Below are 144,179 nucleotides of genomic sequence, written 5' to 3' on the forward strand. Positions count from 1 at the left end.
TAGCGATCCTTTCTAGAATTTTGCATCTGTGACAGTTCTGGAAAACCTATGTGGGCGTTGCCAGCCTGTTACACAATGTGCTCCGACTATTTATTTACTCAAGTTGAATAAAGGTTAATTTTTCATTTTATCTTTTGATTATCAAGCACATAAATTTCAGGTGATTCATATCATGTTAAAGTCCAGAAACAGTCTTTCAGTTTGGTCAATCTTTCCAACAGTGGGTCATGTTCACTGTGGTTTAAGAACTGATTAGATTCTTCGTGTTTCAACCTAGGACTACCTGGACAAGGAGACCTGGGGAGACTCCCAGAATTCCCAGTCGTTAGATGGGGTTTTCTCTCGGGAGCAGTGCTGCTGCTCCCTTTGCTCTCTGAGTGCAAAAACAGGATGCCATGAGACCTGCCCAAGCAGATGGAATCTCCAAGCTCCTTCTCTGGCTCTTCACCCGCCTCTCTCATTTTTCTTATCTCCAGGCGCCAGCACTACCTCCCACCCAGTCACCACACCAAAACAGGGACTAGAGGATTGTCTACGTTCCTTCCAATCAGCCACAGAGTCTAGTAGGCCTCTCCTCTCAAACACCACTCACGTCCAGCGGGGGTGCTGGGTGAATGTTCACCAACCAACTCTTTGGGGAAAAACAAATTCCCAGTTTGGAGTGTTTGCCAGTTTCCATGCTGTAAATCCTCCCTCCGTGGCCCGTTTCAAGCTGCCAACGTGAAGACACTAAATGTGGAGTTGGGAGGAGATGCGCACAAGCTGGCACAGGCTGGCTCCGCTGCCCCGTGCTTTCCCCCACCTTCCCGCTCCCACCTCCCCTGCACCAGATCAGAGTTTCATGGCCTTCAGGACCCTTGCAAGGATCTTTCCTCCTGGACCCCCTCCCCCCCGTTCCTGGAAGCTTTTCCTGACACCCTTTTGCTCCTGTTGGGTCCCTCAGGTGTATATATAATGTGTACCTAATGCCCCGTGTGCATCTCTCTCCGCCGCAGCCACGTCACGTTGCTATGGTATGTGTTTATGTCAGTCTTTCTCACTGGTCTATGAACTTCCGGAGCACAGAAACTGATAACACTGACAAAGGGTAGTCGTTACTGAGCTGGGAACTGTGCTCCGTATCTTAAGTGCATTATCTCATTTAATCTTCACAATGACTCTCTGAGGTCGATGCTCTTATTATGCTCATGTTACAGATAAGGAAATTGAGGCACAGAGAGGCTAGATAATTCACCCAAGGTTGCACAGCTGGTTGCACACATCTAGAGCCAGCTTTGATCCCAGGCCTGATTAGAGAACTCAGACCCTTAACTATTAAGGCTTCTTTATCTTTGTGCGTCTAGCACTTGGCCCTCGGCCTGGTCTGCGCAGCCGCAGCCGGGGCGTTGAGTAATGTGGTGAGGGGAGGCTGACCTTACCCTTGACTAGTTCCTTTGCTCTAGGCTTGCTCTGCTTCAGGCTGCTCTCCCAGGAGTAAGCAGTATGACCTCTCAAGACTAGAGCCCTGATCGTGTTATCCATCCGATAATAATGTTTCAACATCTCCATGACTTTTAAGACGGATTCCTTACCTTGACACCTACAAACCTTCATGATCTGGCATCTGCTTGTTTCTCTAGAGACACCTTCCACTATTCATAATCACACTTATTCATTCAAATTTTACTACTTATCCAATAGATGCAAGCTTTATTGAATAATTTAGGCCCAACAAGGTGCCAGGCCTTGTTCTAGGATGTGTACGAAAAGACGCGCTCTCTCCCCTAGAGACGTTTTGAGTTCAGTGGAGAGAGACAGACACATGTCACATGACTGCGACAGTGGTTGGAACAGAAGTGCATCCAGCTTTAATCGGGATGCACAGTAGGCATCGTTCTCAGTCTCTGACATGTTCTTCATTTGGCTCTTGCCCCTCGACTGGCCGGTTTCCACAGGAGTCCTGCTGCTGACTTTTAAGATTCATTTGCACATGTTCTTTCCTCCTCTTAGAATTTTTTCCTAATAACCATCTACTTATCCTTGAAAATTCCTTCTCAACTGTCATCTGCAAGAAGTCCTTGCTGCCACCCGCCCCCCCGCCAGCCCGGCCAGCCTAACTGAAAGGTCCTGTATATTCCTGCAACCATCCTAACGCTTAACACCATGTACTGTTCCAGCTGATCTTCTTGTCCCTCTCACTGGCTTGTGAACTCATCTCTGATTGTATTCCTGAACACATAGTGGATACTAAGTAAATGTTGAATAAATGAATGAAACAGTGAATTAATGATTGGAAATGTCATCCTTAGGGATGCCTGGGGGGCTCAGTGGTTAAGCATCTGCCTTTGGCTCAGAGCATGATCCCGGGGTCCTGGGATCCAGTCCCGCATCAGGCTCCCTGCTCGGAGTCTGCTTCTCCCTCTGCCTGTGTCTCTGCCTCTCTCTGTGTCTCTTGTGAGTAAATAAAATCTTTAAAAAAAAAAAAAAAGGAAATGTCATCTTTACTCATCTAACTCTGAATTGGCTGTGGCTCTAAACACCAACATCAGATTTGAAATCTAGCTTTATTTTCAACAAAATATCCTTAGCAAACAAGAGAAGGAGAGTGTTTGGTTTCCCCTCCCCTCCCCTTCTTCTTTGCATCCTCCTCCTTCTTGGGAACATTTACAAACATTCCTGCTAGATTATCTCATGAGCACTGGTGTATCAGAGGGAAACTACCTTTAGGTTTAAATCCAAAAGACAACCATTGGGGATCCTCACTGCTGTTTTTTTAGAATCTTTTAAAAACCTAGAGTTATTGTAACAGACACATTTTGTCATCTTGGCTGTTGTGTGAATACTCCGGGCAGGGATGCTGTGTGACAAACGTGGGAGCTGATAAAGCAGGGGACAGGGGGCGTTTGGGTTGAGGGAAGTGATATGGGAACAAAGCCCATCAGATGGTAACAAGACAGGACTGGGAGGTGGTGGCTGGGCAGGTGGGTGGAAGAAGCAAGAGTCATGGCAGGAAGGTCCGCTGTATGTACGCTGCTCATACACAGAGCGTTGTCGGGGAGCAGTGTTTGCCCACAGGTGTGTGGATGTCTATCAGCAGGTCCTGTGGATTCAACTTAGACTTGTCTGTGGTTCTGCCCGGTGGGTTGATCCTCTAACTATGAGCTTTTTTCTTGTCTGCCCAAGGCCAAGGACAGCAGGACCGGTTACCATGTGGCAGCTGTCGCCGTGCCTAGAAGGGGCGGTGCAGAGAACTGGGGTGAAGAAGGGCTTTCTTTCCAAAAGTGATAAAGGGGACGTTCCCTGGCCCTCCTAGGGGGGAATGCTTCTCCTGTCCTGAGCAGCCACAAAAGACAAATGTTGAAAAGGGTGGATTCAAAGCTTGAAACCCAGCCTTGCTGACAGGGGGTGGGATGCTCAACAACGCCATCTCTGCAGGTTTGGATGTAATCAATAAATGTTTAGGACATTTATAGCAGAGCGATTATTCTTCAAAAGCATGGGATTTATTTTAACAGTCATTTAAGAGTCTCCCTGTGCGTGTAAAGCCTCCTGAATACAATCTTACCCGACACTGTGGATTTATCTTCTTGAGCAATTTCCTTCGAGTCTGGAAGGCCCAGGTGTGAGTCTGGAGTCCTAGAAAAGCCGGCGACTGCAGAGATGGTCTCTCCTTGTTCATGAAGGTGTTTGGAGATATGCCACATGGGGAGGGCCTAGGAGCTGGGGACCGTCCCCTGTTTCCGCCTGGGGCTGCTGGTGGGGGCGGCGTGGGTGATGCAAAGCGAGTCATACATGGGTCAGGTCTTAGCATCCGTGGGCCACCTCCAGGTTTTGCCTCGGGCAGTGTGTGCACGCGGGCTCACATCAAGCAGATGGGATGCCAGCAGGGGCTTCCAGTGGGAAATTAGATCCTTCCCTCCATCCCTCCGTCTGCCTCTCTTAGCGATGAGCGTGACCAAGGCCAGAGAAGCGGGAGAGGCAAGCCAGGCCTGTCCGCGCTGAGCTGCGAGGGGCGGTGACGTGGGAGGGGACGGGCAAGGCCAGCACTCAGGCGGCCCCTTGCTGTCCCCGCGTCCCACCTGCTAGCTGTGAGACCCTGGGCACCTAGTTAACCTGTGTCACCACTTAGCCTTCTGTGTGAACCGGAGATCTTAGTGTCTACGCCGCGGGCCTCCATGAGGATTGAGGAGTCAGGCTAAGGGCCTCTCCTTGTGCTCGGCTCCGTGGAAGGTTCGGAGGGCCTCTGACGGTTCCCGGGACAACCGTGATAGCATCCGGATTCGTTTTCCTTTTGTCCTTATCCCTTGATAGCCCCTTCCCACCAAGCAACCGGAACAGACTTCATTTTTTCTTTTTGTTTGTTTGTTTATTGTTTTTTCTTTCTTTCTTTCTTCTTTTCTTTCTTTCTTTCTTCTCTTTCTTTCTTTCTTTCTTTCTCTTCTTCTTTTTCTTTCTTTCTTTCTTTCTTTTTCTTCTTCTTCTTTTTCTTTCTTTTTCTCCTTCCTTCCTTCCTTCCTTCCTTCCTTCCTTCCTTCCTTCCTTCCTTCCTTTCTTTCCTTTCTTTTTTTCTTCTTTCTTCTTTTTTGGTTCCACACATGGTGAAGTCATATGTTATTTGTCTCTGTCTGACTTCTTTCACTTCGCATGGTACCCTCTAGGTCCGTCCGTGTTGTCACCAACAGCACAGTCGCATCCTTTTCACGGCCGTGTAATCTTCCACCGTAGATAGAGGCCGAATCTTCTTTATCGCTTCATCTACTGGTGGACACATAGGTTGCTCCCGTATCTCGGATATTGTAAGGAACGCTACAGTAAACACAGGGATGCATCTATCTTTTTAAATTAATGTTTTTATATTCCATGAGTAAATAACCTGAACTGGGCTTGCTGGATCATACACTATTTCCGTTTTTAACTTTTTGAGAAACCTCTATCCTGTTTGTCAAAGTGTCTGTGTGGAGCAAAGCTTTTATTTTATTTTATTACATTTTAAAGATTTATTTATTTATTTATTTATTTTTTAAAGATTTTATTTATTTATTCATGAGAGACAGACAGAGAGAGAGAGAGGCAGAGACATAGGCAGAGGGAGAAGCAGGCTCCCTTTGGGGAGCCCAGTGCGGGACTTGATCACAGGACCCCAGGATTATGCCCTGAGCTGAAGGCAGACATTCACCCCTGAGCCACCCAGGTGTCCCCAACTTTTTAATTTAAATTCAATTTGCCAACCTATAGTATAACACCCAGTGCTCATCCCATTAGGTGCCCTCCTCAGTGTCTGTCCCCCCAAAACTTTTAAAAATGTGCAGCGTATCACATCACTTTCCCAAGGCTTCCCATCGCTCTGACCGCCCCTCCCTACCCCCTCCCTCATGCACCTGTGCTTTAGCTGCCCTTACATTGTTCCTCAAACAGCCTCTGTTCTCTTGCTCTTACTGTTCCCTGCCCTTTGTCTTTGCACTGCTGGCTCCTTTCTGAGAAAGCCCTCCAACCAACAGGTGTTCTTTCCCCCTGCAGCCTAGCATGCCATTCTGTTTCATTTTTATGTGAAAAAATCCTGTTTGTTTACTGTTTCTCCTGTGTCACATCTGCCCCTCCCCGACCCCCACCGGTGCCTCCTTTCCCTCCCCTAGCATTCAGGCCCCCTGAGGGAATTTATCTTTTTTTCCCCCCTATTGTGTCCCTAGGACAATGTACACAATGTACAATGCTTGGCATGTGCTTGGTTTGTACTTAATAAATATTGGTTGAATCAGTGAAAAAAAATGAATGTGTCTTATCCTGCTCGTCTCCATTCTATCCTTTCGTCAAAGTCTCACTCAACTCTAAGCTTGGCCATGAGGTCATTTCTGACCATTACAACATTTAAGAATATCTTCCATCCATCTCCCTCTTAACTTATGTCTCTGAAAAGAGTTGGTGATCTCTCTGCTCTTTCCCTCCTCTTCTCTTTCTTCCTCCCTCTCTTCCATCTGTCTCTGGCATCCATCAATTTTCCCCATTTGGGAAGTGCTCAAGATTTTTAAAATTTTATTTTAACGAGGGAGATAGCAAGCCAAAAGCTAATCATAAAATGGTCCTCCTGTAATTCGTGCTGTGAGCCGAATGTGAAGGTATCTTGCCCCTGGGAAAATACAAGGCGCTGGATTACATGAGGGATATTGGTGTGGGGGTGGAGAGTTGAGGTGCTGTACATTTAGATTGTACCTGGGGGGAAAAAACCCCACAAAGTTAATAATTAGTGAATATGAGTGAAGGGCACCAGTGAGTTCCTTTAAATTCCCGCAGCTTCTCTTTACGTTTGAAATTATTTGAAAATAAAATGTCAAAAATTCTTTCCTTCTCAAAAAATGTAGAAAGTGAAATTTATCAATCTTTTGCTTTATAGTTTTTGGCTTCTGTGCCATGGCTTGGAAAAACCAAGGTCATAAGAATATTAACTCACATATTCTTTCTTTTTTAAAACATTTTATTTCTATTTTTTCTTTATTTATTCATGAGAGACACACAGAGAGAGAGGCAGAGACACAGGCAAAGGGAGAAGCAGGCTTCCTGCGGGGAGCCCAATGTGGGACTCGATCCGAGCACCCTGGGATCACGACCTGAGCCAAAGGCAGATGCTCAAATGCTGAGCCACCCAGGTGCCCCTCACATTTTCTTTCTATGGTTTTATTTATTTATGTTCAAATCTTTGGTCTATATGGAATTTTGGGATGGAAGGAAAATAATCCAGATTTTTTTCCTCATACATCTAATCAATTTTCCCCAAAATCTTTATTGCATAGTCAATCTTTTCTCACTGGTGTCAAAGAATTTGTTTATCACATACTAAAAGTCCTTATATGTTACATGCATATGTTCTATCTCTTGATACATCCCAGATGTACATCCTTTGGTGTGTCCTTGTGAGTATTTCTCAGTATTCATTTACCTCCTCCAACATAATTTTCTGATGATTTTTGGCTATTTATATTTCCAGAAGAATTTCGGGGGCACCTGGGAGGCTCAGTCCAGTTAAGCATCTGCCTTTGGCTCAGGTGAAGATCCCAGGACCTCACATTGGGCTCCCTGCTCAGCAGGGGGTCTGGTTCTCCCTCTCTCCCTGCTCATGCTCTCTCTCTCTTACTCTCTTACTCTCTCTCTCTCTTACTCTCTTGCTTTCAAATAAATAAATAAAATGTAAAAAGCATCTCAGAACACTTTGATTTGGGGATTATTTAATTTCAGGTAATACACAAACCCATTCAAAAGGGTTTATTGGGCATACACAAGAGTTTCACTCTTGTGAAGCTTGAACAACCAGGCCTCAGTAAGGATAAGAAAATCAAGAAGGATGTGGGTTAATATGATGGAAATATTTAAACTATAACTCTAGTTTGCCTTAATCATTACATGGCTTGATCTCAACCACCAGCTCTAAAGTCTAGTTCAAATTCTTGGGAGAAATAATTGACTTGGTCCCTGGCCAACCAATGGATTGGGGCTTTCTGATTTGGGTGCCTGTAGAAGTTGTGTCACAAATACAGCTGCTGGAGAATATCTTCACAAATGGAAAGTTCTCAGAAAATGAATATATGGGTTTGGCAGATGTTCTCAATAATGTCTAGTAAAAGTTTTATAATACTGGGTCTTTAAGATCAATGACTTTCCATTTATTCAGATCTCTTCCTATAACCCCTCATAGTTTTTTTTTTAGCTTATTCAAAAACATTGTCCCTAAATATCTGTTTAGGTATTTTATACTTTTTATCATTTTGAATGGAATCTTCTTCACTATATTTATTGTAACTGTTGATTGATTATTTTTTATATATAAGAAAGTATTTTTTATATTTAGTTTTAATCAGCTATTCTGTTGAATGTTCTGATCATTTCTAATTGTTGCCAATTGTTTCTTCTGAGTTTGCTAGGTATAGAGTCATGTTATCTAGAAACAAATATTGTTTTGTCTTGTTTATTATATATTGCTATGTTTTATATTCTTTTTAAATGCTTTTTTATTCTTTTAAAATTCTAACATTTTTACTATGATCAGAAAGAAACCAGTAAGTTTCTTTTCATTTTTTTAAACCAAGAAAAAGGACAAAAATATTTTGTTACATTTTGGGTAGTCTAACAAAAATGTGAAACAAGATACTTCTTGATGAGCTTAACTGGAAATAATCTATCCAGCCAACAAACCAACCAGCCAACTATCCATCCTTCCTTCCATTCAACTATGCATCCATCCATCCATCCATCCATCTATCCATCCATCCCACAAATGTTTATTGCTGCCTTTTTTGTACGGTAGATTCTTGTGATTACTATAAGAAAGGCATGGTCACTGCTCTTAAAGACTTCAGATGGAGAAACCAACACAAAGACAAGCAATTATCGTGATAAGGCAGAGCACGGTGTATTAATAGAAGCACATAAAAAGGGCATGTAAACCAGCTTTAGACAGTCTGGGAAAGTTGCTGGAGGAGAGTAACATTTAAAGAGATTTATAAGGAAATATTTGAATGGAAGAAAGATCACACTCTCAATAAATGTATTACATAATTTAGTTACTTTAAAATTCTTGAATGCAGGCATGTCAGTGTTTTTAGCTGTTAGCCATTCTGAAATCTTCATGAATCTCAAGATTTTTAATTTGCCTTTGCAGCTCAGGGGGCCGATGACACTCTGGAGAACCCGGCACTGGATACAAGTCTGCTGGAGGAATTCCTGGGCAATGATTTTGATCTGGGGGCCTTGTAAGTAAAGAAAGCACTGCTCTCCATTTGATGATTTAAAAGTTATGAAATAGGGCGCCTGGGGGGGTTCAGTCAGTTAAGTGGCTGCCTTCTGCTCAGGTCATGATCTCCAGGTCTTGGGATCAAGCCCCACATCAAACTCCCTGCTCAGTGGGGAATCTGCTTCTCCCTCTGCCTCTCCTTCCCCCCTCCTCCCCCTGCTCCTATACTCCCTAGCTCTCTCCTTCTCAAATAAATAAATAAAATCCTTAAAAACTAATATAAAAAAAACAAAATAAAAGTAATGAAATAATTAGGGACTCCTGGGTGGCTCAGAGGTTGAGCATCTGCCTTTGGCTCAGGGTGTGATCCCAGAGTTCTGGGATCAAGGCCCACATTGGGCTCCCCGCATGGAGCCTGCTTCTCCCTCTGCCTGTGTCTCTGCCTCTCTCTCTCTCTCTCTCTCTCTCTCTCTCTCTCTGGGTCTCTCATGAATAAATAAATAAAATCTTTAAAAAAAAAGTAATGAAATAATTAAATGAGCTGGGAATTGTTCCCTCTTCTGTTTTCCAAAAGGCCATGGTTAGAGTTGGTATTACTTCTTCTATAAATATTTGGCAGTTTTCATGAGTGAAGTCAGCTGGGCCTAGCGTTTCTTTTTTTATAGGAAAGTCCTTCAAGGACATTTGGATTATTTCCAGTTTTTGACAATTATGAAGAGCTCCTATAAATATTAATGCACACATTTTGATGTGATCAAGAGCCTTATTTTTGAAGGGTAATATTTATTTATTCAAATTCTAATTTAAACTCTAGTTGGTTAATATATAGTGTAATATTGGATTTAGGAGCAGAATTTAGTGATTCATCACTTACCTACAACACCCAGTGCTCATCGTAACAAGTGCCCTCTTTAATACCCATCAGCTATGTAGCCCATCTCCCACCTACCTCCCTCCATCGACCCTCAGGTGTTCTCTATCATAAAGAATCTCTCATGGTTTGCTTCTGTCTCTCTTTTTTTCTTTTTCCCTTCCCGTATGTTCATCTATTTTGTTTATTAAATTCCACATGAGTGAAATCATATGGTATTTGTCTTTCTCTGACTTATTTTACTTAGCATGATACACTGTAGCTCCATCTATGTTGTTGCAAATGGCAAGATTTCATTCTTTTTGATGGTTGAGTAATATTCCATTATATACATATATACATATATACATATATATATATATATAACATCTTTATCCACTCATCTGTTGATGGACATTTGGGCTCTTTCCATAGTTTGGCTATTGTTGATAGTGCTGCTGTAAACATTGGGGTGCAGGTAACCCTTCAAATGTGCATCTTTGTATCCTTTGGGTAAATACCAGGTAGTGCAATTCCTGGGTTATAGTTCTATTTTTAACTTTTTGAGGAAACTGCATCCTCTTTCAAGAATGGCTACACCAGTTGCATTCCTACCCACAGTGCAAGAGGGCTCCCCTTTCTCCACATCCTCACCAATATCTTGTATCCTGACTTGTTAATTTCAACCATTCTGACAGGTATGAGATGGTATCTCATTGTGGTTTTGATTTATATTTCCCTGATGATGAGCAATGTTGAGCATCTTTTTATTTGTCTGTTGGCCATCTGGATGTCTTTTTTGGAAAAATGTCTTCTATTCATGTCTTCAGCCTCTTTCTTCCTTCCTTCTTTTCTTTCTTTTTTTTCAAGATTTACTTATTTATTTTTATTTTCTTTTAGAGGGAGGGAGAGCACATGCGTGAGTGGGGGGAGGGGCAGAGGGAGAGAATCTTTAAGCTTGACTCTGAGCTCGATCCTATGACCCATGAGATCATGACCTAAACAAAACCAAGAGCCAGATTCTCAACCAACTGAGCCACCCACGTGCCCATCTTCTGTCCATTTCTTAACTGGATTATTTGTTTTTTTGGATGCTGAGTTTGAGAAATCTTTTTTTTTTTAAAGATTTTATTCATTTATTCATGAGAGAAACAGAGAGAGAGAGAGAGAGAGAGAGGCAGAGGGAGAAGCAGGCTCCATGCAGGGAGCCTGATGCGGGACTCGATCCCGGGTCTCCAGGATCAGGCCCTGGGCTGAAGGTGGCACTAAACCGCTGAGCCACCCAGGCTGCCCGAGAAATTCATTACAGATTTTGGATACTAACCTTTTATCAGATATGTCATTTGTAAGTATCCTCTCCCATTCCGTAGGCTGCCTTTTAGTTTCGTTGATTGTGTCCTTCATTGTGCAGAACCTACTTTTTGTCTTGGTGAAGTCCCAGTAGTTCATTTTTGCTTTTGTTTCCCTTGTCCCCCATGACATGTCTAGTTAATAAGTTGCTACTGCCAAGGTCACAGAGGTTGCTGCCTATGTTCTCCTCTAGGAGTTTGATGGTTTCCTGTCTCGCATTTAGGTCTTTCATCCATTTTGAATTTATTTTTGTGTGTGGTGTAAGAAAGTGGCCCGGTTTCATTCCTCTGCACGTGGCTGTCCAGTTTTCCCAACACCATTTATTGAAGAGACTGTCTTTTTCCATTGGATATTCGTTCCTGCTTTGTCAAAGATGAGTTGACCATATAGTTATGAGTCCATTTCTGGGTTCTGTATTCTGTTCCATGGATCTATGTGTCTGTTTTTTGTGCCAGTACCATGCTTGTCTTGATGATCACAGTTTTGTAATACAGCTTGAAGTCCGGAACTGTGTTGCTTCCAGCTTTTGCTTTGCTTTTTCAGGATTGCTTTTTCAGACCCTGCTGTTCAGGGTCTTTTGCGGTTCCATATAAATTTTAGGATTGTTTGTTCTAGCTCTGTGAAAAATGCTGGTGGTGTTTTGATAAATATTGAATTAAACGTGTAGATTGCATCAGGTAGTATAGACATTTTAACAATGTTTGTTTTTCCAATCCATGATATAGATATAGATTGAGGTTAATTGATTTGTGTATGGATGTCCAATTATTCCAGATTTATTTGTTGAATAACCTTTCTCCAATGAATTATTTTTACACCATAGTTAAAAAAAAATCAACTGACCATATTTGTGTAGATCTGTATCTAGACTCTATACAGTTCCATTGAGTTATGTGCCTATCATTTTGCTAATACTACACTATCTTGATTATTGTGCTTTTATTGTCTTGAAATCATATAGCGTAAGTGCTCCAGATTTGTCTTTTTATTGTTTTTTTTTTTTAAAGATTTTATTTATTTATTCATAGAGACACAGAGAGAGAGAGAGGCAGAGACACAGGCAGAGGGAGAAGCAGGCTCCATGCAGGGAGCCCGACGTGGGACTCGATCCAGGGTCTCCAGGATCACGCCCTGGGCTGCAGGCGGCGCTAAACTGCTGTGCCACCAGGGCTGCCCTGGATTTGTCTTTTTCAAAATTGTTTTGGCTATTCTAGTTCCTTTGGTTTCCCATATCAATATTAGAATTAGCTTGTTGACACATGTACAGTACTGCTGGGATTTTTATTACAATTGTATTAAGTCCAAAGATCCATATGCAGAGAATTGATAATCTTAACAAAATTGAATCTTCCAATCCATCAACATGGTATATCTCTCCATTTATTTAGGTCTTCTTTAATTCTTTCATCAGTGTTTTATAGATTTCAGCATGTAAATCCTGCGTATATTTTGTTAGATTTATATATAAATATTTCATGTTTTTCTTTGAACTATTGTAAATAATAATTATTTCCCTCAAATTTTAGGTTCCAGTTATTCATTGCCAACATAGAAAAATAGTATTGATATTTATATATTGAACTTGGGTCCTACAATCTTCATGAAGTCATTTATTAGTCCTAACAGCTTTTAAATAGATTTTTGAGGATTTTCTGTTTACAATGATGTCATCTGTGAATTGGGAAGTTGTATGTCCCAAATCTATGCCTTTATTTATTTATTTTTAGGATGTTATTTATTTATTTATTTATTTATTTGAGAAAGAGAGAGAAAGAAGAAAGCAAGAAAGCAAGTGAGCTCATGTGTGTGAGCACAGGGAGGAGCAGAGGGGGAGGGAGAGGGAAAAGCAGATTCCATACTGAGTGCAGAGTCTGATGCAGGGCTTGACCCCATGACCCCAAGACCATGACCTGAGCAGAAACCAAGAATGGGTTGCTCAACTGACTGAGTAACCCAAGTGCCCCAACTCTATGCATTTAGATACTTTTTCTTGCCTTATTGAACTGGGTAAGACTTTGGGTATAATGTTGAATAGAGAAGTAGTTGCAGCAGATGTCTTTGCCTGTCCCTGATCTAAGAGGCCATTATTCAGTTTGTTAATCATTAAGTATAATTCAATGCTTTTTATTAACTTAGGGAGATTCTCTTCTGCTCTAGTTTCCTCTGCTTAATTTTTTTAAAAAAGATTTACTTATTTATTTGAGAGAGAAAGTGGGGCGGGGGGCAATGCATAGGGAGAAGGAGAGAGAAACTCAAGCAGACTCTGTGTTGAGTGTGGAGCCCAACAGGAGGCTTAATCTCACAAGGCTGAGATCAGACCTGAGATCAAGCCAAGAGTTGGATGCTTTAGCCAACTGTGCCACTCAGGTGCCCCTTCCTCTGCTTAATTTTTGAATTCTGAACTAACCTTATATTCCTGGAATAAATTTCGATTTGTTGTGATATATTTATACATATTGTTAGATTCAATTTACTAACATTATATTGAGGGTTTTGCACCTATAATCATGAGAATATTGACCTGAAGTTTTCTTTTCTTATATTGTATTTTTCTGGCTTTGATGTTAGAGTTATTATAGCTTCCTAAAATTATATGTCAACTGTTCCTTCCTTTAAAATTCTCTGGATAAGATTGTGTGGAGTTGGATTTATTTCTCCTTTAAATGTTTGGTAGAATTAACCAATGAAACCGTCTTTGCTTGTAATTTGCTATGTTAGAAGATCTTAACTACAGATTAGATTTATCCAATAGATTCAGGACTATTCATTTTATCTCTTTCTGCTTACATGAGTTTTGGTAGCTTGTCCTCCCTCCCTGCTATCCCCAAGGAATAAATCCATTTCAAATTTATGGACACAGTTCAAAGTATTTCTCATTAATAACCCTTTACAGACTCTGAGGAGTCTGTAATATTTCCTCTTCTGTTCATCATATTAGTAATATGCTGCTTTTCTCTTTTTTTCTTGTTCAGCCTGGTTAGTCACTTATAAATTTTATTAACAGCTTTTGGTTTCATTGGTTTTTCTCTGTTGTGCTTATTTTCAGCTACACTAATTTTTTTACTCTTCATTTCCTTCTTTTGCTTGCCTTGGGTTTAGTTTGCTCTTCTTTTTCTAATTTCTTATGGTAGAAACTTAGTTCTTGATTTGAAATCATTCTTTGTTTTCTAGTTTAAGCATTTGATGCTATAGATTTCCCTCTCTGTATAGCTTTAGCTGCCTCTGTCAGTTTTTGATACATTTTAATTTTCATTTAGCTTAAAATATTTCCTAATTTTCCTTAAGCACACTTCTTTGACTCATGGGTTATTGGAATTGTGTTGCTTAATTTCCAAGTATATGAGATATTCTCTAGATTTTTTTCTGTTATTGAGTTCTAATTTATTCCTACTATGGACAGAGACCATACTTTGTATGAATCTAATTATTTTAAATTTGTTAAGGTTTGCTTTATGAACCAAGATACGATGTATCTTAGAAATTTTCCACGTGCACTTGAGAAGAATGTACATTCTGCTATTGTTCAATAAGGTCTTCTATAAATGCTAATCAGGTCAAGTTGTAGACATTGTTGTTCAGATCATCTCTATTCTTGAGGATTTTTGACTACTTTTATCTGGTACTGGGAAAGGAATGTTAAGTCTTCAAGAATGATTGTGAATTTAGAATTCTTGGTTAAGTTGTTTTTTTCCCTAACACTTAAAAAATTTTGACCTACTGTCATCTGACCTCCATGGTTTCTGATGAGAAATAGACAGTTATTTGAATCATTGTTCCTTTATATATAATATGTCACTTTTCTCAAGCTGCAAGATTTTTTATCTTTGGTTTTCAGCAGCAGTTTTATTACAGTGTGACTTGGTATGGGCATAGTTTTGTTTCGATTTTTGAGAGAGAGAGAGAGCAAGTAGGGGAGAGGGTAAGGGTGGAGGGGTAGTGAGAATCTTAAGCAGGCTCCAAGCCCCGAGCTGAGCCTCAATCTCACAACCCTGAGGTCATGACCTAAGCTGAAATCAAGAGTAGGATGCTCAAATGACTGAACCACCCAGAAACCCCTGGGCTTAGTTTTATTTGGGATTATATTATTTTTGAATTTGTAAATTCATGATCTTCAGTACATCTGGGAAGTTTTCAGCTATTCTTTCTTCACATTTATTTTCCTGTACCGAGTCTTTCTTACCTCTTTTTAATACTCCAGTAATACAAATGCTAGATCTTTGATTCTATATATAGGCTCCTGAGTGTCAGTTGATTTTTTTTTTCAATCTCTTTTCTGTCTGTAGCTCAAATTAGATAATTTCTATTAGATAATCTTCAAGTTCACTGACCCTCCTCTATCATCTCCATTTTGTTATTGAGCCTATTTTGGCATACCTGTAAATGCCCTCCCTCCTCTTCCCCATGAAAGAATGAAACCAGACCTGAATCTCAGTAATGAGGAAACCTATTTGTGGATACCTCTGGCACCTGGCTTTTGCTGCTCTTTGCTAACAAGAACATGCTTGCCAAATGGCCACAGGATGAAGGGAAGCTCAACATTTTGCAAGCTGGTTAAACACAAACACACACAAAGCTAGTGGGTTGCCAAATGTGCGAGCCTACACTCTGAGCTAGCTTTCCTGCTCCCAGCACTGTATGGGCTGAACCCAGACACTAATTGCCCCTGTGCCTTCCCTCACATTCCCTCTCACTCCATCCGAACCACTAGTGTAAATTCCTGTGGAAAGAGTGGAAGTTGTCTAGTTTCTCTTCTATGTAACTACTCCTTAAGGGAAGGTACAGCTGATTGTACCAGGGTTCTGTGTACTTATCTGGGTCACTTTTATAAGCTGCAGAAAGAACTTTAGCTATTTGGTGGAGAGAAGTGAACAAATGTCTTATTCAAAGAACTGTCTTCTTCTTTGGAAAGTCTGAAATTTGTCATATGATCTTAGTCTCCATGTTAATAATGGTCCTTCCTATGGGATCAGAATTATCTCCCTGTGGGCTACCACTATTGGTTTGCCCAACTGGATTCATTCTCTACCTTGAGGGGTGGTTGGGTACAAGAGAGGTAGAGGGGGGAATTACTATTGCTGAGCATTTACCAAGTATTAGGCAATGTTCTTTGTACCTTTTACATGTTCATTTATTTAATTACATATTTAATTTTACACATGTCATTCTCTGAACAAATTTGCCAAATAAACACAATATTATCTATATTTCATGAATATAGAGGGGCAAAGAGAGTAAGTAATTCTCCACAGGTCAATAAGTGGCAAAGCTGGGATTAAGATGTGCCTGGCTCTACAATACTGGCCCTTTTTTCTATATGCAGCCTTTAGATTAGGTCATCTTTTGGAGGAATGTGAACCTCAGGACAATACATTCAATGCATCTAAAATTATCTGACAAAAGATGTGACATAGGATGGATCTGAGCCATACTTTGCAAAGATTGTCAGAGTTCCTGTCCATTAAAGAAAAGTCCGATAATCAGATAACTTATCACTGCTTGATAAAAACCATTCAGATGCATGCAGTTAAGTGAGGCTGCAATTAAAGTCTGAAAGAGAACACGTGGAACCAGTCCCAGTCCATCCATGACCACGGGGCTGTTCAGCTGGTTCAATGATCATTACATCTGTACAACCTATTCAGATACTCCAAGGGTTGAATATTTCTAAGTCCCAGGCTCTTTTTTGCAGGTCAGTTGCATTCCTTATAACAGCACTGACATGTAGGGTTTTTTGCCTGGGCTCACAGCTAATAAGGAGCAGAGCTGGGATTCAAATCTGAGTTTACTACCAATCCTGAATGACTTCCCCTGCTACTATATTTCTTATGAATTATGCTTTTAAAAAATGTCAGTGACAACTCTTTGCCTAAATGATCTAAGAGACCGCTAGGCTGCAAAATTGATGAGAACCAGTTTGAATCACATAGGGAGATTTTCACATCTCAAACATATTTAAAAATTGAATTATTGGCCCTATAAAACAGATGCCCCTAAATGCTCTCTGCAAAATTGGTCCCAGGAGATGCTGTGGGGAAAAAATAAAAGTTCCATGATGAGTAAATAAGCTTATGAATCACTGGCTTAAACAAAATTAAATGAACTTTACTGCAAGACTTTTCAGAGCCTTTGTTACGCTAATATGCAACTGGAGAAGGGAAATGGTATGCACTGTTTCTTAAATTTATTTGGCTATGGACCCCCTTTGGGAGGCAGGTATCCATACATGAGCATTGGAATACACCGCTCAGGACTCTCTCATTTTTCTGTCTGAATCTAATTGGCATGTTGAGCTAGGGGCAGTCCTGTCAGCCTGTGAAAATTTCTGAATATTGCCCTTAACCCTTTGTTTCCTTGTGTGGCAGAATCCAGGGCAGCTGTCTGCCCAAGAGGGGCAAGCTGAATCCTGGGATTTCCCTAGGTTAGCCAGCTAATTACTTACTAGGTACACAAGTAAGCTGTGGTGGACACACGGCGAAATGTCTAGGTGGAGAGCTGCTTGAAGGGAGGAGGGCTAGATAATTAGGGGATAGCATAAAACCCTGGAGGTTAAAAAAAAAGTGGGGGGGGGGTGCCCGGGTGGCTCAGTGGTTGAGCATCTGCCTTTGGCTCAGGGCGTGATCCTGGGGTCCTGGGATCAAGTCCCGCATCGGGTCCCTGCAGGGAGTCTGCTTCTCCCTCTGCCTGTGTCTCTGCCTCTCTCTGTGTCTCTCATGAATGGATGGGTAAAATCTTTAAAAAAAAAAAAAAAAGTCCTGGAGGTTTCAGGGAAAAAGGACAAGAAGTGTGTGTGTGTGTGTGTGTGTGTGTGTGTGTGTGTGTGTGTAGAAGGAAGACTCCAGAAAAGAGACTAGTGAATCTTAAAACAGATTTTGTTTCCTTCAAAAAGGCCCAGAAGTTCACCTGCTTCTTTTCTTTACTCTAAGTGTGGGTCAGGGAGCAGCACTCACATGACCTGGGAGCTAGAAACGTAACATCTCAGATCTTACCCCAGAAAAGGCCGATCGGAATCTACATTTTTAATAGGATCCCCATGGCATTCACATCACATTATGGTTGAGAAGCCTTGCTTTAGGTCACATAAATATGCTTTCTTCCCCATCACCTCCTATGTTCCAAACCAAATAATTTGGTCTGGTTTGAGTAAGTGCGCTCAGTGGGGATCATAGCATCCTGGACGTTAGGCTGGCCTTGGGGTCCTTCCTGTGGGGTAAGAGGGAACTAGCTGAGGGCACTGGGGTGTTACAGTTTTGAATGGGTGACTTCACCGGGGGAGACCTTGAAGATGCATTAGGTCTGTGCGGAATCAACTGCAAGTTGTATTTTATTTCATTCAAATGGTTGAGCTTATTCTGGGTTTTACTTAGGACTTGGCTTATTGGGGTCAGATGGCAAAATGAACTGGGAGTCAATGACCCACTGCATGCTTCAGTTCTGCCGCTAATGGAATGGGGCTGACAAGCTCTTTATGGTGGTGTTGTGAAAGGGGTGAGGTGACACACCGTAATTCTGTGAGAAGCACCTGTTAAAGGCTGTGTGAGTCATTGACCAGTTGACTTCTGGGTTCAAACGGATGCAGTAGGAGAAAGGCTAAACAGAATCCTGGGCTGAAACATTCCTGGTGGCATCTTGGTTCTAACGATAATTGTGGAAAATTACCTAGTAATTAATTTGATTAGGACAATCTGTATTGGGGGACCTGGTGGCTCAGCGGTTGGGCGTCTGCCTTCAGCTCAGGGTGTGATCCCACAGTCCTGGGCTCGAGTCCTGCATCAGGCTCCCTGCATGGAGCCTGCTTCTCCCTCTGCCTATGTCTCTGCCTCTCTCTCTGTGTGTCTCTTGTGAATGAATGTGTAAAATCTTAAAAAAAAAAAAAAAAAAAAGACAATCTGTATTCAAATCACAGTGTTTTTTTAGCTCTGTTTTTTAGCATTAGCTCTGGTGGTCGACCACTTGATTCCGGCTTGATTAGTTGTCAGATGAATCATCTTGGGTGAGTTATGTAGCCTTATCAAGCCTTAGTTCCATTGCCTGTGGAATGGAGTTAATAGTAGCCTCTTTCCCCATGGTGGTAGTTGAGATTAGATGAGATAACACATGCAAAGGATGAAGTCAGTGCTTGGACCAGAGTAGGTTCTCCTAGTAGTTTATCTATTTCTAAAGCAGCAGGGGGAGTGGTGGCAGGAGGCCCAGGGTCCTTGCAGTCTGCCAATAATGGGCTGGAGGGGTGGGGTGGCATCTTGCTTCCTCTGTCCTGCCATGAAATTATTCTCGTGGGCTATCTTACACATTGACAACATTGCTGCCAAGGCCCTTTCTCCTCCCAACTTCCAGGTGGTATGTACAAACCCTAACTAAGCTTCATCAAGTATTTATTGTCTGCCTACAACATGTTCCCCACTGGGCACCATGCAGGACACACCCACACACAGTATTAAGATTTTTTTTTTAAGATTTTATTTATTCATGAGAGACACAGAGAGAGAGGCAGAGACACAGGCAGAGGGAGAAGCAGGCTCCACGCAGGGAGCCCGATGTGGAACTCGATCCCGGGTCTCCAGGATCACTCCCTGGGCCCAACCACTGAGCCCACAAAGCACCCCCTAAGATATGTTCTTAATGCAAATGTTCACGTGGGAGGATAAATCATACACATGAAAAATTGAAGAAATTATTTTCAATAACAACTATGTTTATAGTTGGGTGTTGGAGTACAACAGCGAACAAAACAGATGAAGTCCCTGCTAACAGTTTACCAAGGGCAGCGCGGTGGGAAGCAGTCTGCCCTGGCAGGGCTCCCAGGCATTTTTCTCTGAGTTGGTGGTGCATGGTGATAAAGAAAGCACACTGACTTTTTTGTAGGGTTAAGTATTGTTTTTAAATTCCCAACAGATGGTGCATTTCCTTATTGCCTGCTGCTGGGGTGAGACGCTCCCGTGCCCTTACTCTTGGTACACTACTGCTGTCATGCCCCTCTGGTGGGAAGAGAAAGGCAATGGCATACAGTATAAAGTCATGAAGTAAGATGAAGAAAAATAAGGCAGTAGGAAGAGGGGTGGGGGAAGGCTATTGTTTTAGATTGGATGGTCAGGAAAGTCATCCTTTAATATATGAATTTACATATATATAACTTTTATGGCCATATGTAGTATAAAAAAGGCAGTAATTCATATTTATTAAGTATCAACTGTATACCAACCTGCAGAGTTGAGCTCACCGTGCAATAGAGCCTTAGAGAAGGCACAATTGGTGTGTGAAGAAGGCACTGGGGGAGTCATCAAGGAAAACTAGGGATTGGACCTTTTTTTTTTTTAAGATTTATTTATTTATTCATGAGAGACACAGAGAGAGAGAGAGAAAGAGAGAGAGAGACATAGGCAGAGGGAGAAGTAGGCTCTTCACAGGAGCCTGATGTGGGGCTCGATCCCAGATCCCGGGGTCATGACCTGAGCCCAAGGCAGCCTCCCAACCACTGAGCCACCCAGGTGTCCCTGGATTGGACTGTTTGAATTGTGAGTAGTCCCAACTGGGTATGCCCAGGAAGCCCGTGTCTTAATACTGTATGTCCTTCATAGTGCCTAGTAGAGTCATGAACACACAGTAGGCACTCAACAACAACTTGGCCGAGGCTGAATACAATCTGAATGAAATACCAGCTGCTTTGGGCACAGCAGGCAGCCGTCATGGATATATTATATATATATAAGTCCCACCAGATGGAAAGAAAATCTGTTTTGCATTCTCTCTTTTGGTTGGCATGGCATTCAACCTCAGGAGACCATATTTATCCATTTATCCTCCCAAACCCAGACACAAGTTATATATCTGAGAAGAAGAGGTTTAGAAGGCAAATTATTCGTTTTTTATCAGTAGCTAAGAATCTCTTGATTATCAACTATTTCCTACAGAAGATGGAGACAGAAATGGCCACTCAAGGAATGATCCAGGGTTCTGTTACTTTCCAGGTCCACTTCGTGCAAATCCCTTTGATATAATAGGCAGATTCAGAGCATGAAGACCAAAAACAGTCTAATATGCCTGACTGGGATTCCTGATGTGATTCCTGTGTCTCTCATTAGGAGATTAGCGCCTCATCAACAGTCCCAAACAACAGTGTTTTTCTTAAAGTTAATTATTGCCTTTGTCTTAACAAGTTGCTCAGTTTCAAAGGTATCCATCACTAATTCTTCCTTCAAATTCTCTGAAAAGAACTACAACATTTCTCTCAACACTATAAAATACATTGAGCATGGAATGCAATGGCATAAAGGAGTAGCTATGGTGAGTTTTGTAAGGGAGAGTAGACTGCAAGGAAAGCATTGAAGATTTCAAAATCTTGGGGTGCCTGGATGGCTCAGTTGGTGAAGTGTCTGACTCTGTTTCAGCTCAGGTCATGATCTCAGTGTCCTGGGATCAAGCCCGATGTTGGGCTCTGTGCTCAACAGGGAGTCTGCTTGAGGATTCCTCTCCCTCTCCCTCAGCCCCTCCCCCTCCTCGTACACTCTCCCTCTCTCTAAAATAAATAAGTAAATCTTTAAAGAAAATGTCAAAATCTTCATTTTGAAACCATCACCACATGTTGCTGCCCCTCAACAAAGGGACGTTGGATTCTCTGTGCGTGCATTCCTATATACGATATGCCATGCCATATTTCTCAAGCAAATTGATCATTTATTTGTGATTTTTAGTTTTTATTAACATTACTGAATTCCAGTGGTGCCAATAATGTAAAGTTAAACAACTGCCTAGAATCTTGAATGTGTAATTGTGCGATCGCAGAGTCAATCACAAAATACAATTTGTCAACCTATGAGAGTGATACATGTGCAGATGGTACTGTGTGTATCTGGCTTATGAAGAAGACCAGCCATCCTCTGCCCCAGTCTTCTCCATTTCCCTCAGTTTGCCTCTCCCAGAGACAGATACTTTCCAACTCTTTTAGATATGTCTCCCACTTTATATATATCTTTTTTTAATAAATTTATTATAAATTATTGGTGTTCAATTTGCCAACATATAGAATAACACCCAGCGCTCATCCCATCAAGTGCCCACCTCCCATTTTATATTTAAATGGTGTTTTATATTGCTGTTCTTACTTGAGATGGTTTGAGAACTTCATATCGTCTTCAGGGAGGATTTAACTTTCTTTTACCACATCTGAGACCCACTTCTAGCACCAGCCTCTCAATATCATACAGTTATATTAAATTTTTGGTTAGGTCAGTATCCAGGGCTTACATTATTATTATTACTATGTACTCACATATAATTTATTAGGATTACATTTTCTTGAACTTTTTGTTTTTCTTGAACCAGAGCCTTCTTTCCATGATTTTCTTTGCCTTGAATCTATCATTAAGTCTTCCCACAAATTCTCTGAAGGGGAAATTCCTCTCAGTATTGAAACACATCGGTTCCTTTTCTTGTTAAAGAGATTTCTCAGATGGTCTCTGTCATTCCTGATTTTTTGGTTCTATCAGTTGAGGAGAGAGGGATGTTAATTAAAATCTCCAACTATGATCGTACAATTATTTACTTCTGTCATTCTGCTTCATGTATTTTGAAGTTCTGTTATTACATATGTAAACAATAAACCATCATGATTGCTATGCCTTCCTTTTTTTTTTTTAAGATTTTATTTATTCATGAGAGACAGATTGAGAGAGAGGCAGAGACACAGGCAGAGGGAGAAGCAGGCTCCATGCAGGGAGCCCGACGTGGGACTCGATCCCGGGTTTCCAGGATCATGCCCTGGGCTGAAGGCAGCGCTAAACTGCTGGGACACCAGGGCTGCCCTGCTATGTCTTCTTAGTGAAGGGACTGTTATTATTATAGAATGAGCCTCTTTATTTTTAATAATATTATTTTGAAGTCTGTTTTACCTGTTATTCATGAAATTACTTCTCACTTCTCACACCTTTTTTTCTCCATTAGTTTTCACCTTATCTGAGTCTTTATATTTAAAGACTTGTTTATTATATTATATTATAGACTGTTTCTTACAGGCAATGTACCGTTGGTCTTGGTTTTTAAAAATCCATTCTTATAATCGCTGCCTTATATTAGAGTTTTTAGTCCATTGACATTTAATGTAGTTATTGATAAGGTATTTAATTAAGCCATTATATTATTTGTCTTCTTTTTATCCCTTCTATTTCTTATTTCTGTGCAATTCCTTTTTTACTCTATTTTGTATTATTTGAATAATTTTAAAATTCCATTTTATCTGTTGACTTCCACTATACTTCTTAGCATCATTTAACCTTTTTTTTTTAAAGATTTTTTTTTTAAGATTTAACCTTTTTTAAGACCCTGGGATCATACCCTGAGCCAAAAGCTGTCATAAGTATTATGTCATAAGTTTGTCATAAGTATGTCATAAATATTACCTCTTCATACATTATAAATGCTACAAGATAATGTCACAATTTTTGCCTTAAACAGTCTTATGTATTTTAAAGAAATTAAGAAAAATTTAAAGAAATTAAGAAAAAAACGTATTTGCTTTCAGATATATAATTTTTTATTCTCTACATTCCTTCCTAAAGTTTCAAGTTTCCATCTGATATCATTTTCCATTAGCCTAAATAATGTCTTTAATATTTCTTATTGTGCATGTTTATGTTTATGGTCTCCTAAATTTTTTTAAAAATCTGACAGTATCTTTATTTTGCTTTTATTCTTAGAAGATATCTTCATCAGATATGAAATTCTAGATTGGCAGTTTTGGTTTTTGCTAGCACTTTAAACATATTTTGCACTGTCTTCTCACCTCTGGAGATTTTCATGAGAAGTCATTGGTCATTTTAATTACTATTACCCTACATGTAATATGTTGTTTTTCTCTGGTTGCTTTTGAGATATCTCTTTATTTTTGCTGATTTGATGACCTAGGGGTGTGTGTGTGTGTGTGTGTGTGTGTGTGTGTGTGTTTTCTAGATCTATCTTGCTTAGGATTAGCTAAGCTTCTTGAACCCATAAACTTATGTTTTTTAATTAAATTTGGAAAGGTTTTGGTCATTATATCTTTAATTACTTTTCTGTTACATTCTCTCCACCACAGTTCATGAATCTCTTTTTCTCTCCCTCTTTTTTATATTTATTTCTTCCTCTCTGTTCTTTAGTTTGGATTATGTCTATTGATTTGTCTTCAAGTTCTTACATTAAACCACCCAATGATTTTTTCATTTTCTATTTTTATTGTTATTTCTAATTTTTTTCAATTCTAGAATTTCCATTTTGTTCTTTTTAAGTTTCTATTTCTTTGCTGAGATTTTTTTATTTTTTATTTATTTTTTACAAACACATTATTGTCTACTCCATTAGGCTTACTTATAACAGCTGTTTTTATAATAGCTGCTGCTAAATCAGGTTTATTTATTAATCCAATATTTGGATCGTCTCTGGATTGGTGTCCACTAATTGTTCTTTTCCTTAAGGCAAGGCCATATTTTCCTGCTTCTTCATTCGTTGAGTAATCCTCAATTGTATTCTGGATATTGTGAATGTCTGGGGTTTTTTTTACATTCCTCTGAAAAGTATATATACTTTTGTTTTGCCAGGCAGTAACTTTCATTAAGCTCAAATTATAAACTCTGTCTCAAATTATAGTTTTGTTTCATTTGTTTGTTCATTTTGCTCTTTTGTTTTTTGTTTTTTGGGTTTTTTTGGTTGGACAGTATGCAGTCAGCCCACTGTTGTTGATGACTCCAGAGTTAGACAGACTCTTGGCCAGAAATTATACACAGAATTTTGGGTTCACCTTTCTGAATCTCTTTTTCCCAAGATTCCTCTTTCACTTTAAGCAGCTGTTTGTCCCAAATTCTATTCTCTGGCTCTTTAAGTCAGAAAGTTTGTGTGTTTCTAATGGAGTTTTAGCTGTTCTGTGGTTCTGCCTTCAACTGGCCCTAAACCTAAAAGCTGTTAACGGGTAACTAACCTTATGCTATTACCTTCATCCAGGTTTTCAATGTCCCCCCAGAATCATCTTGGTTTTGTCTGCTTTCCAGTATTTTTAGGCAGATTTTTTTTTTTTTTAATTTTCCAGAGTTCGCAGTTTTTATCTATGAAAAGGTCAAATCTGGTAGGAGCTTACTACTCATATGAGAAGCAGAAGGGCTCTTTGTGGGGATTTTTGCATCCCTTCTTTATCTAGTTGTTCTTTGTCTTTGATATCAAGGGTTTCTGGAAATGTCTGGTCCCTCATCTTTTGTTCCTGTGTGCAAGCCATTATTCTCAAAGGATGAGTTTCATTGTAGAGTGATTAAGCAGGCACTGGCCATTTTGTGGGGGGTAACTTCAAAATATTATTTTTTCCCTTGAGGACATTCCATTTTTCTGGGGAACAGTCTTGCAATTTCTAACCATAGGAAGTCTGCTTGGATGCCTGCAAAGTCAGGTTGAAAAAGAGTCTCAGGATACAGCATTTAGACTTTTAATGAATCCTTCCATTTTTAACTCAGTTGCTTTACAATCTCCCTGGGATCTGTTTCTCCAGAGAGTAAGCCTTTCCAACTTCTATTGGGGTGATGGAGGTAGTTGGATGTACAGATTGGGGAAGCTAGTGTAAGGGTCCAGCCATTCCTTAATCAAACTTTCAACTGATGGTTTTGTTTTCAGCTCTAACTTAGTCCTGAATTCAGAGGTTCTGGTAGCTTCAATACCTTGGGCTTTTCTTGTATTAAAATTGGATAATTTCTTGTTGGCTGTGTCCCTTTTGCCCTCTCCAGTCTTGTTGTTGCTTTTTCCATTCCGCTAATTCAGTTACCATCCATCCTACTTGTTGCCGCAGTGTCACTAAAATAAAGTCTGTTGTGCTCTCTGTTTATGTACTCCGTGTCCTTTTGTGTTTGTGCTTCTTTCTTTACTCCTTTACTTTCATTTTTGGTGGTGTTTTTGGAGGACGGTGGCATTTTTGGAGGAAGGTGTTCTCTTCCTTTATTCATAAAGAGCAAATAAATTATAAAGTATTAACATGAGGAGAAAACTTAACTTTTCTAGTTAAACACTAAAAACAGACTTTTCACTGTATGAGGTTAAAATCTTAATCAGCCACGAAAGACAGGATAGCTCTCGCAGGAGAATCAAGTGGAGGGTGGTGGTGCTTATGAATGCCTTAGAATCACGGAGTTTCTGAGCCATACGGAACCTGTAGGTTTTATTGGAATGGAAAATTTCACACTTTTTTTTAGCGGTGGTACTTATTTCTTTTCTTAAATGAAATTTTACTTGTACCTCAATATATAAAACAGAAAAAGTTATGAATTCCTCCCCCCTCCCGACATTTAGTTTTTCTTTTCTTTTGTAAAGCCACGTTGCTCTTTTCCAAGAGCTTTGGGATTTCCCAGGGTGCAGATGGAACACCATCGCTTTAGTGGTGACATTTTATAGGGCTTTAGCCGGAAGAGTATGCACAACCATCTCTCTGGTGTGAGTGCTTGGAGAATGTTAAGAAGCAACAACAGTGCGAATTAAACTACAATAAATAAACTATACATAAACTGTAATTGAGCACACACTCCGATTGGGGGCACTCACTATGTGATGGGTTTTATACCCAGTATCTCATTTAATTCTCACGAGGCCACTAGGAGGAAGGCATGATGGTTATTCCCAGATTGTAGGGGAGGAAACGGGGGCCTGGAGGGACTGGGGCCTTGTTCGTGGATACACAGCTCCGAAGTGGGGGAGCTGGGACCCCAACCCGGTTCTGTCCGGCTCGGGCGGGGCCCATCTCCTTCACACCTGACACCAGGCCCAGGGGGTGGGCGGGCGGGCTGTCCCAGGGCTGCCTCCCTCGGTGGCAGAGGCGGCAGGACAGGCCCCGGCCCCGGCCCCGGCCCGGCCCCGGCCCGGCCCCAGCCCCGTCTGTCTCCCCTCCCCAGGCAGCCGCAGCTCCCGGACACCCCGCCCTACTCGGCGTCAGACTCCAGTTCTCCTCCCGACGCCAAAGGTGAGCGGCCCCTGCAGCCCCTGCGGCGCCCGCCCCGCGGGTCACGGGTCAGGAGCGGCCCGTCACCCGCCTGTGCCCCCAGGTGCGTGCTGCGCCCCCGCGACGCCCTCGGGCCGGAGGAGCCCCGCCGCGGCCCCGCCTGCGCCGCCCCCCGCGCACCTGCGGCCGAGCAGCTCGGGCCCCCTGCGCCGCGGCCTCCTCACCTGCCTCGAGGACACCTGTCGGCGCCCGGCCCCGCCCGCCCGCGGCGTGTGCGCCCACCTGGGGATCGGCCCGGCCCGCCCGCAGCAGCGCCCCCGCCAGCCGCCCCGGTACTTAGTGAGCACGACGCTCCCAGCGGCCCCAGCCCTCCGGGCCCCCCCAACCCCCCAGCCCTCGCGGACCCCCCAGCCCTCGCGGTCCCCCCGCAGCCCGCAGCCCTCCCGGGCCCCGCTACCCACCCCCAGCCCTCGCGGTCCCCCCCAGCCCTCCGGCCCCCCGCAGCCCGCAGCCCTCCCGGGCCCCGCTACCCACCCCCAGCCCTCTCCGACCCCCGCAGCCCTCCTGGCCCCCCGCAGCCCGCAGCCCTCCCGGACCCCCCCACCCCCGCAGCCCTCGCGGTCCCCCCGCCCGCTCGGAAGCGCGAGCCGTGGCGGCCTCTCCAGCAGGTGGCGCTGGTGGCGCAGAGATCGGACGCGGCCCGGCGCCGGCCTAGGACGGTCCTTGGGTTCAGCCGCCCCGACCCCAAAACCTCACCCTCACCGTCGGATACAGAGGGGGCCTGAGAGCCGGGCAGACTCCGCGGCTTCCCTGCCTTCCCTGCCGACGAACATTAACATTCCCCCCCTTCCTTCCCCTTCTTTTCTCCTCCCTTCCTCCTTCTAAACCTAAAGAATGGCAAAAAGAGTAAAGGTCCTCAAAAATTGTGCTGAAATTCCACGTGAAGAAAAAATTTCAGGCATAAAATGTGCACCTATCGGGCTATACCTTAGGTCCATATCTTCTCTGCCTCAGTGGGCCCTGCGCAAATGTGGTCAGAGCTTATTTTTCAAGTAGCTGAACCTCAGCTCTACAGGATATTGGAAAACTAAGTTTCAGACTAGGAGGGATGCTGAGCTAGGATCTTGTCCTATTGCAGACCAGCAGGGCTCGAGCAGTCGTAACCAACCAGAATTAGTCTTTTTTAAAAAATATTTTATTTATTTATTCACGAGAGACACACAGAGAGGCAGAGACACAGGCAGAGGGAGAAGCAGGCTCCCTGCGGGGAGCCCGACACAGGACTCAATCCCGTGCCCTGGGGTCACGCCCTGGGCCACAGGCCCAACGGCTGAGCCCCCGTGTGCCTCACCAGAATCAGCCTTGAGAAGGCCAGGAGCAGACGCCTGGAATATTGAATCTGATGTGCTGCAACCTGGAGAGCGGAAACTCTTAACCTTCGTTTTGGGTTCTTGATTTTAGAACCTCGTTTCCACCAACCAAGAAGAGAAAGTGCACAGAGGTGCTGGAGGACCCTGGGGACTGCCAGGTGTGGGCCCAGCACCAGGACCCTGGGGACTGCCAGGTGTGGGCCCAGCATGAGGACCCCGGGGACTGCCAGGTGTGGGCCCAGCATGCCCGAGCAGGTGAGCCAACCCGCGGCCTGTCCCCGCGTTCACCCTTCAGCCAGGGGTTAGTCCCCGGGGGTTTCCTCCTTTCCTCCTAACCCCGGTTACCGGCTGTGCTAGGTGGGGTCACGCGGGGGCTCCTGGGGAGAGATGCCGCATTCTCTCCCTCTCCCTCTCTCTGGTGGAGGCCAAATGGCCATCCCCTGGATCTCGGGGCGGTGTGTCTGGGAGGACACAGGCTCCGGGCAGGTGGCAGCGTGCAAGGTGGCAGCACGTTCTGCAGCCTGCCGGTGTGCTGTTGCTTGGTGCGTTGCAACCCTTCTCAACTTTAATAGGGATCTTGGTAAAATGCGGTTTTGATTGAACCTGAGATGACGTTGAACCTGCAGCCTGAGGCGGGGTCCGAGATTCTGGGGCCCCGACGAGCTCCCGGGGGCTCCCAGGCCTGCGGGCCCGCAGCAGGTACTCTGAGAAGCCGACTTCGGAGAGTTTCTCCAAAGTGGAGCAGGAACCACTGAGAGACTTGAGTTCCCCTAGGACTCACTTCCAAGTTAGCGGGTTCCAAGTCGATCTTTCAGATTCTGTCGGACCAGTTCCTTCGTCCGGAAGATCAAGTCTTCAGCAGAATCATAGGATGCCCAAGGGGTCAGACGACCTTATCTTTGGTCTTATATAACCGATGACGCATCATGTTTTGAGCTTAGAGACCTCTTCAAGTTGTGAACAAATTGGAGTTTCGGGGTCCAAAGCCTTAACCTTTGAGAATACACGCGGCGGCACTTACCAGGCAAAAGGATAAGCCCCCGCGCGTCTTCTATCAGCTGCTGTGAATAATCAGATGCAGGCCCCGTGAATGGGCACCCAGACTTAGGGTACATCCCTTTTATTCCCATGCATCAGCTTGGCAGGAGGTTACACACTTCTGTCCTGGAGCATTCTTTCCTCCTCCTGTCCCCAACTCCAGGGGTTTCTACTACCCTGAAGGGTGATGCAGGTGGCTTCCTCAACTGCTTGAGTTGCTGCCCTTGTCTTTCAAGGCCAAGGATTAGAACCGGTCCCCTGCGCTTGTGCAGCCCACTGTCCTTTCAGGGATCCAGCTCCGCCAAGGCCCACACGGGCCGCCCCCCGGGAGTGCTGGGGCACACGCGCACTGGGCATCCGTCCCTTGCAAGAACCAGACCTCTCCCTGCCTCCTTTTCTTTCGCATGGATCCAGCCTGGCCAGCAGTTGCTTGGTTTTCCTTTTTCAACCCTTGAGCCACAAAATGCTAATGAAAGTCTCCTTTCTGGATAATTTGGAGCTCACGGTCCACCTTCCTCTGCGAACTTCCTCTGAGTCTCCTCCAGGATCCTTACATCTAGCCTGCAGCTTCTTTGTGATTCTCAAACACAAAAGGCTGAGTAAGTTCCCAGCCAGACGAGGGACCCATCTGTTCGCCTCCCACAGAGGCAGCGGCCCACGGAGAGAACCCAGCAAGCCACCCAAACCTTCCTAGCCTTTCCCCATCAAACCAGATTGCTGCTCAAATCGTCCTGGCCGTTGCAGGGCTCGGCTCCATCCTGCGATGATTTTCTGCTGCCTGCCTCTTGGAGAGGACATTGATTTTTTTTTTTTTTCACCATCTCCAGAGAAAGTCATGGAAGAGGATCCAAAATGTCTCAACAGATAGGAAATTTTGAATTCCTTGTTTTGGTCCTTATTCGGACAGAGGTCACTGAAAAGCCCATGAAAGATCATTGCCTCCAGACAATGGTTCCAGAATGTAAATGAACAGGTTCCTGGGGTGGGGGTGGAAGGAGGCAAAAATCCGAATGCTGTGTTTTCATCACAGTTTACATTTTCTGCCGAAGTCTTCTAGTAGGGAACTCCTATTTGTTGTGGCGGAGGGCAAGGTTTTTTTTACAAGGACAGGAGAGCAGGAAGGAGGAGCTCATGCTAGTTTTTATTGGGCAGGGATTTCGGTGGGAGGAGATGTTCTAAATCAATCAATAAGGCTTTTCTGGTGACCTTCGCCCAAGCAGTTCACTTTGTCCAAGGGTTCCAAGAGTCCCATTTATAGGCTCACAATGTGGACTCACTGGGTTGCTGTGGGCAGATGTAACATCTTGCTTAGAGAGAAAATAGCTGGTGGGCAGGCTCCTTCTAGCGGTTTCCAGCCCCACATGGTCTAGACCCCATATATGAGAGGGTTCCCGCTTCCCTCTGATCCGAACCCCAATTATAAGAGAGTTCATGGACTCATACGGTTTGAACCTCAAATATGAAAGGGTTTTTCAGCCCCAGAGTGGTGGCCTTTGGCCCCCAGGAGAGGTGCACTGGCTGAGTTCACACTTTGGAATCAGAAAAAGTATCTGCTCATCTCCTCAGCAGCTGGGGACTTTCTGAGACTGACTCTTTTTTTTTTTTTTTTTTTAAAGATTTATTTATTTGGGAGAAATTGAGAGAGTGAGCACACGCAAGTGAAAGCAGGGTGGGGCTTGGGCAGAAGGAAGACGGAGAGGGACAAGCAGAAGCCTCCTCATTGAGGGGCTGGATCTCAGGACCCTGAGGTCACCACCTGAGCTGAAACCAAGAGTCAGCCACTTAACGAACTGAGCCACCCAGGTGCCCCAAGACTGACTTTTCTTGATTGTCAAATGAGGATCATAATTTCTATTTCACCCATTTCTAAGATTCTCTTAAAAGTAATGTATAAAAGAACATTTTTGAAAGACATTAAAAATGCAAGCTATGAGTTTTTCCAACAGGTGGGGACTTGGGCAGTTTGCTGCCTTCACACTTCTATTCCTCTTCTGCTACATGTTCTCAAGAAATCCTCTGTGTAGCATGAAGGGAAGAGGATGGCTTGAATCCCGTCTCTTCCGCTTAGCAGCCATGACACAGGGCAAGTTATTTCAGGTGTTTGAACCCCAGTTTCCACATTTGTTAAATGACACGAGGAATCCTGACCTCCTAACCACTCGGTAAATCAGTTTGGCTGCATGGACTAATGCATATCCTATGTCCCCGTCATTCCACTGCTAGGAATATGTCTTCCAGAAATATGCAGGTACACCCACTAAAAGACACACAAAAATATCCATAGCAGCATTACTTATAATATCCACGAACTGAAAATAACCCAAATGGCCATCAAAGGCAGGAGAAGGGACGGCTGGGGGGCTCAGTGGTTGAGCATCTGCCTTCGGCTCAGGGCGTGACCCTGGGGTCCCGGGATCAAGTCCTGCATGGGGCTCCCTGCAGGAAGCCTGCTTCTCCCTCTCCCTGTGTCTCTGCCTCTCTCTCTGGGTCTCTCAGGAATAAATAAATACAATCTTAAAAAAAAAAAAAGGCGGGATAAATTGTGGTACATTCCTCCAGTAATAGAGATGACAAATGACTGCCATTTGCAACAACAATGAGTGAATCCCATAAACACAATATTGGGCAAAAGAAGCCAACACATAAGAGTATGTATCATAGGATTCCATTTCTATAAACTCCTCTATGGCATTAGATTTCAAAATAGTCATTTGTCTTGGGCAGGAGGAAGTAGTAGCTGGAAGAGGACACGAGAGTGTCTTCTAGAGGGCTGGACATGTCCTATTTCTTGGCCCAACGCTAGTTACCCAGTATAATTCACTTTATTAGGAAGCATCAAATTGCATACTAATGATCTCGCATAATAATACATTCTTTTTTTATGTATATTGTACTTAGTCAAGAAAGCTTATTGAAAAAACAAAAAGGTATCCTTACCTTGCAGAGTTGATGAGGAGCTATGCCAAGTGTGTGGGTGCGCTTGGGGACAGCGGTGGTGGAGACAGCACACGAGAGTAGTAGATGTTCTTATTAGTGTGAACAGTGATAGGTCCCAGCATTGGGCTCAGGCTTTTTTTTTTTTTTTTTAAGATTTTATTTATTTATTGAGAGAGACACAGAGAGAGAGAGAGACAGAGACAGAAGCAAGCTCCCTGTAAGGGGCCGGATGTGGGACTCGATCCGGATCCTGGGATCATGCCCCGAGCTGAAGGCAGATGCTTAACCACCGAGCCACCCAGGCTCAGGCTTTTGCCTTGAAGTTCAGTGTGGCCTGGGGCCCGGGGTCTCACCAGCGGACATCCAGCTCCTCCTGCGGGGAAGCCTGGCTGTGTCGGTCCCGTGGGAGCGGTGCCCCATCCCTTTGCTGCTGTAATGAGAAAAAGCAGGAAAGGCCCGATCCTTGACCTTGCTACCACGAGTGAGTGGGGAAGGGCCCCAGTTAGTGATCGTCACTCAGGCACTCGGTGTGAGTTATTCCACCTCCGACTGAGTTCTCACGAAGGCCAAGAGCAGAAGTATTGGCCAAGGCTTCTTAGAAACAGCCGAGGCACCTGAGCTGAAGCAAGGCCACGTGATGATGATGACAGGCCACTGGTAAGTCAAAGTGCCACCGTTTAGGCCCTTACTGGGGATAGACAGGCGCTGAGCATGGATGGACGTAACCCGTTGAATCCCTTCAGCAGCCCCGGGAGGCTGTTACTCCCGTTTTGTAGATGAAGAACCTGAAGCCCAGAGACCTGAAACCATTTGCCTGGATTGTACATCTAGTGAGTGTGGAGTTGTGACTCAGGCCCAGGCCCGTCGGATTCCAGACTCCAAGCTCTTGAACTTTTTTTAGCCTCTTTTTCCGCTGGAGGACAGAGGAAGAAAAGATGGGAGGATAGTGTCTTCCTTTCTCGGGATTTTGTCTAAGCAGGAGAACCCTGGAAGGTGTTTGTGTGTGTGTATGTGTATGTGTGTGTGTGTTTTGAAAAGTTTTTAGGTCTGGTAACTTTTGGAGGAGTGACAGCCTGAATGAAGAGGTCCTTGCACTGCTGACCTTCTACAGTCCAAGCCAGGAAAACGGTTTTCATGATTTTGCAAAATCATTTCAAAATGGTTGTTTACAAAAACTGAAAAAAAAAAAAAGTTGTTTTCCTAAGGTGACATGTAATAGAGAGATACCCCCATAAGCCTATTTTCTATGACATTTGAGACCAAAGACAACCTGCAGCAGCTGTGTTACTTATTCATTTGAGGAAGTCCTCAGTGCAAGTGTAAAGAAAGGAAGTTGGGAGGGCGAAAGCCAACCCAGCATTTACCAACCCGTGGGCTCAGGGCACGCTCCACAGGAACTCATGTCACACTTCTGTGTTGGTGCTTACAGCCTGCACCTGAGCTTACGAACACCCACTATTTCCCTCTCACTCCTGAAGTCAGGCATGAGTGATTGGAGGGGGATTAAAAGAGAAACAGAAAACATACCAATAGAATTTACACCAAGATTATCCAAGGGTGAATCACACGGTCTGGAGGCATACTCAAATTAAGACAATTTGCAAGGATTATGCAAAAATAGTAGCTTGCGCCTGTGAAATTGCTGTTATTTTAACATATGAAAATAGCAATTTAGTATTGTCAATACTACATACTTTCGACCCTTTCTGTCACTTTATCTTGGCTTTAGCTTCTGGAAGCGCTTTCACTTGTACTATGGTAGTCTCTCTGCTTGTATAACGTTGCAAGATGGGCAAGACATCTGCTTTAATTTCTGTTTTTGCTGTTGAGGGAAGTAAGACCCTAAGTGAATAAATAGCTCATCTAAGTTCAGAAAGCTAGTGCCACAAGGGACCTGTAACGGATTAGATGTAGTGGTTGCAATGAACAAAAACAAAGAAACAAAGGACAAAATCCCCAAAACCTCAAAGTGCCTTAAGCAAAAAACAAACAAAAAACAAAACTGGAGGATTCCTTGGCTCCTGTAACCCAAGAGTTTAGAATTGGATCCCAGAACTCCAATCACGACATCAGAACTGGGTGCCCTTCATTCTCAACCCTGCCTTCTGCTGTGTGGGCTACGGTCCCAGACAGGCTTTTCCTTCACATACCAAAATGGTGCCAGCAGCTCCTGGGGCTGTGATCTCATGGGTTTAAAGCTCATAGCAAAGAGTCAGCATCTTGGAACCCGTGTCCCCTGAAGGGCTGAGGTCCACTCTGCTTGGATTGGCTTGGGCCATGAGTCTACCTGACGCAGTTATCCATGCAAGTAGTGAATGCTGTACTTTAACTGGTCCAGCCTGGGCCCCCGTACCCTCCTCCGGCTGGGAGTGGACTCCACTGGAACCACGTTGACTGGAAGAGGGGAGATGCTGTGCAGGAAGTAGAGTAGATAGATACTGAGGGCAGAGTTTCCACCAAGTACTCATGATGGCATCATAGAGATCACTGACCCCAAACTGCTCTTGTTACAGATGAGGAAACAAGGCTAGCCACATGTCTCCTGCCTCCCAACACTTGTCACTTTCTACATGGTCACTCTTCCTCATACGCGGCCAGTTCATTTGCTCCATGCAACTGTCTGTTGAGTCCAGGAAAAACAGCCTTGGAAGAAGGATCTAACACTGATTTCTTTTTTTTTTTTTTTTTAATTTTTTTTTTAACACCGATTTCTTTGCAGTGACAAGTAGGAGTCACAGCAGTGAAGTGCAAGACTACGACAGTGAGGGGCTGAACGTGATGCCTGTGGACCAGTGTTCTCCTACTCTGAAGTGGCAGCCATACCAAAGTGTTCCTTGGCACAGTTTATTAAATGGTCATTATGAAAAACTGTAAGTGGTCCAGGACCCCCTGGTGGCGTACTGGAGAGTGAGGGAAGAAAGGCAGTGCTAACTCTCAAGACTAAATCCAAGTATTTGGGCTTTGATGCCACCCCTGATCAAATAGAAGGGGGTCAATGAGAAAGTGTGTCTTACTCCTTATGTTTTGCAGTCCAGCTAATGAGTAGCTGGGGCATGGGCTTCTGGCTTTTTGGAATCCACATTATAATCCCAACTCATTATAATTTACCCACTAAATGATGGAGGGAGAGCAAATCTTTTTGAGATCATATACCCAGTTCAAACTAAAAGCTGGAAAATAGGGATTTCCCGAATCAGTAACATTTAAGCCTGCAGCTGATTTAAAATTCCACAGAATACTGTTTTGGGGGCCACGTTAAATTGCTAGCTGGTGACATCCCCCTCTCCCAATATCTATGTTGTGAATCAGTATGTCAAGCTCATTGTCAATATACACGACGACAACAACAACAACAACAACAAAAACATACACGACAACAATCCTAGCTGGTGGTGGCTTTGTATTTAGAGACTGAAATGAAACCGTACAAAATATCTTTAAACTATAAAAGTTTCATCGTGATCTTATGACATTATAGTTTCAAGAAATAAATGTGGACCTATGTTTTATTGCTCTTAAATATCCTCTGAACCTTCTCTTTATTCCTTAGGGTATAATTTACCTACGTAAATCTTCTAGAATTTTCAAGATTATAAATACCTTCTTGAAAAAACTGAAAAATGTTAATGGCTAAAGAATAGGACTTTCAAGTAATAAATATAATGTGAAATGAGAAACGTTGATCTATAAACTTGAGGGCCTTCCCTGGTATTTCCCAAATTCAAATATAGCTCCTTTAAGAGCAAAACTTATCACTAGGACTTTCATGTCAGAGGAACTCTTAGAAGGAAGAAATCATTTCCTTAAAACAAATTCTAAGGACTTAAACAGACTTTGGGGGTTGGTGTGTTGAATGGGAGGCAGAAAGGAGCAAATTGCTAATTGCATCATTGAAATGTCACAACTTTGTGTCTTTTCCACTGTGTCCAATTAGACGAAGAAAGGAAGGGTCCACTGGTCTTGGTTTTGAGTCTTGGCCTTCATTTGGTTATATTTTGGGGGAGTATTCCATGTGCTATCTTAAATATGACTACTGAGGTCATGAAACCCTTGATCAAGTTTTTGAGGCAACTTACCCTTCTTCTTACTTGGGTAGATTTTTTTTTTTTAAGTTTTGAACAGCCAATCTAAGCTCCACTGATCTGGAAAAAAAGGAGAACATGGATGGTATCAGCTCAAAGGTACAGAGGCAGATTTATCTTGAATGCTTAGACGTAATTCACTTCTCTTAAGTGCAAGAAAAAGACCATGTTAATCTACATTAGACTTCATGTTGTCTTGATTTCACTACTCATATCATTGAGACAGAAAATTGCTTGTCCCAGATTATTTTGTCTAATTTGTCACAAGAATATTGTTTCCTTAAATTACTTAAAAGCAATCCAGTTAGGGGATTGAACATTCATCAAAAACTTTGTCTTCTGAGTGATACTTAAAACCTGTTTTGAAAGAGCTTTTAAAAAGCCAGTTTAGTTGACTTGATGTATAACTTTTGATATCAAGAACAGAATTGCTATTTTTAGGTAAACAGATTTCTATAACCAGAGTTTGGTGTTTAAGATTCAGAATCATCTTCAACTGCATAAGTGTTGTTGGTTGATTCAGTTTCTGCTTCTGACTGTCTTTAAATTTCAGGCTTAAATGTTCCTATCTGAGCTGTAAACCTTACCTGCTTCCTTTGGAGTCTTTGATAGTGAAACATGGAAGATCACAAAAAGATACTTCCTTTTTTTCTCAACCAAGACAGTTCTTATTACCCTCTGCAGTAAAATCTATACAATTTCATTCATCTAGCCGTGAGATGAGTAAATTCGATTAGTTCTAGAAACATGAGTCAATATGAAGTTCCCAGATGGCATAAGACATGTGGTCTTTATCAAATCCTTCACTCAATGAATGTTCTTGGATTTGCTGCTGCGGGCACTCTGATTGCGGAGCCTTTGACGGATCAGCTACTTGGGAGTAATCAATGATCCAGTGACTTGATCCATTGGGAAGGTGCTTAACTTGCAAAGAACATGAACACTTTTTTCCCAAGAGACTCATTCATATTTTCTGTCTCTGGAATTAGAGGAAAATGTAGAAACTCAATGTTGTTCATTATAATGGCAGCCATCCAAATTGAGATCCCAGAAAGCACAGACCCATGAAGCAGCAGAGAGCTAGCAGAGCAGTAAATCTGCCCTTCTGTGCTTCTGGTCCTGGGAAGGAGCTTCTTTCCTGAGGAAAACCCCACATTTAGGAATCTTGACGAATTAAAAATCCTGTTCCATATCTACAACATGTATAGGAAAAACTTACCAAAAAGGTTTCACCTTCTATATTCTGTTCTTTACTCAATAATGTTACACATGTAGGGTGTTTTATTTTTCTTAACATTTAAAGGGATCTAATTAAACCCATGATACACAAAGCACTGATATTGAAAATAATTTGATAGGACAAATAAAGCAAGGGCCTGATTAGCCATCCTGCCACTTCTGTTCCCAGTAGATGTAACCAGTATAGTAGGTTTTCAGTGCCATTACCAGATCAGGAAGGGAAAAAGGAAATGGCCAAACTCTGGTGAAAATAGGTTTGCAATCAGTATTCTTACACTGGCTCTGGTGAATCTAGTTTAAAGCTATTCCTGGTAATTCTGACCAGCCTCCTTTTTCCTTCTGACCACCAGTAGGCTGAAGAGTCACTCATCTGAGGGACTATTTGTGTATGGTGTTGCTGATGACATTTAGAGGCTTATTTTTTAAAGGAGGAAAAAGATGAATTTCATCCCAGATATTTCACAGGTCTGAGTAATGCAGTGACTTCTCAACTCCTAGACTATGCTTTCTGTTGTATGGTAGAGTCCAATTAGAATTCTAGAAAGCACAAAGGGAAAAGGCAGGCTGAGGAGACAGTGTTTCCATTTGGCAAGAATTGTGCTTCTTTCTTGTGAGAAGATAAAATGCTGTGAGAGAACCATCTGTGTTTTGAAATAGCATTTCACTTCCTCAGCAAAAAATCCACAAAATTGATTAAATATAGCAAGGGTCACCTTCCACAATATATTTTCTTGAAATGTTTATACTATTAATATTTTATTTTTTACTATTAATGTACTTAATGAAAGAAGATGTGTAGAAAATGTTTGTTAAATTAGATTCTTGATTCCTCTTTTCATAGACCTGATTTAGGCTATCGAGTTGTCACAGACAAAGGATTTAATTTTTCGCCAGCAGATGAAGCTTTTGTTTGCCAAAAGAAGAACCATTTTCAGATAACCATCCATATCCAAGTTTGGGGAAGTCCAAAATTTGTCAAAACTCAAATGGGCCTAAAGCCAATAGAAATGTTTTACTTGAAAGCTTTTGGGGTTAAGGTAAGTCTTTTATTGAGCTCAATTTAATTAAACCAACATTTATTAAGTGTTCCAGTTATCTGTTGCTGCATAACAAGCTACCCCCCCCCCCCAACTTAGCAACTTAAAATAATGACAATCATCTCTTTGGGTCACAGATGTGCAGGTTGGTTAGGGATTGGCTCTGACAGTTCATATCTCTTCAGGAGTCATCAGCTGGGGCAGCTTAGCTGGGCCTGGATCCAATTTCCAATATAGCTCATTTATATATCTGTCAAGTTTGGGTCTGGCCATTGGCCAGGAGCTCAAATGAGACTGTGGCCGGGAGGCCTTGGCTCTTCTTTACGTGGATAGGTTGTGGGATAGGTTGTGCTTCCTCACAGCATGGTGGATGGGTTCTAAGAATAAATGTTCTAAGACATAGGAAGCGGGAGATGCCAATTTCTTAAGGCTGAAACTGGCTTGGAAAGAGCATCACTTCAAACTACATTTTGATAGTTTTCACTATATAAATCTTGCACATCTTTTACTAACTGTAATGCTTTATTCTTTTTGATTCATAGTTTTCACCTCATTCTCAAATAGGTCTCTGACTTTAAAAAGCCACGGAACCATTAATCTAGTCAATGTCCCCATTTTTTCAGTTTACCAGAGGGGAGACTGGGTCATGGTAAATTTAGACAATTCATCCAAGATAAGTAAATAAGAGAGCTGAGTTTAGAATGCAGGTAGGATGACTTCTGAATGGCCAACAAGGATTTGTTAACTTTTTACCTCAGATCTAGCATTTAGGGCGAGGAGCATCCATTATCTGCATGTTTTATTCTGATTATTAATCTAATTGCAGGCATTGAGTCTCCCAAAATAGGGCTCGACTGCTGCACACATCAGCTGCTCTTGCTCCAAACTGAGTTCTTAAACCAAACCAAACCAAAAGCAAACACAGATTACAAACAAACAACAACAACAAAATATATTTTTCTGTGATTATGGAAGTAACATGAATCCATCGTGAAAATTTTGGAATAGAAAACAATAAAGAAGAGAGAAAATTCTTTCATATTTGGGATCTGCCATTTGGTAGTCTAATTTTTCCCATTATTAAAATTAACCTCATATTGTTAATAGTGTATTACAAAAATAGCGTATGGTACTATTAAAGATCCTGTAAAATATTGTTTCTGAAGATGACATAGTTTCTATTGAATAAATGTACCATATTCCTACCTTATTTTAAGTTTTTCTTATTTTCAATTCTTTATTATTAATAAAACTTCAAAAACATCCATGAATACCTGTCTTCGCATGAGGATACATTCCAGAATAATTTATACATCAAAGGCATGAACATCATTAAAGCTCCTGCTGTATGTTGCCCAACTGCTTTCCAGAAGAATATTATGCTAATACCCACAAGCCATATAGAACAAGGCAGATCTCACCAGACCCTGGCCACTACTCATTCATAGCAAGAGGAGTTTTGTAGCAAGTACTGAAAAGCCATTTTCTGTATTTTATTTAATTTCATTGTTTATTGTTATTTCTTCTTACTAGAATGCTAGCTCTGCGAGGGCTGGGGTTTCTGTTAATTTTGTCCACTGCTCACCTCTAATGCCTTGAGCAATGCCTGGTGCATAGCAGGTGCTTGGCAAGGATCTAGGGAATGAAAGAATGTATCATTTGAGCTGCCTTGCTCCTGTGTTTTGCTCCTGATGTTTTAATTATCTACAAGTCACACTATATTCAGCACCCAGAAAACTCAACTGTCTTCTGTTGCCTTCTGTTTTCATTGTTTAGTTTTACATGTATTCGTTTCTTTTCTCACCAATAGCATACTCCTTAAGGTTGGGGCCATTGTCTTATACATCTTTTCAGTGACTTGTTCCTTCTACTCGGTGCCTATCCTGATGCCTTGGAAAACTTGTAAAGTACTGAAATGTTATTTACTCATGGACTGTTTAAAAAAATAATTTATTTATTCGGCAACTAATTTACTTTCCACTGTTCCACACAGGTAGAAGCCACCAATCAAATAATTGCTATTGAACAATCGCAAGCAGATAGAAGCAAGAAGACTTTCAATCCTGTTAAGTAAGATTTTCTCTTCTGAATTCCTTTGTGAATGTATGGGGGAAAAGACCTATTGCCTAATTTATTTTGTTTATTAAAAATAAATCCTGCTGACCATATGATCTCACTTATATGTGGAATCTAAAAAGATAAACAAATACACCAAAGAAACAGAAACAGACCTATAAATACAGAGGATAAATGGATGGTTGCCAGAGAGGAGGGGTTGGAGCAGGAGTAAAATCAGTGAAGGGGGGTGGGAGGTACAGGCTTCCAGTTATAGAATAAATAAGTCACAGGGATGAAAAGTACAGCATCGGGGATAGAGTCAATGTCATTGGAACAGTGCTGTGTGGTGACAGCTGGGACCTGCACTCACAGCCTAAGTAGAGAGTTGTTGAATCATTATGTCTACACCTGAAACTACTGTAACATTATATGTTGACCATACTTCAATAAAAAAAGTAAATAAATAAAATCACTCCCACTGTAGAAACCACATTAGTAATATATTAATATTATGAATACCTGCTTATTAGCAAAAACAAAGATGGTAAAACGCATTGAAATAATTTCAAACAAATTCTTGTAAAAAGTTCCATTTTGAAGTCATCATTATTAGTTTTTTAAAAGATTTATTTGTACATGAGAGAGAGAGAGAGAGCAGGCATGAGGGGCAGAGGGAGAGGGAGAGAGAATCCCAAGCAGACTCCATGCCGAGAGTGGAGTCCAACACAGGGCTCGATCCCAGGACCCAGAGATCATAACCTGTGCTGAAACCAAGAGTCGGACACTTAACCCCCTATGTCTCTCAGGCGCCCCAAGTCATCATTATTTTAATAACCATTTATAGCATCCTTGCTAACTACGTGGGTTCCTTGACATAGATTATGGTTAGACCTTTCTTTTAATGTCATGCTGTGCTTATTAACAACTCATTTTTTCTTATTTTTTAATGCTATGTTGATAGACTGCCTCGTATGTTCCAAGGTAGACAGCATACAGGACTGGCATGACACAAAGCAATATGACTGTCCAAAAGGAATGTTCATGCTGTGGGCTGACTTGGAGTGGGATTTGCGTTTTGACCGTCTGGCTGGGATGTAGTTGAGACATCTCAGTATTTTGACCATGAGTCAATCCCATCTGGGCTGGAAAGAAGATGATCCTCCTGCCTGGAGGGACCAGGCGGGAGCTCAGCCTGACGCTGAAGCCACATGTCCAAACACAGCCTTGAACTTGCCTGGCACACCTGGTTCTCCCTCGCCGGGGCAGCCTGGGTGTGGTCTCCCTTAGGAGCCGGGCCAGGAGGAGGCCAATATGTGAAGGGGAGGCAAAAACATTCATGAGAAACTTAGGGAAATTGCTTGTCGGGAGGCAAGTGCTCTAGCAACAGCGGCAGAGGTGCAAATGAGATGTCTTCCCACCCCCCCACGGTGGAGTTAAAAGAGCTGATACGTGGAATGGGGAGCACACGGCCCATGAGTCAGAAACTCTGGGCTCGAGCTTCTGCTGAGTGGGCATATGTCACCTTTTAAGAGTGATTCCCCGGCTGCCATTCCTGACCATGTTGTGGAGAGTTTATTAAAAGGCCAGGGCCTGGGGTAGGGTCCCCCGCGGTGTGATGGGGACCGGGGACTGAACGTCCCTGAGAATCTCAGGACCGGTTAGACATGACCAGAGTCCACGTTCTCTCACAGTGTCCCCGTATTTCTGCTCTTTTGTTTTAGAATTGACCTGCCGGCCGACCAGGTCACCAAAGTTACACTGGGCCGGTTGCACTTCAGCGAGACTACGGCAAATAACATGAGGAAGAAGGGAAAGCCAAATCCTGACCAGAGGTACTGGCATCCGCGCATAATGGAAAGACTTGGATCTGAAATTTCACACCGCCTTGAGCTGGCTGGGTGACCTTGATGCGTAACTTCCCCCATTCTGCGAAATGGGGACAACGTTTATATCCTTCTCCAGTAGGGCTGTCCGGGACTTCTAGATGAGATACTGTAGATGAACTGCGTAGCCCAGCGTAGAACCCATTTCGGGGACTCAGATGATGGCTAATAATCATGATGAAAATAACCATTGTTTTACTTTAGATTCAGGGGAGAACTCTTGTCTGTAAGGGTGAGAGGATCTGTCCAGTTTGCAGAGGAAGGTGGTGAGGCTTAAAGCCAAAGCTTCTCTCATAGGGATAGTTTTATTTTGACTTTCAGGAAACGATCCCATCTTAGGAATGCCTCATCCGTGTTACATACGAAGCAGTCATTGGAATAATGATGAAACCTGCACTGGGGGTGATTGGAGGGGAGGAGGGCCCAGGTCTTTGACCAAAGTCATGACTGCAGGGTAGACAGTTGGAGCTGGCCAAGAGCAGGTGGGGTGGGAAGGATCCGCGGTGGCCCTACTGGGACAGCTAACGCAGCCTGGCTGGCTCTGGGCAAAGGGACCTGTCCCGTGGCCACTTGTCTTGAGGCCTGCAGAACGGCTCACCTCGGAACAAGCGGAGGGTGGGCCCAGAACCATACCAAGGGGATCAGCTGCTCTCCCTCCCACAGCAGGGGCAACTTGGAGCAGAATAGAAAATCTTTCAATGCACACACCCATCTAGGTGGATTCCCCATTGGTTGACAAGGGTTGGGGGGTGTTTGATGGCTCAGCTCATGTCTCTGTTTCCTGGTGTGTTGATGGCTGGTTTTGAATCAGATACTTCATGTTGGTGGTCGGACTATATGCTGCGAACGGAGACCAGTTCTATCTATTGTCTGCCCACGTCTCTGAAAGGATCATTGTGAGGGTAAGGTTCAGTTCCTGTGCTCTCCTGGGTCCCACCTGCTTTTCTCCTCGCAAGTAGAATTTGCATTTCCCCTGGCATGCTGGGCATGTGCTGTTTCGCAACTGATGAGGATAGTAATAGCAGGTGTTATCATTTTAGGTTTCACATAATGGTTCCCAACCAGGAGAATTTTGTCCCCTGCTCCCCGCCCCCTAAAGGTCGTCTGGCAATGTTTGGGTTGTCACAACTGGGGGATGCTACTGGCCTCTAGGGGTACAGGCTGGGGGTGCGGTTCGGTCCCTTGAATGGACAAGATAGGCCCCCGCAGCAAAGAATGACCCCTTCCACCATGTCAGCAGTGCTCCCGTTGAGACGCTCTGGTTAAGCCCTTGAGAAACTCCATTCCAGGCACTGGGCCTGATAAGTCATGTACAACGTCACTTCACCTCGTGGCACCTTTACATCACCTTCTTCACATGCAGAGGAGCCGAGGCTCAGGAGGGCAAGAAATTCATCATCTTGCATAGTTTGCAAAAGGGGAGCTCGGGTTACAACCTCCCAGAGCCCATGGGGTGGGGAAAGTAGTAAGAGTGACCGGTGCCCCAAGGAACCCCTGGGCCCCTGCCTATCAACAGCGATGGTTCCGCACGTTCTGCTGAATGACTGATCGGTCACAGCTGTGGATGTGAAGCTTGGCAGCTGCGAAGGCCCAGAGCTGTTGGCAGCTGGAGCTGCAGCTGTGTGAGGCCAGGCTGGCCACCACAGACAATACCAGGGCCATCAGATAACAGGTCACCACGGGCCCGGCAGCGGGAGGAGCTGGGCTGTGACACGGGGAGGACATGTAAGGGCCAGGAGAAACCGTTCGGTAAGGGCCTGCCCACGTATGTGGCTGTTGCTCCTGGGCCTGGGGGCAAGATCTGCCCATCTGGGGACACGAATCTCCTTTCTTACGCTCAGCTATTCTGAAACAAAGGGTGCTCTGTGTAAATTCTTTTAATCAATTAAAAATAATAAGCCACTTCTACGTGGAAATCCTTAAACCGCATCTCAAAATTTCAATGGAAGTGAAGTAACGATGGAAATAAGGTAAAACATTTGGGTTTAGATGTCCCAGGTCAGGCCTAGCCTGTGTCCCTGCGCAGTTCTGTGGGGCTTGATCTAACCTGTGGCAAACAAGGGAGGGAAGGCAGGGGAAGGGGGGGCCTCTTCCACGGCCAGGGGCCAAGGGCAGGGGTTCTCCATCTCCCGGCAGGGTTTCACGGGGTCCTGACGATGCCGTCTGCATTGCTTTGCTGCACTGACGAATGAGATCTGAAGTGAAGTCTGCAAACCTGGGGCTCTCATTCTTTCTGGGTTTTCCTAAGGAGGAATAAAGACAGACAATGCTGTTCTTTTCGGAGCTGGCAGAGGTCAGACGTTATGCAAGGGCTGCTCTGAGCTGGGAGGCTCATGCTTGAGTCACCTGCAGACCTTGAATACTTTACCTGGTGTCCGGTTCCCCCATTTCCTGCTGGCAGCTGTGTCCTCTGGCTCCTGCGGAGTCCACACAGCAGCTGCAGGAGAGAGCGCTCTCCTGTCTAATACTCCGTTACCAGAACCCGGGAACTGGTGCCTCCTCCTACCCAAAACTCAGTGATAATTTAACTCATGATCACTTTGAAAAGTTGAGTGTCTCTGCAATTCACATTCGGTACAAATACTAAAAACCATTAAATTATGCTTAATATAGATTGGTTGTCATATTTCTCACTAAACTTTTATTTGTAGTACGTGATTGTATTCCAGATTTGATTGCTTTCTTCTAGCTGTAAGTTTCGGTGAAAGAGAACGCCCTATTCTAGAAGTGCGCTGGGTAGTACAAGGCTTACTCTAGTAATAATGAGACAGAGGAGAATGGTAATAGTACAAACCATTCTCCCCCCCGCCCCCAAACTAGAAATATCTTACTGATACTATTTTGTTCTAACTCCAAATGCAGAAGTGAAAATGAATGTCCTTTTGAATCTATTTAATTGTTTAATGTTTAAGCCAACCGAGGATGGGACACCTGGGTGGTTCAGCGGTTGAGCATCTGCCTTTGGCCCAGGATGTGATCCTGGGGTCCTGGGATCGAGTCCCTCATCAGGCTCCCTGCATGGAGCCTGCTTCTCCCTCTGCCTGTGTCTCTGCCTCTCTCTGTGTCTCTCAGGAGTGAATGAAATCTTTAAACAAAATAAATAAATAAATAAATAAATAAATAAATAAATAAATAAATAAACCAACCAGGGGAAAAAAAAACAAACAAACGCTGAACTTCAGAAGTGGTGATGTTGGGTGAATCTGTGAGTTTTTGACTTGTTCACAGAACACATTACCTATAGGATTGAATGGTTAGCCTTGAATGGTTAGACCTATGGTCAGACCAAGTGTAGACCAGCTCGCATCCTCCAAAAAAGCCAGGTGTGCCCTCTCAGGCCATGTCCTGGGTGCGTTGGTTTGAGCTGCGGGATAATGAGAGTAAAATTTGACAACTGAACATGTTTTAGGAGCAGACTCCATTATACGGAGAACTGCAAAGTACATTGAGCAGGTTCATTTGCTTCATTCATTCATTCATTCATTCATTCATTCATTCATTCAATTCAATCTGTTCATTTTGAGGCCGAAGAATCGTTCTTCCCAAGAGCAGAGATTAATACAAGGACGCACGTGAGAGGCATGGACTAGACGAGGTTTAGGCCTCCGGGGGCTTCAGGAGACCGAGCCCGTCAGATTTCTCCTTAGAGAGAGAACGGTGGGCAAGAACCCAGTAAGGGCTCATCTGGCTTGTCAACCAGCCTCCTGTAGTGTAAATTGCCCAATTTCATGGAAATTAAGGTTTACTCCGAAGACAGATTTATTTCCCAGGTCTTCTGTTTTTGGGGAGCACTCTGCCATGGGGTTCCTTCAGATTCTCCTGGTTAATGACTAGGTTTTCATTCAGCTCCCCTTTCCTTCTAAAACACGTAATTAAACCTGGTTTGGAGTGCTGCGTGGTAAGCAGGAGGGATGGTTACTTTTGTCTGCCTTTCAAAGACACGCCGGGGTTTCCTAGTTCTGAAAACGAATACATTATTCCAGTTTCTTTTCCAGAAGAATAAAAAAGCATATGTCTCCCCGAAATGCCTCTTTACCGCCCCGCAAACTGTTCCGTCCTCAGATGAGAGACCAACAAACAAGGGCAGGGAAAACAAACGAAATAATGCAGCTGTAAGGATGGTTGAGGGCGCCTGGTGGCTCCGTTGGTTGAACGTCTGCCTTGGGCTCAGGTCATGATCCCGGGGTCCCGGGATCGAGTCCTGCGTCGGGCTCCCTGCTCAGCGAGGAGTCTGCTTCTCCTCCCCCTCCCCCGCTTGTGCTCTTTCTCTCTCTTGCTCGCTTTCTCTTGTTCTCTCTCTCTCTCTCTCTCTCAAATAAATAAATAAAATCTTAAAGAAAAAAAAAAAGGATGATGAGGGGTGGGTGTAAGAGCAGAGCCATGTAAGGGTCCACTCCCTTTCCTCCCCAACACATACACGCACGCACACACACACGCACGCACGCACACGCACACCCGACTTCTGGAGTTCACATGAATTTTTGCTTACCCAAAGGAATCAGTATGTGGAGCAAATGTCCATTCCACCCTGTGGGTGGAATTCACGTGTGGGAATACACATAGGGCATTGAATTAAAGCAAGTCTTTGGGGATCCCTGGGTGGCTCAGCGGTTGAGCGCCTGCCTTCGGCTCAGGTTGTGACCCTGGGGTCCCAGAATCGAATCCCACGTTGGGCTCCCTGCATGGAGCCTGCTTCTCCCTCTGCCTGTGTCTCTACCTCTCTCTGTGTGTCTCTCATGAATAAATAAATAAAATCTTAAAAAAAAAGAAAGACATTTCCAGGAGATGCCGATGTTGCTGACCTTCAGATCACATCTTGAGTAGCATCTCTAGGCCCATTTTCCACAGCCCTTTCGAAAGGAACAAAAATTTATTTGTTATGAACTGCCTTTCTCAACTCAGGCTTTCCTATCATGCTCTCTGGCTGCTGCTTTTGAAGCCCAAATGATGGTAAAGCAGAGAAATTCCAGCTTTCCCTTCCAAACTTAGGGTGGCCTCAAAGGACTATTAATTGCTGTGTCCTAATCCGAGCACCTGCAGAGGGCACCATTTACATTTATTCGGTGAGTGGAGCTCCCTCAGAATCAGGCAACTGTGCAGTGTGTTGCTGAGGAGAGCCGATTAAATGATTACAGGCGTATTTCGGAGACGGTGCAGGTTCAGTTCCAGGCCACCGCGGTAAAGTGAGTCAAATGAAGATTTTGGTTTCCCGGTGCACATGAAAGTTAGGTTTACACTCTACCATAGTCGACTAAGTGAATCAGAGCATTATGTCTTCAAAAACAATGTACATACCTTCATCAAAACCTATATATATAGGGGATCCCCGGGGGGCTCAGTGGTTTAGCGCCTGCCTTCAGCTCAGGGCATGATCCTGGGGTCCCGGGATCGAGTCCCGCGTTGGGCTCCCTGCATGGAGCCTGCTTCTCCCTCTGCCTGTGTCTCTGCCTCTCTCTCTCTCTCTGTGTCCCTCATGAATAAATAAATAAAATCTTTTAATAAAAAGATTTATATATTTTAATATATTATATATATATTTTTTCTAAAAAATGCTAGCAGTAATCTGAACTTTCAGAGAATAATACAATCTTTCAGAGAGGGTGGAAGGTCCTGTGTCAGTGTTAGTGGCTGCTAGCAGATAAGGGGGTGGTTGCTGAGGGTTGGGGTGGCTGTGGCAATATCTTAAAATAAGACAAGAGTGAAGTTTGCCCCATTGGTGGACTCTTCCTTTTAGAAATGGTTTCTTTTTTAGTGTGAGATGCTGTTTGTTAGCATTTTACCCACAGTAGAACTTCTTCCAAATTTGGGAGTCAATCCTCTGAACCCCTGATAGTGTTTTATCAACTAATTTTATGTAATATTCCAAATCCTTTGCTGTCTCTGCCACAGTCTTCACAGGATCTTTAACAGGAGTAGATTCCATCTCAACCACTTTTTTTGCTCATCCATGGAAGTTTTATTGTAAGATTTCAACAATTTGGTCTCATCTTTAGGCTCCACTTCTGGTTCTAGTTCTCCCCCTATTTCCACCTCATCTGCAGTTTCTTCCCTCTGCCAAAGCCTTGAACTCCTCAAAGTCATCCAGGAGGGTTGGAATCAACTTCTTCCAAATTCCTGTTAATGTGGATATTCCTACCTTTTTCCGTGAATCAGGAATATTCTTAATGACATCTAGATTGGTGAATCCTTTACAGCTTTTCAACTTACTTTGCCCAGATCCATCAGAGACATCACTATCTTTGGCAGCTATAGCCTTATGAAACACATTTCTTTCTTTTTTTTTTTAAGATTTTATTTATTCATTCATGAGAGATACAGAGCGAGAGAGAGAGAGAGGCAGAGACACAGGCAGAGGGAGAAGCAGGCCCCATGCAGGGAGCCCAATGTGAGACTCGATCCCGGGTCTCCAGGATCAGGCCCTGGGCTGAAGGCGGCGCTAAACCGCTGAGCCACCCGGGCTTCCCTGAAACACATTTCTTAAATAAGAAGACCTGAAAGTCAAAATAACTCCTTGATCCATGGCCATAGAGTGGATGTTGTGTTAGCAGCATGAGAACAACATTGCACATCTCCATCAGAGCTCTTGGGTGACCAGTACGTTATCAATGAGGATATATATATACTTAGATGTAAGATACTTTTTTTATTTTATTTATTTTTTATTTTATTGTTTTACTTTTTTTATTTTAAAGTTTTATTTGAGAGAGAGAGAGAGCAAGTGAGTGGGCCGGGGGGTGGGAGGGGCAGGTGCTCAGAGGGAAAAGCAGAGAGAGAATGTCAAGCAGACTCTCCGCTGGGTGTGAAGCTCAGTCTCACAACCCTGAGATCCTGTCCTGAGCCAAAATCAAGAGTCATATACTTAACTGACCGAGCCACCCAGGTGCCCTGAGCAGTTGTATTTTGAGAGGAATCTTCTTTTCTGAGTGGTGAGTCTCAAGAGTGGGCTTAAAATATTGAGTAAACCATGTTGTAAACCGATAGGCTGTCATCTAGGTCTTGTTCCATTTACAGAGCACGGGCAAAGTAGATGTAGCATAAACTCATAAGGGCCGGAGGCTTTTCAGAAAGGTCAAGGAGCATGGGCTTCAACTTAGACTCAGCCTGTCCTTTGATGCTTTGAAGCCAGGCACTGACTTCTCTCTAGGTATGAAAGTTCTAGATGGCCTCTTCTTCCAACAGAAGGCTGTTTCATCTACATTAAAAATCTGTCGTTTCGGGGCACCTGGGGGGCTCAGTCTGGTAAGCATCTGACTCTGGATTTTGGCTCAGGTCATGATCTCTGTCTCTCTCTTTCTCTCTTGCTCTCATTCTCTCAAATACATAAAATCCTTTAAAACGTCTGCTGTTTAGTGTAGTCACCTTCAAGAATGATCTAGAGTTTCTGGACAACTTGGGGCAGCTTCTATTAGCTCTTCGCCTTGTGCTTTTGTGTTACACATATAGCTTCTTTCCTTAAAGCTCAGGAACCACCCTCTGCTAGCTTCAGACTGTCCTTCTGCAGCTTCCTCACCCCTCTCAGCCTTCATGGAATGGAGGAGAACTAGGCTCTTGCTCCAGATAAGGCTCTGGCTTAAGGAAACGTTGTAGTTGGTTTGATCTTCTGTCTAGACCACTCGAACTTTCTCCGCATAGGGCTGTGTCACTTTCCTATCATCTGTGTGTTCGCTGGAGCAGCACTTACAATGTCTTTTGTCTTTTTCACAACTTGGCTGTCTGGCACAAGAGGCCCAGCTTTCCGCCCTTTCTCGGCTTTCAACATGCCTTCCTCCCTAAACTTATTCATTTCTCGCATTTGATTTAAAGTGAGAAACATGCATCTCTTCTTTTCACTTCAATACATAGATGCCATTGTAGGGTTATGAATTGGACTAATTTTAGTGTTATTGGTCTCAAGGAATAGTGAGGCCTGAGGGCAGGAGGAGAGGTGAGGAAAGGGCTGGTTGGTGGAGCAGTGAGAATAATACACGTAACATTTATTAATGAAATTTTGCCGTCTTATGTGGGCATGCTGTGGCTCTCCAAAGTATGATAGTATCATCAAAGATCATTGATCACTGACTACCATAGCAAATGTAAAAATAATGAAAACATTTGAAATATTGTTAGAATTACCAAGTTGTGGCAGAGACGTGAAATGAGCAGTGGCATCAGCAGTTGATGGTGCAGACAGACTTGCTTGATGCAGGGTTGCTACAAACCTTCAGTTTGTAAAAAAAAAATTAAAAAATAGAAAAAAATGTGCTCTCTATGAAGTGCAATAAAGCAAAACTCAGTGAAAAGAAGTATTCCTTTATAGGTAGGACAGTAGTTGCTGTGCACAGCGGTGTGTTAAGGCTAATTTGAGACTATTCATCCTCATTTTTGCCAAGTATTCATATATATGTGATTTGATTAAATTCCCACAACACTGTGAGAGAGGTAAAGACGTCATTATTCTCTTTATTCTTCAAAGAGAAAAAGCTGGTACAGAAAGGTTAAATGATTGCCCCGAGATCACACAGCCAGCTTGTATCATAACACAGACTGAGATGTTCAGGTGTTCCCTAAATATGTGGGGCTGTGGAATAAATAGTTAAAGTATTTTATTCACTATTCATTCACTTATTTATTCACTTATTCATTCATTTATTTATTCACTAATTCATTTGGGGGTTTGATATCAGTGAACCACTATTGGACCACATGGGAACACAACGTCATAATTCCGGAACGAGATAGTACATTACAGTTTGCTTTGAACTATTAAGATCGCGGATAACAGAGAAGGGCATTTCCCATTACTGATGAGGACAGCCTGTCCATAGGTCTATATATTTAGAAAATTGCAGATCTGTGGCCCTTTCCAAAATGACCTGAATGTATTTTAGGGATCTGAGTTTTCATCTGATGAAAGCTAAGTGAGATTTCAAAAAAATCCAAAAATCCAAAAAATAAAATCTACTTATATCTGCTGTTCCAACACGATATCAAGTTTATGATAATAAGTATCTCAAAGCTCTTTAAGAAAAAAATCCATCACTGTCTTTTATTTCCTTGAAGTGGCTCATTATGTTTAGATAGAGCAAAATGCATCAACATTTATCTGGTATACCTTTGGATTTAGTTGATTACTCGCTATAAAAGGATTTGAGTCAAAGCCAGTTTGCTATTCACAGCCGAGGGGGCTCTAGGGATCTTGTGGCAAAGCACTTTGTTTAAGTGAATTCACTCAAAATAATGTTCAAAGTTGTTACTTTCTATTCTTTTACTGCTTTTGTCTCTCAAATGGCAATGGTTGAGTCTTCTGAGCAGCTCAGGGTTCAAACAGGTGAGAATGAAAAATTTGAAGACACCTAAGAATTCTTTCACTGAACCCAAGCTAAACTTTGTGTGTGTGTGTTTTTTTTTTAAAGATGTTATTTGTTTATTCATGACAGACACAGAAAGAGAGAGAGGCAGAGTCGCAGGCAGAGGGAGAAGCAGGCTCCATGCAGGGAACCCGACGTGGTACTCGATCCCAGGTCTCCAGGATCACGCCCCGGGCTGAAGGTGGTGCTAAACCGCTGGGCCATTGGGGCTGCCCAACTCTGTGGGCTTTTAAAAAATTATTATTATTTTAAAATTGGTAGCACATCCTTAGGGTAAAAATATCCAAACAATACCAAGAGCATGTAGGTTGAGCAGTGAATCTCCTTCCCAGCCCAATTTCTACATCTCCCAGTTCCTGTCCTTAAAGAAAATGTTGTAATTGGTGTCTTGATTATTTTCCAGAGATAATCTATGTATATTCAGGTCCTGAATCCTGAGTGTCTCCCACACGGCCCAGAAAAGCAAAGTGAAGACATTGCATCAGTGTCGACTTTTTAGATGATCAGTGCCTGAACTTGTGACAACCTGCCTCAAATGCACAAAAATCACATTTAAAAGAATAGGTCACAATTTTAAAAACAAATTATTTTTATTGTGAGGATATGGAGGGATTCAGAGATTCCTACTTAAAGAAATATATTCAACAGCCGTAGGGATCCCTGGGTGGCGCAGTGGTTTAGCGCCTGCCTTTGGCCCAGGGCGCGATCCTGGAGACCCGGGATCAAATCCCATGTCGGGCTCCCGGTGCATGGAGCCTGCTTCTCCCTCTGCCTGTGTCTCTGTCTCTGTCTCTCTCTCTCTCTCTCTGTGACTATCACAAATAAATAAAAAAATTTAAAAAAAAAAACCAAACAGCCGTAGTAGGTGGGGAGAAGGGAAGGCAGTCGAGTGAAAAATTCTTCAGCAAAGAATTTTCTTGAATAGTAAAATCTCCAGAATGTTGTCTGGTCTCATCATTTCACTTGGATACTCTTTGAAGACTACATTCAGCCAGGGTTATTTTTTTTTTTTTACATTTATTTATTTATTTGAGAGAGAGAATGTGAGCATGAGCAGGACTGGGGGGTGGGTGGGAGGAGAGGGGCAGCAGGAGAGGGAGAAGCAGACTCCCCGACAAGCAGGGAGCACAATGTGAGGCTCCATCCCAGGACCCCGGGATCATGACCTGAGCCAAAGGCAGACGCTTAACCGACTGAGCCACCCAGGTGCCTCCGGCCAGACTTACTTCTAATAGGAAAAGTTAGAATCTTTATTTAATCACTAAAAGAAGTATAAGTCCAGCTCCAGAATTTATTAGCTTCGTGGCCTTGGGCGATATATTTATCCTTTCAGAGTCTTCTGGATATCTATAAAATGAGGACAGCAGTACGCGTCCGTCGTGCAGAACGGTGGTGCGGCCCAGCGCACATCGAGCGTAGCTCCTGTAACTCCTCCTGCAGTGTCACCTGTGTTTAGGGAGTGGTTGGGGTGAACCAAATACATTTGTCCTGTTGTTTGCTTGCCCATTGCATATGAAATCATAAATACTAAAGCGTTTTGAAACTTTTATAAAAGGGCTAGCTAAATGCAAAGTAGTTTTATTTACCCGGACTTTCATAAACGTATAATAACTTCTAATGTAAGGTGCTGGTGTGAAATCCTTATTCTTATTTTCCCAGAAAAGAAGGTCATATTTGAGTTTCCTTCTTCCTTATCATCTGCTCAACGTAAGCGACACATTCTAATTCCTGGATAGTCGCAGTCGAGCTGGGACGTCCCAAACCATGACATGCTGAGCTCTGGCTCTGCTGGGGCCACAGTTATTTGGATACGTCGGAATGTCCCATCCAACAGAGGACTCTCGCCTGAAAGACTTAGATGCCATTCCGTGTTCCTTAGCCCTGAGGAATAAAGCAACCATCGACTCCAGCTGCTCTAACTTTAGTTGTAACGTACTTACATATTTCTTCCAGGCCTCTAACCCTGGTCAGTTTGAAAATGACAGTGATGCACTATGGCAGCGAGGACAAGTTCCCGAATCTGCTGTTTGTCATAGTCGAGTGGGAATAAATACAGATGCACCTGATGAAGCCCTGGTTGTCTGCGGCAACGTGAAAGTGATGGGGACCATTATGCATCCCTCGGACAGCCGGGCAAAGCAGAACATCCAGGAGGTGAGCGCGGGGTGGGCCTTGGGCGCCCCCTCTGACACCTGAGTCAGGTGTGCTGGGTGCCCCTGGACGCCGACACGCCTTGCAAAGGGTCCCTGTCCACGTCTCCTGTTGGGGCCAGACACACACAGTGCGTGACAATTGTGGGTGTTGGAGCCGACAGGCCTGTCTGCTGAGTCTGAGCTACTTCCTACCCGAGAGAGCGGATCTACCTGACGGGAGCCGTGGGCAGGGACAGCACAGCCCTGGCTTCACAAGCAGGAAGCCTTCGAGTCACTGTCCACGGGCCCTTGCCCTTCCTTCCACGCATTGTCAGCTGCTGGGCTTGCCCTTTCCTTCCCACGCCCTAGTGTCCCCCTCCCTGTTCATCTTCCAAGCACGGTCCAGGCCAGTTCCTGCCCGTAGTTCTGCTGAGCCTCCCAGCCTCTCGCTCCTGGAGTCCTGGAGCCCTGCCTGCCGCCGCCTTCCCCACTCATCATCTTTCTCTGAGGCACAGTTGGAGGTGCCCCTCCTCCCCTTCTTCCCTCCACCAGGTCAGTCTCATGGCCTAAGGCTCCAGGCCAAGACCTTCTCCTATCTCTGGAGAGACGGTTGCCGAGTGGAAATCAGAACTCAGGCCTGGACGTCAGGAGGTGCTTCTCCACTTTGGGCTCGCCCCTGCAACGCGGCCCTGGATAGCACAGCTCCACCCGAACCCGCTGCCCTCTCGAGAGGGTGCAAATAGTGCCTCTCTGATTGGTCCTACCAAGTCTTTCTTACTTTTAACCCATTGGGATAAGAATCATCTTGGGAAGTCACAAGTGCCCTGGAGACCTAAGAGATTGGGATAAAGATGCTGGTTCCTTAGCCAGAACGCTCTAGTGTTCTCCGTCCTCGCCCTCCCATCGCTTAATTCTGTTTCCCACTCACCGCTTCTACCCCGACCCCGTCCTCTCATTCACTGGCTTCTCCTACACGCATCTTCGAGGCTGGGGCAGGATTGTGTTTTTGAACCCCCTTTCCTTAGTCTTTTTTAGCTCAAAGGAGACATAATCTGTAAATCATTGGCCATCCTTCCAGACTGCATTCCTTTCCCAGTGCAAATCTGCACTGGTTTTTCTAAACGGGCCAAGGAATGTCCTCCTTTGCTGAGTGGATTCCAAAGAATGGCTGTAATTGTAGACTTTTATACTGATTGCAAAGCCGTGGTTCGTGTTAGGAGAGCTGTGACCTACTGCCGGATGGGAACTCTTGGGGCTACAAAGTTCTCACGTACATTTCCCGATCCCAGTCCTAGATATGGTGCTTTTGACTTTCAGAGAAAGATAAAGTGTCTGCGTTTCGGATCACACCGACTCAAACTTATTTTTGCTATTGGCTGTTCAATTCCCTACTAGATCTTATCCAAATGCAAATGGAAGATGGTAAGTCGGGAGAGTCCTCCACAACCCCTCCTGCTACCACCAGGCTACCACCCAGAATTCGCCTACCAAACGTCTTGGTTTGAAGAAAACATATTGTCTTAAAATAACAAGCTTCCCTAGAACTTCTCAAATCTCTTCTAGGCAGCCTTCTCGTATAAATAAAATGTCACCCCAATCCAGGCTCTCACTGTGGAATTCCTGTATCCTCTTCCTGCCTGTGGCCACACGATGGGCTAAGGAGAAGCCCAATTTCTGGTGGAAGGCCAGAGTTTTAGTTTTGATTCCGGCAACCACTGGCCCAGGAACCTTGGCACAGGGATGTTCTGTGCCTCTGTATTCTCCTGTGAACAGGGAAAGCTCATATTCAATTCACTGGTGTTAAATGTGTCTTTTCAGCTCACATACGTGAAGCATTCTTTAGCTTTAGCATTATTTATCTGTATAAAAATGAAAATTCTATGTGATTCATTTATTAAATTATTTCATATTAATATGTTTGTTCTTAATAGGTCTATCCACCTTTATGAAATAGGGGTTTCTAGAAATCTTATCCCGGAGGCTGCTTTTAGGCAAACAGGCTCGAGTGATGGAATGCCGAAAGGGCCCAGAACACTCTCCTCTCCCCTAGGCTGAGTATGGACAGGCCCGGCAGGCTACACACTTCAAAATACCCTAACTGACCAATGGGCCTCTTACAACCAGGCACAGTTACCAGAAAAGGGAAGATTCCATATGTCCCCGTACCTCCTCACCTTCCTCCTTTAAATACAGCCCCTCCCGCTGTCTCCTGGCAGACAGCCTCTCCCTCCCCGCCCTGTTGGCCGCTCCCAATGAAGGATTCAGTAGACTTCTACATCGTTTGTTCTGCTTTGGGTGAATCCGTTCACACTGCTCATGCTGCCGGCTTCCTACTCAATTGAATCAACCCCACACTTGGGTCACCCCATCAGTAGAGTCATCACACTTATCAGTTCTGTTCACTATTACAGACAAGGGAGATGAGGGTGATGATGACAGGGTTGAGAGACACGTGAACTTCATCTTCACCTCCCTTGACTCAGTTTTTCCAACTCTTAAAAATAGCCATTGCACCCTGGTTGACCTGATTACAAGCATGGGACTGGAGGCAGTTTCTCGTTCTTTAAGGATGCATGGTCACCAGAGCTGGCTTCCGGATGGGCTGTTGCAGGACAGTGGCAAAGCACGTTGCCCAGTACTGTGATGGGGGGAAATGAATAGAAGTCGCCGCCTCGCCCTGGCTCTGTGCCTCCTCACTCAGGGCAATGGAGCTGGTTTTGTGGGTATTAAGCCCATGAGCACCCTGCATAGAGGCCTGGTGGAGGCCTCTGTGCCCATCTGGACACATATCTGCCACCCAGAGACCATAAAGCAGGTGTGATTGAAGCCAGCATCGTGGAAGCACTGGGAAAATGAGGTGGGCCTTGGTGAGGAGCGGCCTCCCTTACCCAGACGCCGTGTTCACTGACGTGACTACAGACCGTAGAAGGAAATGCAGCTCTTACGGTGGAAACAGCGAAATCAGGGTAGAAACGATGTGCTGAGAAACAAAGGAGCATGAAAAAACGGTAAGGTCGAGGCAAACAAAGTGAGGCGGTTGAAAGTTGAACACATCAGTCAGATTCTGTGATGAAGGCTGCAAACAAGGCCGCAAAGGATTCAAAACTAAAAGCCAGGATAGCAATCAGCCAAGATGAATTGCTCGAAGATCGATTTCCCCAACCACATCAGCAGCGTGGTAAAGACAGAAGTGTCGGGTCCAAGAAGGTCACGGGGGCGAAGTCTCCCCTCCAGGCCATGAGCCAGATGCAGAAGTTCCTGAGCTTGAGGTGACCCAGTGTCAGCCAGGCTGCTCCTGATGGGAGTCTGGTTGCCTAGGCTGCGGCCGGATGATGGAGAGTGAGATCTCCCCCCCTGAACAAACTGGGGTCCCGGGGGCAGGAGCGCCTTCTCTGCGGTGCAGTTGCTGAGCTCATGTTGGAGGAGCCAAGGTGTGAAGCAACAAGACAGTGACGGCCACTTGCATTCAGGCGCAGTACTTTCCAAGACTGCGATGTGCAAGACCAAATCAGACACCCGACCTCAGCTTCTAGCTTCTGGCTCAATGCGCATTGATGAGCAAGGTGCCGTGTGAAGTCCTGGCCGGTGTTTGGTTCCTGGAGGAGGAGGCCCAGAAGGCACAGCTCTGGCCTCAAGGGCTTTCCCTAGGCCACGTATACGCATAGGGAATGGGCAGTGCACGCAGCTTATGTTTAGTTCTGGAAAGTCTACAACCCGGCATTATAAACCAGAAGAGCATTATCTTTCTGTTTTTTTTTTTTAATATTTTTATTTATTCATGACAGACACAGAGAGAGAGGTGGAGAAGCAGGCTCCCTGCGGGGAGCCCGATGCGGGACTCAATCCCAGGACCCTGGGGTCACTACTCAAGCCGAAGGCAGACACTTGACCATTGGGCCACCCAGGCGTCCCCAGAAGAGCATTTTTCTTACAGAAAATTTGCTATAGAAGGTGTTTAGATCCCCAAGCCAGCCCTCAAAATTTTCTTCAGCCAAAATCTATCTGAAGCACAGCGATAATAATACCGTGGAACCCAAGTACCGTGCGCAGCAGTACGTCTTCAGGGAAGATGTGTCAAAGGGGCCACATTCCCCCCACGTAGCCTGGACAGCCGGAGTGAGGGCACAGCCTCCTCTGCTTCCTGTTGGCAGCAAAGGCCCCCCGTGGGGGCTCAGGCAGGAACCACAGGGATAGTGAAAAGTAGGCAAAGCAGGTGCAGGACTCCCAAGGTGCAGGGAGTGGGGAGCTGGTTAGGGCCTGGCTGGCTCCTGACTGATGCCCTGTCTTCGATTCTGTGAGTGTCAGGGATTGTCCTGCCATTTTACTACCTTCATTCTCTCATCCCTTCTTCTTTCATTGAAGGTTTTGGGTGAAGTTACTCTGCTGGGCACTGCAGGGGTCCTGAGACGAACTAGCTGAGGGCCTTACCCTCAAAATCAGGACTTTTTAAAAAATTCAAACTCCAAGTAAGAAATACTCATTGGATCTCCAATGCCTGGGATAACATCGGGTGCTGTTCATGAACAATTTGTTGTTGGCTTGTCCCTCTCTCTCCCGCTCTGCCCCTCCTCTGACTCTCTCTCTCTCTCCAATCAATTAAAAAAAATTTATTGCATGAATGAAGGCACTCACCATGTTAGCTGCGTGCACAGGCCGGTGTGAAATCATGACTGCCCCTTCCTCGCGTGGCCTGCAAGATCCTCCCGGCTCTGACCTTAACCTTCACAGTCTAGTAATGCCAAACTCTGCCCTGGTCATGCAGACATCGTTCAGGGGACTTAGTCCCTTGAGACGTCGCTCATGATGTTCTTTCTGCCTAGCAAACCTGCCTTGGTCTCCCCCTTTCCATCCCTTCTCCCTTCCTTAGCTCTTTCCCTAACTCCTATCTTAAATGTATTCCTATTAAATTTATTTATTAGATTGTTAATTTATTTAACAAATGTTAGTTGAGCATCAACGCCATGCAAGGAAATGTACTAGAAGCTGGTAATATGGTGGTGGGCAGGAAAGCACGGCCTTAATGCGTCTCGGCCCTCATGGGGATATTACATGTCCTACAGGGAAGGCACATAGTAAAGGTGACACAACTAGTAGTCTGGGGATAACTCTGATTAGTGCTACGCAGGAAAACAACAGCTCCCATTAGCACATAAAGCAAAGGGACCCTTCCTAGTACAGGAGATGAAGAAGTGCTTCCCTGGGGAAGGGATGTTTAAGTTAGGGGAGGAGAAGGTAAGAGTGGGAAGGAGAAGCTTTTGAGGCAGGGTAAATGCCCTGAGCCAAAGGCCAGAAGTGCAAGGAGCAGAATTTGCTTGAGAACCAAAATAAACCAGGATTTCCGTGGGGCTTCACCATCTCTAGAAGCCCTCATTTATGCTTCCCTAGGAATATTTTAGGGACCCCCTTGGAGCTGCCATAATTCTCTATTCATAATTCTGTTATCACTCTGCACTTCTCACATTGTAATATAATCATATGGGATGAGTCTGCCTTCCTGTCTAGACCACAAACATTTTTTTTAAATGTTCATTTAATAAGTCTAAATTTTAGGAAATTTGGAATGTGAAACCCCATAGAAATAGTATGATACAAGGTCAAGACAGTCAGAAAACCTATCTACTTATTTTTACTTTTAAATTTTTCTTAATTTTAGTTTTGCTTATTTATTTCTCATTTGAGTATCATTAACACGCAAAGTTACGTTAGTTTTGGGTGTGCCACATAGTGATTCAACAGCCCTATGTTATGCTATGTCCATCACGAGTATAGTCACCATACAATGTAATTACAGCCCCATCAACTCTATCCCCGATGCTGCACCTTTTTTCCCCATGACTTCCTCATTCCATGACTGGAGGCCTGTATCTCCCGCTTCCCTTCACCCATTTTGCCCATTCCCCGCCTTCCTCCCCTCTGGCAACCATTAGTTTGTTCTCTTTATTTATAGGTTTGCTTTTTGTTTGTTTATTCATTTGTTTTGGTTTTTAGATTCCACATATAAGTAAAACCATATGGTATTTATCGTCCTCTGTTTCACTTAGTATAATATCCTCTAATTCCATCCATGTTGTCACAAATAGCAAGATTTCACCACTTTTTAATGGCCGAGTAATACTCCATTATATGAATATAGCATGTCTACTTTGTCCCTTCCTCTACGGGTGAGCACTCGGGTTGCTTCCACGTCTTGGCTCTTGTGCGTAGTGCTATGATAAACAGGTGCATATGTCTTTTTGAATTAGTGTCTTCATTTTCTTTGGGTCCTCCATAGTGGAATTATTGGATCATATGGTATTTCTATTTTTAACTTTTTGAGGAACTTCCATATTGTGTTCCACGTGGCTATACCAATTTACATTCCCACCAATGGTACACAAGGATTTCTTTTTCTCCACATTTTTGCCAGTACTTGTTGTCTCTTGTCTTTTTGAGGCTAGCCATTCTGACAGATGTAAGGTGATAACTTATTATGGTTTGGTTTGCATTTCCCTGTTGATTAGTGACATCAAGCATCTTTTCATGTGTCTGTTGGCTACCAGATGTCTGCTTTGGAAAAATGTCTATTCAGGTCCTCTGTCCATTTTTAATCAGATTCTTTATTTTCTAGTATTCTGTTATATAACTTCTTTATGTATTCTAGATAGTAATCCCTTATCAGATATATCATTTGCAAATATCTTCTCCCATTTAGGAGGTTGGCCTTTTATTTTGTTCATGGTTTCCTTTGCTGTGCAAAAGCTTTTTATTTTGATGTAGTCTCAATAGTTTGTGTTTGCTTTTGCTTCCCTTGCCTTAGGAGACATCTAGAATAATGTTGCTGTGGCTGATGTCAGAGAAATTACTACCTATGTTCTCTCTTAGGAGCTTTCTGGTTTCAGGCTTCACAATTGGTAGAGCACAAATTTTTAAAAGGCAATCATTTTTTTAAAGTGCCAAAACTAGTGTAGTGCATGGTATATAGAAGGTGACGGGTAAATGTTAATTGAATAAAACAATGAATGAATGAATTAAACCAAGCTTTTGTTAACAGCAGGTATCAAAATAACAGTGAGCCCCAAATTATAATTCCCAAGAAGAACCTGAAGTAAAGTTTGCCCGGTTAGCCAGTTAAGAGTCAAGCTACCACCTTTCACAATCAGCCAAACTAGTGAAGGACGGGGAGCTTCTAATGATATTGGAGGAGCTTTCCACTCACCCAACAGGGTGGGTCAAGGAAGGAGCTGAAGGCCATGTCAGGGGTTTTCCTAAAACAAGAAAAACACAGCACTTTTGGTTACTCTAATACATGGATGAATGTCCGAGCAGTATGATTTTAATTGCCAACAGACCACGGGTTTTGTAATTGTTATATTCCCAAAGAAAACTATATCGTAAAAGAAAAAGGGTCATCATTTTACTTATAGAAAAAGGTCATTTTAAAAATCTATTCTGCTAGTACCATGGATTCATTAAAAAGAACTCAAAAGAGAACCCCTTGAATCAAACACATCTGGCTTTAGGAAAAATTCACTCTATTGCCTATTATTATCATTTTGCTGGGACCCAGTGACATTATTTTGAGGAATTGGCAGTGAAAGTTGGGAATACCTTTTATAACCTATAAGAGCAATGAACTCAGAGGAGCACACCATCACTGACCAGCGTGGTTTGAGGGAACGGCCATCTGTAGGAGAGGAAAGTATGGATCTTAGAAGGCCTAGCAGGTGGCTAATACAGGCTTGCAACCTGCCACTTGAGGAAATTTTCTACAGCAAGGTGTCCAAAATCAGTGATATAGGATATAGCCATTCCTCAAAGACCGTTACCTGAACTAAGCCTTTTCAGTTTGTAAATTCGTTTGGCGTATTTGTGTTTATTTGGTGTTTATACTGTGTTCATTTGGAAATGATCCCTTGCAATCCTGGATCCTGATTGTTTCTCTCCGAAGTGATCAGTCTCCATTCTCAGAATGAGGATTGGCCTCTCACAGGAGAGAAAAAAGGCAAGAGTAGTGAACAAGGGAACGTTCACCCTGTAATTTAGACATAAAAACTCTGTCTTGATTTGTCAGTGGATTGAAGTCACTGATATGGACCTTGAAGCTATGGTTTCTCTAAGGAGAAAAACATAAATTTCTCTTAGAATAGTTTGGGCAAGAGAAAGAACAGTCCCACTGTCAACATTCTAATTTCCCTGGGTCCCTTTGGGCATTGATTTGAATAGGAAATATCTAAGCGGGTGAAATCTGCTCTTCTTTAATTAAATTAGGTCGACACAAATGAACAGTTAAGACGAATAGCCCAAATGAGGATCGTCGAATATGACTACAGACCAGAATTCGCATCTTCGATGGGAATAAACACCGCCCATCAAACAGGTAGGCACACAAATTCCCTTTTTAATTTTGTGTTGTCAACTCTTCAAAGTTTAATTCCCTCGTTAGCTGGAGGTTGCATGCTATGGCATTGATTTCCTCTGTGAAATCCATAGTCATGGGAAAGGTTAGAGCAATTTCTGTGTCATCCTTACTCAACACCCCCATCTCTACTCCTGCACCCTGAGGTACTGTTGAAATATTTTGAAACCTTGCTTCTTTTCATTGAGCCACTGTGCTCATGGGATGAGGCCTCAGGGCCAGATGGCAGCTCCAACTGTGACATGGGCAGCATTGGGCAGACCCGGGAGAGAGGGACATTGCAGAGTAGGTGGGTCTAGGTCAGAGAGGGGGAAAAGTGGTGTTTATACTCCAACCAGGAATCCTAAAGAAACAGGAACCGTTTAGATGGCAAATCCTCCTGTAGGAAAATAGGAAATCAAGCTAACACCCCAACCTTACTTCTAGATGCAGGGATTTTAAAGTATTTACTCAACCCCTTCCAACACTTAGCCCCCAGTCTCAAGGAAAAGTGAAGAAAATGACACCCCTCTTTTTAATCCTATAGCAGTTATGGGCTCAAAATTCCTCCTTTGCTTCAAATATATCATAGATCAAAGCAAAAGCTGAAAGGGGATAATAAGCATCTATCTGCAAAGATGTCCTGGGGGGCTGTCAACATTCTATTTTGATGTAGGCCTGGAAGGATTTTCTCCAGAAAGCTCTTTTCCTGACTAAACGTGTTGGAGTGTTTGTGTCTAGGAATGATCGCCCAGGAGGTGCAAGAGATCCTGCCTAGAGCCGTAAGAGAGGTTGGTGATGTCACCTGTGAAAATGGAGAGACGCTGCAGAACTTCCTCATGGTTGATAAGGTAACCACAAAATAGATCTACCCCCTGGAGCTATGACCCCACGGGGGAATCCCTTTTCTGTGGCATCGCAATGCACTGAAACATGCAACCAGGAACAGCAAAGCTTCCCCGGGCTGTGGAGTAATTGGTATCAATTATGGCACCCTGGGCATGGGTACCAAAAAGAAGCCCCATAAGGGAAAAAGAAAAAGGAATCTAAAAAAAAAAAAAAAAAAAAAAAAAAAGGAAAGAAAGAAAGAAAAGAAAAAAAAGAAAAAAAAGAAAGAAAAAGGAATCTGTAACAGTGATGGTTGAGCTCAGCCAGGCTGATTGTCAGAAGGAAATTGGCCTGGGGAACATCGGCTTAACAGGAGTGCCCCTAAAATGAGGACCTGATGTCTTGTGAAACAGGGACAACAAGTTGTGATTAGATTTGTCTTAAAAAATGGAACTGGAAAAAAAAAATGGAACTGGAACTCACACAACATAATTTAAGTAATTGTAATAGAATGATTACATTCTTAGAATGATTACAGTTCGAATGCAGTGTTCATTTTTCTTTCTGAGCATAGTTTTTCAACAAAATTGTGTGTTCCACTTTTACAGCACAATCATAAAGTGGGTCACTTCTACAAAGATATTCATGAGTCTCAGCCTTTTCCCCAAGGGCCTGTCTTCATTCTTTGATATTCAAATCATTCTCTTTTGAGGGGCCGTCCCCTCCTTGTAGATGAGCTCCCCTTCACTCGGTAAAGGGGTCTCAGCCTGCCCTTCCTCTGCTCACCGGGGCTTTGTTGTGTGACTTGAGTAGTTCTCCGAGATCACGGGCCTTAGTTCTGTGAAATCCTGCATCTTTTGCAAGGTTGGCAGATGCACTGTGCTGCTGGTTTGCTGTACATGGCACTGATGTATTTGATGCTGGAGGGAAAAAACTGATTGACGTGGGGATATTATGGTTGTAGGGAGAGGTATCTGAGTGGAGACCGATTGGTAATTTGTCAGTTCACGGGGGCAGTGCTTCTCAAACTTCAAAGTGTACATGAATCCCGGGGGGAACTCACTAAAATACAGACTCTGATTCAGCAAGAATGAGGAGAGACCCAAGATCCTGCATTTTCAACCAGCGTTCAGGTGGTGCCAATTTTGCCAATCTTGCTGGTCAGCAAGCCACACTTGGAGCAGAAAGGAGGAGGGTCTCTTTCCGTGTTGGGCCCTTGCTCGCTCTTCTTCCTATAAGCTCTTGGGCAACAAACACTTAGATCATAGGCCTGGATGGCCTGCTCTGCCCTGGGCTGCAGGGGCGGAGGGGCAAAAGTCAAGTTACTTCCTCTTGCTTCCCAGACCCATCGCGAGTAGAAGCAGCTCTTTGGTCTCGGACCTGGGCTTTCACTTCCCTTGAGAGGTGTATTGTGAGAAATCTATTTTTAATAATCAAGTCGTGAAGTTTTCCAATTATTTCTTTCAAATGTAAGATAAATGATACTCAGAGGTATTCATGTAGCAAGGTCACACTCACTCTCTTGCATTTTCAGAAAGAAGCTTCCTGAGTGAGAGAAATACATGTAGGCACAGCTGTCAGGAAGCTTCCTGGGTGAGAGAAAAACATGTAGGCACAGCTGTCAGGCTCAGGGTGCAACCTGCAGGGTGTCATTAGGCTGCCGAGGTGGGGCTCTTGGGATTACTCATGTGGTAGCAACCATGTCTCTTCTGACTGTGGCCCTCGCCTGGAACAGTCAGGAAAGATTTCTGTGTTTTCTGTGTAGGTCACATCTGCCCAGGGCCTTATGATTGTCACTCTGCAGGAAAATAATTAGTTCTCTGCTGGCCCAGTGTCTTCCCATTCCCAGTTGAGTTGCATGAGGATAGTGAGGATTGTTAGCAGCGGCAGTTCTAAGCACCGCCCATCCCCTTAACCCCCCAAAGAGGCTACAACCCAAGTTCATTCCCAAGAAGGCAAGCCCAGAGCCCTGGGACAATAGGGGTGGTATTTCCGTTCTGGGCAGCCGGGGTCGTTTGTCATCTGAGGAGCAACCCACGCCAAGGCAGCAGTTTATAAGTTAAATACAACCGACAAGAGTCCAGAATGGACAAGTCGTGATTCTCTCAGTAACAGGATCTTGCCCTGATTCCATCTGTGGAGACATCACCAAGGCCACACTCATTTACAGAACCTGTAACACGATGAGGGGGTGAATATCTCTGTGCTCTGAGGCCTGGCTTTCCTCTTGGGCTCATTTCCGAGGAGAAACTTCAACTGCTGGTTTAGCCCTCCACGCTGCGGAAGATCCCTCCACCCCTTATAAATACTGCACAGACTATTTCCTTTGTTCCTCCTTATTAAGGACACAACTAATGTGACTCCTGTTGTCCCCTACTCTACGTTAATTGTACGCTAAGCAAGGTGTACGGAGAGCCTCTTGCTTTCCTGGCCTCCTACCCATTCGTGTGCCCACCACGTTGGCCTTGATCACCACATTCAGGACTGCTTGTGTTTAGAGACTTTCCTAGGACTTCCTGGGCCTCACTTGCTGTAGCAATGGGTGGAGGTCAGGTTCAGTTACAGTTTCTCCCTCTGCTCTTCAGTTCTCTTCCACCCAATGTCCCTTTGCTATAAAGAAATTTTTATTGAAGCTCGAGTGCAAACTAGAAATGCACGTGAAAATGTTGAGATGCTGCACTCCGTGATTGCTGTGTCTTTTCCACATGCGCTTTGCAACTTTAAGCCCAAATAAGAAACAGAACCAGCTGGATCTTTACAGACTGTCCCTGTAACCAACCATAGCTAGAGACTAGTGATGTCGGCCCAATCATTTGGAGAAGAAAAGAAAGAAATCATTTTTCTTTCAGAAGAGATGACTGTGTAAGGTAAACCTCCCTTATCTGGGGTAATTTGCCTCCTCTCATAAATTTCTTATGATTTATGTGCCCCAGTGAAAGCTCAGTAAGAGTAGGTAGCATGAGAGGGCTCTGGGCTGGTCCTGAGAGCCAGGGGGCCATAGGAGGCAGACACCGTGATCTAACCTTGCGTAAGACCCCTAGGGCTTTGCCCTTTGGCTTGTTCATCTATCTCTTTATTTATTTCTGTGATTATTTGGGGGTAGGTGGTTACATTTCTCAAGCGTTGTTATTATTAGGTGTACTTGGGTGTAAAAATGTACCCAGTAAGCGTAAGAGTGGCCCTAAACATGTTTATAATTGAGTCTGTATAAGGATGAGGTTCATTCTGTGAATAAATAGGCTTTGAATAATCTGTGTGTGTGTGTGTGTGTGTGTGTGTGTTTTACAAATGCATGTTATAAGCCATCCTACCATATCTCAGTATGTGGTTACTTCTTACTCATTGATTCTCTTTTTCCTTCAACTAGAAGGAATTGTCTGTTCAAGTCATGCAGAGAGAAGTAAGGCAGGGTTCCTGTCTTCAAGCAGCTGACCGTCTAAGCAGGGTGATGAGACGAGACGCGAGGATGGAGCTATGAGTGGCAGCGTGACAAGTGCCGTGGCAGAAGCGGGGCCTGTGTGTGGCCACTGGGCAGGGGTTTGCAGGTGGAAAGGAAGCGGGGCCAAGAGACCAGCGAAAGAAGACAGTGGCTAACCTGGGGCCTGAAGGTCTGGCTGAGGAGGAGGAGCATCCGGGGGGTCTTTCCATTCTTCCATTTTCTCACACACGGTATCCAATGAGACGCCGAGTGCTGCTAGGACAGTTTTGGCGGCATCTCTCGTCTATCCTCTTCCCTCTTTATTCTCCTCATGCTTCCCAGTTTTCTCCCTAAAACACAGACAACACGAAACACCTCTGATCGGACAATCTCCCTTTTCCACTTGGGCTCTTCATTGGCTTATTATCACCCTTCCACCATCTGGATGGGATCTTCTCTGACTCACTTCCGAACACTCACACCCACCCCGCCAACCCCGAGGCCCCTGCAGGGGACAACGTCTCTGCGCACACCTGCACCTCGGCTTCGCCACCCCTCTGCCATCGGCTTTGCTGTCTGTCCTCACGCTCACCAAGCCTGCTTCTGCCCAGCACTGTTCCACTGAGTGTCCTCTGCCCCCGAACACTCGCCCTCTAGATAATCTTGTCGTTTGGATCGCAGCACCAAGACTTGACCCGGCCACCCCCTCTAAAAGACTCTCGGCGTCATCTGGTTTCACTGTTTTGTGACATTCAGGGCCACTGAGCGGGTGTGTAGCACCTTGGCTGGAATTAGAGAAAGGTGCCTCCTCTGGCCGGTACAGACCTCCCCGGCCCCTCAGCCCCAACCTCTGTGCGGGGCACACCCTGCAGACTTTTTCACAACAGCCTAGAGAGTTCTATCCCCAGCTGGAATGATCTTATTTGCCTACTTATTCTTTACCAGTCTCCCTGGTTCATTGCATGACCCCAAAAATCTTCTATAGTCTCAAAGCTTTATCTGCAGTTCTTTGTTTGTGGCTTCAACCCCAGGGCTTCGAGGACTCTAGGAATTCAACAAGTATCAGTTGAATGAATTAATGAATTCTTTGATGCTCTGATTGATCCTGTGTCTATATTGGCTCAGGCCTCCGAAAACACATCTTCTAGACTATTTATCACATCGTGTGGTCGTTCTCTTTCTACTCCGTGTCTCTCCCACTAGACCGTGCGCCTCCCAAGGTCAGAGGATGAGCCTTGTCAATCCTGTGTTGTTTAGTTCAGTATCTGGTACACTGTGGGTTCTCGGTAAGAATGTGTTTAAGTTAATGGCTGAGTTGCTGAGTCTCAATGAAAGGAAGAGAAGTGGTTCTATAAAAATGAGAAAATGTGACAGAAAAGTGGTTTTCTAGTGGGAAAATGAGTTCAATTTTTGAGTTTGAGATGTCAGCGGAATATTCAGATGAAAATGTCCAGAAGCAACTGGAGTATGAAAGTTGGGAGTGCAGTTGGGGCCCAAGGGGAAGCTGCAGCCGTGGGTGAAGATATTAATTAATAAGGAACAGATTATGGATACAGGTCACAGATCAGAAGCCTGCGGCCAAGTCTGGCCTGAAGACTTTTTTTTTCTCATGACATTTAAAAATTTTTCAAATTTGTTGCCTATTTTTATTTATTTTTTATTTTTTTAATAATAAATTTATTTTTTATTGGTGTTCAATTTGCCAACATACAGAATAACACCCAGTGCTCTTCCCATCAAGTGCCCCCTTAGTGCCTGTCACCATTCACCCCCACCCCCCGCTCTCCTCCCCTTCCACCACCCCTAGTTCGTTTCCCAGAGTTAGGAGTCTTTATGTTCTGTCTCCCTTTCTGATATTTCCCACACATTTCTTCTCCCTTCCCTTCTATTCCCTTTCACTATTATTTATATTCCCCAAATGAATGAGACCATATAATGTTTGTACTTCTCCGATTGTTGCCTATTTTTAAAACTTAGGAGGTCCCCACACGAATTCTGGATTCCTGGCTCCCTTGAGCCCTCAGCTCTCATGACATGATGCTGAGGAGTGGCTCCCCTGGAAGGGCTTCATGTGCCATCCCCGTGGTGCCTCCCTCACCTGCCCAGCCTGCAGGCTTGCAGTGCTCGTGGGAGAAGGAGCAGTAGACCAGAAGCAGCAGATTTCCTCAAGTTAGGGCCAGTAGAGGGAAGAAGAGATCTGGGACGGCCAAGAAGATTGGGCTAAAGCAAAATATGGAGCAAGCACAGTGTCAAGTGAGCAGAGAGGACGGATAAGGACATGGGGAGGAAAGAGACGAGATGAGAAGGAAATGAAAGTTATCAAAATATTGTTGATTTAGATGATTGGAAACTTACAGATAATGTATAAATTTTAACATCAGATAAGACTTTGTCCAAAACTTGGCTCAGCAAGTTTGGAAGATAATAAGGTCACTTTCACATCTATACCAGACAAATTATTGTATTCTTTACAGTTCTCAGGAAAAATAACTTCAGTATGGCAAGCTGAAATTCTCCCTTTATCCCTTTTCCTCCACCAAGGCAATTGGCTTTTATAAGTGATTTTTGTTAATAAAATCTTTCTTAAGACATGACTTTTAGGTCTACAGTAGAGTATAACCTAATAAGTGATTGTTAGTAAAATTTTTTCTCAGAAATGCTACCACCTTGATGTCTGAGATAATTTGTTTTATTTTTTTAATAGAATGGCACATTACTATTTTATACCCTTAGTATCTTTTTTTTTACATTTTTTTAAACTTAAATTCAATTTGCCAACATAGCGTATAACACCCAGGGCTCATCCCATCAAGTGCCCCCCTCAGTGCCTGACACCCAGTGACACCATCCCCCCACCCACCTCCCCTTCTGCAACCCTTTTTTGTTTCCCAGACTTAGGAATCTCTCATGGTTTGTCTCCCTCTCTAATTTTTCCCACTCAGTTCCCCTCCTTTCCCTCATAATCCCTTTTACTATGTCTTATATTCCACATATGAGTTAAACCATATGTTGATTGTCCTTCTCCGATTGACTTACTTCTCTCAGCATCATACCCTCCAGTTCCATCCACGTTGAAGCAAATGGTGGGTATTCGTCTCTTCTGATGGCTGAGGAATATTCCATTGTGTATATAGAGCACATCTCCTTTATCCATTCATCTGTCGAAGGACATCGTGGCGCCTTCCACAGTTTGGGACGCATACTATTTTTTATTCAGAAAAACTGAGTGGTAAAAAAATTTATAGTAGTTTGAGTTCCTATGACTAGACGAGAATCTCAATGGAGGCATTTCTTTAATTTATTATTAAAAATTTAAAATTCGTGTATAGTAACACACAATGTTACAGTAGTTTCAGGCGTACAGCATAGTGATGCAGCAAGTTTATACTTCATGCTCTGCTCACCCCAAGCGTAGCTCCCCTCTGCCCCCATACAACACCATCACAACACCATGGACTATATTCTCTGTGCTGTGCCCGTCATCCCCCCTGCTGTGATTTCTTTATCACATGACTGGGAGCCTGTCTGTCCCTGTATTTGCCCAAAATGGGGGCTTTCAATGTCCTACTCATCAGTTTGGTTTAAAAGTCTGGTCTTTTCTCATCAAGAGACATAGCAGAACTCATTTATTGGTTGTGGCAATAAGTCTCCTGGAGGGGGTAATCCTTCTCTGTTGTGCTCACATAATTGATTTGACTCCAAGCCAGGTGATTACTTTAGAACTAATCTGTTATTAAAATCAACCCTGGGTATTTTAACACCTGATCCCCTGTTTGTAGGCCATCTTCTTTCCTAGAAGCTCCTCACACTGGAAGCAGGGAGAAAATCCTCTTGCTTCTGGTAGATATTTTATTTATGTATTTATTTATGTATTTATTTATTTATAAGATTTTGTTTATTTATTCAAGAGAGCACACAGAGAGAGGCAGAGGGAGAAGCAGGCTCCCTGCGGGGAGCCCAATGCAAGACTCAATCTCTGGACTCCGGGATCACACCCTGGGCCGAAGGCAGATGCTCAACTGCTGAGCCACCCAGGTGCCCCGCTGGTAGACATTTTAGAGAGAAATATGATATTTATTGTTTTCTTGGAAATTTTCTTTTCGTAGGTTAATTTCTTTTTGTAGCTGTGTCTTCTTTAAAAAAAAAAAAGTTGTTGCTCATTTTTTTTTCATGTGTTAATAGTTCAGAAGTAACAGAAGTAAAACCTGTGGATCACCAGGGTAGTAATTAGTAAAAGTTTATTGTGCACACACAAAAAAGACAGTTTGTAAACTGAAACCAAAACACAGAATAAGACAGTTTATGAAGCAGCTTACAGAGAGACAAAGCAGTGCCTGTTCATTCTTCACGGTGATTGGTTATAACATTAGAATTTTCTTAAGTGATCGGAAAGTGGTCAGTGATTACTTCATATTGACCTTGGGAAACAGTTCAGGTTTTGCTTATGATTTCCAGAGGCGCAAGCAAGAGATGACGTAGGTCAAGTTAGTTATGCAAAATAAGTTAAAGTAAGCTTTGTTTATATGACTAAACTAGTTTTGTCTGCTCAGAGAATTTTCAAGGTTGGTCACAATTTGTTTTTTATTTTGACGCATGCATTTAAACAAGATGGATGGACGGAGCTAATTGTGGAATTTAAGTGGTAGGTATACGGGCACTTACTGTACAGTTTTTAAAGTTTCTCCACATGGTTGGAATTTTTTGTAATAAAATGTTGAGAAGACCTTGTTCCAGACACCTAAAACTGCAGTTTAAAAATTGTGGCAGCAGGTAGTGGCAATACTTTGAAAATCAGATAGCCCTGTTTACTCAAGCCACTGATTTATTTATTATGTTTTAAAGATTTTATTTATTCATGAGAGACTCACAGAGAGAGAGGCAGAGACACAGGCAGAGGGAGAAGTAGGCTCCATGCAGGGAGCCCGATGTGGGACTCGACCCCAGGTCTCCAGGATCACGCCCTGGGCTGAAGGTGGCGCTAAACCGCTGAGCCACCTGGGCTGCCCCAAGCCACTGATTTAATACCTGGAGTTTTATGCTTTATTTACGAAAGTGTAACTCGGTAGTCTCCTTTTCTGGCTTAGGGAGGCTATGTTTTTTAGATCCATATCAAGGCCTGGTGAGCCATAAACAAAATAAAGTCTTGGACAAACATTGAGAGCCGAATTTACTCAAAGCCCAAATAATTGCCAGGCACATCCGTTGGCTAAAGACAGTTTTCCTCCTGCTGGCAGGCACTCTCCTGATGCTCAATTGCAGGCTACTGTATTCCCATGATTTTATTATAAGACATGAGTCCATACAACATCAGATGCCATGAGGACAAACAGTCACATCCGTGACTCTCACTGGGAAAGAAATAAGAGTCTATTTCAACTTCTCAAAGCTTTTCCTTTGCCATCAGACTGAGTTCCCCTTAATTAGTGTCGTTAGAGAGAGGACAAGTTGTAGTTCCCAAAAAGAGAGGAAATCCGCTCTGCTGCCTGGCTGCTCATTGCAGGTTCCTTTATCATCAGAACTGCGAGGGACCCCGAGCTTTCAAACTGCATTCTGCAAGGCTTACCTAGGGGGTGGGGTATCCATTCCCTGAGCCAAACCCTCCCAAAGGGGAAAGGACCTACTCAGAGTGGAAACCAGTTTGCTGTGTACAGTCAAGCCCGCCCCCCACTGCACTGAGGATGTTAAACACTAGTATTTCTTTGTTTAATTCACCCAAAACTCCATGGACATTCCCTTACATGGAATTTGGACCTCAGTCTTTTTGCTCTTCTGAGAGCAACCTCAGATAAAAGAATGGACTAGAAGGTTGGCCGCTCTCCGTTTCACTAGAGAAGGGTGCTATGGGTCCCCGTGGGGCATGCCATAGCCGTCCTTGTAAGAATATGCATTCGTGTTTACGTCCCGAGTTCCTGCTCTATATGGAGAACTGTGGACAAGATGCGGCCCTGTCTGTAGGTGTTTATCATACGGGTAAACATGACACCAAGTGGAAGGAAAGTGGGAGGTGGGGGCGGGCAGGTGGTTGGGGTAGAGGGAGCAGCCTGTGCTGTGCTGGCTTCAGAAACCAGAGAAAGCTTGATACGTTCAGCAAACAGCACATGGTTCCATATGATTAGAGCACGGAGAGTGAAGGGAGCTACGGGAGGATGTGGCTGAAGGAAGAGGCCTGTCCAAGCTCAGGGAAGGCCTTGATTTCATAACGCTCCCTGCTGCTTTCCTGTGCACTTACACTCGCCAAACCGCTGTGCATGTCCTTGCAGGAAATAGGTCATGCTGTCCATTTGTACCTTTACCCCAAAGCAAGTCATAAATGGGCACAAGATTTTCATGTGACTTGAAGCAGGTTCTATCCATCCCGCCAGAGACCTCATCAGCAGTTTTGGGTGGCAAGCTGGTTTAATCATTTTTGCATCACAATCGTAAAGCCTCATTTCAGCTGAGACAATGGGTCCCATTTTACATGGTTAATTATTATTAACTGGACACAGTTGAATAACTCAATTAAGCTCAATTATAAAATAGTTATTAACCAACACTGGGTATTAGATGGGGAAGCTTTTCAAAATGCCCCAGACTTATGCCCATCTGAGTCCTAATGAATATAGACCTTTACATGGGACCTGGATGTACGTATTTAAACAAAGTTCCCCAGGCATCTAGTTACATGTTCATGGTTAAAGTGAACTCCCAGAGATTTGTCACTTGCATAGAAAAGAACAGTTTCAGAAAATTCTGGGTTATGTTTTTGAACATATTTATGGCTTCAGTCTGGTGTGAGAGGACAGTGTTCAGTGGTTAGGTTAGTGTGAGAAGAAGTCAGAGTCAGTGCCCATAACATAATGTCCTAGAAATTTATTTTTTGGTAAATTTCCATTGGATCCATAAAGTCAGGGCCATAATTATAACCAGGAAGGTAGTAGTAAATTTCCTCTCTACCTTTATTTCCTCTTAAATAGGAAAACACATGAATTATCTTTCTGCCTATTTGGATCTACCTGGAAGATGTATGGTGCCAGCAAATTTGAGTTGGAGAAATCAGAGTTGGCTTGTCATCATTATTTACAAGTAACTGGACAATTGCAGCCAATTGCTCATATCTCATGAGGCAGCATTAAAAGTCCTGTTGGGTAGACACTGCAGAATGACCTTACTGCACTGGAGAGGGGACTTTAGTATCATATTCCATGGTCTGCTCTCGTTTGGGCTAAATCACAAAGCCATGTATCAAGTGAGCATTAAAAAAAGAAGAGTTAAGCTGGTTGACAAGAAAAATAAAACAAGCTAGGTATGGTTGTGCCAGTGAGGATGGAGAAAAGTGGGTGGAGTCAGGAGGTTTGGGAGACTGAACTGGTCGCGTGGCAGGGACGTGGCACAGTGGATTCCCCTTTGCGGGAGTGGGTGGGGAGGAGTCAGAGATGATGGCTGGGAATCTGTTTGGGACCACTGATGTAATGACCAGTTATAATTATAGTATAAGGCTTTCCAGAGTGTAGACATCGTGAATGGTTGTATGGCATTTACTAGGATTTAGAACCATAGGATGTTATTCTTGTCTTCATGATTTCTGCCTTATTTTTATTAAAAAAAATTTAGATGTAAGGGAACATTTGTACCAGAATTAGAAAATCTTAAAGAGCTTTTGTCAAAAGATTTTTGGTTGTTTTCTGATTTACTCATTTCTTAACATTTTTAATAAAAAAATCTCAAATATACACAAACTTAGAATAATAGTGATACCCATGTATATACTTCACCCAGATTTGCTGGTTTTCAATTTGTGTCATATCTTATTTTCTTCAAATCCCCCACCAACTATCCTTCCTTTTACCAAGTGTGGGTTTTTTTTTTTTTTTTTTGCTTTATTGAGATATAAGTTTAAGGTATACAACATGATTATGTGATACACATGCATATTACAAAATGATTAGTACAATAAGGTTAGTTAACACATCCATCACCCACATAATTATCGTGTGTGTGTGGTGAGAACATTTAAGATCTACTCTCTTAGCAACTTCCAAGTATATAATACAATATTGTTAACTATAGTCATGATGCAGTATATTAGATCCTCAGAATTTATTCATTTTAAATTGAGTTTGTATGGGGCGCCTGGGTGGCTCAGCGGTTGAGTGTCTGCCTTCAGCTTGGGGCGTGACCCCGGGGTCCTGGGATCGAGTCCCACGTCGGGCTCCTGCATGGAGCCTGCTTCTCCTCTGCCTGGGTCTCGGTCTCCCTCTGTGTCTCTCATGAATAAACAAATAAAATCTTTTAAAAAAATAATAAATTGAGTTTGTACCTTTTGATGAATGTCTCCTCATTTCCCCCATCTCTCAGCCTCTGAAACCACCATCCTACTCTGTTTCTCTGAGTTTGGCTTTTTTAGCTTCCACATGTAATGATATCATAGTCTTTCTATGTCTCACTTAATTCACTTAGCATATAGCTCTCAATTCCTGTCACAAATGGCAGGATTTCCTTCTTTATTATAGCTGAATAATATTCTGTGTGTGTGTGTGTGTGTGTGTGTATCCTATTTTCTTTATCCATTTGTCTATCAATGGATACTTAGATTGTTTCCATATCTTGGCTATTGTCAATAATGCTGCAATGAGCTTAGGGGTGCACGTAACTCTTAAAGACAGTAATTTCACGTCTTTCGGATATACACCCAGAAATTTTGGGGAGGGAGTATCTCCATTTTGTATTCTATAGTGCCTGTACCAATTAACATTTCTACCAAGAGTGTACAAGGGTTTCCCTTTCCCATACCTTCACCAACACTTGTCATCTCTTTCCTGCCTTTTAAAAAATAGCCATCCTAACAGGTATGTGATGATACCTCGCTGTAGTTTTGATTTGCATTTCCCTAATGATTAGTGATACTGAGCATCCTTTCATGGACCTTTTGGACATTTGTATGTATTCTTTGGAAAAATATTCATTCATGCCCATTTTAATCAAATTATTTGTGTTTTGCTACTGAGTTGTGTGAGTTCCTTATGTAGTTTGAATATTGACCACTTATCAGATACATGGTTTGCAAATATTTTCTTCCACTCTTTAGATTGCCTTTTAACTTTGTTGATGTTTTCTTTTTTTGTACAAAAGCTCTTTAGTTTGATATAGTCCCACTTATTTATTTATTTATTTTTAAGATTTTATTATTTATTCATGAGAGACACAGAGAGGGGCAGAGACATAGGCAGAGGGAGAAGCAGGCTCCTCAAAGGGAGTCTGATGTGGGACTCGATCCCCAGACTGGGATTGCGCCCTGAGCCGAAGGCAGACGCTCAACCACTGAGCCACCCAGACATCTCATCCACTTGTTTATTTTTGCTTTTGTTGCTTGTGCTTTCAGTGTCATATCCAAAAAAATGGTTCCCAAGACCGATGTCAAGAAATTTTTTCCCTGTTTTCTTCTTTGAGTTTTATGGTCTTAGGTCTACATTTAAGTCTTTAATCTATTTAATTTTTGTGAGTGGTATAAGGTAGGTCTCCAATTTCATACTTTTGCATGTGAATATCCAATTTTCTCAACACTGTTAAAGAAACTATCTTTTCCCCATTAAGTACTCTTGGCTCCCATGTCAAATTTTAGTGGAGCATATATATATGTGTGAGTTTATTTCTGGGCTCTCAGTTCTATTCCATTGGTCCATATGTCTGTTGTTATGCTAGTCTTATTTGGATTGTTATAGCTCCATTATAGTTGAAATCAGGAAGTGTGATGCCTCCAGTTTTGTTCTTTCTCAGGGTTGCTTTCGATTTAGGGATGTTTTGTGGTTCCATACAAATTTTAGGATTTTTTTTTCTGTTTCTGTGAAAAATGCCATTGGAATTTTGAGAGGGATTACACTGCATCTATAGATGGCTTTGAATAGTATGGACATTCTGACAATGTTAATTGTTCTGATCCAAGAACATAAGATATCTTTCCATGTATTTGTGTCTTCAATTTTTTTCATCAATGTCTTATAATTTTTAATGTGCAGATCTTTCACCTCCTGGATAAACTTATTCCTAAGTATTTGTTGCTTTTGATGCTATTATAAATGGGATTCTTTATTTCTTTTTTAAATAGTTTGTTGTTAGCGTATAAGAAATGCAACGAATTTTTGCATATTGATTTTGTGGCCTGCAACTTTAGTAAATTCATTAATTCTAAGTTTTTGGTGGAATCTTTAGGACTTTCTCTATATAAGAGCATATCATCTGTAACAGATACAGTTTACTTCTTCCTTTCCAATTTGTATAACTTTTATTTCTTTTTCTTGTCTAATTGCTTTGTCTAGTACTTCCAGTATTATGTTGCATAGAATTATGGGGCAGTGAGCTTCCTTGTCTTGTTCTTGATCTTAGAAAAAAAACTTTCAGCTTTCCATCATTGAGTGTAATGTTAGGTATGGACTTACCATATAGGGCTTTTATTATGTTGAGGTATAGTCCATCTGTATTTCATTGAGAGGTTTCTTTTTCACAAAAAGATGCTGAATTTTGTCAAATACTTTTTCTATTTTCTAACATCTACTGAGATGATCATATGATTTTATTAATGTGGTATATCACATTGATTTGAGTATGTTGAACCATTTTTACATCTCAGGAATAAATCTCACTTGATCATGGTATATGACCTTTTTAATGTATTGTTGAATTTTATTTGCTAATATTTCATTAAGAATTTTGGTACTCACATTTATTAGAGATAATTGTCTATAATTATCTTTCTTTTGTAGTCTCTTTATCTGACCTTGGTATCAAGGTAATGCTAGCCTTTAAAAATGAGTTTGAAAGTGTTCCTTCCTCTTCAATTTTTTGGAAGAGTTTGAAATGGATTTGTATTGATTCTTCTTTAAGCATTCAGTAGAATTGCCCAGGGAAACTGATTGATACGTGGACTTTAGTTTTTGAGGATATTTTTGATTGTTGATTCAATCTCCTTTTCTTACTTGGCCCGTTAGATTTTCTATTTCTTTGTGATTCAATCTTGGTAGGTTGTATGTTTCTAGGAATATCCATTTTTTTCTAACTTACCCAATTTGTTGGAGTATAATTGTTCATAGTATTTTCTTATGATCCTTAGTGTTTTGTGGTATCAGTTGTAATGTCACTTCTCCTTTCTGATGTGATTTATTTGAATCTTCTCTTTTTTTTCCCCATAATCTAGCTAAAGTTTGTCAAATTTGTTTATCTTTTCAAAAAACAAGCTCTTAGTTTTGTTGATCTTTTCCATAGTGTTTCTGATCTCTGTTTAATTTATTTCACTCTGATCTTTGTTATTTCTTTCCTTCTACTATTTTTCATCTGAGTTTGTTTTTCTTTTTATAGTTCCTTGAGGTGTAAAGTTAGTTTTTTTATTTGAGATCTTCCTTTCTTCTTCTTAATGTGTTTATTGCTATAAAATTCCCTCTTGAAACTACTTTTGCTATATCCTGTAAGTTTTCTTATATTGCATTTCCATTTTTATTTGTTTCAAGATGTTTTTAATTTCCCTTTTGATTTCCTCTTTAACCCATTAGTTTTGCAGGCATGTATTGTTTAATTTCCACATACTTGTGAATTTTCAAGTCTTCCTCTTGAATTTCTAGTTGCATACCATTGTAGTTAGGAAAGATACTTGGTATGATCTTAATCTTCTTAAATTTGTAAGGCTTGTTTTGTGACTTAACATATAATCTAGCCTTGAGAATGTCCTGTATGAATTTGAGAAAACTGTGTATTCAGCTCTGTTGGGTGGGATTTCTGATATAGCTTTTAGGTCCATTTGGTCTAAAGCCTAGTTCAAGTTCAATCAATCCAGGCTGATCTCCTGTCTGAATAAGCTATCCATTGTTGAAAGTAGAATACTGAAGTCCTTTACTGTTATTATATAGCTTCTATTTCTTCCTTCAATCTCTCTCAAGAGAAAGATAGAGAGATATCAATATAGAGTATAGAGGTATATATTTACAATTGTTATATTCTGATGAATGTTCCCCTTTATCAGTGATTAATTGACCCCTTTATCAGTATATGACCTTTTTTTAAATTTTTTATTTATTTATTTATGATAGTCACAGAGAGAGAGAGAGAGAGAGGCAGAGACACAGGCAGAGGGAGAAGCAGGCTCCATGCACCCGGAGCCTGATGTGGGATTCGATCCCGGGTCTCCAGGATCGCGCCCTGGGCCAAAGGCAGGCGCCAAACCGCTGCGCCACCCAGGGATCCCGTATATGACCTTTTTTGTCTCTTGTTGCAGTTTTTTTTTCTTTTAAGATTTTATTTATTGTTTCATGAGAGACACACAGAGAGGCAGAGACATAGACAGAGGGAGAAGCAGGTTCCCTGTGGGGAGTCTGATGCGAGACTCAATCCCAGGACCCCAGATCACAACTTGAGCCAGAGATAGACACTCAACTGCCGAGCCACCCAGGTGCCCCTCTTGTTACAGTTTTTGACTTAAATTCTATTTTATCTGACATAAGCATATCTGATATAAGTATAGCAACCCCTGCTCTCTTTTCGTTTCTATTTGCATGGAGTATCTTTTTCCATTCCTTAAGCCTGTGTGTGTCCTTAAAGCTGGTGTGCATCTCTTATAGGAAGCAACATATAGCAAAAAAAAAAATTTAATTCATTCACTCTCTCTCTGTCTTTTGGTTGGAGAATTTAATCCATTTATATTTATAGTAATTATTGATAGGTAAGGACTTACTAATGCCATCTTATTAATTGTTTTTGGGCTGTTTCCCTGTTCTTTTCTCCCTCCTGTGCTGTGTTCCTTTATGAACTGATTTTTCTGTAGTGGTATGCTTTGACTCCCTTCTCTTTATCTTTCATAGGTTTATTGCTTTGTGTTACACAAAGTTTTGAGGCTTACATAAACTATCGTACAGATATAGCTTATTTTAGTCTGATAACAACTGAATTTTGATCATATACAAAAACTCTACCCTTTTACTTACATCTCCATGTTTTATGTTTTTGATGTCATAATATACCTCTTCTTATGTATGTACCATTAACTAATTATTATAACTATAGTTATTTTTAGTACTTTTGTCTTTGAACTTTTATACTAGTGTTAAAGGATTTACATACCATCATATTACAGTAGTAGAGTATTTTGAAATGGACTATATATTTACCTTTACTGGTGTGTTTCATACCAGTGTGCATGTCTTTAAACTTCATAAACTAAGCCTTAAGTTTATAATGTTCAGCTTTTGATTCCTTTCTGTGTGGTTGCTTTACAGTGTTTGAAACCCGTAAAGCTTCAGTTTGCATCATGAGAATCTCAAGGACACACAGCTCCAAGTCTGATCCCCCAACTATAAAACAATCTTTCACTTTTGGCCTTGAGCTCATCATTTTACAACAGTGGACTGGACTCTATGAGCCCCAAAGAATTCTGTGGCATTCAGAACTTGTAAACAGAGAGGGGGCGAGGAGAGGAGGTCACAGGGATCAGGATGTGAGTTTATGAGAGCTTTCCAGTGTTTTTGTTATGGCTGAGTGAGACACACATGTTTCTATGACAACTGAAGTGCGTGGGTGGGAGAAGGGATGGCTGGCACACTCTGGCTGTGGTGGTTTCCCTTTCTTGCTCTTTCTGGTGTGTCAGTGACCTTCTCTGAACAGACAGAGTTAAGTGGTGTTGTTTTCAATTCTGTTTGGGAGTTAGGCTAAAATAGAAATTGATAGTTCATGGGATGTTAAAGCAGGAATTAACACCTCAGGGGTGCCTGGGTGGCTAAATTGGTTAAGCTCAGTTTGTTAAGTCTGCCTTGGGCTCAGGTCATGACCCCAGGGTCCTGGGATCGAGTCCCACGTTGGGCTCCCTGCTCAGCGGGGAGTCTGCTCCTCCCTCTGCCCTTTCCCCCTGCTCATGTTCTCTCACTCTCTCTCTATCAAATAAAGAAATAAGATCTTTTTTTTTAAAGAAATTAACATCTCAAGAATTATTTTCTTGTTTATAGATGAAGATACTGAAGCTCAGAGAGGTTGTTTTGTTTCATACAGTCTCACATCTAGTAAGGGACAGACTTCAGAGAAAAGCCCAGGTCTTCATTCCTTTCCCCTTCACCTGAGCAAGCACATCTTACCAAGAAGAACTAGAACCATTTCTTACAGGGATTTCGTGATGTACACACAAATCAACATTCAGAAGCCTGATCTGATTTTCTTTTTTTTTTTTTTTTTGATTTTCCTTTTATGAGTTTTAAATATAGTATAATGGCCATACCAAATAAATCTTCAGATTCCAAACCTGACAATGTCCTTCAGCTCCATTCTCTCTCTTGGATTACAAGGACATATTTCCATTTTATTGCAAATTGAACATAAGCAGTTTTACTACACAGCCAGCAGTTTAGCAAGATCATTTTAAGTTGCAAACCTCTCCAGTTTTATCTTGAATGAACTTGAGGTTGTAACATGTGTATAATCCTTTGAAGTGGTTGTTTCACCTGACTTTGAATGGACTGTGGACAGGTCCCCGGTGGTCTCACACTGTAGGTTTATGCCCTGTGTACTGTTTTCATTTCTAGGACCAGATCTTTATGGAAAATGTGGGTGCAGTGAAGCAGCTCTGCAAACTAACCAACAACCTTGAAGAAAGGATAGAAGAGTTAGAAATATGGAACAGAAAGCTGGCCAGGCTAAAGTGACTCAATAGTTGCAAGTCATCAGCCAGCGAAGCAAGCTCAATCAGGTACATCCCGAAGGGCCATGCGAGTCGTGTTGGGTCAGGAGGAAGGGGGGAGTGGAGCCTTTCCAGAACTGGACCCTAGAACGTGGTCTTTCTGATCCAGCAACAACCATTACTCTCTGATGATGTAATTACTCTCCTATTCTCTTTATAGAATGTTTTGGAACGCCACTGCCTTCTGTGATAATTTTCTTTCTTTCTTTTCTTTTTTTTTTTTCTGTTGCTGCTTTAAAAAAGGAAACAAAACATGAAGTATCTGTTTAAGAGCAAGGTGTTTTAGGAAATGTTACGTTTTAGCAAAGGATGACTTCTCCTTTAAGGAGGAGAAGTGGCCCTTTCTAAATTTAGAAAATCATGTTTGGTTCTCAGGGAAAAGACTTCTAGTTTTTTTCTTTACTTAAGGAGGTAAATGCATATTTCCTGGGGTCTAATTATGAGAAAAAAATAAATGCAAGGTTTAATGCATTCATTTATGCTTACTAAGGATGTTTTCCACAAAAGGAATGCTCAATTGCCTTGACTTTTCCTTTTTAAAATTACCACTGTATTACAGAAAAAAGTCAGACTGCTGTGTTAGTGGCAGCCTGGGCCTTTGTCTTATGACTCCTGGAGAGGCATTTGAATAGTAATTAACATTCTCTCACTCTTTTTTTTTTAGCAAATTTAGCAGAGCGGTTAGTGCCTCCTCTCGGAGAAGGGCTGTCCCCCAAAAAACCAACAAGGTAAAAAGACTTAAATTTGTATTGAACAGTGATGATGTTTTTTCTACCAAAAAAAAAAAAAAAAAAGAAAGAAGAAGAAGAAGAAGAAAAAAAAAAAAAGTCTTTAGAGAAATTGATCAAGAATGCTTTTCATTTATTTGTAATAGATTCCCTAGTTTATCCTTATGCACTTTAGGTATTTTATTTTATTTTTATTTATTTGAGAGAGAGAGAGAGAGAGAGACAGAGCATGAGCAGCAGGTAGAGGGAGAAGCAGACTCCCTGGGGAGTCCAATGTAGGGCTTGATCCCTGGACCCTGAGATCATGACCTGAGCTGAAGGCAGACATTTAACCGACTGAGCCAGCCAGGCATCCCAACACTTTAGTTATACCACCCCTTTAATAGACACTATTTTTTCAAAAAGATGTTTAGAGGAGTGAGTACAGAACAGAATTCATTTCAGAAATACTATCTTGCCAGTTTATACTGTGCGCCCCCCCCCCCCAAGTGAAATTCATGAACCACCGCATGCATATGGCCCTTGGCTGCAAGATCTGATGCCTTAACCCAATCTAATTCCTTATCTGTGGCTTCTGAAGATCCCAGAGAGATTTATTTTAATCCCCAAATCCCTCTTTTCCCTTTGATATTTAGTACTGTTTGTGCAAATGGGGAAATAGGCATTCACTTTCTTGCAGGGGTTAAAGTGTGATGGTTTTATTAATGAATAAAGAGAACTTTCATCCTCAAACTGGGTAACATTTATAGTAAAAAGTGAGGGTTAATCATTTATTGAAGTACAACACCCTCTCCAATGCAGAGAAATGTCAGTGGGGGAGAAGCGGCAATATTCCCTTTCCAGCTGCAATTCAGACAGACAGCTGTGAGACTCCGCTTGTTCCCTGTGAGCCACCAGTATTCCACAGGCGGTCCTTTCCAGGAGAAGACTTTCTTGACCTTAATCTATGTCTTGTTATGGGCTGACCTGGTGTTTGAGCCATTGCCATATTTATCTCTACTCATGTTATACTGCCTTGACCTATTCTAAAAGGATTCAGAAAGAGTTTAATATTCTACTAACAACCGCTGAAATGTTATGTTGCTGACAAGCTACTTGGTGTGCCAATAAACATAAACCCATGAGTAAATATATATGTAGAAGTGTCTTCGGGCAAGTTGCTTAATTACATTGAGAAATAAAGATAAAAATGGTATCTGCCTTGCACAGATTATTTACAGGATTAAATAAGATGAAGCCCTTATCCACAGTGCCCAGCACACAGCAGTCTGCTCAATAAGCACAAACTATTAAAAATATTTTGTAGGAAGGGTACCCTTTGTACTCACCAATTTGCAATGGGAAGGAGGGAATGGTACCCACGTCCACGGCGGCCCTGATTGCTGCAATTTGATCATGTGCAACCTCTGTAGCTCTCACCTGGCACCCAGAGAATCCCTTTATTTTGCAGTTATCTCAGAATATTAACTACAATGTGTGGTTCACGAGAACAGGCCCCATTGTCTGCCTTCCTCACTCTGCATCGCCAGGGACTGGCATATAGTAGGTACTCAAGAAATACTTGTGAAACGAATGCATGAATGGAAAGCCCCGTCTGATACTCTTTCCTAAGTGGTTCAGTGTCTTGGGTATGTGGGTGGGGAAGGGGATTGGGCTGTAGACCGTAGAGGATTTATATTAAGTACTAAAGAGCACCCATTCAACCTCAGAGACCACTTAGAGTCACTGTCATAAGCTTGTGGGGGGCAGACAAAGGTGAATAAGACATGCCGCCTTCGAAGGCATTTCTAGGTAGCCCAGGAAGATCAGGAGATCAGAGGACAACCTAAAGAACAGTTGTATCTAGATGTGGTGAATATTGCAAAGGCTCAGAGTGCTGCAGGAACGGTAGGGGGCTGGGCCTTCTGGGAGGAGTGAGCTCTGGGTAGGTAGAGGAGGGGTTCCAGAGGGAAGGGCACAAGCGAAGAGCCGGGGGCTGGCACTGGCTTCATTGAAGGATGAGGTTAGGGAGGAGAGTAGAAGAGAGGACCGAATGGATAGATAGGGCTCAGATATCCTGGACCACCTGTGAAACAGTTCCCTTATGAGCATGAAAACCCTTTGGAATAGTAACAATACTAAGTTGTAGAGTGTTCTCTTGTCTCACAGAGAGAGGGCGGCAACATAGCACGGTGGTTAGGAGCGGGGATTCTGGAGCCAAATGGTTTTTTTGGTTTCATTCCTGGCTGACTTACTAGCTGTGTGATCCTGGGTAAGGAACTTAGCCTTCATTATTTCCCTTCTCCATAAATCGGGGATGATGACAGTACCTGCCTCACAGGGTTGTCAAGGATTATCACGAGGCTAAACAAATTAGTATATAGCGAGCACTCAGAAGAGAGTAAGGCACATAGTAAGTGTTTTGTACATGTTCTCTCTTTTTTTAATATTATTATTACTAAGTAGGCTCCATGCTTAGCATTAAGCCCAGTGTGGGGCTTCAACTCACAACCTTGAGATTGACCCTTGAGCCGAGATCAAGACTCAGATGTTTAAGCAACTGAGCCACCCAGGCGCCCCAGGTGTTCACTCTTATTAGCATTTTCAAACCCATGACTTGAGTGGTTCTTATACTCTGGCCTGTTATCCGAGGCTTCGGGGGGCTTGTTAATGTGGATGTTTTCCCCTGTGCTGTCTCTGCAGGAGGTCTTGGCTATTTCTCTGAAGTTTACTTTCCCTTCCATGACACCAGCCCCTCCGTCATCCTTGGGTCACTGAAACATATGTGTGTGAGCAGAGTGTGCTACTCTTGGGTTGGGTGGGCGCATCAGTGAGCAAACTGCTGGCTGTGGGCCTTACCAGATGGTAAGAAACCTGGCCGGGCCTTGCCTCAACTTCCACACAGCCGCCTGTGGTGGCACTTGTCCTGGAAGAAGATTGAGATCTCCTGAGTAGTGCTCATCCAATCTAGTGTTCCTCTTCCTTCCTTCTCTTTCTCTCCCTTCAAGAGATAGGTGGGTGATCCCTGCTGTATGTTGGTGGTTGGGGTGGGGTGGGAAGGTCTTCAGGCCTTCAAGCAGAATTTGCTAGAAATTCCAATAAATTCCACAGTAATTCTCATGTGGGCCTGAATTTGAGAACCATTGCGCTATTAGTTGGACCCATCCAATAACTCTGTTGACAGGTATTATTTTATCATTCCTACTTTATTGATGAGGGAAATGAGGATTAATGGCATTTAGATGACTTATTTAGGACCTGACTCAAGCCTAACTCCAGGTCTTGGATCATTTCCCCATACTAGGTCAAAGGATTTGAAACAAAAGCATGGAGATTTAAAATAATCCAGCAGCTGTGGGGAATAGATTGGAGGGGGAAGCTCTTATCCTGAGACTAATGCTATTTAATTCCAGTCGATTCAACAAATTCATTGAGTCCCTCCTCTGTACAGCACATTATGAGGCCGTCCTCTGAACGCTTCCAGTGCAATGTCAGGATGGTGTGGACCATTCACTTCTTAGTATCCAGAGTGGCTTCCGGCGCCCTAAGGGTTTGCATATTTGCTAAAAACCTACATGCCTAATCCCACCCTGAGCCCCAATATAACATTGAAGGACATTTTACTTATTCAGAGAACCAGCCCAAGAAATTCAAATAAAGACTGATTTTAAACTATTTCTCAACTACCGTCATCCTCCAATTCGCTTCCAACCAAAAGCATGATCCTATCCTGTATCCCACAGGGGGAAGCAAACATAAGACTCCCCCTGTTGTATTAGTAGAAAACCTCCCACCTCAGGGGCACCCTTGTTAAGGTGGGCAGCAAACCAATCCTATCCTTTCAGCGAGATTCATCACCGGTTACCCGGCAGTCTATTCCCTGGTTCCGGGCCCGTTCCTCACATGCAGGTTCTTTGCCCATATGCACCGGTCCTAGAGGTTGGCCTCATTCATTCCGTACCTTACTTATTTTTAGGTTCCCCGTAGTGTTAAACATAGCAGTGCTTAATGAATATTTGTTGACTGGGCATAAGGATCAAGAAGACACAGGCCCAGAACTGTTCTTCAAAATGATTTAAAGAGTACTTAGGATTTCACACAACAAAAGTCTTTCCCATGGTTTGTCATGATGCCTGAAATTCTCCCACTGGGATTTATTCCATCATTTATTCCATCACGTCTCAAAGACCTTGTGATATTCAGAGGTGTCGCAGTAAAGGCGATGGACACGTGGGTTCCGGCGGTATCCCGTCTGTAGGCCCTCTGCTCTCGTGAAACTAAATAAAACTAAGATGAGCGCGGGAGGAAGGGCACGGACGCTTGTCCTGCAGGAAGCCGGGGGAAAGGACCAGTGACTGTAGCCTGGAGAGTCAGGAAAGGGAGAGCCGGGCTTTGGGAGAACTTGGTTTTCGGGGGCCGGGCGGGAGGGAGGAGGAGGTTGAAGACAGCACCCCGAGCAGCCCTGCTGGGATCCTCCCCGCAGTGAGCACTGCTGGCTCACCTCACCTCCCAACACCATCTTTTTTTTACAGGTTTGTTTTTCAGGAAAAAAACGGCTGTGTCCTAACTGGGTTTTCCAGACCTTGGTTATAACTCTCATCGCTGTGATGGCATTTTGGTAAGAAAAGCTTCAGTGTTCTGCTATCTCAACCTCTTTTTTCCTTCCCATTTTCCTTTTCTCATGTATGGACTAAGGACTGACCCCAACAAGGGGCCTTTAACTGACATTGACCTTGGATTTAGCTTAGAGATAAGCGAACCCCCTGCTTTCTTTTTTAAGACTTTATTTATTATCGGTGAGGGGGATGGTGGCAGAGAAGCAGTCTCCTCACTGAGCAGGGGACCTGATGTGGGGCCTCAGGATCCTGACCTGAGCCAGAGGCAGGTGCTTACCGACTCAGCCACCTGGGCGCTCCAGGAGGCCCTTTATAAACTCATATTCTAACGAAAAAAGCATGGGCTTTCTGTACCTAAATGTGGCATGAAGGATGATTTTTTTTTTCAATCAACTGATATTTTTTAGTAGCTTACTGGGCCTTGTGTGTGTGTGTGTGTGTGTGTGTGTATCTTTTTTTTCAGTGTTATAAATAATTGTCTCAAATTGTTGGTTCTCTTTCCCGTCCATTTGGGGGAAAGGAGTAAGAGGGCAGGCAGTCTGGTGCAATCTGTGCTCCCCTGGACACGCTTGATTGTTAGGATTCTTCTAGATTCCTCAGTAAAGACTTCCCAGCAAAGGGCCTACGAGAGAACCCCAGGGTATACGGTATATTGAAACTGCAGCCGGATGTGCTAAGCAGCTGAGGCCCGCAGACACAGTCAGGACGGAGGGTTTGCTGTGCAAGCAGCGGGCACTTGCCCCCGTCCACGTCTGTGGGGCGAGGGGAGCCAGGCCTCCCTGGGGGGCAGGGCCTTCCTGGGGCTCCGGGGGCCTGGGTCCTCTGGGTCTCCCTGTCCGTAGCCTGTTGGCCTGGCCAGATGGCTGTTTGTCTCTCTCTCTCCCAAAAATGCTTTGCAAGTGTGGGAAAGGGCTGCTGGGCCTGGTCTCGAGGGAGATGCTTGCTCTCAGGGCCCAGTGAGGGATGGGGCCAGGGTGCTCATGGCTGCTGGCCGCCGGCTTCCTGGCTCTGGAGGCTCGTGGGTCTCTGTCCCCCCTGCCCCCTGGGGTGCGAGGCCCTGGGGACCCGCTGCCTTCTCCTCCGTCTCCCCAGTGAGCTGCCCTGCACTGGGATTCGAGCACCTGCCAAGAGGTCTCTCGGGGCCAGAAGCAGAATTTGCCCCCGAGGAGAGGAGCCGATGTCCCCTTCCTGCATGGTTCTGGAAGTTCTGGGGGTCGTGCGTGGACGTGAATGCCGGAGACGACTTAGAGCGAGCACCTGAGGGAACGGGGGGCAGGGTAGGGGGCCCGGGAGCCCGGGTGGCAGCAGGCGGCAGGTGGGGTCCGTGTGACGGCATCTCTGGGGCTCAGTAGCACTGCATCTGGACGGGGAGCACTGCAACCGGCCGAGAACTCTCTGCAGACTTTCTTCTTCGTGGGTGGAATTCAGAAGTGCCGCACGTTCCCTGGCGTCTATTTGATAGTCACCCCAGGCCCTTGGAAGGCACGATGGGGTGGGGAGCCACGCCTGGGGCCGTGGGTGTGAAGCCAGGCTGGCCGGACGTGGGGTCGGGCCACCCTGCGGCCCACTGTCAGGGCGCCCCTGCTCCAGGGAACGTCTGGGGGCGCAGCGCTGTGGGGTGCGGCCTCCCAAAGCCCAGAGCCTTTGGGCAAACCTGCTGCTTGCGTGTCTGCGACCTGCTGGTCAAGGGAAAGGGCGCAGCCCCCCCTACGGTCACGGTGGCCTCCTCTCCCCGGCCTGCTGTTGCAGCCTGAAAAGGCAGGCGGCCGGCCAGGTCAGAGGGGCCCAGAGGAGGCCCCCCCAGGGCCCCAGGGCCTCCTCCCCTCGCCTCCCCGCGGCAGCGGCCCAGGCCCAGGGGGCTGCTCTCTGGAAACGTCCACCAGAGCTGAGGAGCCAGGGCCTCTGGGCCCCGGGACGCCGAGGGCTTGCTCGCCCCAGGCCGGCGGCTCCGTGATGCCCCAGTGGCCCTGTGGCCCGTCAGGGGGGACCTGTGGCCGCCGGCTGTAGGGGGGGAACGCATGTGAGCTCAAATCTGTCACCTAAGGCTTCCTTCTCATGTTGTCTTCTGTTTCCTTTTTTAAACAGCGCCCTGACGATAGTCTCCCTTTACATACTCAGCTTAAAAGATCAAAACCGACGTGCCCCAAACCTCCCTCTGAGGTGAGAGTGTTGGGCTGCTTTTCCTTGGGGGAGAAGGACTCTTGAAGGCCTCCCTCGTTAATCGGTTTGCTCTCTTCCCTCAGCAACAGCACCAGCTCTCGGGAGCCGGCCCCGCCGCCCACAGCCTCCCCCTCAGGTAGGACTTTCACATTCCTCACCCCCAAACCCAGCCTGGTTCAGGGGAATTGTCAACAGAAGAACCAGCCTTTCAGGTTAACCTTGTCGTCTCCCTCCCCCTCCGCCCAACGCTCTGCAGCACCTCCTCCAGCCCTGGCGACCACACAGGCCTCCCTCCAAGTCCCAGAAATCACTTTCTGTGAGGTCCTGCCCTGTCGGGAGACTTACTGCTGCCCCATCTGGGGAAAGAGAAGAGTCCCCTCAAGTCCCGTGCGGAGGCGGTCCCGGGAGGAGGACGCCCATCGGGGGCCGTGGGCAGGTAAAGGATGTTCAAAGAGAAGCGACTGTGGGGACTCTGCACCCGAGGTGTTTTTCTTTGCAAATATTTACTTGCATAATCTGTTCATGGTTCCAGACAGTGGTTCTACTTGGGGTGGCAAGATCCTCCCCAACACAAGTGTGCAAGCTTGCCGTCTCTGTAATCGTGAGTTCCCTGCCCGGGGATGAAATTGTGGTTGATGCAAGGGGAAAGGGCTCATTTGTCCATGGCCAACAAAGACAGTCATAGTAGAACATGTCAAGTAATCCTGGGTGGGTTGCGTAGATTTTCTGGCTCAGTTAGAACTTATAAAATGATGTCGTATCTGGGCTTCCTGCCCAAACCAAGTAGGGCAAAATGCAAAAGGCTTTAGAACTCTAATGAGTTCAGGGTAAGCTGCGAGTCAGTGAAAATCACAACCACTTTCAGAATATCTGCTTCTTCCTCCTGGGGAGAAACACACACACACACACACACACACACACACACACACAGAATTTTTTAAGTAACAGATTTCTCATGTTAAAAAAAATTATGGAGACTTGATCAAGGGCTAAAAGTATAGTTATCTCTGTAAAAACATATATAACACATCCAAATGTATCCTAACTCGTTGTTTGGGGGGAACCTCTGCACACACACAAGCGTATAGACTAATGATGACAATAATAGCAATACACACAGGTTAGGGTGGCTTCTGTATTCAGATGCCATGGCAACAATAACTCCCCAATTACAGCAGCTCACTGTGGCCAAAATTTATTTCTGACTCTGTATGTCAAATGTGGATCAAAAGAGGGCTCTCGCTCATGGTGTCATTTAGAACCCAACTAATGGAGACTCCATCTCAATACGTATTTCTACAATCTCTGTAACAGTGATAAGAACACGGCTCTCAAAGCTGCCACTGAGGCGTACCACATGTCCTTCTGCTTACACTTTATCGGCCAAAGCAGGTGACATTGGTCACATCCGACTTAGAATGAGTTGATAAAGTGCAGACCTAACATGTGCCTAGAAGAAGAACCAGGATATTTTGAGCAGTCCAAGTGACGGACATGGAAAGTACGGTCAGTGGTTGAAGTTTGGGGGGCAGCAATGTGATTTCCTTTTCCTTTTGATATTGTTCCATACCCTAGAGGTGAATAAATAACTTTTACAAATCGTCATCATCACCGTCGTCATCATCACGTAAGGAGCCATTACCGCATACAGAGGCACTGCCGTAAGTGACCTACGTAAACCTCCGTGAATAAACTATTCGAGCCTCACAAGCCTAAAAGATAGGCATCTCCATTCTTTCTAACGATTGGTGAGGCATAGAGAATTGTTCCCTGCCCCTGTAGGAGGCGACGCTTGCACTGTTTTTCTCATGAAAGCAACTTTTGATTGAACTTGGGAACAGGTGCATCAGCACAGGACAGAGATAAAGCTTCAATGTGAAGAAAGGAATCTGTTTCAGCCATCAAATTCTCAGTAGTCTCAAATATGGAAAAGTCCAGCACTGTTACAGAAATCCCCCCAGGCCTTCGTCTTGTATGAAAGCACATGGATCCCTGTGGCTGGTAAACCTTTTTCTTGCCTTGGGAGTCCACCTTGGGTGTACTTGGTGGCCTTTTCGGAGAGCAATCCTCAGAAGAGACCATCTCACCTATGAGGATGTGTAACAGTGGATCCTATACAGGAAGAGGTTATGGACTGATCCAATCTTCATTTCCAAAAACGTTCTTGACCCTTGAGCGAACTCATTCCTATAGCACCCAGCTCTTTACATCGAGGGAAGGTTTATTGCTGTCTTCTCTGGGACGTGGGGTGCCAGCCTCTCAGTATGGGAGGCACTGACGAGACTTCTAGAGAAGGAAGGGCTTCTCCATAGCACCTGGCTGTGTCCTCCTAGACGCAATTATCAGCTTCTCTGGCTAATGGGGAAATTTAAATCCAGCCTTACCAGGCTCCCCAAGATCTGGGGAAAGTTGTTCCTCTTCCCTCTTTTAGATGAAGAAAGATGGAAAGGATTTAAATGTTCTCTTCACTCTCATCTTCTGGAAACTCACAAACTTTGGGGGATTTAGAGTCTCATAGAATGTCAGAGAGCAACATACCAGTGGCACCCTAACTTATTGACCCCTGGAAGCTACTATTAATTTGTTATTCTTTTACAATTATTTGACTGAGAAAATACCTAGAGGGAGAATGTTACTCTAAACTCAGGTAAGCTTTTAGTCAAGTTATTTTTGTTAATCCCACAGCAACATTTGAAGAACAGTACAAACCTGTGGGAGAGTTGTTACAAGTCCACGGACACCACTGAACACTTTGTGCAATCACTTGGGGTTCCAAGGTATCCCCAGGTCAGGAAAACCTCTATTTTCCAGCTGATAAAGTGGAGGCCGGGGACTCTGCTTAAGGTTCTGCAGTAAGTTACTAGAGAGGTTGGAACTGGAAGCTGAGTCCCCTGTCTTCCTGTCCTGGGTTCCTACCCATCTACCATCATGCCGCCATTTATTTGGACATGGTGTGCAGATGCTCTAGAGGAAGCAGAAGGTATTCACACTATGGTTCTAGAAAGCCCCTTCGCCTCTCCCTACCCCAAGTTTGCCTTAGAGCCATTGAGCTATCCCTGATGTGGGGTATTTCTGGGGTGTAAAGAAAGCCTCTTCTCTTCTGCTGCTAGTCCCTCCTTCCCTTTGTCCTATAGGACACTGGGATTCCTAAATCTGAAAGTGGAGAAAGCCAGGCAAGTTCTTTCAACCAGACGTTTCTGAGGCAGCGACGACTAATTAAAAATTAAAGAATAATAAATAAAAAAAAAATTCAAGAGTTAAGAAAGAAACCAAGTTGAAAGAACTCTCTAGGATGAAGAGTGCTATCTAGCACTTTACCAAGCCCCAGAACACACTTATTGGCTCCTTCCCTAAGGAGAAAGACCACGAGTAAAATAGAGAAGGGAAATGAGTATTTTTATGCTATGCTGAGCACAAGCCATCATTCTTCTTTTGGGCCCAAGCTGATTGTGTAAAACGCCTTTCAGAAGGTTTATCCCCTCTCCTCACTTAATATAAAAGGTTTGGGTAAGAGGTGGAGAGTGGGTGTTTTGGAATATTGAGCTTCTGTTCTGAGGAGCCAACTGAGTGTGATGGATTAGATTTTAATCTATGCAACCAATAAAGATGTAAACAGACGGAGTTAGATATAAGAAGTGAAGAGCTTGTGAGGGGGGAAAAATCTAAGGAATTCTACAGATGTTAAGAATTTTGGTAAAGATTTTTTAAAAATCTCAGGAAACTAAAAGGCGTGGAAATTTGTGCTTATTTTGTCTGGAAGATCAGAACTCTGAGAAGAGCAAATGGCTGAAAGAAACTGGTTCCCCGTGTACAAGGACACAGTCATCAATTGGTTGGGCTCATTGACTTTTTCTTGGCATGAGTCTGGTTCAATCGGGAAAGAAAAAGGTATCCAAGATGCTTGGAACTCAGCCACACCGCCCAATTTTATGAGTAAGGCTATATACACAGTCTACCACAACAGGATATGCTTTGGTTGGACACCATCTTAAATCTCTCCTCTCCAGAAGTTTCTAATTTAGTTTATTGGGAGATCTTTTCCGCTGATTACAAAATATATCTCCAACATCACAGTAAAAACCGCTGAGGGTGTATATTAAGTTTACAGTGAATATTACTGAAAGGCATTTGTAAAATGAGAGCCACCCCTGCTTGACTACAGGAGAATTTATGGTTTTCCAATAACCAGCCTTTCAGCATTGCCTAGTCTTGCCTCAGAGAAGGGACAAATTGGAGATGTTTTTATAGGAGACTTAAAATGTATTTCCAATCCTGCTTTTGAAAAGCCACTTTCATAACTCTAATCCTCAGGATTATGTCTCCTCAACTTTACCTTTTTATTACTGTTTTTAAAAATACCGTTATCCCATCAGATACTAAATCCTATCGTAGGATTCTGTGTCTCCAGGAACCCGAAAACATGCTTCCGTGGAAGTGAGGCAACTCTGTAGTTCTGTTGCTAAAATTGATAATGAGCCCTGTGCCTGCGAATTCAGTGGGAAAGTAGCAAAAAAGATAAGGGATGGAAACAGATAGGATGGAGAAGTTCTGGTTTCCGCTTCTTTTTGTGCCTCATTTGCCCTATAAATTCACAGCCTTCTGTCGAAGCAGTCATAAGCGACACTCCTAGCAGGGGACCTGTGCTTGACAGGTGCTTATTGGAATAGCTGGCATCCAGGAAATCTCGAGGCCTTTTAGACAGCACATATATTTCTATCTAAAGGGAAATATATATTCAATCTTCTAGAAAATCCTCATGGGTCAAGACCCATTTCTTTTTAATGAAAAAGATCAAGATGCTCAGGAAACCTGCCTCTCCTTCAAAGCCTGCCTCACTCCCCTTTGCCTCGAGGGTGAAGGAGCTCCGGTTTCCATGTGTACCCTCCCCCGCCCCCCCCCCAGCATCCCTCGGCACCCATCCCCTGACAATTTCCCCTTCGAGCGTGCAAGAGGAAACAGTTTTCTAGAGGGTATATGATTGGCCTCTCTTCCTTCCATCCTCCCCCAAATATTTGCTGAGCACTTGCAGAAAGCCCAGCATTGCCTTGTCTGGGGCCATGGCCGTGCACAAATGTGCACGCGGGCTTCTAGAAGCTCACAGTCAGTTTTGTGCACAGGTAAACAAGCCTGTGTGCCTCGTGTGAGAAGTACTAACCAGGGCAGATCTACTTAGGAGTGATGGTGCCAAAGTAGCGTGCACCCTTGTGTGTGCTTTCTATCCGGAAATTGCACATAGAAGCTTGAGTAGGAACTTGTTTCTGATCTTGCCTCCCTTTTCTTCCTATGAAAGGAGCACACACTGTGTTAACCTCTGTCTCTTGTTAACTGAGGTTCCTGGCTTTATGTTTTGCCTCAAACTATGTTGAGAAATATAAACATATTATGTAATCCAAATGGAGGAAGATGATAAACAGTATGCGTACTTGGGGAAAAAATCGGCAAATTAAAAAAAGTGACTGCAAAACCATTAAAATTCTTTTTAAAGACTTGTTTAGCAGCCCACGAAATAATTGCGTTCGCCATTTACTCTAAGAATATGGTCCCCCCACCCCCAAAGCCTTAACAACAATCATCTGAATAGTTACCCTTCCAAAACTGCCTTTTTTTTTTTTTTTTTCCAAAACTGCTTTTTTAAAATGCCTTTTCGGCTATGACAGGGGCAAAACCACTCCCGGACTTCCCTCCCCACAAGCCAGCTCTGGCCCCTAACCAGTGACCTGACTCTTCTCAGCTGCAGCGGGGTCCCTACCTTGAGCTTTGAGCTCTTTTTTCCTGTGCAGATCACATTATACCAGGAGTTACTCAGGAATCAGAGAATTTTAATAGAGGCTCCCTATTCTGGAGCTGTCAAGAAAGGACAAAAATGCACACAAGTTAAGTGACAAAACAGAGATGACATGCTTTTGATGGGGCGACAGATAGATCACTAGCTGATCACCCCGCAAATGGCCCAAGGGTAAAGCTGTGGCATCACGAAGGAGCGGGCCGTGGGCCGCACGGATCCGACCTGGCCGCCGTAACAAGGTACCACAGACGGGCAACTCAAGCAACAACATTTATCTTCTCACAGTTTTGGAGGCCAGAAGTCCACAATCAGGGTGTTGGCAGGCCTGGTTCCTTCTGAGGCCTCCCTCCTGGACTCACCGATGGCCACCTCGGTGCTGCATCCTTCCAAGACCTTCCCCCGGGAACCTCTTCTTCCAGGCAGGGACACCAGTCAGATTGGATTAGGGCCCAGTGTAACAGCTTCATTTTAACCTAATTGCCTCTTGAAAGGCCCTATTTCCAAATTCTGAGGGGTTGGAGCTTCAACGAGTTTGAAGAACACAAGGTAGCCCCAAACAGCTGGCTTCTTGGAGGAGGGTGAGAACATACTAGATCTGCAAGGAGTGGGGTAGGGATTGGATGGGTGAAAGGTGGGAGAGAGAAAGGGTGGGGAAACATCGAACTGAAGAGACAAAGGGGCGTCTACTGGGTATCTTCTCATCCTGACCCACCAAGCCTTTAAGATTGACAGACATTTTCCCTCTTCAGAAGACAGAACCTTGTCCTTCCTGGCAGGAGATGCGCTAACCAGCCCTGACTGGGGGAGTGACTGTAAATTCACATTTAAGTGACCCTCCTTTGGCTTCGTAGAGCAACCAGCTCTTCGTAGAGCAACCAGCTGCGTCAGCCTTCCCCAGGGACACTCTCTAGCCAATGTCAGGCGTGAGAGGTGGTCACTCACCACCAGACAAGTGGAGGTTGATCCGCATGGATTTTAATTATTTATTTGAATTTCCTGCCTTCTTCTCCTATTCTGATGGTACTTTTAGTTCATTTTCTGTTTTCTGAGGTTTTTTTAAAAGCTTTCTTTCTTGGCCAGATTGCATTTCACATTGCACCCTCCCTTTTCAATAAATGTCAATCTAGTAGGACTTCCAAAAGAAATTCTTTTGTTTGTTATCAGATGTTATCTATTATCAGAAACTGGATTTTTAAGAGTTTTCCTAAAATTTACTCTAACTACAACAACAAAAGCCTTCTTCCCTCCCTTCCCCTTCTTTTTTCCATTTGAATGCAAATGGAACCCATTAATCTAGGAAACTCTCATTTCACATTCAGTAATTTGGAGTTTTGCTGGAGCACGATACCCTTTTCCTCTGCAGAAGGGTTTACTTTCTTTTCTCTATTTCTTCTCAATTCAGAGATTGATACAACCATTAGTTCTATTCAGATTGTGGAGATCCAGCAAGTAATAGATCATCGGTATTGTGGTGGAGGCCTCCAGTGCAGGTGGGTAAGCCTCCCCATCCTACCCTGATTGTTTCTGGGATTTACTCAGGGCTCTGGGTTTCTGAGACTGGAATGAAAGCCAAAACTACATGGTAAAAGTCAATGCGTGCATACACTGCTCCGTAAGTGAAAACACATTTGTTACATGGTAGACGAGGGAATCATAAAATGGTTGGTATTAGCGAATGTCAATAAACCATGGCTCCAGTGATGCCAGTCTCTCGTTTTTAATGGGGACGTCCAAAGCAAAAAACTTAGGGGGACTCTCCAAGGACACATTCCATGAGCACAGGGGCTGTCGGTTAATTTTATAGACAAGAAAGACGTTGTTACTGATGGCTCCACGTAATGAATGAGCTGACGTTTATACATTTTAATAACGAGGAATATCATTATCTTAATTGCTAAGTAACAAAGCTTATCGTGGCTTTTCCAGGCAGGAGAAAAAACATCCAGATATTGCAAAAGTTATCAGCAACCGCCATGTCCATGGTGAGCCATCCGGTCATGGTGCATTTAGAAGCATAGCCTACAAGTAGCCTCAGCTAGCTGGCTCAAAATGCAAGTTGAAGGCAGTAAGAGTGGGGACCTATTTTTCTTTCATCGATGAATATTTACTGGGTGACTGCTAGGTGAAAGGCAAGGTCCTGTACCGTGGACTGGTATCCCAAATCCTTGGGATTCTCAGCCTTATTTCTTTTTTCAACCTGATGACCCTGAGCTTTAACTGTGTGGTACTTTATGATTTGTTTATGGCTTTGACATTCATTATCTCATTGGATTCTCCCCAAATCCCTGTGAGGTTGGGATTGTTGATCCCATCCTGCCATGAAGGAACCTGACCTTCAGCGAATTTAACCAAGTGGGAGACCGATGTTAATTACTGTGCTAGGGTGACATGGTGAAGAAGGGTGGGATGATTTGGTTTCCAATTCCAGAACTTCGACAAGGTGTTAATTCCCCCTGAGTGTCCATGTCTCACCTGTGGGATGAGGCTACTGAATTGCGTTGCCGTGAAGCATGCAGACGCTGGCGGGGCGGGGGCACTGGTAGGAAGTGAATTCCATTTATCTCAGCTTTTTCCAGTAGAACAAGGCTCTCCTGATCCCAATTCAGATCCATTTCTTTTACTTCTGCTTTCTCATTTTTAACAACTCATTTTAGGAATTTTTTCTTTTTTTTTTAATTTTATATATTTATTCATGAGAGATACAGAGAGGCAGAGACATAGGCAGAGGGAGAAGCAGGCTCTCCGTAGGATCACAACCTGAGCCCAAGGTAGAGGTTCAACCACTGAGCCACCCAGGAGTCCCCATTTTAGGATTTTTTCAAGAGAATCTAAAATGATTAACTTTTCTCCCAATGTATCTGGTTTTAAGCTGTTTCTCCATGGAATTCGAGGTGTGGCCAGGTCCGAAGAATCTGTGTTAGATTCAATATGCTTTTCTGCTGGAGTTTTCATTACAGTATGAATCCCAGGAAGTCCCCCTTTGCCCCAGTAGCTCCCTTTTTGGGGGGATGTGGGGGGCGGAGTGCCTGCAGAAGCACTTCCCTGCTACAGTTCTCTCCAATACAAAATGGTAATTAGGACTATCAAAATGTTAGTTGATTCAAGTTCTGAAAGTACATGATATTTCCTGCTAATGTTGCCTATGAGGGAGCGATTCAGGGTAGAGGAGCTGGTATTTATTATCTTCAGTCTTCCTTTCCAGAGGGAAAATGCTGGTTTGAGGCCTTTGCCTCATTTTCTCCTGAAATCTGTGTCTCCTTAACGGGGACCAGAGTCGTTTTCTGTGCACTCAGTGGTATGCATTTGGCCTGGGATTTGGCTTTCCCTCATTTCACCTGTGTGTTCTGACAAACCATAAATCTTTGTGGTACAGTTTATATATTAACACCTACAAGAGATCCCTTTGAAATTTGACAGGTACGTCTCTGAAAAGCACAGAATTCTACGTGCTAAATTTGTTTTCCTGTGTTTGTTATAGAATATTTCACAGCTTGTGTGTAATGAGTAACAAAAGCCTTTTGAAGCCTTTCCTATGTATTTTGATTTGTGGTTTTATTTTTTTTTCCATAATTAGCCCTGGGAATTACAGTTACAATATTCCTGTTAATAAGCACACACCTACCAATGTCAAATTCTCTCTGGAAATCAAGTAAGTGCCTAATTGCAGAGAACAATTCTGCTTCTGTCATTATTTGAATAGCAAGGCTTTGACCTTACCTCACAGTTTGGTCACTAAGAGGGTGGGAAGTTAGCAGTCCCCATCGGCTGATGCTGGCTGGGGTGGGAGGTGGGCCAGCTTGAGGGAAGCGTCTTCAAAAGGATGGTCAGAGTCTTCCAGCCTCCCTCCGTGGGATGGAAAGGCTTCTTCTAGGCTTCACATTCACCTGTGAGACGGGGGTGACCTTGGGTTTGATGCTCACCAGCTCCAGGATACCCCTGAATGTGTCCCTTTGAATTGGGGTGGGAGCAAGAGGAATAGCATACCCCCTAGGGCGGGGGGAAACCTGCCCATTTTCCTGAGCTCCTGGTAGCAGTGCTAATGCAGACACCACTCCCTCTCCCCAGGGGAGTTCACAGAGTCAGAGTTTGGAGTTGGGCAGACCAAGGTTCAGATTTTGTCTCTGCCACTTACTAATCTTATAACCTTTTGGAGAAACCACTTCTCCTCTCTGAGCTCTTTTTAATCTATAAAATGAGTTTGAACTAATACCATAAGAAGTAGAGCTGCTGTGGGAAATCACTTGCTAATAGTGAAACCCATACCTACCATTTGCTGTGCACAGAGCATATGCCAGACACTCTCCACTTTAATAGCGGATCGTATAATCCTCACAATAACCCCCCGAGTTTGGTTTTTCTTTTCTAGTTTATATTTTTCAGATGGGAACACTTAGTAGGTTTGGAGAGGTCCAATACACTTGTCCCAAAACTCACAGCTAGCAAGCCGTATTGCTGGGTTTCAAGCTCGGCCCATCCTTTAAACTGTCACTTCTGGTCTTCCCGATGAAATGAGAGATGTAAGAACATTGCCCCTTCCCGACACATAGTAGGCGCTTCATAAATGGCAGCTTTTATTATGACTACCTTTCCCTCAAGATCGCAAAGCTCTAATTTTATCTATTCTTACCAAATATTTAAAATGATTACAGTACTTTTAAGACTTGGACCCATAAAATATTTTAAAAAAGGGGGGGATCCCTGGATGGCTCAGAGGTTTGGCACCTGCTTTTGGCCCAGGGCGCGATCCTGGAGTCCAGGGATCGAGTCCCACATTGGGTTCCCGGCATGGAGCCTGCTTCTCCCTCTGCCTGAGTCTCTGCTTCTCTCTCTCTCTCTCTCTCTCTCTCTGTTTATCATGAATAAATAAATAAAATATTAAAAAAAAAAGACTTGGACCCACTTCACTCAAATTATGCAGTGAGCTACTCACTGGGGTGATAGATGGGTTTTATTTTGTGTCTCTTGATTGTAGTCTCTCTTTTTCTCCCCCTGCACTTTTCCTCTCTTCTCCCGGTTTGCTTCTTGCTCTCCCTCCTTTTCCTCTGTCCTCCGCTCACTCCTCTGCTTCCCTGCTCTGGCATTCCTCCCCCATCCGTTTCTGCTGCTCTGTCCCTTCCTCTGTTTCACTCAGGCTTCATACTCCTCCTCTCATCGACTTTGCTTCTACGATGAGTTAATGACACTCAACCCAACTGCTTGCCTCGGAAAGGTTTGTTTCAAGCAGTGAGTATTTCATGACTCGGAACTCATCATGCTTCATGCAGAGCAAGAGCCAAATGGACTATCTTCTAGCATCCCTGAGTAGCCTGGAGTGGCATTTCCTCATTCATTCCTAGCTTTGGTGAGGGAAATAAGCTGAAATGGGGTATTCCCTGAAATGGCAAAAGACCATTAGGAGCCACTACATCAGGCTTTTTAGCTTAAGAACCATTTTTCTAATATGGGTGATTTAAAAATAACACACATACTCAACTGAGATTGTAAGTTGTCCCACTTGTGCAAAAGGATCATTTCCAAAGACAGTTGGATCTCATCCTCTTGATGATAATTAATGGGCTGCCCTCCAGAGGAGAATCATTCTTTCGGGCAGGCCTTCAACTCTGAGAGCCGTGATGGTAGGTAAATTCTAACGGGGCTCACCCCCAAATCCCTTCCCGTTTGTTTACCTTGCTGCTTCAAATAGGATGTACTCAGATCAGGGGTTTGTAGAATCTGAAATCCTGGAAACTTCAGGTAGATGCAAGTTCAGTTGCCCATGAAAAGAAGAGGGATATCTCCAAAAATGATTTTATATATTTATTTATAAAATAGATATGATCTACTTATTTAGAGAGAGAGAGCACAAGCAGGAGGAGGGGCAGAGGGAGAGGGAGAGAGAGAATCTCAAGCGGACTGCTTGCTAAGCAAGGAGCCCAATGATGCGGGGCTTGATCTCACAACCCTGAGATCATGACCTGAGCTCAAACCAAGAGTTGGACACTCAACTGATTGAGTCACCCAGGTGCCCCCAAAATGATTTTAAGATCTACGGTGATAGGAACTTCCGCTGCCGGGATGATTTCAGTCATGAGATTGTCTTAGAGACCGTCATATGCTACCTCAGGTTGTTTTGATCGGTTCAGGCTCTGAAACAAAAACAAAACACCATAGACTGAGCGCCTCCACAGACGTTTACTTTCCAACATTCTGGATGTTGGGAAGTTCCACACGGGGGTACTGGCAGATTTGGTGTCTGGTGAGGGCCTGCTTCCCGTGTCACAGAAGGCCATCTTCTCACTGTGTCTACCTGGCACAGGAACGAGAGAGCACTGAGGTCCTTGGTAGAAGAGCGGTTATCCCACTCAAGAGAGCTCCGCGTCAAGCACTGCCCATAGGCCCTAGCTCCCAACACGTCACATCGGAAGGTTGGGATTTTAGCATATGACTTCGGAGGAGGGGATCACGAACACTGAGTCTGTAACAGTAACCTCCTGAGACAGTTTCTTGCTGGAACAAGGAGGTGGGAACGGGGATGCTGGCATCCATGAGCCTTGTGGCATAAGACGCCTACGTGAAACTGAATGGGTTTCCAAGTTACCGTCCCATTCGTACCTCTTTTTAGCAAAGTGTAGCCCAGTGGTGCTGGTAACTGCTTTCCCTTTGCCCTTTCTGCCCTTTGTCTCTTGAAGCACAACAGAGCCATTGATAGTCTTCCAGTGCAAGTTCACCCTTGGAAATCTATGTTTCCATGGTCAGAGGGGAGCCAGAGGGACACAGAGCCGCCAAGTGGTCTCCCAGGAGATGACACAGGTAATGTTTTCCAACCCCTGGTCCCGAAGAAGTGTGTCTAGAGTTGTGGCTCAGCCTCTGTTGCCTACAGAGGGATGCCATGAGGCACGTGCTCTCCCCTTGCTGGCTGATCCTCGTCACGGGGCTTGGCTCGCTATCTCCCGCGTGTCCTTCTGAGGCCACAGACTGTTTTAGCAACTCTGCTCAGAAGCTGTTGCCCCAGATACCTTTCCTGGGGGAGTCAAGGAGATGCTTTCTCAGGCTATGTTCTTTCCAATGGAGTGTAAAATGTGGTTATGAAATGGATCTCTCTGTCATTCATTATTTAGGGCTATCAGCACATTTGGAGCCTCCCCGTAGCCCCATTCTTTGATAGCATGTACCATTTCCGTGTAGCTGCACCGGTAAGCTTGCTTTTTTTTTTTTTTTTTTTTTTTGCCTTTTTCTTTCCAGGGAGAAAGAAATAGATGTTCAATCAATTGATCAATTGATTTGGCTAATTCTTATATTAATCATTCTTTTTTTCTTCTCTTCTCACAGGATTTAGCTGACTGTTCCACGGATCCTTATTTTGCTGGGATATTCTTTACAGATTACTTCTTTTACTTCTACCGGCACTGTGTCTAATTTATTCAAGTTGGTTGAGGACTTCACCAAAGGAAAATACTCGGAAATACAGGCAACAGAGGCATCGCCTCTTGCAATTTCTTTCTTTTCTTTGTAAAATATTCACGTTTCTTGCCATAGGACTTTTTCAGGCTTCGGCTCCCAGCAGTTTTGAGCCATTAATGAGGAGAATAAAGTGTTTGCTGTAACTTGAGATAATGTGGTCTTTGATTTTACCGTGACTAGGAGAAAAACATTTCTTGGAGTCGACAGCACCGTTGGGCTTAAAAATACTGCTTCTGGTATTAAGGAATCTATGAGGTCAAAGTGGCAGGTCAAACTTTATCTGTCTTATGTGTTTCTCACTGTAGCTTTTGAGAAAAAATAAAAAGGTCCACCTCAGCCATGTCAGCTTGGATCCACTCAACACAGACTCTCGATACGGGCTGCGTTAAGGGGGACGGATGAGCGGTGTCTGATAGCTGACCTCACATTGACACAAACTATTGCTATGTGTTTGTGGGAGACAAGGAGTGGAAGAGAGGGAGGGAGGGAGGGAGAGAAAACAATATACACTGGAGTACAGAGCATAGCTTACTAATGAATTGGATTTAGGAGAAATAGTTGCAAGTATATCCTGTAAGGCTTGATGGGCACTAAGTTTTCTTAGTGAAACACTAACTTGTGACAAGTCTTTTAAGATAACCAAATACTCTAGGCCCGGATAGTTGCATTTAATCTTGCAGTTGTCATCGTTTTTGTTTTTTGTTTTGTTTTTCCTCTATATATGCAGGGCTTCTCTCATAGAGCATTAGTACCCATCTCCGTGGCTTACAGCTGAATTAGCTTTTGGATACTTCTGTCTGGCTTGTGGGTACATTTGTATGCCTTCCCCAACTTAGAGCAGCCAGATATCCTCCAGCTGGAGGCTATCAACCATGCCTTTTCTCTTCTGTATTCTAATGTTTTGACATTTTGGGGTCGTGCGGACCCTAGTGGGACTCTACCTCCTAGGGTCAGCCAATTCCTAGAGATAGCAAACGACTTGCCCATGAGTGCTTTTCACATACAAACCAACCAATTCAGAGTCCACACTGCAAACCGCCTCCTTTATCAGGCTCTTACACCCCACCCGCCCTACCCACATCAGGGCCAGGTACCAGACAACTAGGCACGGCTCCTATATCCCAGCGCCTGCTGGAATTATTCAAATGAGCCAATCCCAAGCCTGTTCACCCTGCCTCACCTGTTTCTTCTGATAGAAACCACATTAAAGGGTGCCTGGGTGGCTCAGTTGGCTCAGCGTCTGCCTTTGGCTCAGGTCATGATCCCAGGGTCCTGGGATGGAGCCCTGCATTCAGCTTCCTGCTTGGTGGGGAGTCAGCTTCTCCCTCTGACTGCCACTTCCCCTGCTTGGGCTCTTTCTCTCTGTCAAGTGAATAAAATTCTTAAAAGAAAAAAAAAGTGAAGGCTCTTGCCCGAGCTTATTCCTCTTCCTCTGCTTCCCATCTGACCCTGGTGGCCCCCAACATGTGGCATATCCCATTCTCTTGGGAACTGTAACAAACTATCTTTACAGTGGCAATCCTTGGCCATTCATATACCTCAAATTTTCTATTAATACACTGTATTTAGGACCTGGAGATTTGAGCCATTCCAGCTCTAGCTCCAGGTGACAAGGCTGAGGACTGGCTGGCCTTCCCTCATCTTACTGTTGGCCTGTGAGTCAATGAGGAGATGAGAGTATTTGGGTTTTTCACCCTGACAGTGATAATCAGTAGTAATAATACGTGGGAGTGGACTTTAGGTCCAAACAGCCCATGTCTCGAGTTCAAATCCTGACTTTATCTGTGTAACCTCAGGCAGGATACTTCTCAAAGTTTTAATTTCCTCTTTTTTTTTTTAAGATTTTATTTATTTATTCATGAGAGACACAGGCAGAGGGAGAAGCAGGCTCCATGCAGGGAGCCCGATGTGGGACTCGATCCTAGGACCCTGGAGTCACGACCTGAGCCAAAGGCAGACGCTCAACCGCTGAGCCATCCAGGGATCCCTTTAGTTTCCTCTTTTAAGGGAGAGGATAGTGAGTGTCTAGACAGATAGAATGAAATGAGATAAAATATGTAAAGCACAGAAAGGCTGTACATAAGTATAAGCTATTATTGTTATATGCAAGTAACAGAATCAATATAAAGCTTACAATGGGATTATAAAGGGATTGAGTCACTGAACACTCACACTTACACCAAGGCATGTTTGTGAACTATAAAAACCAAGTTGTGGATAGAGCATCTGTGTGTGTGTTACACAATGTTTATATTTTTTCTGTATTTGGAAAATCATTCTCCCTTTTATGAAGAGCAAAGCCTTTGTAGAAAATGAAATAAGGGGGGATCCCTGAGGGGCTCACCAGTTTAGCATCTGCTTTCAGCCCAGGGCGTGACCCCAGGGTCCTGGGATCGAGTCCCACGTTGGGCTCCCTGCATGGGGCCTGCTTCTCCCTCTGCCTGGGTCTCTGCCTCTCTCTCTCTCTGTGTCTCCGTGTCTCCCATGAATAAACAAAACAAAATCTTCAAAAAAAAAAGATAAAAAGAAAACGAAGTGAGGTAGTTAATTCTTGGGAGTATTTCAGGATTCCTGCCACTTCCTGGATTCAAATTCAGCCTTGCTTGGCCTCAGGGGTAGTATCAGCCTGTCCAGGCATGACCTGCGTCTTGAGACTTCATTTCCCATTTCATGCTGTAATAGCGTCCCACGTGCTTGGTGTGGGACACACTCCGTGACGTCGACTCTCCCACCAGGAGCGGCGTGCTTGTGGGCCGCAGGTGCACAGACCCCGTGCTCGCATCCGTGCGCTTGTCCTCAGCATCACACGGGGGTTCAGGGACCAAATGGGGTTCAGTAACATCACCAAAGAGGCTTTCTCTCAACTAAGTGCTGTTTTCAGATCACATCCGATTAGGAAACGGAAAGTCTTTTTCATACCACAACACAACACCAGGACGCGTTCCCAGAGACCGTGTTGGAAGTCTTCAGAAAGACGGGGTTCAACACAGCAAACAGACCGGTAGTGATCCGTGGTGTCCTGGGATCAGCTAAGGCCACTGGGAGAAGAAACTGCTGGAAGATGCTCTTTGGATTTGAAGCCCTTCTCCAGCGGTGAGGTGTCCACTGGGGACCCCGCAGCTTCAGGCCAGAAGACTTTATGCCAGAGAATCATCTAGACTCGCGGCAGGAGGATGTCCAGATTTAAGGAATGTCCACACATCTGTCTCCCCAAGGTTATAAGCTCCGTCTAATCATGAGCAAGACATCAGACAAACCCAAACAGAGTGACATTCTACAAAATAAATGCCTGAGCAAGACTCCTTAAAATCCCCAGGGTTATCGACAGCAGGTAATGTCTGGCAACCCGTCAAAGCCAGGAGGAGCTTAGAGACGCGGGGCGGCTAACGGCGCCGTGGTACCCAAATGGGAGCCTGCAGCCAACATGGGGAACACACAAAAACTGAAAAAAAGGACGGACTTTCAGTTAATTAAAATGAATCAACGTCGGTTCATTTATTGTGATGGAGGTTAACAATAGGGGGGTAAGGTGGGGAGTTTATGAGAACCCTGTGTACTAGCTTCACAGGTTTTCTATAAATCTAAACCTGCTCCAAAATTTAAAAAATTAGGTATTTTTTAAAAGTCAGAAAAGAAGTCTGACAGAGCAAGGCTGTAAGAGTAAGAGCAGGGCTGAAGTATCAGCTGCTGGCACCAGGTGCCACTTGGGATACCATAGGGTAGGCTCGGTCCTGAAACAGAAATACAGTTTAACGTCGGGTCATTTAGCTCTTAGTCACAGTATATGAAACACAGTAATTGCTTTGCCAATTATTCGCCGGATTTTGCATGTCAATTTAATTAGCTGCCCCCAACTGTCACAGAAAACACTATATAAAACATAAGGCAATCGCGTAACCTAAACAAGTAGAATTGCAATGATTTTATGAGATCTAATAAAGAAACCCATCAAGATTTTGGGACAACCAAATCATAAAAATTCACTTAAAAATCTGCAGGCATGAGCTCAACCCTGTGGCATTTGGAAGAAAAATAAAATGTAGAGCCCCTAACCTACCTCTCTTCCCATTTTTATTTTTACTTCCTTTGCCTAAACGATTTCTGGATTCCCACTTCCGAGGCAGGTTCCTGGCGACACGTCTTTGAGGATGTCCCACGGAAGTGCCCAAAAGCCATTTTGTCAGCGGTTGACTGAGGCCTTGGGCGGCCTCCCTGGCTGGCCTCTCACCGCGGCCTGGGGGCTGGCGGGGGCCGCTCTGCTCCCCCCCTCACATAAGGAAAACGAGGCACACAGGGGCCAAGCAAGGACGAGGGGGGGCGGTCTTCTGGGCCTCCATGTGACCCCTTCCCCCCGAGGGACACCCTCAGACCTCAGACGGGTGGCCGTGGCCTCGGTGTCACGGTGCTGGGGTCTCCAGGCCAGAGCCCCACCTCTGTGCTGCTGTGCCCTCCCCCCCCTCCGTGGTCTTGGATGGGTGCGCGCAGGTGGAGAGAGGGTGCGGGGGAGGCGGGGACAAGCGCTCCAGTGCCTCATTTTCAGAGGCCACTAATGCCACCGTGAGGCTCCCCTGTCCTGGCCCCTCATTACCTCCCAAGGCCCCGTCCCCGTGTCTGTGGGCTCAGGCCTCGGGCTTCACGCGGGAGCCCCGGGCTCACTTACCCCGAGGGGCCACTGTCCTCTCCCTCCCCCCCGCTCCTCGGCCTTGGCAGGACACCCCCGCTCAGGTGCTGATGCCCCAACAGGCATTGGCTGGGCCTGGCCTGGGAGTGGGGTCTACACTCACCTGCCCTGGAAACGCGTGGGATTATTGGGGGCCACTTGGCTCCCCGCAGAGGGCCCGAGACCTGGGTCCCGGGCCCTCCGTGCCACCCGCCTCCCCGCTCAGGGCAGGGGCCACTGGGCCTGTCCTTCAAGGACATGGCCACGGAGTCTCGCGTCTGACCGAGGAGGACAAGCGTGGTTGGCGGCACCTGTGGCAGCGCCGGGAACCCCGACGGCAGCCCCGCTCCCCGGAGGGCGCCCCGACCCGAGCCGGTGCCTCCAGGTGCCTGGCCCTGGGGTCTGGGGCCCACCCGCTGCCGCTGTCCCACCGCCCGTCCGGCCGCAGGGGACCCGGAGAGAGAGCTGGAGCCCCAGCAGGACAGTCGGGGCCCCGGCTCCAGCACCGGCCCCGTGTTCCCCGGGCGCAGCATCGGGCCCACGGGCGTCCTGCTGGCGTGACAGCCGAGGGTCGGCCGCGACAGGTGGCCGTGACCCCCCTGGGCCGCGGGAGGTGCCCGCGAGCCACAGCCCCCGTCGGCGTGCCTGGAGCGAGGAAAGAAGATGCTGGAAATCCTCCTTCCTTGAAGGAGCTCGAACGGCGGTCGGGCCAGGCCGCACCGTAACGCAGATTTGGATTGTTGTGCACTGTGTGTGTCTTAATCGCTATTATTTGGAATAATCGGATGTTATTACCCTCCTCCAAACACAACCACCTCGAAAGGACTTCCGACAGAAACTGGAAAATCGCCCGGCCTGTTGCGTCCTCCAGGATTTCGGACCCGAGAGCTGCCACCTGTTGCCCATCGTTTATATTTACGCTGCTCGAGGTTTTTTTTTTTTTTTTTTTTTTTTCTAGAAAGCACAACCGTGTGAGAATTTGCATTAATTGCAGATTAATTGTAAAGCACTTAGTGAATGTTTCCTATTAGGTGCGAACGTGGAGCATTAGGACAGGAACTCGGCTGCTGCTGCTCCCCTGAAGTGAGGCCTATTCTCCCCTGCAACGACCAAGAATCATTTCCTTGTTGGTGTGGACGTTCCTGGGCTCTCAGGAGCAGTTTCTGGAATTATCTGCAGTAGGGAAGCGACTCCAGATTATGCCAAGATGCTAGAGGGCCGCCACTTCGGGAGGGAGCCGTCACCCCTCCGCGGCCTCTGACCTTCCATGCTCAGCTCTGAGCGCCGTTCGCTCTTCCGCCGAGACATTTGGGGGGACCTTCCACGTGCCAGCCTCGGGGTACATGAGGAGCAGGCCACTGATCCGCTCCTCCCGGGGCCTCCTGCACCGGTGCACCCACCACACGGCCACCCAGCCACCAACCGCCACGACAAGGAGCGCAGTAGCTGGCCTCAAGGCAGGGGGGGGGGGGCGGTGCAGGGAAGGCGTGCGGAGGGGGCCTCGCGGGCAAGCGGGGAAGAGGCTGGAAGGGAAGAGGCGCAGGCTTCAAGCGGGAAGACACGCACCAGCCGTGGGGCTCCTGCAGGGACGGTGCACGTGGCTTGGTGTTGGGAGCTGTTCCTGTTGTAAACAGAGAAATAAAACAAAAAATAAAATTAAAAAAACGTAGGGGCTGCCTGCGGATCGGGCCCTGATGAGAAAGCCTGTGGCCTGCCGTGCCCGGGAGGTGCCCAGGGCAGGATGCCGCGCCCCGCCTGACCCAGGCCTCCTGCGGGCTCTCTGCCCGGCAGGCGCGCCCCTGCTCCTAGGAGACACCCCTTCTTGTGCTCAGCCCGGGAGCCAGCCATCCGTCCCGGAGACTCGGGGGAACCGTGGGAACAGCTAACCCCGCTGGGTGGGGCAGGGGGTGACTCAGGACTGGCGGGGACTCAATGGGCGGGGAGGCCGGGCCTCGGGACGGCGACTGAGTCATTGCCAGGTGCAGCGACCGCCCTGGTGGCCGGAGACACCCGTGCAGTGTCTGCCCAGGGCTGCTGGTCACCCCGCCCGCCGCCCAGAGCTTGTCCTTCTGCAGGACACTTCCACAGGTGCTCGTGGCAGGGAGCGCAGGGAGCGGGTGGGAAGTCTTCCCAGGACGGCTTGCCCCTTCTTTGGCAACAGCACCCCCGGTTTTCGCTTGGCCGACTACCTGGGCCTAGCGGTCAGTCTATACCGGTGAGGACAGCTGGAAGGCAGGTCAAGAAGGGGCAAGGGGCCCCCCACCCTAAGAGGAAACCAGCCTCGCAGGGAGCCCTGCACCCTTTCCCACGTGATGCATAGGTGACCCAACTGGGTGACAGGCACAGGGAGGGGTAAGCAGACTAACAGCCTGCCAAGGAGCCCGTACAAACCTCTTGACTTAGGAATCCGGGTGGCAGCCCCCCGGGATCCCCCGTCCTCAGAGTTCCGTGCCATCACCCGACGACAGCTCAGTACACCTTGCTCGCTGCCTGCCACTCGGCTCCAACTCTTCCTTCTTCCCACGCCGTGTGACCAAGAACCCCGGGCAGCTGCAGAGAGAGACCGTGCAACCTCTGTGAATCCGGGGAGCCTCAGACCCAGGTCCCCCGGGGAAGAACAGCAGTGACCCAGGCCCCACGGAAGGAGACAAGATGTGCCTTATTAATTAGTTCGCATTTGGCAAGAGCAACGGGTTTCGGGGTCGCTCTCTGCCCCGAATCAGGGTCACCGGGACCCTCGGGGTGGCTGGCCTGGGTCTGAGCAAACAGGTGCTCAGTGGGGGCACCCGGGACTCATTGGCTGGGCTGGGCCCAGGAGGATGACGGCTTGTGGTGGTGGAGGTGGGGGTGCACCCGCAGGAGGGGCTGCGGCCTGGGGTCGGGGTGCAGCGCAGGAGCTCAGAGCATCTCGGGGACAGCCCCTCTAGGGACCCCGATTGGGCTGCAGGAGTGATAGCTCCCAGCTCACAAGGGGCACCGGAAAGCCCGAGGCGGTGCCCCCCAGGCGACACACGAACTGCAACCAGCTCGGTGGGCAGCTCGCAGTGTCACCCGGGGCACGGCCTCCCGGCCTCGGGCATCGCGTTCCCGGGCGCGTCACCGTCGGGGCCCGGGGCCACCACGCGCGTCACGGAGCCTTGGCCTTGGGGCTGCGGGAGTAAGGGCACAACCGCATAAAAGGTCGCCTGTCCGCGGGGCCGGCCCGGAGCGTCCCGCCGTGCACAGCGGCGTCGTCCCTGCGGCGCGACAGGTGCCATCGTGCTCCGCTGCGGCCCGTGGGGGGGGGGGGGGGGGCGGGGAGGCTGCCTCTGAGCCGCTGGAACCGCCGGCTTGCCGCCCCTGACAGCCGCGGAAGGACGGGCGCCCCCCGCGCCCCCAGGAGGAGCCGCGCCCCTTCCCACCCTGCGCTAAGGCAGCTCTGCCTCCGCCTCCTCCTCTTCCGAGCAGTCCGCCTGGATCCGGGTCCTGGCGCTGGGATGGGGGTGGGGGGCGCTGACAGTTGCACTTCGTGGGGAGCACGTCCCAGGAGGCTGGGTTCTATCGCGGAGCCTAAAGGTCGCAGGCGGGCCTCTCCTTGCACCCCCGGGATACGGCCTGTCCCCGCGGCGCCAGATGCGCCCGCGGCCAGCTGCGCCCGCGGCCCCAGTGAATGAGGTTCTGGAAGGAAACCTAAGCGATGCGCGCAAACCCGGGCGCGAGGGCAGGCGGGCGGCTGTTACCCGACGGAGCTCGCTGCGGCCCCGCGGGGAGGCGGAGAGGAGACCCCAAGCCACGGCGCTCGGCGGGAAGGTGAGGACAGGGGCCCCCACCCAGGCTGCTGACGCCCCGCGGGCCCGGAGCTGCTGACCCCCCGCGGGCCCTGAGCTGCTGACCCTCCCGGGCCCGTGAAGCTGACCACCCCAGGCCTTGTGCTACTGACCCCCCACAGGCCCCAGGTGCTGACCCCCCAAGGCACTGTGCTGCTGACCCCCCCCACCCCCCGGGCCCCATGCAGCTGACCCCCCCCAGGCACTGTGCTGCTGACCCCCCCCCGGGCCCCATGCAGCTGACCACCCCGGGCCCCGTGCTGCTGACCCCTGGCAGGCCCCGTGCTGCTGACACCCCCGTGGCCTGAGCTGCTGACCCTCCCCAGGCCTCGGGCTGCTGACCCCACCATGCCCTGTGCTGCTGACCCTCCCGGGCCCGTGTAAGTGACCCCCCAGGCCCTGTGCTGCTGACCCCACCGGGCCCCATGCAGCTGGCCCCCAGGCCCTGTGCTGCTGACCACCCCAGGCCCTGTGCTGCTGAGCCCCTCGGGCCCCGTGCAGCTGACCCCCCCCAGGCCCTGTGCTGCTGACCCCCCAGGCCGTGTGCTGCTAACCCCCCAGGCCCTATGCTGCTGACACCTCCGGGCCCCATGCAGCTGACCCCCCCAGGCCCTCTTCTGCAGACCCCCCCAGGCCCCGTGCTGCTGACCCCACCCAGGCCCCGTACTAATTAACCCCCCAGGCCCTGTGCTGCCAACCCCCCTAGGCCCCAAGCTGCTGAACCCCCAGGCATTGTGCTGCTGACACCCCCAGGGCCCCGTGCTGCTGACCCCCCGAGGCCCTGTGCTGCTGACCCCCAGGCCCCGTGCTCCTGACCCCCTCGGGCTCTGTGCTGCTGACCCCCCACAAGGTCCGTGCCCCATGCTGCTGACTACCACACGCCCGAACTGCTGACCCTCAAAGGCATGGTGCTGCTGACCCCCACGGGCCCCCTGCTGCTAACCCCACCCAGGCCGCATACTAATTACCCCCCCCAGGCCCTGTGCTGCCGACCCCCCCAGGCACTGTGCTGCTGACCCCCGGGCCCCCTGATTCTGACCCCCTCTTGGCCCGAGCTGCTGAGCCCCCCAGACCCTTTGCTGCTGACCCCCCCGGGCCCCGTGCAGCTGACCCCCCGAGGCCCTGTGCTGCTGACACCCCTGGGCCCCATGCTGCTGAACCCCGCAGGCAACGTGCTGCTGACACCCCCGTAGCCTGAAATGGTGACCATGCAGGGCCTGTGCTCCTGACCCCCCGTGGCCCAAGGTGCTGACCCCCCCAAGGGCCCTGTAACTGACCCCCACAGGACCCTATGCTGCTAACCCTCCGGGGCCCCCTGCTGCTGACCACCCCCAGGCCCCGTGCTACTGACCCCCCGGGACCCCTGCTGCTGACCACCCCCAGGCCCCGTGCTACTGACCCCCCGGGACCCCTGCTGCTGAACACCCCGTGGACAGAGCTGCTGACCCCCCCGGGCCTGTAGAGTTGATCCCCCCAGGCCCCGTGCTGCGGACCCCACCCCGGCCATATGTTGCTGACCCCCCTAGGCCCTGTGCTGCAGACCCCCCAAGCCCGATGCTGCCTACCCCTCCGGTCCCCATGCTGCTGACCCCCTGTGGCCCTTGCTGCTGACCCCCCACAGGCCCCATGCTGCTGACCCCCCAGGCCCGATGCTGCCTACCCCTCCGGGCCCCGTGCTACTGACCCTCCCGGGCCCCCTGCTGCTGACACCCCGTGGCCCGAGCTGCTGATCCCCCCGGGGCCCTGAAGCTAACCCCCCCAGGGCCCTGTGCTGCTAACCCTCCCGGGCCCCCTGCTGCTGACCCCCGCAGGCCCCGAGTTTCTGACCCCCCCGGGCCCAGGGACCCGTGCTGCTGACACCTCCCGGCCCTGTGCTGCTGATCTCCCCGCCGCTCCATGCTGCTGACCCCCCTAAGCCATGTGCTGATGACCCCACAGGCCCTATGCTGCTAACCCCTCTGGGCCCCCTGCTGCTGAACCCCCGTGGCCAGAGCTGCTGACCCCCCAGGGCCGTGTGCTGCTGACCCCCCCGGGCCCTGTGCTGCTGACCCCCCCGGGCCGTGTGCTGCTGACCCCCCTGTGCCCCTGCTGCTGACCCCCCGTGGCCCAAGCTGCTGACCCCCCCGGGGCCCTGCAGCTTACTCCCCCAGGGCCCTGTGCTGCTAACCCTCCCGGGCCCCCTGCTGCTGACCCCCCAGGCCCTATGCTGCTGACACTCCGGGCCCCCTGTGCTGACCCCCCCGTGGCCAGAGCTGCTGACCCCCCAGGGCCATGTGCTGCTGACCCCCCCAGGCACCCTGCTGCTGACCCCCCGTGGCCCGAGCTGCTGACACCCCAGGGCCCTGCAGCGAACCCCCACAGGGCCCCGTGCTGCTGACCCCCCCCGGGCCCCTTGCTACTGACCCCCCGTGGCCCGAGCTGCTGACCCCCCCGGGGCCCTGCAGCTAACCCCCCCAGGGACTTTTGCTGCTAACCTTCCTGGGCCACATGCTGCTGACCCCCCTAGGCCCTATATGCTGAACCCCCGGGCCCTTTGCTGCTGAACCCCCCGGGGCCCCGTGCTGCTGACTCCCCAAGGTCCCGGTGCTGCTGATCACCTCCAGGCCCCGTGCTACTGACCCCCCCGGGCCCCCTGCTACTGACCCCCCGTGGCCCGAGCTGCTGACCCCCCCGGGGCCCCCTGCGACTGACCTCCCATGGCCCGAGCTACTGACCCCCCCGGGGCCCTGCAGCTATCCCCCCCAGGGCCCTGAGCTGCTAACCCTCCCGGGCTCCCTGCTGCTGACCCCCAGGCCCCATGCTGCTGACCCCCCCAGGCCCCATGCTGCTGACACCCCCGTAGCCTGAGCTGCTGACCCCCAGGGCCCTATGCTGCTGACCCCCCCAGGCCCTGTGCTGCTGAACCCCCCCGGGCCCCCTGCTGCTGACCCCCCGTGGCCCGAGCTGCTGACCCCCCGGGGGCCCTGCAGCTAGCCCCCCAGGGCCCTGTGCTGCTAACCCTCCCAGGCCCCCGGCTGCTGACCCCCAGGCCCTGTGCTGCTGACCCCCCAGACCCCGTGCTGCTGACCGCCGTGTGCCCCGTGCTACTGACCCCCCAGAGTCCCCTGTTGCTGATCTGCCGTGGCCTGAGCTGCTGACCCCCCCGGGGCCCTGAAGCTAACCCCCCCAGGGTCCTGTGCTGCTAACCCTCCCGGGCCCCCTGCTGCTGACCCCCGCAGGCCCCGAGTTTCTGACCTCCCCGGGCTCAGGGACCCGTGCTTCTAACACCTCCCGGCCCCGTGCTGCAGATCCCCTCAGGCCCTGTGCTGCTGACCCCCCAGAGGCCCCGTGCTGATCCCCCCAGGCCCTGTGCTACTGACCCCCCAGGCCCTGTGCTACTGACCCCCCCGGACCCCCTGCTGCTGAACCCCGCAGGCAACGTGATGCTGACAACCCCGTAGCCTGAGCTGCTACCCCCAGGGCCCTATGCAGCTGACCCCCCCGGGCCCTGTACTGCTGACCCCCCCTGCACCCCGTGCTGCTGACCCCACAAGGGCCCCGTGCTGCTGACCCCCCCAGGCCCGATGCTGCCTACCCCTCCGGGCCTCATGCTGCTGACCCCCCTAGGCCCTATGCTGCTGACCCCCCCGGGCCCTTTGCTGCTGAACCCCCCGGGGCCCCGTGCTGCTGACCCCCCAATCGATGCTGCCTACCCCTCTGGGCCCCCTGCTGCTGAACCCCCGTGGCCAGAGCTGCTGACCCCCCAGGGCCGTGTGCTGCTGACCCCCCCGGGCCCTGTGCGGCTGACCCCACAAGGGCCCCGTGCTGATGACCCCCCTGTGCCCCTGCTGCTGACCCCCCGTGGCCCGAGCTGCTGACCCCCCCGGGGCCCTGCAGCTTACCCCTCTAGGGCCCTGTGCTGCTAACCCTCCCGGGCCCCCTGCTGCTGACCCCCCAGGCCCTATGCTGCTGACACTCCGGGCCCCCTGTTCTGACCCCCCCGTGGCCAGAGCTGCTGACCCCCCAAGGTCCCGGTGCTGCTGACCACCTCCAGGCTCCGTGCTACTGACCCCCCAGGGCCCCCTGCTGCTGAACCCCGCAGGCATCGTGCTGCTGACACCCCGAGCCTGACCTGCTGACCCCCAGGGCCCTATGCTGCTGACCCCCCGTGGCCTGAGCTGCTGACCCTCCCGGGGCCCTGCAGTTAACCCCCCCAGGGCCCTGTGCTGCTAACCCTCCCGGGCCCCCGGCTGCTAAACCCCCGGGCCCTATGCTGCTGACACTCCGGGCCCCCTGTGCTGACCCCCCCGTGGCCAGAGCTGCTGACCCCCCAGGGACGTGTGCTGCTGACCCCCCCGGGCACCCTGCTGCTGACCCCCCCTAGGCCCTGTGCTGCAGATCCCCCCAGGCCCTGTGCTCCTGACCCCCCAGGACCTGTGCTACTGACCCCCCCGGGCCCCCGGCTGCTGACCCCCCAGGCCCTATGCTGCTGAACCCTCGGGCCCCATGCTGCTGACCCCCCAAGAGCCCCGTGCTGCTGACCCCTCTCAGGCCCTGTGCTGCTGACCCCTGCAGGCCCCGAGTTTCTGACCTCCCCGGGCCCTGGGACCCGTGCTGCTAACATCTCCCGGCCCTGTGCTACTGACCCCCCAGGCCCTGTGCTGCTGACCCCCCCGGGCCCCCTGCTGCTGATCCACGCAGGCAACGTGCTGCTGACACCCCCGTAGCCTGAGCTGCTGACCCCCAGGGCCTATGCTGCTGCCCCCCCCGGGCCCTGTGCTGATGACCCCACAAGGGCCCTGTGCTGCTGACCCCCCGTGGCCCTTGCTGCTGACCCCCCACAGGCCCCATGCTGCTGACACCCCGTGGCCCGAGCTGCTGACCCCCCCGGGCCCCCTGCTGCTGACACCCCGTGGCCCGAGCTGCTGACCCCCCCAGGGCCCTGAAGCTAACCCCCCCAGGGCCCTGTGCTGCTAACCCTCCCGGGCCCCCTGCTGCTGACGCCCGCAGGCCCCGAGTTTCTGACCCCCCCGGGCCCAGGGACCCGTGCTGCTGACACCTCCCGGCCCTGTGCTGCTGATCTCCCCGCCGCTCCATGCTGCTGACCCCCCTAAGCCATGTGCTGATGACCCCACAGGCCCTGTGCTGCTGACCCCATAGGCCCTATGCTGCTAACCCCTCTGGACCCCCTGCTGCTGAACCCCCGTGGCCAGAGCTGCTGACCCCCCAGGGCCGTGTGCTGCTGACCCCCCCGGGCCCTGTGCTGCTGACCCCCCCGGGCCGAGTGCTGCTGACCTCCTGTGCCCCTGCTGCTGACCCCCCGTGGCCCGAGCTGCTGACCCCCCCGGGGCCCTGCAGCTTACCCCCCCAGGGCCCTGTGCTGCTAACCCTCCCGGGCCCCCTGCTGCTGACCCCCCAGGCCCTATGCTGCTGACACTCCGGGCCCCCTGTGCTGACCCCCCCGTGGCCAGAGCTGCTGACCCCCCAGGGCCATGTGCTGCTGACCCCCCCAGGCACCCTGCTGCTGACCCCCCGTGGCCCGAGCTGCTGACACCCCGGGGCCCTGCAGCGAACCCCCACAGGGCCCCGTGCTGCTGAGCCCCCCCGGGCCCCTTGCTACTGACCCCCCGTGGCCCGAGCTGCTGACCCCCCCGGGGCCCTGCAGCTAACCCCCCCAGGGACTTTTGCTGCTAACTTTCCAGGGCCACTTGCTGCTGACCCCCCTAGGCCCTATGCTGCTGACCCCCCCGGGCCCTTTGCTGCTGAACCCCCCGGGGCCCCGAGCTGCTGACCCCCCCGAAGCCCTGCAGCTATCCCCCCCAGGGCCCTGAGCTGCTAACCCTCCCGGGCTCCCTGCTGCTGACCCCCCAGGCCCTATGCTGCTGACCCCTCCAGGCTCCATGCTGCTGACCCCCCCAGGCCCCATGCTGCTGACACCCCCGTAGCCTGAGCTGCTGACCCCCAGGGCCCTATGCTGCTGACCCCCCCAGGCCCTGTGCTGCTGAACCCCCCCGGGCCCCCTGCTGCTGACCCCCCGTGGCCCGAGCTGCTGACCCCCCGGGGGCCCTGCAGCTAGCCCCCCAGGGCCCTGTGCTGCTAACCCTCCCAGGCCCCCGGCTGCTGACCCCCAGGCCCTGTGCTGCTGACCCCCCAGACCCCGTGCTGCTGACCGCCGTGTGCCCCGTGCTACTGACCCCCCAGAGTCTCCTGTTGCTGATCCGCCGTGGCCTGAGCTGCTGACCCCCCCCGGGGCCCTGAAGCTAACCCCCCCAGGGTCCTGTGCTGCTAACCCTCCCGGGCCCCCTGCTGCTGACCCCCGCAGGCCCCGAGTTTCTGACCTCCCCGGGCTCAGGGACCCGTGCTTCTAACACCTCCCGGCCCCGTGCTGCAGATCCCCTCAGGCCCTGTGCTGCTGACCCCCCAGAGGCCCCGTGCTGATCCCCCCAGGCCCTGTGCTACTGACCCCCCAGGCCCTGTGCTACTGACCCCCCCGGACCCCCTGCTGCTGAACCCCGCAGGCAATGTGCTGCTGACACCCCCGTAGCCTGAGCTGCTACCCCCAGGGCCCTGTGCTGCTGAACCCCCCGGGCCCTGTGCAGCTGACCCCCCCCCGCGCCCCGTGCTGCTGACCCCACAAGGGCCCCCCCAGGCTGACCCCCCCAGGCCCCCCAGGCCTACCCCTCCGGGCCTCATGATGCTGACCCCCCTAGGCCCTATGCTGCTGACCCCCCCGGGCCCTTTGCTGCTGACCCCCACGGGGCCCCGTGCTGCTGAACCCCGCGGGCTCTGTGCTACTGACACCCCTCAGGCCCCGTGCCGCTGACCCCCCCAAGCCCGATGCTGCCTACCCCTCCGGGCCACATGCTGCTGATGCCCCCAGGCCCTGTGCTGCTGAACCCCCCTGGGCCCCCTGCTGCTGACCCCACGTGGCCCGAGCTGTTGACCCTCCCGGGGCCCTGCAGTTAACCCCCCCAGGGCCCTGTGCTGCTAACCCTCCCGGGCCCCCGGCTGCTAACCCCCCCGGGCCCTATGCTGCTGACACTCCGGGCCCCCTGTGCTGACACCCCCGTGGCCAGAGCTGCTGACCCCCCAGGGCCGTGTGCTGCTGACCCCCCCGGGCACCCTGCTGCTGACCCCCCCTAGGCCCTGTGCTGCAGATCCCCCCAGGCCCTGTGCTGCTGACCCCCCAGGACCTGTGCTACTGACCCCCCCGGGCCCCCGGCTGCTGACCCCCCAGGCCCTATGCTGCTGACCCCCCAAGGGCCCCGTGCTGCTGACCCCTCTCAGGCCCTGTGCTGCTGACCCCTGCAGGCCCTGAGTTTCTGACCTCCCCGGGCCCTGGGACCCGTGCTGCTAACATCTCCCGGCCCTGTGCTACTGACCCCCCAGGCCCTGTGCTGCTGACCCCCCAGGCCCTGTGCTACTGACCCCCCCGGGCCCCCTGCTGCTGATCCCCGCAGGCAACATGCTGCTGACACCCCCGTAGCCTGAGCTGCTGACCCCCAGGGCCCTATGCTGCTGACCCCCTTGGGCCCTGTGCTGCTGACCCCCCCCGTGCCCCGTGTTGGTGACCCCACAAGGGCCCCGTGCAGCTGACCCCCCCCCAGGCCCCTTGCTACTGACCCCCCGTGGCCTGAGCTGCTGACCCCCCCGGGGCCCTGCAGCTAACCCCCCAGGGCCCTGTGCTGCTAACCCTCCCAGGCCCCCGGCTGCTGACCCCCAGGCCCTATGCTGCTGACCACTCCGGGCCCCCTGCTGCTGACCGCCCTATGGCCAGAGCTGCTGAGCCCCCAGGGCCGTGTGCTGCTGACCCCCTCGGGCACCCTGCTGCTGACCCCCTCAGGCCCTGTGCTGTTGACCCCCTGTGGCCCTTGCTGCTGACCCCCCAGGCACTGTGGGGCTAACCCCCCAGGCCTCGTGCTGCAGATCCCCTCAGGCCCTATGTTGCTGACCCCCCCGAGTCCTGTGCTTACTGACCCCCCCGGACCCCGTGCTGCTGATCCCCTCAGGCCCTGTGCTGCTGACCCCCCCCGGGCCCCCTGCTACTGACCCCCCGTGGCCCGAGCTGCTGACCTCCCCGGGCCCCCTGCTACTTACCCCCCATGGCCCGAGCTGCTGACCCCCCCGTGCCCTGCAGCTCTCCCCCCCAGGGCCCTGTGCTGCTAACTCTCCCGGGCCCCCTGCTGCTGACCCCCCTAGGCCCTATGCTGCTGACCCCCAAGCCCGATGCTGCCTACCCCTCCGGGCCCCATGCTGCTGACCCCCGACAGGCCCCGTGCTGCTGACCCCCCAGGACCTGTGCTACTGACCTCCCCGGGCCCCCTGTTGCTGAACCCCGCAGGCAACATGCTGCTGACACCCCCGTAGCCTGAGTTGCTGACCCCCAGGGCCCTATGCTGCTGAACCCCCCCAGGCCCTGTGCTGCAGACCCCCCCCCCGGGCCCCCTGCTATTGACCCCCCATGGCCCGAGCTGCTGACCCCCCCAGGCCCCCTGTTGCTGACCCCTAGGCCCTATGCTGCTGAGCCCCCTCAGGCCCCGTGCTACTGACCCCCCGGGCCCCCTGCTGCTGAACACCCGTGGCCCGAGCTGCTGACCCCCCCGGGCCTGTAGAGTTGATCCCCCCAGGCCCCGTGCTGCGGACCCCACCCCGGCCATATGCTGCTGACCCCCCTAGGCCCTGTGCTGCAGACCCCCCAAGCCCGATGCTGCCTACCCCTCCGGTCCCCATGCTGCTGACCCCCCGTGGCCCTTGCTGCTGACCCCCCACAGGCCCCATGCTGCTGACCCCCCAGGCCCGATGCTGCCTACCCCTCCGGGCCCCGTGCTACTGACCCTCCCGGCCCTGTGCTGCTGATCTCCCCGCCGCTCCATGCTGCTGACCCCCCTAAGCCATGTGCTGCTGACCCCACAGGCCCTGTGCTGCTGACCCCATAGGCCCTATGCTGCTAACCCCTCTGGGCCCCCTGCTGCTGAACCCCCGTGGCCAGAGCTGCTGACCTCCCCGGGCCCCCTGCTGCTGACCCTCCGGGGCCCCTTGCTGATGAACCCCGCAGGCCACGTGCTGCTGACACCCCGTGTCCCGAGTTGCTGACCCCCCCCAGGGCCTGTGCTGCTAAGCCCCCAGGCCCCGAGCTGCTGACCCCCCCAGGCCCTGTGCTGTTTACCCCCCAGGGTCCTGTGCTGCTGACCCCCGCTGGCCCCGAGTTACTGTCCACCCAGGGCTCAGTGACCGGTGCTGCTAACCTCCCCAGGCCCTGTGCTGCTGACCACCCGGCCCCATGCTCCTGACCCCCCTTGGCCCTGTGCTGCTGAACCCCCGGGCCCACTGCTACTGACCCCCCTGGGCCCCCTGCTGCTGACACCCCGTGGCCCGAGCTGCTGACCCCCCAGACCCTGTGCTGCTGACCCCCCAGGGTCCTGTGCTGCTGACCCCCGCCGGCCCCTAGTTACTGTCCACCCTGGGCTCGGGGACCCGTGCTGCTAACACCCCAGGCCCTGAGCTCTGAATCCCGCTGGCCACGTGCTGCTGACACCTTTGTGACCAGAGCTCCTGACCCCTCCAGGCCCTGTACTGCTGACCCTCCCGGCCCCACTGCTGCTGTCCCCCTCGTGGCCCCGTGCAGCTGACCCCACCGGTCCCTGTGCTGCTGACCCCCCCAAGCCCCGTGCTGCAGATCCCCCCAGGCCCTGTGCTGCTGACGCCCAGGCCCTGTGCTACTGACCCCCCCAGACCCCCTGCTGCTGAACCCCGCAGGCAACGTGCTGCTGACACCCCCGTAGCCTGAAATGGTGACCACGCCAGGTCCTGTGCTGCTGACCCCCTGTGGCCCAAGGTGCTGACCCCCCCCCCGGGGCCCTGGAGCTAACCCCCCCAGGGCCCTGTTCTGCTAACCCCTCCGGGCCCCCTGCTGCTGACCCCCCCGTGGCCAGAGCTGCTGACCCCCCCGGGCCCCCTGCTGCTGACCCCCCGGGGCCCGAGTTGCTGACCCCCCACAAGGTCTGTGCCCCATGCTGTTCACCCCCACGGGCCCCGTGCTGCTACCCCCCGCAGGCCCTATGCTGCTAACCCTCCCGGGCCCCCTGCTGCTGACCCCCCAAGCCTGATGCTGCCTACCCCTCCGGGCCCCATGCTGCTGACCCCCCAAGGGCCCCGTGCTGCTGACCACCCCCAGGCCCCGTGCTACTGAACCCCCCTGGGCCCCCTGCTGCTGACACCCCGTGGCCCGAGCTGCTGACCCCCCCGGGGCAGTGAAGCTAACCCCCCCCAGGGCCCTGTGCTGCTAACCCTCCCGGGCCCCCTGCTGCTGATCCCCAGGCCCGATGCTGCTGACCCCCCGGGCCCTTTGCTGCTGACCCCCCCGGGGCCCCGTGCTGCTGACCCCCCGCGGGCTCCGTGCCCCGTGCTGCTGACCCCCCTGTGCCCCGTGCTGCTGACCCCCCAGGCCCCGTGCTGCTGACCCCCGAGGCCCTGTGCTGCTGACCCCCCAGGGACCTGTGCTGCTGACCCCCCCAGGCCCTGTGCAGTTGACCCTGCCAAGCCCCGTGCTGCTGACCCCCCGTGGCCCGTGCTGCTGACCTCCCACAGGCCCCGTGCTGCTGAACCTCACCGGGCCCGGTGGTGCTGAGCCCCCCAGACCTGTGCTGCTAACCCGCCCGGCCCCGTGCTGCTGAACCCCGGGGCCCACTGCTGCTGACCCCCCCCGGGCCCCGTGCTGCTGACCCCCCCAGGCCCGATGCTGCTGAACCCCTCAGGCTCTGTGCTACTGACACCCCCTAGGCCCCGTGCTGCTAACCCCCTCCAGGCCCCATGCTGCTGAACCCCTCAGGCATTGTGCTGCTGACACCCCCAGGGACCCGTGCTGCTGACTCCCCACACCCTGTGCTGCTGACCCCCGCAAGTCCATGCCCTGTTCTGCTGACCCCCCGAGGCCCGTTGCTGCTGACCCCCATAGGCCCGCAAGGTCTGTGCCCCATGCTGCTGACCCCCCCCCGGCCCTGTGCTGCTGACCCTCCCCACACCCGTGCAGCTGACCCCCCAGGCCCCGTGCTTCTGACCCCCACAGGTGTGTGCTGCTGACCCCCCAGGCCCCGAGCTGCTGACCCCCCGCAGGCCCTGTACTGCTGACACCCCGGCCCCATGCATATGACCCGCCCAGGACCTCTGCCTTTGACCCCCCAGGGCCCTGTGCTGCTGACCCCCCCTAGGCCCTGTGCTGCTGACCCCCCAGCCCCACTGCTCCTGACCCCCTCATGGCCCGAGCTGCTGACCCCACCAGGCCCCGTTCTGCTGAACCCCACCGGGCCCCGTGCAGCTGACCCCCCTAGGCCCCGTGCTGCTGAACCTCACCGGGCCCGGTGGTGCTGAGCCCCCCCAGACCTGTGCTGCTAACCCGCCCGGCCCCATGCTGCTGAACCCCGGGGCCCACTGCTGCTGACCCCCCCCCGGGCCCCGTGCAGCTGACCCCCCCAGGTCCCATGCTGATGAACCCCGCAGGCCCTGTACTGCTGACCACCCCCAGGCCCCGTGCTACTGACCCCCCCTTGGGCCCCCTGCTGCTGACACCCCGTGACCAGAGCTGCTGACCCCCCTGGGGCCCTGAAACTAACCCCCCCAGGGCCCTGTGCTGCTAACCTTCCCGGGCCCCCTGCTGCTGACCCCCCAGGCCCTGTGTTGCTGACCCCCCAGGCACCTGCTGCTGACCCCTTTTTGGCCCGAGCTGCAGACCCCACAGGCCCTGTGCTGCTGACCCCCCCGGGACCTGTGCTGCTGACCCCCCCGGGCCCTCTGCTGCTGACCCCCCCGTGGCCAGAGCTGCAGACCCCCCCAAGCCCCTTGCTGCTGACCCTTCAGGGCCCTGTACTGCTGACCCCCCAGGCTCCATGCTCCTGACCCCCCTGGGCCCCGTGCTGCTGAACCCCGCAGGCAACGTGCTGCTGACACCCCTGTAGCCTGAGCTGCTGACCCCCCCAGGCCCCGTGCTGCTGACCCCCGCAGGCCCCGAGTTTCTGACCCCGCCCCGGGCTTGGGGACTCATGCTGCTTACACCTCCAGGCCCTCTGCTGCTGACCCCATAGGCCCTATGCTGCTAACCCCTCCGGGCCCCCTGCTGCTGACCCCCCGTGGCCAGAGCTGCTGACCCCCCAGGGCCATGTGCTGCTGACCCCCCCAGGCACCCTGCTGCTGACCCCCCGTGGCCCGAGCTGCTGAACCCCCAGGGCCGTGTGTTGCTGACCCCCCCTCCGTGGCCTGAGCTGCTGACCCCCCCAGGCCCTGTGCTGCTGACCCCCCAGGCCCGATGCTGCTGAACCCCTCAGGCTCTGTGTTACTGACACCCCTTAGGCCCCGTGCTGCTAACCCCCCCCAGGCCCCGTGCTGCTGACCCCCCCAGGCATTGTGCTGCTGACACCCTCAGGGACCCGTGCTGCTGACTCCCCACGCCCTGTGCTGCTGACCCCCCCGCAAGTCCGTGCCCTGTTCTGCTGACCCCCTGAGGCCCGTTGCTGCTGACCTTCCGCGGGCTCTGTGCGTTGTGCTGTTGTCACCCCCGGGCTCCGTGCTGCTCACCCCCCCAGGTTCTGTGCTGCTGACCCCCCCATGCCCGATGTTGCTGACCCCCGGCAAGCTCCATGCAAATGACGCCTCAGGCCCCGTGCTGCTGACCCCCCCCCATGCTGCTGACCCCCCAGGGCCCCCTGCTGCTGACCCCCCCGTGGCCAGAGCTGCTGACCCCCCTAGGCCCTGTGCTGCTTACCCCCCAGGCCCTGTGCTGCTGACCCCCCAGGGTCCTGTGCTGCTGACCCCCGCCGGCCCCTAGTTACTGTGCACCCTGCGCTCGGGGACCCGTGCTGCTAACACCCCTAGGCCCTGAGCTCTGAATCCCTCTGGCCACGTGCTGCTGACACCTCTGTGACCAGAGCTGCTGACCCCCCCAGGCCCTGTACTGCTGACCCCCCCGGCCCCACTGCTGCTGTCTCCCTCGTGGCCCCGAGCAGCTGACCCCACCGGTTCCTGTGCTGCTGACCCCCCACAGGCTCCGTGCTGCTGACCCCCTAGGCCCCATGCTGCTGACACCTCCGGGCCCCGTGCTGCTGAACCCCCGGGCCCACTGCTTCTGACCCCCCCGGGCCCTGTGCTGCTAACCCCCTCCAGGCCCCGTGCTGCTGACCCCCCCGGGCCCCCTGCTGCTGATCCCCCCGGGCCCCGTGCAGTTGATCCCCCCAGGCCCCGTGCTGCTGACCCACCAGGCCCCGTGCTGCTGAACCCCGCAGGCAACGTGCTGCTGACACCCCCGTAGCATGAGCTGCTGACCACGCCAGGCCCTGTGTTGCTAACCCTCCCGGGCCCCCTGCTGCTGACCCCCGCAGGCCCCGAGTTTCTGACCCCCCCGGGCTGCTGACACCTCCTGGCCCTGTGCTGCTGATCTCCCCGGCACCCCATGCAGCTGACCCCCCTAAGCCATGTGCTGCTGACCCCACAGGCCCTGTGCTGCTGACCCCATAGGCCCTATGCTGCTAACCCCTCCGGGCCCCCTGCTGCTGACCTCCCTAGGCCCTGTGCTGCTGACCCCCCAAGCCCGATGCTGCCTACCCCTCCGGGCCCCATGCTGCTGACCCCCCAAGGGCCCGGTGCTGCTGACCACCTCCAGGCCCCATGCTACTGACCCCCCGGGGCCCCCTGCTGCTGACCCCCCGAGGCCCTGTACTGCTGACCCCCCAGGCCCCATGCTCCTGACCCCCTCGGGTTCCGTGCTGCTGACCCCCCGCAAGGTCTATGCCCCATGCTGCTCACCCCCACAGGCCCTGTGCTACTGACTCCCCAGGCCCTGTGCTGCTGACTCCCCGGGCACCTGCTGCTGACCCCCTCTTGGCCCGCGCTGCTAAGCCCCCCAGATCCTGTGCTGCTGACCCCCCCGGGCCCCGTGCAACTGAACCCCCAGGCCCCGTGCAGCTGACCCCCAGCAGGCCCCGTGCTGCTGAACCCCACAGGGCCCTGCGGTGCTGACCTACCCCAGACCCTGTGCTGCGGACCCCCCCAGAACCTGTGCTGCTGACCCCCTCGTGCCCCATGCTGCTGACCCGCCAGGCCCGTGCTGCTGACCCCCCTGGGCCCCGTGCTGCTGACCCCCCGAGGCCCTGTACTGCTGACCCCCCAGGCCCCATGATCCTGACCCCCCTGGGCCCCGTGCTGCTGACCCGCCAGGCCCTGTGCTGCTAACACCCCCGTAGCCTGAGCTGCTGACCACGTGAGGCCCTGTGCTGCTAACCCTCCCGGGCACCCTGCTGCTGACCCCCACAGGCCCCGAGTTTCTGAACCCCCGGGCTTGGGGACTCGTGCCGCTTACACCTCCATGCCCTGTGATGCTGACTCCATAGGCCCTATGCTGCTAACTCCTCTGGGGCCCCTGCTGCTGATCCCCCCGTGACCAGAGCTGCTGAACCCCCAGGGCCGTGTGCTGCTGACCCCCCCAGGCACCCTGCTGCTGCCCCCCCCCCCCCGGGCCCCGTGCTGCTGACCCCACAAGGGCCCTGTGCTGCTAACCCTCCCGGGCCCCCTGCTGCTGACCCCCCAGGCCCTATGCTGCTGACCCCTCCGGGCCCCATGCTGCTGACCCCCCCAGGCCCTGTGCTGCTGACCCCCTCAGGCCCTGTGCTGCTGACCCTCCTGGGCCCCCTGCTGCTTACCCCCCAGGGCCCTGTGCTGCTGACCCCCCAGGCCCGATGCTGCTGACCCCCCCGGGCCCTTTGCTGCTGACCTCCCCCGGGGCCCCGTGCTGCTGACCCCCCATGGGCTCTGTGCCCCGTGCTGCTTACCCCCCAGGGCCCTGTGCTGCTGACCCCCCCAGGCCCTGTGTTGCTGACCCCCCCGGGCCCTGTGCAGTTGACCCCGCCAAGCCCCGTGCTGCTGACCCCCCAGGTCCCGTGCTGCTGACCCCCCCAGGCCCTGTGCTTCTGACCCCCCCGGGCCCTGTGCAGTTGACCCCGCCAAGCCCCGTGCTGCTGACCCCCTGCAGGCCCCATGCTGCTGACCCCTGTGGGCCCTGTGCTGCTGACCCCCCCAGACCCCGTGCTGCTGATCCCCCAGTCCCTGTGCTGCTGACCCCCCGGGCCCCATGCTTCTGACCCATTCAGTTCCTGTGCTGCTGACCCCCCTCGGGCTCCGTGCCCCATGCTGCTTAACCCCCCCAGTCCCTTTGCTGCTGACCCCCCAGGCCCCGTGCTGCTGACCCCCCTGCCCCGTGCTGCTGACCCCCCGCGGGCTCCGTGTCCCGTGCTGCTGACCCCCCCGGGTCCCGTGCTGCTGACCCTCCCGGGCCTCTTGCTGCTGACCCCCCACAGGCCCTGGCCCCGTACTGTAGATCCCCGCTCCCCAGCAGTTGACCCCACCCTGCACCCCAGCATCTAACCCCTGCAGTTCCCGTACCCCTTGCTGCTGACCACCCCCGCCGCCTGGCTGCTGCTCCCCGTGAGTCCCGTTCCCCCTCGGCTGACCCCCTGCGACCCCGGCCCGGCCAGGAGGCTGCCTTCCTCTCTCCCCTTTGCCGCAAGAGCGAAGCCGAGCCCCAAGGGAGACTAGCCCTGTGCCCCCGCAGCACAGAGACCCAACTGGTCTCTCTCCAGTTGACAAACATCCCGCCCCGACCCAAAGATCTCTGACCCTCGAAGTCTTGGGACAACGCACAGCTATTTACGTCTCAGGCTACTACCCCTCTGATGTGCTTTAGGGGTTTTTCTTATTCAAGTCTTAGTCACACACTTTCTGGAACAGACAGTTTTTTAAATACAGCAGATTTAGGACATCTATTTAAATCAGTTTTGAAATGCAAATTTTTTTGGGGGGGTAAATAGATTTACAAATGGCATTGTTCCATTTCCGTTTGGACAGGTTATTAAAATAGGGTGTTGACGTGATTACTTTGTGACCGGGGCGTGGAAGATGGAGACAGTGGGACGAGGGGTAAGGTGACATGTGTCCATGCACCGAAACTGTGAGTCAAGCTAGAGTAAGGCAGTAAAAGGTTTTCCTGGACCCGCTTGGGGTTCCTGGCTGGGTGTCAACACTGAAGTGACGAAGGCAGATTCACAGGAGAGAAGCACACACATTTATTTAGCGTGACTGTGGCGCGACCCCGCAGACTGCGTGAGGACGAAGGCCTGATGGGGCAGAGGAACCGGGGTGTTTACACTCACGCTTGCTGGAAAGCGGACAGTCTTGTAAAAATGGGGTAGGTCCGGGAGTGTGAGCAAGTGTGTGAACTGGGGGAAAACTGAGCCAGGCCTGTTTGTTCAGATGTTTCTTGATAAGAACGCTCCCCCGAGTGCAGGGGGGACGTCTCAAGCGGGGGTCTTATGACCTGTTTCAGCAGAGGAGCCCTAGGGGAGAGGGCCCACCTTGCTGCCCTGCCACCCTCCTCGCCCAAACCTACTCAGTGCGGGGTTCCGCCAGCCACGACCGGGGGGGAACTCAGAGCCCGCTCCTTCTCCCCAAGGGGCGGAGGGTTCATGCCCTACATCATGTAGCTTTTAAGATTAGCACCCGAGAGAAGGGCCCCCCAAATATCGACCTTTGAGGACCAGCCCACCCCACAGACCTGTGCGACTGTGGCAAACTGAGCCCCTTCAAGGGGCTGCGTGTCGAGCTCCCCGGTCCGGGGCCGGGCAAAGCAGCCCTCTGAAGGGTCCCCACGCTGGACGTGAAAGAAGTTCGTTCCCTCATTTTAAAGAGTCGGTCTAAGGTGGCGGGGGCCTGCAGGGATACCCCCCAGGGACAGAAACGGGTGGGTGCCGTGTTCCTGCTTCCCCCCAACTTGTGTAGGCCAAAAGGGGCCACCTCTTTCCCCCTCTCCCCTGGGCACCGTTGCTATCCCCTCCTCGGGGTGGGGGTGGGGTGTCTTCCCTGCTCCCCCATTTCCTTACTGACACTGGCAATCACAATCTTTTGTTTTTTTTTTAATTTCCCTTTCTACTTTTTCTTCTCCCCTGCCCCCCTTTTTTAAAAAAAACAAAAAAACAAAAAACAAAAAAACTTCTTTTCCATGAGTCCTCTCTTTGTCCTTCCTCTGGGCCCCACTGCAGCCAATAGGCGCCGGCGTTAGGTTCTCCTCCGGCCACACTCGGATGCCACTGAGTCACAGAGGGGAGCATCTACACACCTCTGGTGACCTGGCTTTGGTGGCCGCTACTTAGGAGATGCTCCTTGATTGCCAGGACCCGGAGGGGGGGCTTGGGTTCCTGGGAGCTCCCTGGCCCCAGCAGGATGGATGGCCCTTGGCAGGCTGCCCCAGCTAGGGCGCTCCCAGACAGGGCTCTCGGGGACCGCGGGCTGGTGACTGGAGCGGCTGTGCCCCCACTCTGTCTCGCCCCGGCCCCCCTGCATCTTGCAGGAGAGCGGAGGCCTTTCTCGCGTGCCTCGATTTCTGTGGCTGCGGCCAGGGGCCACCGACCTCTCTGGTGGCCTCTCTGGTGGCCAGGGGGGCTTATGCCTGCTGGTGGCACAGGACCATCCCCAAGAGTTGTTAATCAGCCACTGCGCGCAGGGCACGGCAAGGGACGACAGACCTAGGGGCCCAGTCTTTGGGGCAGAGGCCTATGGGCTGCCCGACCGGTCGCAGGCCGAGGGCATCTGTTCTGAGGCCCTGGAGGGGGGCACTACGTCTGGCTCCCCGCATGCTGGGACCTGGAGCGCCCACATCTCCTGGACGGGCTCTTGCGGGCATCCAGCGCCCTCGGGCTCACGTCTGGAGGCCTGGTTTTTGTGGCTGCCAGCCAGCAGATGCCCCTTGGTCACCCGGCTCTGCTGGCCAGGGGGGGTGGGGGTTCTTAGCATTCTTGGGTCCCAGGGGACAGATAAGGGCGGGAGAGACCCCTCTTGACAGGCTACCACCCCCCGGGCATGACACGGGCAGCAGATGGAAACACAAACCCAGCCGGTCTGTGGGGGGACCTACCTGCTGGAGTCCTGGAGCTGCAGCTCTGGGGGCGGCTTCAGATCCCACGCACCGACACCCGCAGGTGTTCTCAGGGGTGCAGGCAGAGGGATGCGGTCGCTGTGCTCCCCCTCTGCGGGTGCCGGCCCACCGACAGCTCAGGAAAGAGCTCGTAGCCTTGCCTGGAGCTCCGGTTTTGGTGGCTGCTGCCAAGGGGACACCTGGCTCGGGGGCTGGCCCGGCTGATGCTTGCAGCACGTGGATACCTGCGTCTTTCGTAGCCCAAAGGGGCTAACTTCCAATCAGCCTGAAGCTAGGTGCCGATGGAGGGTCTCCCCTTTGCCCCCCTGCCTGGTCCTGGCGTGCCCTCCACGCCTGAGAGCCGTTAAAAATGCAAGTCGCTGCCTGGACAACCACAAAGGCTTGAGAGACAGCTGATAGGCCAGCGCTGGGCCATAAGGCTTACGCCCTGTGGGAGGCCACACTTCGGTGACCATGAGCGGCTCCTGTTCCCTCTAAAGTGGAGGTGGCAGGAGTCAGGGGGTCCGGGGAAACTCTTTTGAAGAGTCAAAAGGCACAAACTCCCAGTAAGTCCGACATAAGTCGTAGAGACGTATGCACAGCGTGTAACTGTCGTCAACCGTAGTGTATCACATATTTGGACGTTGCCAAGTTCTCATCCTGGGAAAAGAATTCTGTAGATTTCTTGTGATGATTGTATCTCAATATATGTGAGTATTGTGTCACCATGTTGTACACCCAATATTAATACAACGTTGCACGCCAATTATACCTCAGTAAAGGGGCGCCGGGGTGGCTCAGTCGGTTAAGCATCTGCCTTCGGCTCAGGTCATGATCTCAGGGTCCTGGGATCGAGCCCGTGTCGGGTTCCCTGCTCAGCTCAGCAGAGAGTCTGCTTCTCCCTCTGCCTCTTCCCCCACCCCCTCTCACGCTCTCTCTCTAATAAATAAAATGTTTTAAATTAAAAAAAAATATGATACTTCAGTTAAAAAAGAAAAAAAGGAAAAAATAAAATATTCAAGATGCCATATTTGGGGGTAGCGTGTCCTGAAGCCCATCACTAGCCCAAACATCGAGGGGTCCTTATGGTCCTTCTATCGAACCCCTGGTGTCCCAACAGGCTCGCGATTGTATTTACGATCTTTTACAGGAAGCCAGGAGAGCATCCAGCCCAGTTTCCCAGGTATTCGTGAAGTACCTATTAAGTGTCTTTTACACACAACGGAGATCTCATAAAAGACAAACGCCGTGGAAGGCTCCCTCCTCCTCTGAGCCGCTTCCTTCCGCTGTTGCTCTCAAGGACTCTGAACAGGAAAGGTCAAAATCCACTTCAACTCCACTTTGGCCGCTGCTTACGTTCAGTCTCATATGTAATCAACTTTCCAGGGGCTGAGACACTTTCGTGCATGTGGGTTTGCATGTTATAGGTTCTCCTGCCTCACAAATAGCCCAGGATTATGTCAGGTGGGTGCCTCCCTCAAATGGTCCTTTCCTGAGCCAAGGAACTGCTGGCAGGACTAACGTGCTCCGTGACACCTGCTCAGTTCCGCAGGACCAGGGCGGCAGGCGGGCGGGACCCTAAGAAGGCCCAGTCCTCCACGTTAGGCCACGCTGTGCTTCCCTGGGGTACGTGAAGGGAAAACAGAGCTCACCCAACAGGCCGTGCCTGTTTAGTGCCCTGGAGCAGGACTCCTGGCACCTTAGGGTGTCTACCGCTGATCTCGGGGTCCGGATCCCGCCACAATGCGGGTTCTGATTCAGGAGGCCTGGGGAGGGGCCCGAGAACTTGCCTGTCCACGAACCCCTGCGTGATGTGGATGCTGGTGGCCTGGGGACCCTCTCCAGATGGCAGGTCTTTCCTACATCATCCCGTTCAATTCTTTGGATGGGCCTGGGGTGTACTTGACTGGAGCATCCGCATTTTACAGACGTGGAGACAGGTTCAGTGAGGAAAACAGGCCCACCGAGGGTGTGCAGCCGGTAGGACCGACGCTCCGTGCTCTGTGTTTCCTCCCCCTTGGCTTAGGCTCCTCTGCACACACCAGCCCTGCACCCGTGCTGTTCCTCCTGAAATTACCTACCAGCGCTTCTCTCGTCCAGAGAGTCGGTCCTACAGGACATGGCTGTGTTCCTGGTCCTTGAATCCTGTCAAATCTGCTCCTCACGTTGCTTGTTAGCACGTGTTGGTTGGTGATTCTGTCGTCCGACATGCTGTCCCTCAACATACGTGACCCACCGATACGTACAGGATTCTTGCTTTCTCACATCGGAATTATACATATGGGCCTTTGGGTGATGTTCGGAGGCTCAGGTGTTAATGGGTACACACAGGGACCTATCTGTGAGGAGTAAGATAGATGCACTGGAATACAAGGTGAAACACTCTCCTATTGGTAATAACAGCAGAATGAGAAGAACAGTATATATGAGAAGTTGGCAGACGCATCATGGCCAAACACAGGGGCTCAGGCTTCTGAATCCAAGTTCTGCCTCTTACCAGATGAGTAAGTTACTTAACCTCTGTGCTTTGATTTCCCTGTATCTTTAAAGGACAGAATATGGGGCACAGGGGGGCTTAGTGTCGAGCATCTGCCTTTGGCTCAGGGCGTGATCCAACAGTCCTGGGATCGAGTCCCACATTGAGCTCCCTGCATGGAGCCTGCTTCGCCCTCTGCCTGTGTCTCTGCCTCTCTCTGTGTCTCTCATGAAAAAATAAATAAAATCTTAAAAAGAGAAAGAGAGAGAGAGAATCTGGGTTTTGTGACAAATATTTAATTCACAACTATGCCCGGCACATAGTAAGTGCTCGATAAAGGTTAGTCAGCATCATTATTACGCATCATACCAACCTCCTTATTTTTAATCCAGAGCCACAGAGGCCCACAAAGCTCAAGTGGTTTCAACCTTCATTTACAAACCACGATGACGCTTTTGTTATGCAGCAGACATTTACTAGCTGATAGCTACACTAACGGGTTTTTGATATTCCGAACAGTTCCGGGGGTGGCCTGGGCTGCGGTAATCACCAAGCCTTCTTCCTTCTCTATTTGTCCTCTTGGCCTGGGGGGCCCTGGGGTGGGAGCTGGATGGCAGGGTGGGGGCAGACCCGGCAAGGGGGTGCCTGGCATGCAGGTCAGCCACGCTCTCACTGTCCCGGGCTCGGGAGGGCTTGCCCCCGGCATGCGTGTCCAACCCCACCTGGAGCCCTGAGACCCTGGGGTTTAGAATCGGCGTCGTGTATGTGGCCCAAGTGAGTGCTACCAGCATCTCTGTCCCCAGGGACAGTAAGGAAGCCGGTCAGCTCTGGCCGGGGTCAGGGGCGTCAGTTTGCAGCTGAGCCTCCTGCCACATTGTACGGTTCTCTTTGCCTTTGTGTCCAGAGAACTCTCTGGCTCTGAGCTTTGGTACTTTTGTTCGGAGCAGCCTCGCCCCAGTCTTCAAGTTTCAGGTCAGGATCTGGCGGATGACTAAGGGATAAGCCGAAGAAACACAAATCTTTGATGACCTGTGTGAAGCCAGGTATGTGCCCGTAAAGAATAGAGAAGCACAAATGACTTCGAGAGGGGAACCGTGTAAACTCCCAGGGGGCTAAGCTCCTGTCCTCACAAACCAAAACTTGCCTCGCATTTCACTACCTGGTTTTCCTCTTTGTTCAGAACGCAAATTGATGCTCACCCATGGCAATTTAAGGGGTATGCTCCCTTCACAATGATTGCAAATGTCTGTCTCATTGCAAATTATTTCAATGTCATCAAATAGTTCTTCCTTCAGCCAGAGCTCCTGTATGTGAAGCCTGTGTGTGCAGAAAACCCAGAAAGGTGGAAAATGGACCTTCATAGACAGTCTAGCCCCGGGGACTTCACACTGCCCCAGTGACAGGGAGTTTGGATGGCATGGGATAAAGGGCTCCAAGGTGAGAAATGGAAAAAATAAATAAATAAATTAAATAAATAAATAAATAAATAAATAAATAGATTTTTTAAGTGAGGAACGTGCAAGATGGGAGAAGCTGTGATCTTTTGTCTGTAAACATGGAATAGGAATTCATGCTACCGAATTCCCAATGCACTGAGTTATGGAAATGGACAAAATTCAGGGTTTTTTCAATGTTATTCTATCAGAGTAATACATGCGCGTGATTTTGGGAATTGAATGGGAATAGTGAGCCCATGGTTGAGGGTAGGGTTCTCTCATACACACCCACTTCACTCTCCAGCAGCAAAGAATTCCTGCACTTTGAAGCTCTTTGTTCTTGAACGAGGCTCATGTTTCTAAAGAACATGCTCATGCTGCTACCATTCACCAAGTTTAGACATTACGGTAGATAGAGATTGAGCTCAACTACCTTCCACTTCAATCTGTAATATATTTCTACCAAAATTTTGTGACAATTTATGTTCTGTTTTCATTATCCCGAATGCAAATGTCAGTTGTTGCCGAGCTGAGAGGTGTGATTCTGTTTTCTGTAGACGTTTATTGTGGCTCTTTCCTGGGCTCTGTGGCCCACAGCGGTTGGGACCTTTCCTACCAGGTACCCTCTCCTCTTACTCCATTAGCCGATGACCAGAATTCGCCAGCCTTGTGGTCAGTAGATGTCTCCACTGACAGCACCTCATCAGGCAGCATAGTTATTTAGATTGGTTCCCTCTAAATCGGTTGCCCATCCTCAATGAGCAGCAAAATGTGAGGCCCCGGCATGGCCTGAGAGTCCCAAGCAGGATTTAGAGATGGCAAGAAGAGAGAACAACATAAATAAAGGCGAGAGGTGACCATGAATATGGCATCATCTAGAAAGGATTGCCTAAGATCTTGAGATGCTGCGTAATCTTACACAACGTGGCTGTGGATACCAAGTCACAGGGGATGGCTTTCGAATCACTTTGGGGGTTTTCTGTTTTCATTTCTCTTCATAAATACAACACATACATCTGGACAGCTTAACAATCTATTTCTTCCCGAAATATAGTCTTTGGCCTACAAAACCTGGTGAGTGCACCCCATGTTTTACCATCCGGCCCCTCATGAATGTGCCTCCTCCTCCTCCTTCCCTCATCACTGTTGAGAAAAGACAAGCATCTGCCTGCGGTTGCATTCCAGGCTCTGTCCAGATGCCCTGGAGTACCGAGCACCAAAGGATCCCCGCCCATGCCACACACACAGCCATGCACGCACTTACACACTTCCTCAGAAGCACACGCACATTAATCCCCTCTGATTCTTTTAAAGCCTTTTTCCCAGAGAGAGAGAGAGAGAGAGAAACCAAGAAACAGACTCTTCGCTATAAAGAACAAACCGATGGTCCCCAGAGGAGAGGTGGGCAGAGGGATGAGGGGAACAGGTGATGGGGATTAAAGAGTAATCATAATGGAAATAAGAAAAAAAGAAATAGGAAAGGTAATAATGAGTGGAGGAGCGGCAGGGAAGGGATGGCTGGAAGCTCAAAAACCATCCCCGCCGCATTTTTGTTTTCAAGCCCAGGATATAGAAAAACATACTTATAATAAGCAGTGCAAGTTCCTGCAGAGCCTAGGCCAAGGACATGCAAAGAAAAATGCTGGTCGGTCATTTTTTTTTTTTTAGATTTTATTTATTTATTCATGAGAGACCCAGAGAGGGAGGCAGACACACAGGCAGAGGGAGAAGCAGGCTCCATGCAGGAAGCCCGATGTGGGACTCGATCCCGGGACCCCAGGATCATGCCCTGGGCCACAAGTAGACACTAAACCACTGAGCCACCCGGGCTGCCCTAGGAAATCAATTTGAACAAAGTTGAGGTTGGCCCTTTCTGACAGTATGGAAATGGCCGCAGCCCTGTGGTGGAGGGGGACTGGCCTCCTTGGCTGTTCATTTAATTTAATTTCTGGTCAATCATTCATTGAGCGAATGTCTTAAGTACCGGCCACGCGCAAGGCTCTGTTTAACGACAGACCATGTCTAAAGATCCTTTTCCTTCACCTTCTTATCGTTTCTCCTCCTTTCCATCATCACCGCATCCCCAGGGAGGGAGGGTCACGTGATAATGAGCCACACAGGCCACGTCACCTTGAGGAAGTTATTGCACATCCCGGAGCCTTGGCTTCCTCATCTGTGAAACAGGGGTAGCAACCGTGCTCAGCCAACACTGGAGGCTCAGCACACACTGAGCTCCCAGTAAGTGTTAAATATGAATAATGTAATTAAAAGATCATGATAATTTGCCTCACGGCTGCTGAAGCCAACTGAAAGCCACCTTCAGGAAAAAGTGGCCTTAGGCAGAGATGAAACGAGGATAATGTTTTGTGACTCCCAGTGTTTTGTTATTTCTTGAGCATGAAGAAGCCACCAGCACTGACTGGGCTGGTACCAGGCCAGGATATGAGCAAACCTTTTGATCTGGGATATTTGTGGCCGAGAAAAAAACCAAACAAATGATTTTCACTTACCCTCTTAAGTTCTGTGGCTGAGGCCCTGAAAACTAAAACTAAACTGGTAAGAGGCAGATTGGCAGGAGAAAAAGGGTTATTCCACATTAACGAGGAGAGGCTCACAGAAATGAAGTGAAAGCTCCAAAGAGGCCATCGGGCCCGAAGGCTTATATCCTTTTTTTTTTTTTTTTTGCTTATATACAATTTTAACAAAGAGTGATAAATGTTGAGATACAACGTGACAAAAGAAAATGAAGTGTGGAAGTCAAAATATGTGCGGGGAAACCAATGGAAGATAAGGGTTGCTCATCTCCATAAGGTTTATACTGCAGCGTCGTCTCAGTGCCATCACCCGGGCTGCTAAGAGTCTGGAGGTCCCAGGTCACGAAGTCACTCTGCCCCTCCCGGTACTACAGCGAGGGGCAGGGGGCACAGGTGAACAAAGGGAAGCCTGCACTCTGCTTTGAGGCAGACAGACTGGAGGTAGAGAGCCTCGGTCTGCATCTGTGGTTTCTCAACTGTCTTTGGTTTGGAATAATCCTTATGCCCCAATGGCATATTCAGGGTGGCACAGTGTTTACCTGCGTCATATTATTCAATATGCCCTCACACGAAACCCTATAAAGTGGGTAATGTCCGTTTTGTATTTGGGTAAACAGGCTGAGAGAGGGAAAGCACTTGCCATGTTTACCCAGATGGCAAGTGGTGGAACCAGGAATCAAATCCGGGTTCCTTGAGTCTAGAACCAGCACCCTCAGCCCTCAACCTCCCTGAAGCTCTGTGGACACAGCAGTGGCAGAGATCCCGAGACAGCCAGGACTGCAAATAAATTCCAATTCTAAGAATTAGAGGAGGGAGAACACTGTTTGCTTAGGAGCCGGGCCCTGGACTCCGTCTGGTTATTGTGTAAAGGACTTCATCATCTGGTGCCAGTGACAGACTCCTGCTACAGCAAGGAGGGAAGCATGTGCTGAGATTCGGGATGAAGGCTCTGAGTCACTTTTAACTGTGGTTCCATAGAGACTGGTCATTCCCTCCTCCTTGGTCTGCCCCTGCTGGAGGTCAGCGACTGTGTCCTTGTCACTTGGTAGAGTCCTTGTGCATTTAAGTGACCCCCTGCTTGTGGGGATGAGAAAATTTTGGTAGAGAGGGGCTCCTCTCTGTCGATGAGACAGAAACAGCTATGCAGCTGGAGAAAAACAATTAGGGCCATCAAAAACCTTTAGGGTGGACTAATCGGGTTTCTTTGGGTCATCAGTATGTACAAAATGAGCAAATATGGGATCCCTGGGTGGCGCAGCGGTTTGGCGCCTGCCTTTGGCCCAGGGCGCGAGCCTGGAGACCCGGGATCGAATCCCACGTCGGGCTCCCGGTGCATGGAGCCTGCTTCTCCCTCTGCCTATGTCTCTCTCTGCCTCTCTCTCTCTCTCTCTGTGTGACTATCATAAGTAAATAAAAATTAAAAAAAAATGAGCAAATAGACACTACTTGCAGAATCTGGCCATATATGAGTATTTGTTGGATTTTTTCTTTAACCCATCTAATTTTTTTTTTAACTTAACAAATCTAAATCCACAAAGCCTGCCTTCGACTCATCCCACTCAGTTGGTTTGACGAAGCTTGAACTCATCAAGTAGTTGGTTCTTTTGTCTTGACTGCACATTTATCACAAGTCTGGATGACTTGGTTTGCCTTCCCATGGCAAGACCTGCAGAATTCATTGACAGGTCCTTTGGTTTCCTGCTGGATGGCTCTAAATGTGTTTCCTCTTAGGGGCAGGGATTCTGAACCCATTCTGAGTTGGTGAGCCATTTGCGATTGATTCCTGGTCAGATTCAGTCCCCGCTTACCCGTGCAGCCCCATAGGCTAGAGTAGCTTAAGGCTGGAGCAAGTATAAGGTGAATTCAGACTGGGGCACAGATCCATACAGGCAATGGGTTTACCTCCACACCAAAACTTCCCTCCTCGGGATAAAGCGTAACCTCCTTCACACAGGAGAAAGTCTGGTGTAGTAGTTAGGGACACAGTCCTGGAGACCATCTGCCTGCTGTTGGACTACTGCAGCCATCCTGCTACCAGGAAGAGAGGGCCTCCCTGAAGGTGAGGCCAATATGGCCAAAAGCAGAGCTTAGGGGGAGTGAGAAACCAGGTCCTGGAGATGCTGCAGGAAATCAAAATACCCCACCCCCAAATATGCCTCCTTTGGCAGAAGAGTTATTTTTAGTTGGAGGAAAATGAGAATCAACAGATGTAGAGAGAAGCCTTCCTGGAGCTTCGTCATCTGCCTGGAAGTAGAAACTTCTGAGAAATGAGGACTGTCCTCTCCTGGGGAACTTTTATGGCAACAAAGAAGATAGTAAGTTGGCACCAAGACGGGCCCACACAAACAAACCTTCCTCTGGTGCTTGCCCCCATAGATTTGCCTGCCCACAGTGTGCTGCCCTTGGAAGCTGAGAACCTTCTCCTTTCTCTTGTCACTTCTGTACAATTGTATTCCTCTTCGTTAAGATTCCATAGAAGCTCCAAGTTGTAACCACCACTTTGAGTTACTTGTCGCTGAGCTTCTCCTTTGTAAGTGCACGCTGCACCTGTTCTTTCCTGTTACTCTGCTTTTTGTCAGTCGCTTTGTAGGGCTGCAGCCTGAACGCATAGGAGGCAGCAGGGGACAGAGAAGGGTTGTCTTTTCCTTCCCTGCAATCCTATAAGGAGCCCTGGTCAAGCTAAGCTCGAAGCTACAACTATTGCTAGATTTTTCAGGCGTGTGAGCCAAAATGCTTCTGTTTTGCCCGAACCATCTTAGATTGGTTTTTTCCCATCATTCACATTCTGCTCTCCATCTATCAAAATTTTCCCCGATAGCCAAGCCCATTCAAATGCACCTCTCCTCAAAGCCTTCCTTATCCTCTGAAACTTTTCTTATTCCTTCCAGGCAGAATGGACCCGGCCGTCCCTCTCCCCTTCTGTTCCCATGTAGTACTCAACTGGCACTTCTCTAAATTCTCTTACCAATTATGTGTTGGGCCATGAAGCAACTGGGGACTCTGGCGCTGCGTTGCTTGGATTGTAATCCTGGTTCAAACACCCAGCACGGGATCCCTGGGTGGCGCAGCGGTTTGGCGCCTGCCTTTGGCCCAGGGCGCGGTCCTGGAGACCCGGGATCGAATCCCACGTCGGGCTCTCGGTGCATGGAGCCTGTTTCTCCCTCTGCCTATGTCCCTGCCTCTCTCTCTCTCTGTGACTGTCATAAATAAATAAAAATGTTAAAAAAAAAAAAAAAAAAAAAAACACCCAGCAGCTGTGTCAGATCTCCCCAAATAGAATATAAGAGGTTCATGGTAGAGATCGTGGCTTGAGCTCTTCCCTTGTTGTGCTGCCCATCTTGCTGTGCCATCCCCCGTGAACAGGGCCTGTTTGTAGATCGACCTTAGAATTCATGTGTTGCCCTTCTGCCCTCCCTCTCTTCACAAGACCAGTATTCCCTTGGCCTACCTACTACGCTCAACTTCAGGTCTTTGGCTGCCCTGCAAATATGTTGGAATCCCAGACTTCCTAAATCTTCCTCATGCTAATCATGAGGAAAAAGAGGATTCCTCATGCTGATCAGGATTATGACATAAATAAACAATCTCAGTGACTGACCCCTTCTCTTTTCTGGATTCTGGAAATGTCTGGCGCTTAAAGACAGATAAAGGTTGATCCAATAATCTATCTTGACTGCAAAAAATTCGTTCCAACAAATTAGAAAGTAAATTCTATTCCCCGGTTTACTATAGAATGTAGTTCCAAATCCGTACTTCCTTTTGCTTTTCTGAGAGGCAGTCTGAAGGGTTAACCGTTGGCAAAAGCCATTCATTCAAATGAATAGACTCTGAAGACTTTGTGGAAAGAATATTAAATCCAGCTGTTCACAAAGATGTTATTCTTGAGCTAATGGAAAAATAAAAACAATATAACTTAGCAGAGTCAAAATGTACATAAACAGAGAACAGAAAAGATTAAAGGCTTTTAGACAATAACCTGAGTTATGGTCCCATTTCTTCCATTTAATAAATATATGACCATGGGCAAATCACACAAGTTCGCAGCGTTCCCTTCTGCATAATGAGATTGATGATAAACTACTCTATTGCTACGACACTGAGCCGAGATGATGATCAAACTGGCGGATGTATGGTTGCTTTGCTACGTACGTAAGGTAGTGTTGTTATTATTACTATTTCCCAGTGACCTGGGTGGGGGAGAGAATCTAATATCTTAGTGGGACTTTTACACAATATTTGGTAATGATTGAAATCCAACATCCTTGAGGAACTCAAGTTCAATTCTTTGTGAAATGGCCATATTTGTTTTGTGAGCAAAGAGAGTAATAATGTCTGAACTTATGAAGTCTGTTCTTGCTACTTTCGTGTTTAGATTGACGATAATCAGATTAGGTAACAGTAGTGTAATATAACTACGTAACTATAATCCTTAGATGCATGAAATAGAGCAGAAAAGCAAATGGGAGTATTGAATCTGGGTTTGATGGTGGGCCAACGGTTCTTTAGGTTTGTGGTTGTATGTTGGGCGGGAGCTTACCCTATCCTACTCAGCTTTGGGTTCCTCTGCTTTATCATATATACTTATTTTCGGGCTCCTTATTGATGCGAACCTAGATTCTTAGGTGCCATGGAATTGGTCTTCCTAAAAAAGTACCCCTCAGCAGGATAGCTGAAGTCTTCCCATCAACAGTCACTATGTTGACATTGGCCCAGGGGTTGTAACGCTGGGTGACACTGACCGTTCCTTAGCAGTAATCAGGGGAGTGACACCAAACCTTACTAACAATCGTTGATTGTATTCTTCTCCACCCTGAACGTCCAATCTCGACTCCCTAAATACCTCCGCAGAGGCAAGGCCTCACACGGGATGGTCATGTGGTATTTCTGGAATCCTGGACCACTGAGGCACTGAGCACAGGCATGTCAGGGAAGAGCATCTGCACTCTGGTTTGGGCAACACAGAACTCAGGAGGAACTGGGACAAACTAGAGATTAAAGGACTTTCTTCCAGTTCTGGGCTCCCACCCAGATTCTAGGCAGATGCAGGCTTCCATAATGTCTAAAACAAAACTCTGCACCAGACAGGTGGGATGGGAGCTTAGAGGAAAAAATGAGGTTGATTTAAGGGAAATGAGAAAATGCCAAGGGAATAATTCTGGCACACTTGGGTTTGTGGGTGGAGATGAATATCTGCTACTACAATAATGTGCACTGTATTTATATTCTCGCTACTTAGGGGACAGCCTATTTTAAGGAAGATGTGTCATTGAAGTGTATGTCTGTGTGGCATTTCTTTTGTCCTAAAGCCAAGCTGAAGTTTAACATGCTCTGTGCTGAGCCACTAACGTCTTGCAGGGTGTTTTTAAGGCAATTGATGACCCCACAGCAAGAGCAGGATCAGAATTTGGAAAACCTTTGGCGCATTCCTTGGAGAATGGACAAATCTGAGAAGAAAGGCATCTAATAGGGAAAGGAGCAATTCGCTAAAAGAAGAAGAGAGTAAGTGGGGTAGAGAAGATGGAGTTTGAACGTGACACTGCCTACTTAGTCACTGGATCAGGGGACAAGCACAGACTGATAATTCCAGTCAACCCCTTGAATTCTTATTTTTCCTAAATAACACTCCTCCTCTCATTTTCAATCTACCCAGATCAGAATTTTCCTTTTGCTTCCAGAATCCACTCCATCCTAGTGAACCCACTTCACCTATTTCTTCACTTGGAAAATACTTTTTGAACACTCGCCAGTGCCAGCCATTACATATATAAAGAAAACACCACACGGTCTTTACCTTAACAACAAAAACAATCCCAGCCGCATCCACTTCCTTCTCTTTCTAGTCACGCAGCTAGATGAAAATAGGCTAAGGGAAGATTAAATAAGTTGCCTAAGGTTGCATAGCTAGTAAAGTTGCGGAGTGGGATTTAAACTCAGGGTAGAGGGGAATCCCTGGGTGGCTCAGCGGTTTGGCGCCTGCCTTCGGCCCAGGGCATGATCCTGGAGTCCCGGGATCAAGTCCCAAGTCGGGCTCCCTGCATGGAGCCTGCTTCTCCCTCTGCCTGTGTCTCTCATTAATAAATAAAATCTTTAAAAAAAATAAATAAATAAACTCAGGGTAGGGCCCAGTTGAAAGTTAGATGACAGGTTCGAAAACAGACCATGAGCTGACCATTCCCTGTATTTAAATCCCATGCCCATCTGAATTTCAGAAAGGACTTTACTAGAAGGAAAATTCCTAAGACCTGGCAACCTCCCCTGCAGTTAAGGAGGGCCAGGCGACGGTCTACGCCAGTAGAATGTGCGTGAAAATGATGTATATCGCTTCCCGGCCTGACGCCTAACAATCTCTCTCACAATCCCCTCATAGGCTCTGCTTTTTTTTTTTTTTTTCCCATCTGTCAGCCAAATGCTAATGAACTAGAAGATTCCGGAGGATACATGGGCTGGAAATCACAGGATGGAAGACCCTGGGACCCCGAAGGACTGCGTGAAGTAAATCATCCCCGACTAAGTCCCACTGAGAAATGGGTCCAAACTAGAAAATGACATGCCTCTCACCAAAAGCCATCAGATTGACTCCTAAAGACTTCGTTGGCTACATAATAAACATCTCCTAGTCAATTTGTCCATGGAAGCCACAGTCACCACGTGGGAGATGCACCTAGATGTCTGTGGATGGCCCACCCTAGCTCTCGTTGTCAAGAAGTTCTTGGGTGTATAAGATTTTCTCATCGTTGTCCCTTGGGGAGATGATCTGAAGGAATACTCTCCAGTCCAAGATGCTACTGTTTCTGGATCTTCGTGCTTTATTCCTTCGAGGCCTAAAAGTTTTGATTTCCAAGAGTCCAAACTATTAATTTAATGCATCATTATTGACAGGATCAGCTGCATAATTTGTGAGGCCCTTTGCAAAGTGAAAATGTATGGACTTCATTCAAAAAATGGGGAAAATATGATTAAAGAGATGAAAACACCTCAGTCCAGGAGTTAAGCCTCCAATTCTGGATTTCAGCTCAGGTCATGGTCTTAAGGTCATGCACTTCGGGGGTCCACGCTCAGCGGGGAGTTGCCTTCCCTCTTTCTCTCTCCCCCTTCCTCTGCTCCTTCTCCCACTCATGCTCATGCTCTCTTTCTCTAAAATAAATAAATATTTAAAAACAAAATAAAATAAAATAATTGTTTAAAAAATATACTAAATATTAACCATTTTCTTTTGTGGTTTCTCTCTTGACTGTCATGGTGTTTTGTTTAATGTGTATTTAAAATTGTTAATTTATTTAAACTAATCTGATTTAATTTAATTGTGCTAATTAATGTCATGCTCCCTGGGGTACAGGGATGTGCCTGGGGAAATATGATCTTGGCAGGCACCTGGGGCTGCATTCCTGGTGGGCTGCACAGCACTGTGCTGGATATGCTGGGGACAGGCAAGTCCTGCAAAGGCCCTGCAGCCTGCACACCAGGATGCACTTGGCTCCTAGACTGGGTATGGGCGAGAGGCTTGCCATGGTGGAGTCACCCACTAAATGCACTTGTGGAGCTGCCCCTCCAGGGTGGGACAGCTGCTGTGATGTCCTTCCAGGAGACGTGGCAGGGCACAGGCACCCAACTTCAACCTTTCAGCATCCCAGACCCCGGGCCAGAGTCACAATTCCCCTTCCCCAGACCACCTACCTTAGGCCCCGTTCACAGGTGGGGAGTGAGCAGCCAAGAACCCAGAGAGGCAGGAGACGCAGAGGTAGGAAGTGGGACCACATGTGAGCAGAGGTTCAAAGTGCCCTGCCCATGCTCCACTGTCCTGTCAGATTTCATCTACAAAACACAAATTCCAAGATATAATCACTAAGAAGGTCATGATGATGACCACAGAGCATTAACACCAAGCGCGGAGCCCTTCTGAATCGGGGCCCTGTGCCACTGCCCCGCTGGAACACCCATGAAGCCAACTTCGATCTTGCATCATCTACCACCTGCCAAGCACCAGGGCTGCAGTTCTGATCAAAATACACCAAATCCCTTCCCTGACAGGGTTTACATTTTTAATCCAGTCCTTGCTGAAGTGCAGATGAGCGTGAGAGGGGTCATCCTTCAAGGAACAGTTTAATTACGGGGAAGGTTAGCCAATGGTCAACTTGTGAGCCTTCCATAAAGATTTCACCTTTGCAGAGCCCCGGGTTTGGACCCTGCTCTTCCACTGCCACCAGTGTGTGACGTCGGGCAATTTACTCAACACCCCTTAAGCCAGTTTCTTCATCTGGATAATGGGAATGATAATAGTATCCATTTCTGTAGACAAGGAGCCTGGAGGGGCACAGGCTCATGTTCATTATCACTGTTTGGCAGTAGTGGTAATGAGAGTAGTGCCACCCATTAGCTTTAGCTTAAACGACCTGAAACAAAGTGCATGAAATTGAAGAAATGACAGCAGGGAAAAGGAGAGTATTGAGGTAGAGGAAGCGTTCATCTCACTGCAACTAACTGACTCAACTTTGGGTTATTTTTCCTTATTTAATGCCAGCTGAATTAAATTGTCTCTTTTTTTTTTCCTTCACTAAATTGACTGAATGATTTGGTGCCAGGAGAAGAAGAATCTAACAGGATAGCTTCCTTTTATTTTCCTTAAAGAAAACTTGGGTCTTAAATTTAAGTGAGGCACAGTTTATTTCTGATTTCTAGAGGCAAGGAGATGATCATGTGTAATGGACTTTTCACTATACTCTGAGTCATGAAATTTGGCATTTATGTTCTCTTCTCCCCCTGGCCTGCTAAGTGCATTCTCTTTAACCTCTGGAGAATTGTAGTGGTAACACTTGTCACATTCCCTACTGATGTATTTTGAGGATTAGGTCAAATTCTTAAAATACTAGCAATGTAATGAAGGGCATTTGCTTAAAGAGGAGAAAAACCACTGCAGGAATTCTGCTTCCTGCTTGTGAAAAGAATCCAGGAATTGTTTGAAATACAGTTGGATTTCTACGCATCTTGATTGTGACCTTCCAGAAAAGCATTCATAAGTCTGGAATTTCCCAGGATGCTTTGCACGGAATAAGTGTTGAATTACCAGAAAATCAATATGACACGTAGTATCCATTTATGTAGATAGTAATTCAACACACACACACACACACACACACACGCATGCATGCACACACACCCCTCTCATTGTGGAGCTCCGACTCAGGAGGAACAAATTCCTAATCAGAGATGGAAAGGATTCATTTCACAAGTTGTTCTATACAATCATCTCCAGTTGGAAATATAATACGATAAAACACAGTTTCTGTAGTTCTTATACTCATCCTGAAAAATAGATTCTGTATTTTTTCAGGTTTTAAAATTTTTATTTATTTATCTCTAAAGATTTTTATATATTTA

At 48.1% G+C, this 144,179-nt stretch overlaps 1 protein-coding gene across 1 annotated transcript; it reads left to right on the plus strand.

Annotated features, from left to right (window-relative positions):
- Positions 1-19,154: 19,154 nt before the first annotated feature.
- Positions 19,155-102,109, plus strand: MYRFL (myelin regulatory factor like). Its single transcript, XM_025476614.3, is given in 22 exon segments — positions 19,155-19,232; positions 26,573-26,850; positions 28,291-28,454; positions 34,894-35,044; positions 38,337-38,532; positions 40,526-40,602; positions 42,312-42,422; positions 43,285-43,375; positions 53,774-53,974; positions 62,200-62,308; positions 63,068-63,177; positions 81,104-81,267; positions 81,923-81,986; positions 86,498-86,583; positions 88,667-88,741; positions 88,825-88,877; positions 88,998-89,177; positions 95,929-96,016; positions 98,101-98,175; positions 101,195-101,315; positions 101,624-101,698; positions 101,835-102,109. Coding segments are annotated over 22 exon segments (2,634 nt in total). The 3' UTR covers positions 101,922-102,109.
- The last annotated feature ends 42,070 nt before the right edge of the window (positions 102,110-144,179 follow it).

Source organism: Canis lupus, chromosome 10 (genome assembly GCF_003254725.2).
Source record: "Canis lupus dingo isolate Sandy chromosome 10, ASM325472v2, whole genome shotgun sequence".
In the NCBI taxonomy this organism is placed as follows: domain Eukaryota; kingdom Metazoa; phylum Chordata; class Mammalia; order Carnivora; family Canidae; genus Canis; species Canis lupus.